The sequence below is a fragment of the Heterodontus francisci genome, chromosome 1 (assembly GCF_036365525.1).
Source record: "Heterodontus francisci isolate sHetFra1 chromosome 1, sHetFra1.hap1, whole genome shotgun sequence".
Classification (NCBI taxonomy): domain Eukaryota; kingdom Metazoa; phylum Chordata; class Chondrichthyes; order Heterodontiformes; family Heterodontidae; genus Heterodontus; species Heterodontus francisci.
This window is the reverse complement of record NC_090371.1, coordinates 60,535,021-60,641,861: the sequence shown is the minus strand read 5'-3', so window position 1 is coordinate 60,641,861 and position 106,841 is coordinate 60,535,021. Positions and strand designations below refer to the sequence as shown.

General features: G+C 43.8%; 1 protein-coding gene across 1 annotated transcript; it reads left to right on the top strand.

Annotated features, from left to right (window-relative positions):
• Nucleotides 1-5,404: 5,404 nt before the first annotated feature.
• Nucleotides 5,405-95,356, top strand: cplx4a (complexin 4a). Its single transcript, XM_068048010.1, has 3 exons — nucleotides 5,405-5,571; nucleotides 77,478-77,565; nucleotides 95,129-95,356. The coding sequence occupies exons 1-3, from the start codon at nucleotides 5,405-5,407 to the stop codon at nucleotides 95,354-95,356; spliced, it is 483 nt and encodes a 160-aa protein (XP_067904111.1).
• Nucleotides 95,357-106,841: the final 11,485 nt, after the last annotated feature.

Sequence of the window (106,841 nt, the reverse complement as noted above, 5' to 3'; positions counted from 1 at the left end):
TTTAATGTACCTGACGTAATTCTACAGTGCTCCAAGCAGCACTGAGACCTTCAAGAGTTGCCATAACCAGGTCAAATCCTGGCCAGAATTTTCCCAGTCCATCACCAATGGACTGGGAGGTGGGAATGCTGGCAAAATGGCAAGGTAAGTGTCGGGAGGGAAACCTGACATCTTCCCGCTGGGATGCCATTTTGCCAGCGGTGGGAATAGTTGGCAGCTCGGCCACCGAGCAGGTGGCCAATTGAACCATTTAAGTGGCCAATTAAAGGCCACTCCCCATGCCCACAGGCATTTTACCCATATCTGGAGGGCCCACTGATGTGTGGGGAGACTGCTCAGTGAAACCTGGTGGCATTCCATTGGGTTCGGTGAAGGGGCTCCTCGGTGAGGAACACTCCATGTTCCCAGAGGGGTGGCAACACTGCCGCCACTGGTGCTTCATGACCTCCTGATCCCCCTGATCACCAAGGGCCCGGCTGCTAGGCCCCGACTTCTACCCAACACCACCCCCCCCACCACCAACCCCCGCAACCCACCTGAACTCTCTTCAAGAGCACCCTGCCTTTGAGGTGCCCTCTCCCTGGAGCTGCAGCATCAGCAATGGCCACCGCTTGCAGTGGCACTGCTGAGCTGTCAGCCCTCTGATCAGACTAGCAGCTCTTGAATGCGGGCCGTCGTCCTTAATTTTACAGCGGCCCCAGTGGCAGCATATTAATTTGGCTGCCACTGGCAGTATACTGCCATTGTCCCATTGCCTGCCTAATCGGAGTCACATCCTGCTTTCGGCCCCAGCAGCGGGACCTGCCGGTAATCGGCAAAATTCAGCCCTCTTCCTGTGTCTTGATCCTCACTGCTGCACTCTCTGAATTGGCTGAATGTTCTTATTTAGCCACACTAACATTTGTTATTCTGCACGCAAGTTTGATGGAGGGTCAGTTAGCTTAGACGCCTACTGTATAATACAGAATGATATCAACAGCATAGGTTCAATCCCTGTACTGGCTGTAATAGTTCATAGAGGCATGTCTCTTTGCCTTGCCCCATGCTTGAGGAATGGTGACCCTCAAGTTATACATCACCAACTGTCTCTCTAATGGGGAGAGATGACTATGGCTACAACAACAACTCTTCTAGTTTGGCATACCTAGAATGATTTTCAATTGTGTTAGCAGTTGGTTACAATTTTTCTAGTATGTTCCAATATGTTTTAATTTATTTTCCCTTGAAATCCTTCTGATTTTTCCAGCCTGTCCCATACAATATATACACTCTCCACCTATGTGACTCTCTAGACTATGGGCTGAATTTTACCAACCCCTTGATGCTGTGGGTCGCGGGGATGGGGGTGGGGGGGCAGTAAAATTCTCGGGGAGAGGCGCTTCTTGACCCCCGATGTTGAGAAGGCTCTGCCACATATTACCTGCTTGGCGGTGGGGCCTTCATCTAAATATTTAAATTAACAAAAATTAGATATTCATAAACTTACCTGCTGGCGGCGGCCGTCCCCCTCTGATTTTATGGCCGTTGATCGCACCTCGCGTGTCTTTGCTACTTCATATGGAGTTCCAAGGCAAGAAGCAGGTAGAGAAGGGGGAAGAATAAAATTTTCAGGGCGGGAGGGATGGGGGTCCGGGGAAAATAATTTTTATTGGTTGTGGGCAAGGCGGGAAGGGGTTGAAGGTCAAAGGGAACAAATTTCGGGGAGGGGGGGAAGTTCAGGATATCAATAAAAGTTTATTATGGGGAGAGAGGGCAACTTATATATAAATTATCCGTTGGGGAATGGGAGACAGGATTTAGAGTTGAAATAAAATTTTATTTTTATTGCCCTGAGACCAGGACCCTTAAATATTAAAATGTTACTGAAGGGCTTGAAACCCTTTAAAAATGGCACTAGTGCCTGCGCAGTAGCACCAGACACTGCTGCCGGGAGCCGGCAGCCCCCCCTACGTCATCGAGGGCGGCCGCTCTGTCCCTTCTATTTAAGTGAGCCCACGCGCATAATATTGCAGGGGCTCAGTGATGGCACTTCCATGTCGGAAAGCCACCGTGTTCAAAGCACGCCGCCTCAGAGCGTGGCGCACTAATAAAATTCAGCCCTATGTGATCTCCTGGGAGAGATGAAAAACTAAATAAAAACTGCCAATTTGGGGGAAAATAAATCTAGGAAATCCCTCTCCGACCTTAGGCAATTGAAGCAAGTCCAGAAGATCACTCTGACCCTGATCATTCTATGTAGTACCTACCTTTGGTAAGAGGTGGTCCCCACCCTAACCAGGAAAGGGTCCAGTTCTCTCTTGGAGGAATTCTAGTCACATTTTTAAGTGGAACAAGCTTTCATTCATCCCCTGTACTGAGCATTACTTCCTGGCATGTGAATATGTAAGAATCCTGGGGAATCCCTACTTTGGGTTTTCTTGTAATTAACAAAACTTACTTAAGTATTATGACTGATTGATTGTAAATTAGAGATTTCATTATTTGTGATATGATAATGCTTATCCTGAACCTTTTTTTAAAATCCTACTTGTGATGCGCTCTGGATAAATATAGTTGAAAGGTAGCATGATGGTTTGGGCCTTCAATGACCAAATTTTATTGGCCTGAACGATGCAAAAGGGGCCAAATTGTCAAAAGGTAAACTTCAGCAGAAAGCTAAATGAGTGTGAAAGCAGACAGCTTGCTGTGTGTGAACTAAAAGATAAACACCTCCCACAGGCCCACATGTAGCTGGACCTGAGACAAAGTAACTAGGTGCCAAGGCCACAGTTTGATCAGACACTAGCAGTGGAATGTTTACAAGCTGATAGGTGTCGGAGCATGGGAAGCCATGAGAGTTTGACCTGGCTTGGGTGGGCAGATGGTTCAATGACACTTTTTGTAATCAAGCCATTCACATAATAGCAAGGTAATGGTTGGGTTAAATTAGTCTCCATATACTTTGCTGTGAAAAGAAAGTATAAAAAGCGATCCCTTGGGCACAGAGAGAGATATCCAGCCAGAGGAGGTTTCGGACCATTCTGCAGACGACTCTCACAGAAGGATGAGGCTGGCAGAGGGACCACATGTGTATGTGCCCCATTGACTGGTGCGACCAGAACGTGAGTATCTGGAGATTACCTTCTACTCAGAGTGTAATTGTAATACTGCTGCGCTTTGATATTACTGCTAAGGCATTATCATGTGTCAAGTCTTACTTATACTGAATAAAATATAACCACAATCACCAATAATCACTTTCAATCATTTCAGAATGTGGGAAAAGAGGTTAAAGCATTAATTGACTCCAACAAGTAGTATTTAATTAAGTGTTAAGAGAGAGTCGACAGGACAGTTGGCATTAAAAAATTAAAAATAGTGTTTAAAAGGTGCCTCATTAATCATTGGACCACATGGGAATATTATAAACATCACTTTGCAATGGCTGTAGTAAGACTGCAGCTGTCATGAAGGCAAAGTAGAATAAAATTAATTCCTTGAAATAGTCTTCTGCTGTTTGTCCCTCTTTGATATGGTAGTCTTCCCAGCTGAATTACACTGCACAGTCTACTGAAGCAAAGTCAAAGTTGCTTCAAATTACACAAAGTGTGTTGCATAACTGACCTTTGTACGAATTAAACTTGCATTAGGAAAATGCTAATATAATGAACCTCTTTTGAGATTACCTGCAGCATCAAAGCATGATATAAACAATTAGGGATTGCATTTGGATCCTAGGTTTGCACACTTGTAAATGGTTTTAAGTAATAATGTTCAAACCACTTGTCTCCTCCTACAGCTCTTATATCCTTAGGAATAAAAACCTTGTGGTTTCAAATCCTGTGCAATAGCATTTCATCAAATAATACCCATTGAGAACATAATTCTTTCATAATGGAAATGTAGTCTGTTGCACTTATTACTGAATTGAATTTGAAAATTGAACTGACTCTATTGAAAATTTAAAAAAAGATACCATTGCCCTTAGCAAAATTGAGAGTAAATATATCATGGAATTCACCACAGTCAACTGTTATTCATTTCATTTAGTTAACTGGGAAATATTCTTTATAGAATGTTACCATAAATGTCTTTTTTTTAAAAATTATTCTCAAAATAGCATACAATCTTCTGACTTTGTAAGCATACACAAGGCAAAAAAATTTGAAATAGTAGAATACAAGTGTATTCAATTAAATTTATAGTCTTTTATTTTACTTGCGATTATTATTTGGTTAAAATACACTGATAAACATTACATTCACTGTACATTGTGCAAATGGGAAATTGTGGTAATGCATGATGTTACTGATTGCTTTGAGTTGGGAACTTTCCAGAGAATGGCACTGGTATGAATGTGCACTGTTATGCTGTGCTGCTGTGCTTGTGGTGTATATATTCCTTTAAATACAATAGTTCTTGGAAACAGATTGCTTATCCAGCTTTGACGATCATCTGAATACAGCTAGTATCATCCTGAGATCATCCTAACAAGGGTACAGAGGAGATTTACAAGGATGTTGCCAGAACTCGAGAATTTTAGCTACGAGGATAGAGTGGATAGACTGGGCTGTTTTCTTTGGAACAGAGGATGCTGAGGGGAGATTTAATTGCGGTGTATAGAATTATGAGAGGCCTAGGTAGGGTGGTTGGGAAGGACCTATTTCCCTTAGCAGAGAGGTCAATAACCAGGGGACATAGATTTAAAGTATTTAGAAGAAGAATTAGAGGGAGTTGAGAAATGTTTTCACCCAGAGGGTGGTGGGGGTCTGGAATTCACTGCCTGAAAGGATGGTAGAGACAGAAACCCTCATCACACTAAAAAGTACTTGGATATGTACATGAAGTGCTATAACGTACAAGGCTACTGACCAAAAGTTGTGAAGTGGGATTAGGCTGGATAGCAGTTTTTTTTCTGCCAGCACAGATATGGTGGGTTGAATGGCTCCTTCAGAGCCATAAACTTCTATGATTCTAAGATGCTTTTTTTTACATAAATCTCTCTGGAAAGTGCCATGGTTTTTCAATAGTAGCAGTGTGGTCACCCATTTAAAATGAGCCACTTAAATCATGTTTATCAAATCTTTGAATTGTGACACGTTTTGCTGTTTTTGCTTAATTATTTTAACTGGAAAGAAAATACAAGTTTATAGAAATAGCCCTGTTGAAAAAATTAGCTTAAAGTATTATTAAAAATAGACAGTAGAGAATAATGATGTACAGCGTGATCTGAACCATCTGCCTCTGGAAGATTGAAGAGTTCAATGGCTTAATCCAGATTACTGAAAGCAAACCATTTTCTCAAAGGCATTTGAACAGCTCCCTGTCTTTAAAGTAAACGTCGGCCAGGACCTCTGTTCATCTTTCCTGATATATATTTTCTATCAGTAGTTTTATATCTCATTAATTATTTTATTAATAAAGGATGTCTTTTTTGTTGAAATCGATGGTGAGTGGGCAGGTGAAGAATTTAGGACTTGGAGGTGGAGGTGAAGAAAAGAAAGAAGAAGGAGGTGCTTCAGACCCTGCAGCTGCAGCAGGCATGACTAGAGAAGAATATGAAGAATACCAAAAACAGATGGTGGAAGAAAAGTAAGTTTAACAAAGACTATAAATGTGATTCAAATGATTATAATTTAATCATGTCCCAGAAACAAACAGCATCAATCCACACAAAATAATGACATGGTCTTTGTAGCATAACATATAATTTACAAAGCATTTTTGAACCTACATTTTAACACATCTGTTTGCTAGATTGTTGATGGGAAACAAAATTCTAGATTATCACTTATTTTTGAGCATTTTTGATATCAGAATGTGGATGAAAGAAAACATTTTAAACATCTCTTCCAATGCATCTTTATAGATTTGTGCTAGTAATTAGTTTTTAGACTTTTTTGGAACAACTGTGTATTCATTGACTTCTATTCTACCTCAGATAAAATTTCCGAGAAAAAACCCATATATTTCTAAAAGGTTGATATGTATTCTAGTACCTATCAGGGAAGACTTTGTTTCTATGCTCAAGTTTCCCTGTCTCCAAAAACCTTTCTGTGTTTGAGGTGTTTATGTTAAAAAACAAGAATTGATCAGCACATATTTTAAAAAGGTGTCAAAGGTATAGCATATAGATATTTAAATCTATTTAAGATCAACTGAGTAGGCACATTCATTTCTTTATTTTACAGCTTTGAAAGTTTAGTGAAATACTTTTTTTATGCTGGTAGGGGGAAAGAAGGAAAATAGAACCTTAGCATTACAAACTGACAAGTTTGAATTGCCTGTTTTTTTTAATCATAAAAAAACTGCAGTTACCTTGTGTTCAATTGTTCAATTAGACTCTGAAGCAAACATCATTTAAGAACAAAGAGCAAGTATTATGAAATTATTAAACTTCACCCTAATGTATAATGCATAACCTTTTAGGGGGTTTAGTAATTGCCAAGTTTATTAATGAAACATTGCATTTGGTGGAGTATATATGTTAAATTATATTGAATTACATTGAATCTACAGCATGTAAACAGGCTATTTGGCCTAACTGGTGTCTGCCAGGGTTTGTAATCCACATGAACCTCCTCCCATGCTATTTATCTCTTCATACCCTGCCCAAATCTCTGTATTATCTCCTCCTTCATGCATGCATCAAGCCTATCCTTAAATGCATCAAAACTATCTTCTTCAACCACTCCATGAGGCTGTGAGTTCCACACTGTTAGTGTAAAGAAACTTCTCTTCAATTCTTTATTTGATTTATTTATGGCTATTTATGCCGCCTTATTCTGGACTCCACATCCACCTGATTGAATTTCTACATAATTTAAAGGCTTAAAGACAGTAAACTTTAACCTTTTTTTTCCCTTGGAGTATCAAATTTACCATTAGTTTGTGTTGACATAAAATATGTTGACAGATAGTTCAAGCCAATTTAATGACTAATTCCTCATATGCCTCCTTCTAATTGTTGGGATATGGATTTTTTTTAAATGAGAAAATGTTAGAGCACCTCTATGTCATCTGTAATCGGAGTGTTGAATAATATACTACTTTCAGGAAGAATTATTACCCCAATGTACAGGTGCTGTTATAGATCATCTACCTACATAGCTACATAAATAAAATGTATTGGCTAGTGGGCTACAAAAATTTCAATTTGACGACACTGTTTTCTAAAAAAGTGAAATAATATTTTGACATTACGTGGCCTTCACATATTCTAACCTTTGCATTAAAGGTGCAGCATATAAGAAATATAAAGTGGCCAAGTTTTTTCATTCTGTAGTCAGATAATAATGCACCAACATATGGAGAATATGATAAAAATTAGTCATCATAAATTTTACTATCTAATTGAATCTTGTGAAGAACTAACAGAAAGAATAGACTATGGCAATGCAGTGTATGTAATATATATGGACTTTTAGAAGATACCAGTTGAGAGACTCATGACAAAGTAAGGGTGTGTAGTCAGGGGCCAGATAGCAGAATAGATTGAAAGATGGCTACCAAACAGAAAACAGAGGGAAGTTTCTCAACTGACAGGAAGTGTGAAGTGACATATGTTGATCACAATATACATAAATAATTTAGATTCAGAAATTGGAGGTGTAGGCTGGAATTTTACATTTATCGGACGGGAGCTGTCCACTGACTGAAAGGTCGGTGGCAATCCCGCCTCCACCTGACCTGGGAATCCAGACTGCATTTTACAGTCCCCAGGCCCTTAATTGGTCTGAAGCGGGACTTTCACCTCCTTGAGGCAGGACATCTCGCCCATTGGAGCTGCCGGCCAATCATCGGGATAGCACCCCTGAGTCCCAGCAGCAGTGGCCACTGCTGGGACTGCAATCCAGCATCAACAAGAAGCGAAAGGACGCCCTGGGAAAAGGTAAGCTTTTAGGGCCTTGCTGGGGTGATCGGTCAGGCCTTGGTGAGGTAAGGGTGGTCAATTGGGGGGACGGGGGCGTGTTGGGTGTTGGGGGTAGTTGGGGCATCAGGAGTGGCCCTCTGTCGGGCACAGGGTGCCTGATCATGAGTGCCCCCCCCCACCAGGCTGTAAAATGCCTGGGCCACCTGACCAGCCAAGGATAAAATCCCTGTGGCAGCGGGGGGAGGCCCTTAAGTGGCTGTTAACTGGCCACCTAAGGGCCTTGATTTGTCTGAGGCAGGCGGGCTGGTTTTCGACACCACCGGCCCGCATAAAATGGTAGCGGAGGTGGGAGTGGGTCGGGAAGCACCCCCTGAGCCTCCCAATCCATTTTATGCCACCACCCGTACCTCCCCACCCCGCCCACCCGACCCCCAACACCTGCCTGCTGTTTGGGAGGGGTGAGATTCCAGCCATGGTGTTGGAATTTGCTGATGATACCAAATTGAGTTGTATAGCTAATAATGTGGAAGCCAGCAATAAAATACAGGAAGAAATAAACTTGCAGAGTGGATGGTTAAATGTCAATTTAAATTCAATAGAGCAAGGTGTGAGGTGATTTATTTTGGTAGGAGGAATGAGAAGGCTACTTATTCCTTGAAGGATAAGAAACTTAATGGGGTAGAGGAGCAAAGAGATCTGGGGAATACAGAGATATAAATCACCCCTGTGTCTTGGGATGTTAAATTTGCTATCTAAATACAAGTTATTGCTGTTGAAAATTGAGAGAATACAACTATCAGGAAAGATTGAACAGGATGGGGCTCTTAATGCTTTAATACAAAGCATTAAATACCTTAGATTTTGGGAATTAAACAAAAATGTTTTTAACTAAAGAGGAATGTTTATCAATCTTTCTCTTTCCTTTCTAGCTATGCTTCGATAAACATTGACAAGCAATGCAATACTAGGTTATCCTGTGTTAACATCAATTGTGTAAAACCCACATCTGGTACACTTTTCAACCTGTTCATTTTTAGTTATTTATTCAGATATAATCAAGCATACAAGCTTTTTATTTAACCACGATTGAAGATTGCCATATCTGTAATCTATTCTCAAAATCACCTTTTAATTGATATCTACATTTCAATCAGGAACAGAGCAATGGAGCATATAGTCAAGAGAACACTCACAAAGCTATGAATTACTACTTTAAAAATGTGAATAATTACTTACAGTTTTTGGCAAAGTTGTACCACATCTGTAAAAACAAAAGCAAAGTACTGTGAAGAGAGAAACATAGGCCAATTAAGTATGGCAGGCTGGCTCTCCACACTGCTGGCCCAATCAGAGGGCTGGCAGCTCTGCAGCCTCGGCAGTGCCACTGAGAAAGGTGGCTGCTGTTGATTCTGCAAGGAGAATGAGAGGGCGCCCCTGCAGAGGAGTGAGAACTTTTCTTTCTCTGCCAAAGCCAGGCAGGCCCCGGAGATTTGGAGGAGTAACTCCTTCAGTGGTGGCGTCGAGGCTGCAGGGGGCCCCCTTCTTGGGCCATACAACCTCTGGCTCCAATGGACCCCCCCAGGGAAGCCGCAGGGAGGCCGCCTTTTCTTGTAGCTGGCGGCCTTCCCACACAGCAGGGGGCTGGTCCACCGCTGGTGGCCTGGGAAGATGAACCTTAATTGGGCCTTTAATTGGCTTAATTGGCCACCTGCTTCAGATGAGCGGGTGGCCAAGCCACTGCTGTTCCCGCCACTGGGAAACATCTCCAGGGGTGGGACTGCATTGGGGAGTCATCCCGACATGGCTCCCAGGCATTTTGAAGGCCCCTCTGCCTCCTAGCCTACCACCCAGGAGCCGGTAAACTCTTGCCGAGAGTTAATATTTCTGGTCAATTACCTTTCATCAGAGCATAATATGTGCATCTACCGATTAGGCACACTACAGCCTCATCTACCGATTAGGCACACTACAGCCTGCCAGACTGAACATTGAGTTCAATAATTTCAGAGCATGACAGCCCCTCATTTTACTTTAATTTTTAGTTGTTTTTTCTTTTTTCTTCTTTTTTTCTTTTTTACAACCTTTTTTTTTTTGCATTTATTTCATTTCATCTTAGTTTGTTCAGTTTGCTTGCTGCTGTTCAATATTCAGTCCGTTAACACCTATTCTGTACTAATGCTTTGTCTTTCAACACACCATTAACATATTGTTTGCCTTTGCTCCATGACCTTTTGGTCAGCTATGTGGCCTTGTCCAATCTGCACCTTCTCCTTTGTTATCTCTTGCCCCACCCCCACCTCACTTGCTTATAACCTGTGACATTTTTAATATTTGTCAGTTTTGAAGAAGGGTCACTGACCCGAAACGTTAACTCTGCTTCTCTTTCCACAGATGCTGCCAGACCTGCTGAGTGGTTCCAGCATTTCTTGTTTTTATTTCAGATTTCCAGCATCCGCAGTATTTTGCTTTTATAATATGTGCATCTTTGTTTTTTTAGTTATTCCAATTTATTATAAAATTCAAATAAGAATTTGGCATCTTACTTCATAAATGATAAGCAAGATATTTTAATCTGTGCTTGTCTAGTACACATGTAGGAGTTCTGCTGCCAGCACAATTTGTATATTTCAAACACGATTGTTTCATCGACTTGGAAAACATTGTTTCGGCTTTAATAAAATAATTTCAGATTGGTGCTGAAATACACCAAGAAAAGAAAGACTTGCCTTTATATAGCACCTTTCACAACCTCAGGACATCCCAAAGTGCTTTACGGCTAATTAAGCACTTCTGAATTTCAAATCATGCTGTGTTAACATCAGTACTGGAAGAAGAAGGAGCAATTTCACTGGGACCAGCTCCACTTAAACGGTGCTGGGACCAGTGTCCTGGCAAATCAAATAACTAGGGCTGTAGCTGGGGCTTTCAACTAAAAAGTGGGGAGGGTTCAGGTTTTTTTTATTCATTCATGGGACGTGGGCATCGCTAGCTAGGCCAGCATTTATTGCCCATCCCTAATTGCCATTGAGAAGGTGGTGGTGAGAAGGTGGTGGTGAGCTGCCTTCTTGAACCGCTACAGTCCATGTGAGGTAGGTTCACCCACAGTGCTGTTAGGAAGGGAGTTCCAGGATTTTGACCCAGTGACAGTGAAGGAACGGCGATATAGTTCCAAGTCAGGATGGTGAGAGTAAGTTTATAAATCTAAAGAGAAAAGTCAAGGCCATAGAGCAATGATAGAGCAGGTAAAGATAAGCAGAGTATGACAGGAAGTGGCGGAGAGTTTAATGGTAATACATCACTGAATAAAGGTGAAAACAGGGAAAAACGATAAAATGTTAAATTGTTAAAATTGAAGTTGCTTTATCTGAATATATGAAGCATTCATAACAAGACAGATGAAATAAGATGAATCTGAGTTGACTTGCCAATCAATCAGCACCCTTTTCTCAAGCAGTATAAATTGTTACTCCCTTTAAAATTTGGCATTCTTGCATCTGTCCTGATACGTGCAAGATGAAAAGCTTCATGATCAGGAATAAGGGAATGGCAGAGATGTTAAACAAATATTTTTGGGGGAATTTTAATTTTTTGACCCAGCAGGAGCAGGGGTGACTGGCAATGCGTGGGAAACCAGAGGTCGGGGTTTCCCCATATGGGGCTGGATGAGGACCATAGGAGCAGGAGTAGGCCATTCATCCCATCGAGCCTGCTCCACCATTCAATACGATCATGGCTGATCATCCAAACTCAGTAACCTGTTCCCGCTTTCTCCCCGTATCCCTTGATCCCATTAGCCCTAAGAACTATATCTAACTCTTTCTTGAATATATTTAATGATTTGGCCTCAACTGCTTTCTGTGGTAGAGAATTCCACAGGTTCACCACTCTCTGTGTGAAGAAATCTCTCCTCATCTCAGTCCTAAATGGCTTACCCGTTATCCTTAGACTGTGACCCCTGGTCCTGGACTCCCCCACCATTGGGAACATCCTTCCTGCATCTAGTCTGTCCAGTCCTGTTAGAATTTTGTAGGTTTCTATGTGATCCCCTCTCATTCTTCTGAACGCTAGGGCATACAAGCCTAATCGACCCAATCTCTCTTCATACGTCAGTCCTGCCATCCCAGGAATCAGCCTGGTGAACTTTCGCTGCACTCCCTCCATAGCAAGAACATCCTTCCTCAGATAAGGAGACCAAAACTGCACACAATACTCCAGATGTGGTCTCACCAAGGCCTTGTATAATTGCAGCAAGACATCCTTGCTCCTGTACTCGAATCCTCTCGCTATAAAGGCCAACATACCATTTACCTTCTGAACTGCCTGCTGCACCTGCATGCTTACTTTCAGCAACTGGAGGACAAGGACACCCAGGTCTCGCTGAACCTCCCCCTTTTCCAATCTATCGCCGTTAAGATAATAATCTGCCTTTCTGTTTTTGCCACCAAAGTGGATAACCTCGCATTTATCCACATTATACTGCATCGACCATACATTAGCCCACTCCTAGCATTGATCCCTGCGGTACCCCACTAGACACTGCCTGCCACTCAGAAAAAGACCCGTTTATTCCTACTCTTTGTTTCCTGTCTGCCAGTCAGTTCTCTGTCCATGTCAGTACCTTACTCCCAATCCCATGTGCTTTAATTTTGCACCCTAATCTCTTATGTGGGACCTTATCGAAAGCCTTCTGAAAGTCCAAATACACCACATCCACTGGTTTTCCCTTATCTATTCTACTAGTTACATCCTCAAAAAATTCCAGTAGAATTGTCAAGCATGATATCCCTTTCATAAATGATGTTGACTTTGTCCGATCCTGTCATTGTTTTCCAAGTGTTCTGCTATTACATCTTTTATAATGGGCTCTAGCATTTTCCCCACTACTGATGTCAGGCTAACTGGTCTATAATTCCCTGTTTTCTCTCTACCTCCTTTATTAAATAGTGGGGTTATATTAGCTACCCTCCAATCCCTCGGAACTGTTCCAGCGTCTATAGAATTTTGAAAAATGACCAGCAATGCATCTACTATTTCTAGGGCCACTTCCTTAAGTACACTGGGATGTAGATTATTAGGCCCTGGGGATTTATAGCCTTCAATCCCATCAATTTCCCGAACACCATTTCCCTACTAATACTGATTTCATACAGTTCCTCCTTCTCACTAGACCCTAAGTTCCCCAACATTTCTGGAAGGTAATTTGTGTCCTCCTTTGTGAATACAGAACCAAAGCATGTATTTAATTGGTCTGCCATTTCTTTGTTCCCCATTATAAATTCCTCAGTTTCTGACTGTAAGGAACCCACATTTGTCTTCACTAATCTTTTTGTCTTCACATATCTATAGTAGCTTTTACAGTCAGTTTTTATGCTCTCTGCAAGCTTATTCTCATACTCTATTTTCCCCTTCTTAATCAATCCCTTTGTCCTCCTTTGCTGAATTCTGAATTGCTCCCAATCCTCAGGTTTACTGCTTGTTCAGGCCATTATATATTTCTCCTCTTTGGATCTAATATTATCCCTAATTTTTTTTGTAAGCCACGGTTGAGCCACCCTTCCTGTTTTATTTTTGTGCCAGACAGGAATGAACAATTGTTGTAATTCATCCATGCACTCTTTAAATGCTAGCCATTGCCTATCTGCTGTCAACCCTTTAAGTAATGTTCCCCAATCTCTCATAGCCAACACGTCCCTCATACCATCATAGTTTCCTTTATTTAGATTCAGGACCCTAGTCTCAGAATTAACTCTCTCACGCTCCATCTTAATGAAGAATTCTATCATGTTATGGTTGCTCTTCCCCAAGGGACCCTGCACAACAAGATTGTTAACTAATCCTTTCTCATTACACAATACCCAGTCTAGGATGGCCTGTTTTCTAGTTGGCTCCTCTACAGTATTATTGCTAATTTGGTTTGCCCAATCTATATGTAGATGAAGGTCACCCATAATTACAGTTGTACCCTTATTGCATGCGTCTCTAATCATCCCACTTCAATGGCTTTTCCCACACTGTCCCCTTATCCCTTTATGTCATTGGTATTAGAAATCTGTCAATGTCTACTTTAAACATACTCAATGACTGAGTTTCCACAGCCCTCTGGGGTACAGAATTCCAAAGATTCACAACCCCCTGAGTAAAGAAATTTCTCCTCGTCTCTGTTCTATTTGTCTTCCCCCTTATTTTGAAATTGTGTCCCCTGGTTCTAGGCCTCCAACTAGGGAAAACATCTTACTTGCATCCACCCTGTCTATCCCTTCAAGTATTTTGTAGGTTTCAATGAGATCACTTCTCATTCTTCGTAACTCAAGAGAATACAGGCCCAGTTTTCCCAATCTCTCTTCATAGGATAGTCCCGCCATCCCTGGAACAAGTCTGGTGAACCTCCATTGCACTACCTCTATGGTAATCATATCCTTCCTAAGGTAAGGGGACCAAAACTGCATACAGTACTCCAGGTGCATCGAACAAGGTTTATTTATTTTTATTTTATTTATTTAGAGATACAGCACTGAAACAGGCCCTTCGGCCCACCGAGTCTTTTTTCTTATTCATTCATGGGATGTGGGCATCACTGGCCAATCCAGCATTTATTGCCCATCCCTAATTGCCCTTGAGTAGGTGCTGGTGAGCTGCCTTCTTGAACCACTGCAGTCCATTTGGGGTAGGTATACCCACAGTGCTGTAAGGAAGGGATTTCCAGGATTTTGATCCAGCGACAGTGAAGGAACAGCGATATAGTTCCAAGTCAGGATGGTGTGTGACTTGGAGGGGAACTTGCAGGTGGTGGTGTTCCCATGTATGGTCTGCCCTTGTCCTTCTAGTTGGTAGAGGTCGCGGGTTTGGAAGGTGCTGTCGAAGGAGCCTTGGTGCATTGCTGCAGTGGATCTTGTAGATGGTACACACTGCTGCCACTGTGCTTCGGTGGTGAAGGGCGTGAATGTTTGTAGATGGGGTGCCAATCAAGCGGGCTGCTTTGTCCTGGATGGTGTCGAGCTTCTTGAGTGTTGTTGGAGCTGCACCCATCCAGGCAAGTGGAGAGTATTCCATCACACTCCTGACTTTTGCCTTGTAGATGGTGGACAGGCTTTGGGGAGTCAGGAGGTGAGTTGCTTGCCGCAGGATTCCTAGCCTCTGACCTGCTCTTGTAGCCACGGTATTTATATGGCTACTCCAGTTAGTTTCTGGTCAATGGCAGCCCCTAGGATGTTGATAGTGGGGGATTCAGCGATGGTAATGCCGTTGAATGTCAAGGGGAGATGGTTAGATTCTCTCTTGTTGGAGATGGTCATTGCCTGGCACTTGTGTGGCGCGAATGTTACTTGCCACTTATCAGCCCAAGCCTGGATATTGTCCAGGTCTTGCTGCATTTCTACACTGACTGCTTCAGTATCTGAGGAGTTGTGAAAGGTGCTGAACATTGTGCAATCATCAGCGAACATCCCCACTTCTGACCTTATGATTGAAGGAAGGTCATTGATGAAGCAGCTGAAGATAGTTGGACCTGGGACACTACCCTGAGGAACTCCTGCAGTGATGTCCTGGAGCTCAGATGATTGACCTCCAACAACCACAACCATCTTCCTTTGTGCTAGGTATGACTCTAGCCAGCGGAGGGTTTTCCCCCTGATTCCCATTGACCTCAATTTTGCTCGGGCTCCTTGGTGCCATATTCAGTCAAATGCTGCCTTGATGTCAAGGGCAGACACTCTCACCTCACCTCGAGTTCAGCTCTTTTGTCCATGTTTGAACCAAGGCTGTAATGAGGTCAGGAGCTGAGTGGCCCTGGCGGAACTCAAGCTGAGCGTCACTGAGCAGGTTATTGCTAAGCAAGTGCCGCTTGATGGCACTGTTGATGACACCTTCCATCACTTTACTGATGATTGAGAGTAGGCTGATGGGGCGGTAATTGGCCGAGTTGGAATTGTCCTGCTTTTTGTGTACAGGACATATCTGGGCAATTTTCCACATTGCAGGGTAGATGCCAGTGTTGTAGCTGTACTGGAACTGCTTGGCTGGGGGCGCGGCAAGTTCTGGAGCACAGGTCTTCAGTACTATTGCCGGAATATTGTCAGGGCCCATAGCTTTTGCAGTATCCAGTGCCTTCAGTCGTTTCTTGATATCATGTGGAGTGAATCAAATTGGCTGAAGTCTGGCATCTGTGATGCTGGGGACTTCAGGAGGAGGCCGAGATGGATCATCAACTCAGCACTTCTGGCTGAAGATTGTTGCAAATGCTTCTGCCTTATCTTTCGCACTGATGTGCTGGGCTCCCCCATCATTGAGGATGGGGATATTTGTGGAGCCTTCCTCCAGTTAGTTGTTTAATTGTCCACTACCATTCACGGCTAGATGTGGCAGGACTGCAGAGCTTAGATCTGATCCGTTGGTTATGGGGTCGCTTCACTCTGTCTATCGCATGCTGCTTACGCAGTTTGGCATGCAAGTAGTCCTGTGTTTTAGCTTCACCAGGTTGACACCTCATTTTGAGGTATGCCTGGTGCTGTTCCTGGCATGCCCTCCTGCACCCGTCATTGAACCAGGGTTGGTCTCCTGGCTTGATGGTAATGGTAGAGTGGGGGATATGCCGGGCCATGAGGTTACAGATTGTGGTTGAGTACAACTCTACTGCTGCTGATGGCCCACAGTGCCTCATGGATGCCCAGTTTTGCATTGCGAGATCTGTTTGAAATCTATCCCATTTAGCACGGTGATAGTGCCACACAACACGATGCACGGTATCCTCAATGTGAAGGCGGGACTTTGTCTCCACAAGGACTGTGCGGTGGTCACTCCTACCAATACTGTCATGGACAGAAGCATCTGCAGCAGGCAGATTGGTGAGGACGAGGTCAAGTATGTTTTTCGCTCGTGTTGGTTCCCCCACCACCTGCCGCAGACCCAGTCTAGCAGCTATGTCCTTTAGGGCTCGGCCAGCTCGGTGAGTAGTGGTGCTACCGAGCCACTCTTGGTGATGGACATTGAAGTCCCCCACCCAGAGTACATTTTGTGCTCTTGCCACCCTCAGTGCCTCCTCCAAGTGATGTTCAACATGGAGGAGTACTGAGTCATCAGCTGAGGGAGGGCAGTAGGTGGTAATCAGTAGGAGGTTACCTTGCCCATTTTTGATCTGATGCCATGAGACTTCATGGAGTCCGGAGTCAATGTTGAGGACTCCCAGGGCAACTCCCTCCCTACTGTATACCACTGTGCCACCACCTCTGGTGGGTCTGTTCTGCCGGTGGGACAGGACATACCCAGGGATGGTGATGGCAGTGTCTGGGACATTGTCTGGAAGGTATGATTCCGTGAGTATGATTATGTCAGGCTGTTGCTTGACTAGTCTGTGGGACGGCTCTCCCAACTTTGGCACAAGCCCCCAGATGTTAGTAAGGAGAACTTTGCAGGGTCGACAGGGCTGGGTTTGCCATTGTCATTTCCGGTGCCTAGGTCGATGCCGGGTGGTCCGTCCGGTTTCATTCCTTTCGATTGACTTCGTAGCATTAGGTACAACTGAGTGGCTTGCTAGGCCATTTCAGAGGGCATGTGAGAGTCAACCACATTGCTGTGGGTCTGGAGTCACATGTAGGCCAGACCAGGTAAGAACAGCAGATTTTCTTCCCTAAAGGACATTAGTGAACCAGATGGGTTTTTACAACAATCGACAATGATTTCATGGCCATCATTAGACTGGCTTTTAATTCCAGATTTATTAATTAAATTCAAATTCCACCTTCTGCTGTGGTCGGATTTGAACCCATGTCCCCAGAGAAATACCCTGGAACTCTGGGTTACTAGTCCAGTGATAATTTCACTATGCCACTGCCTACCCATCTGTGCCGATCAACAACCCATTTTATACTAATCCTACATTAACCCCATATTCCCTACCACCTACCTACACTAGGGGCAATTTACAATAGCCAATTTACCTATCAACCTGCAAGTCTTTGGCTGTGGGAGGAAACTGGAGCACCCGACAGAAACCCACACTGTCACAGGGAGAACTTGCAAACTCTGCATAGGCAGTACTCAGAACTGAACCTGGGTCGCTGGAGCTGTGAGGCACTAACCACTGCGCCACTGTGCCGCCCCAATTCTATACAATTGAAGCAAGACTTCACAACTCCTGTACTCAATCCTCTTGTGATAAAGGCTAACATACATTAGCTTTCCTAATTGCTTGTTGCACCTGCATGTTAGCTTTCAGTGACTTCTTGCCGAGAACACCCAGGTCCCTTTCTAATCTCTTACCACTGAAGAAATACTCTGCATATCTATTCCTCTTACCATAATGGATAGCCTCACAATCTCAGCAAAAAATGGCGGCCTGCCTGAGCGGGCCACACGCCAAAGAGCCGCCGCGATCTTAAGCTTGGCGGCTCATTGAACAAGTCGGGGCAGCCTCCCCAATCACGTGGAGGGAATGGGCTGTCCATCTCCCGGCAATGGAATTAGCTGCCTGTGTGCAGGCACTGACGCCGTTTTTAAAGGGTAGCCAGCCCTGCCGGCTTATTTAAATATTTAAAGAAATATACACCAAAATTAAATAAATACATTTCTTTTGTCCTTTCTCACCCATCCCCCATAACAATTACGATAACTATTTGCCCTTCCCCACCAAACTGCACAAAGTTTAAGGTTCAGCCCTTCCCACCATCCCCTGCGCCCATTACATGTATTTGACCCTGTTCCCCCTCCCACCCCCCCCAACCCACCACACTGATAAACTTACCTCCCCCCACCCCTCCCCATCAGTGTCATTCCTCGTTTCCCCAGACAGGGATCTGAAGGTGCAGGAGTGCCGGCTGCCATGCTGAAGATCGCGGTGGGCCCTCAAGATCTAAGATAAGCATATACAAATTAATTAATTTTATTGATTTGAATATTCAAATTGTAGTCCCGTCACTCAGTGGCGGGGATGCTGCCACAGAGCCTTGCCGCCACCAGGAGGATCGGGCCGGGCCCTGCCAGCGTCAAGGTCGGTGGTGGGCCTCATTAGGAGTCATCTTCAGACCCCTCCCCCTGCCGTGGATCACGACGTCAAGGGCTTTTTAAAATTCAGCCCATGTTGTGGGGATTTAAAACCACAATGAGTGTGTGACGTCACTGACTGATTCCCTGCCCAGAGGTCAGCTTGATTTCCAGTTGGGCAGGGAATGCAGGAGAAGAGGCCACAGGATCAGGTAGGTCCAAGTCCCAATCCCTGAACCCGGTGGGAGGTGGGGTCCGAAACAGGTATGGGGAGGGATCCGCTCCTGGGGCAGAGATGACTGATCCCTGAGTTGGTGTGTATCGGAGGCTTTGGGAAGATCAGAGGCCTCAGGGGATAGGGGGTGGAGGTCGGAGCCTAAGGTAGGGAGGTCTGAGGAAAATCAGAGGGGCCATTGGGGTATTGGATCATGGTGCAGGTCAGGGTGTGGGCTGTGTGTGGAGGAAGGGCGGTGTGGGGGACAGGGGTGTTGGTGAGGCAGGTATGCTGGATTCACCAGTTAAGTGGAAAGGCACTTACCTCCTAAATCCAGCAGTCCTCATCTTCCTGTAGCTGTCAGGTTTGACGAAATCCATTATTACGGAGTAACAGTGCACTTGGAAAATCTTAAATGATTAGGCAGAATCAACATGGTTTTGTGAAAGGGACATTGTGTTTGACAAATCTATTAGGAGTTTTTTGAGAATGTAACTAGCAGTCAGATAAAGGGGAACTGGTGTACTTGGATTTTCAAAAGGCTTTCTATAAGGTGCTACATGATGCTCATGGGATCAAGGGCAATACATTAGCATGACCAAATGATTACCTTCCGGGAGCGGAGCGGAGAGGACCGGAGTGGACCTGTGGGGAGAACGCCAGGAGTGGAGCCTATAGATCGACCCCGAGGATCGAGGCCCAGTGTCTTACCTTCCGGGAGTGGAGCAGAGAGGACCGGAGTGGACTTGTGGGGAGAACGCCGGGAGCGGAGCCTATAAATCGACCCCGAGGATCGAGGCCCAGTCTCTTACCTTCTGGGAGCAGAGCGGAGAAGAGCTCTTCCAGCACACCGGAGTTTTGAAAAAAAAGGCAAACAGTGACGTCAGAGGAGAGCTGCAAGGTGATTGGTTGGTGAGTAACAGCTGTTAGAATATCTTAAAAAAATAAGGGGAAAGTTGTTTTTTTTTGTTGGAAAAAAAATCTCTGGTGATAAGGTGAGTGTTTTTTTTTAAGGACTTTAGAATGAAGTGGGTAAAACAAGGCCCCGAGTATTATTAGTATTTTTTAATGAAGGGAGTAACTAGTTAACCTAAGGGTAAGTCATGGCAGGAGAGCTCAGCCCCGTGAAATGTTCCTCCTGCGCTATGTGGGAAATCAGGGAAGCTTCCAGTGTCCCTGACGACCATGTGTGCAGCAAGTGTATCCATCTGCAGCTACTGGCTACCCGCATTACGGAGCTGGAGCTGCGGGTGGATTCACTGTGGAGCATCCGCGATGCTGAGTAAGTCGTGGATAGCACGTTTAGTGAGGTGGTCACACCACAGGTAATGGCTGCACAGGCAGAAAAGAGATAGGTGACCACCAGACGGAGTGGTAGGTGCAGGCAGGTAGTGCAGGAGTCCCCTGTGGCCATCCCCCTCTCAAACAGATATACCGCTTTGGATACTGTTGGGGGGGATGACCTCACAGGGGAAAGCAGCAACAGCCAAGTTCGTGGCACCACGGAGGGCTCTGCTGCACAGCAGGGGAGGAAAAGGGTTGGAAGAGCTATAGTGATAGGGGATTCTATCGTAAGGGTTGCAGATAGGCGTTTCTGTGGCCACAAACGAGACTCCAGGATGGTATGTTGCCTCCCTGGTGCTCGGGTCAAGGATGTCTCGGAGCGGCTGCAGGACATTCTGAAAGGGGAGGGTGAGCAGCCAGAGGTCGTGGTCCATATTGTTACTAACGACATAGGCAGGAAGAGATGAGGTCCTGCAAAGTGAATATACGGAGTTAAGCAGAAGGTTAAAAAGCAGGACGTCTAGGGTTGTAATCTCAGGATTACTCCCCGTGCCACGTGCTAGTGAGGGTAGGAATAGAAGGATTAGGCAAATGAATGCGTGGCTGAAGAGTTGGTGTAGGTGGGAGGGCTTCAGCTACTTGGATCATTGGGATCTCTTCTGGTGCAGAGGTGACCTGTACAAGAAGGACGTGTTGCATCTAAACTGGAGGGGGACCAATATCCTTGCGGGGAGGTTTGCTAGTACTACTCGGGAGGGTTTAAACTAGTCTTGCAGGGGGGTGGGACCCAAAGTAGTAGTCTCTCAGATGAGATAGTTGAGGCAAATGTAGAGGTTAAAGCAAGCAAGTCCAGTAGGCAGGCTGGGCAGGGGTAGGACAGGGAGCGTGGAAGGTCTGGTAGGCTAAGCTGCATTTACTTTAATGCAAGAAGCCTTACAGGTAAGGCAGATGAACTCAGAGCATGGATCGGTACATGGGATTGTGATATTATAGCTATTACAGAAAAGTGGTTGAGGGATGGGCAGGACTGGCAGCTCAATGTTCCGGGGTACCGATCCTTCCGGCGTGACAGAGGTGGAGGTAAGAGAGGAGGGGGAGTTGCACTATTGATTAGGGAGAACATCACGGCAGTACTTGGAGAGGATATCCCAGGGGGAATGTCCAGCGAGGCTATATGGGTAGAACTTAGAAATAAGAAAGGGGCGATCACTTTGATGGGATTATACTATAGACCTCCCAATAGTCAGAGGGAAATCACAGATAGGTGTAGGAATTATAGGGTTGTAATAGTAGGTGATTTTAACTTCCCTAATATTAACTGGGACTGCCTCAGTGCTAAAGGATCAGATGGGGAAGAATTTGTTAAGTATGTCCAGGATAGTTTTCTGAAGCAGTATGTGGGTGGCCCTACGAGAGAAGGGGCTACACTCGACCACCTCTAAGGAAATGAGGATGGGCAGGTGGTTGATGTGTCAGTGGGGGAGCACTTTGGGACCAGTGGCCATAACTCTATTAGCTTCAAGATAGTTATGGAAAAGGAAAGGACTGATCCTCAGGTTGAAGTCCTAAATTGGGGGAAGGCTAATTTCGATGGCATCAGACAGGAACTCTCAAAAGTTGAATGGGAGAGGCTGTTTACAGGTAAAGGGACGTCTGGCAAGTGGGAGGCTTTTAAAAGTGAGATAGGAAGAGTTCAGGGCTGGCATGTTCCTGTTAGATGGCAGGGCAAGGCTGGCAAGTTCAGGGAACCTTGGTTGATGAGGGATATTTAGGGTCTGGTCAAGACAAAGAAGGAGGCATATGTCAGGTATAGGCAGCTGGGATCGATGAGTCCCTCGAGGAGTATAGGGGATGTAGGACTACACTTAAGAAGGAGATTAGGAGGGCAAAAAGGGGCCATGAGATTTCCCTGGCAGATAAGATAAAGGAGAATCCTAAAAGATTCTATAAGTATATTAAGAGTAAAAGGGCAGCTAGGTCCATTTAAGGATCAGTGTGGTAATCTATGTGTGGAGCCACGGGAAATGGACGAGGTCATAAATGAATATTTCTCGTCCGTATTTACCGTGGAGAAGGTCATGGAAGCCAATGAGTTCAAGGGAGGGAACACTGATATCCTGGAGCATATGAACATTACAAAGGAGGAGGTGTTGGAGGTATTGAAGCACATTAAGGTGGATAAATCCCAAAGGCCTGGCCAGGTGTATCCTAGGATGCTACCGGAAGCAAGGGAGGAGATTGCTGGGGCCCTGGCAGAGATTTTTGTATCATCGTTAGCCATGGGTGAGGTATTGGAAAACTGGAGGAAAGCTAATGTTGTGCCTTTATTTAAGAAGGGCAGCAGGGATAAGCCAGGGAACTACAGGCCGGTGAGCCTTACATCAGTGGTGGGAAAGTTATTGGAAGGGATTCTGAGAGACAGGATTTATATGCATCTGGAAAGGCGTGGTCTGATTAGGGATAGTCAGCATGGCTTTGTGTGTGGGAAATCATGTCTCACGAATTTGATTGAGTTTTTCGAGGAGGTGACCAAGAGGATTGACGAGGGCAGGGCGATGGACGTTGTCTACATGGACTTTAGCAAGGCCTTTGACAAGGTCCCGCATGGTAGGTGGTCCAGAAGGTTTGAACACATGGGATCCAGGGTAAGCTAGCAAATTGGATACAAAATTGGCTTGGTGATAGGAGGCAGAGGGTGGTAGTGGAGGGTTGTTTTTCAGATTGGAGGCCGGTGACCAGTGGTGTGCCGCAGGGAGCGGTGCTGGGCCCTCTGTTGTTTGTCATATATATTAATGACTTGGATGTGAATGTAAGGGGCATGATTAGTAAGTTTGCAGATGACACCAAAATTGGTGGTATAGTGGACAGTGAAGAAGGTTGTCTAAGGTTACAACAGGACATAGATCAACTGGGAAAGTGGGCAAGGGAATGGCAAATGGAATTTAATGCAGACAAGAGTGAAGTGATGCATTTTGGGAAGTTAAACCAGGGCAGGACATATACAGTGAATGGCAGGGCCCTGGGGGAGTGTTGTTGAGCAGAGAGATCTTGGGGTGCAAGTACATAGTTCCCTGAAAGTGGCAACACAAGTAGACTGGGTGGTGAAGAAGGCATATGGCATGCTTGCCTTCATCGGCCGAGGCATTGAGTACAAGAGTTGGGACGTCATGTTACAGTTGTACATAATGTTGGTTAGAAAATAGGAGCAGGATTAGGTCATTCGGCCCTTCAAGCCTGCTCCACCATTGAAAAAAGATCATGGCTGATCGTCTAATTCAGTACCCTGTGCCGCTTTTCCCCCATAATCCCTTGATCCCTCTGGCATTAAGAAATACATCTATCTCCTTCTTAAATATATTTAATGCCTTGGCCTCCACTGCCTTCTGTGGTAGAGAATTCAGGTTCACCACCCTCTGAGTGAAGAAATTTCTCCTCATCTCAGTTCTAAATGGCATACACCGTATCCTGAGACTGTGAGGTAAGGTAAGGGCCTGCTTCAGTATTGCTTGTGGGTCAGCAGGAATGCTTCCCCACCCTTTCAAGGAAGACTTTGGTCTCCCTCAGTGCTCCCAATCATGGCCTGTCTCCCCCCACCGATGTGGTCTCCCACCACACGCCCCCTCCTGATCACAGGATCTTTTCCCCTTCCTAATCGCGGGCTCATTCCCCACTCCCGATCGCAAGCTCTCTCTCCCCTCCCGATCGTGGGCTCTTGCCCCTCTCCCAATCGTGGGTTCTTCCCCCCCACTGAATCGTGGTCTTTCTCCCTCCCCCTGGTCATGGGCTATCCTCCCTTCTGCTCCCTTCTCCCCAATCCCAGTCATTGGCTCTCTCCCCTCTCATGAACTTTATCCCCCATTTCGATCAATGCAGCTCGCTCCCCACTCACGATCAATGCCTTCCTCCTCTCCTGATCGCCTGCTCTCTCCCTCCTCCTGATTATAGCCTGTTCCAGCTCCCAATCATGGCTTCCTCTCCTCCCAATTGCAGTCTCTCTCCCCCCACTTGTCATGGCCTCTCGGTAACCGTTCCCAGGCTGTCCGTTTGTCCAGTCGGCACTGTTAATGAAGCCCTGCCATTATTTCACTAAGACCTCCGTATCCCCAATCATTCTCGATTTCTTTGGTCATTTTCAACTCTTCTGCACTGACCCCTCTTCTCCACAAATATCAGGGACAACGGTGTCCCACAAAGGTTATACCTGAGGAAGAGCCACATTCACAATACAATGTTCTCCTTTAATACTGCTTTGCATTTTGAGTGTTTGGTGTTTTTGTTCCTAGAAACATAGAAACATAGAAAAAAAGGAACAGGAGTAGGCCATTCGGCCCTTCAAGCCTGCACCGCCATTCAATATGATTATGGCTGATCATCCAAATTTAGTAACCTGTTCCCGCTTTCTCCCTGTATCCCATGATCCCATTAGCCCTAAGAACTATATCTAACTCTTTCTTGAATATATTTGATGATTTGGCCTCAACTGCTTTCTGTGGTAGAGAATTCCACAAGTTCACCATTCTCTGGGTGAAGAAATCCTTCCTCATCTCACTCCTAAATGGCTTACCCCTTATCCTTAGACTGTGACCCCTGGTCCTGGACTTTCCCGCCATCAGGAACATCCTTCCTGCCGAGTCTGTCCAGTCCTGTTAGAATTTTGCAGGTTTCTATGAGATCCCCTCTCATTCTTCTGAACTCTAGTGAATACAAGCTTAATTGACCCAATCTCTCTTCATATGTCAGTCCTGCCATCCCAGGAATCAGTCTGGTGAACCTTCGCTGCACTCCCTCCATAGCAAGAACATCCTTCCTCAGATAAGGAGACCAAAACTGCACACAATACTCCAGATGTGGTCTCACCAAGGCCTTGTATAATTGCAGCAAGACATCCTTGCTCCTGCACTCGAATCCTCTCGCTATGAAAGCCAACATCCCATTTGCCTTCTTAACTGCCCACTGCACCTGCATGCTTACTTTCAGCGACTGGTGCACAAGGACACCCAGGTCTCGCTGAACTTCCCCCTTTCCCACTCTATCGCCATTCAGATAATAATCTGCCTTTCTGTTTTTACCACCAAAGTGGATAACCTCACATTTATCCACATTATACTGCATTTACCATGTATTTCCCCACACACTCAACCTGTCCAAATCACACTGGAGCTTCTCTGCATCCTCCTCACAGCTCACACTCCCACCCAGCTTTGTGTCATCTGCAAACTTGGATATATTACAGTTAATTCCCTCATCTAGATCATTAATATATATTGTGAATAGCTGGGGTCCTGGCACTGATCCCTGCGGTACACAATTAGTCATTGCCTGCCACTCGGAAAAAGACATGTTTATTCCTATTCTTTGCTTCCTGTCTACCAACCAGTTCTCTATCCATGTCAGTACCTTACCCCCAATCCCATGTGCTTTAATTTTGCACCCTAATCTCTTATGTGGGACCTTATCGAAAGCCTTCTGAAAGTCCAAATACACCACATCCACTGGTTCTCCCTTATCTATTCTACTAGTTACATCCTCAAAAAATTCCAGTAGATTTGTCAGGCATGATTTCTCTTTTGTAAATCCATGTTGACTTTGTCTGATCCTGTCACTGTTTTCCAAGTGCTCTGCTATTACATCTTTTATAATGGCCTCTAGCATTTTCCCCACTACTGATGTCAGTCTATAATTCCTTGTTTTCTCTCTACTTCCTTTTTTAAATAGTGGGGTTATATTAGCTACCCACCAATCCCTTGGAACTGTTCCAGAGTCTATAGAATTTTGAAAAATGACCAGCAATGCATCTACTATTTCTAGGGCCACATCCTTAAGTACTCTGGGATGTAGATTATCAGGCCCTGGGAATTTATTGGCCTTCAACCCCGTCAATTTCCCGAACACCATTTTCCTACAAATACTGATTTCATACAGTTCCTCCTTCTCACTAGACCCTATGTTCCCCAACATTTCTGGGAGGTAATTTGTGTCCTCCTTTGTGAATACAGAACCAAAGCATGTATTTAATTGGTCTGCCATTTCTTTGTTCCCCATTATAAATTCCCCCGTTTCTGACTGTAAGAGACCCACATTTGTCTTCACTAATCTTTTTCTCTTCACATATCTATAGAAGCTTTTAGAGTCAGTTTTTATGTTCTCTGCAAGCTTACTGTCATACACTATTTTCCGCTTCTTAATCAATCCCTTTGTCCTCCTTTGTTGAATTCTAAATTGCTCCCAATCCTCAGGTTTGCTGCTTGTTCTGGCCATTTTATATTTCTCCTCCTTGGATCTAATAGTATCTCTAATTTCTTTTGCAATCTACGGTTGAGCCACCCTTCCTGTTTTATTTTTGTGCCAGACAGGAATGAACAATTGTTGTAATTCATCCATGCACTCTTTAAATGCTAACCATTGCCTCTCAACGCTCAATCCTTTAAGTAACGTTCCCCAATCTCTCATAGCCAACTCGCGCCTCGTACCTTCATAGTTTCCTTTATTTACATTCAGGACCCCAGTCTTGAACTCTATTCTCTCACCCTCCATCTTAATGAAGACTTTTATCATGTTATGGTTGCTCTTCCCCAAGGGACCCTGCACAACAAGATTGTTAACTAATCCTTTCTCATTACACAATACCCAGTCTAGGATGGCCTGTTCTCTAGTTGGTTCCTCAACGTTTTGGTCCAAAAAACCATCACGTATGCACTCCAGGAATTCCTCCTCTACAGTATTATTGCTGATTTGGTTTGCCCAATCTATATGTAGATGAAGGTCACCCATAATTACAGTTGTACCCTTATTGCATGCGTCTCTAATTGCCTGTTTAATGCCATCCTCTACATCACCACTGCTGTTTGGGGGTCCATATACAACCCCCACCAACGTTTTCTGCCCATTAGTGTTTCTTAGCTCCACCCATACAGATTCCACATCAGGATTCTCTGAGCTAATATCCTTTCTCACTATTGTATTGATTTCCTCTTTTACTAACAATGCTACTCCGTTTCCTTTCCCTTTTTGCCTCTCCTTCCTAGATATTGAATACCTCTGGATGTTCAGTTCCCATCCTTGGTCACCCTGTAGCCATGTCTCTGTAATCGCAACTATATCATATCCATTTATATCTATTTGCACAATTAATTCGCCTACCTTGTTGCAAATACTCTGCGCTTTGAGACACAATGCCTTTAAGGCTTGTCTTTTTACCATTCTTAGTCATCTTAGCATTATTTTGCACTATGGCCCTATTTGTTTCTTTCCCTTCATTTCTATGTCTTCCACTTTTGCCTTTTTGTTTCCTGTCTTTCGTTTCTATCCTTGTTTCCTCCTACTCAGTCTCCCCGCTCAGGTTCCCAGATTTAGATGAAGGAACCAGGTGTGATGTACCCAAGTTCACTGATGATACAAAGCTAACTGGGAAAGTAAGAACACAAAAACACAGGTTATGTACGTGGGCAAGAAGTTGGCAGAAGGAGTATAATGTGGGGAAATATAAGGTTATTCACTGTCAGTTGCCAGCGTTCGCCCGCCAGAGCTGGCGGGTAGCCATAAAGACGGGGCTAAAATGTGGCGAGTCGAAGAGACTTAGTAGTTGGCAGGAAAAAAGACAGAGGCACAAGGGGAGAGCCAACTGTGCAACAGCCCCGACAAACAAATTTCTCTGCAGCACCTGTGGAAGAGCCTGTCACTCTAGAATTGGCCTTTATAGCCACTCCAAGCGCTGCTTCACAAACCACTGACCACCTCCAGGCACGTATCCATTGTCTCTCGAGATAAGGAGGCCCAAAAAAAAAATAGAAAAAAGAACATAATTTTTTTAAATGCTGCAAAACTATTAAATGTTGGTATAATAAAAGCAAAATACTGCAGATTCTGGAAATCTGAAATAAAAACAAGAAATGCTGGAAATACTCAAGAATGACAGCCCCCCCCCTCCCCTTTTTATTTTCAGTTAGTTTTTTCTTTTTTTTTCTTTTTATATTATTTTAGTTTGTTTCATCATTCATTTTTTTTACCACTGTTTTTTTCATGTTTGTGCTTTGGGCCAGAGCTGTTCATTTTTCTGTCCATTAACATCCTCTCTGCACTAACACTTTGTCTTTCAACACACCATTAACATACTGTTTTCCTTTGCTCCATGACCTTCTGGTCAGTTATTCTCTGTGACCCTGTCGTATCAACACCTTCACTTTTGTTATCTCTTGCCCCACCCCCGCTTTTTTTGCTAAAAACCTATTACATTTCTAACCTTTGCCAGTTCTGAAGAAGGGTCACTGACCTGAAACGTTAACTCTGCTTCTCTCTCCACAGATGCGGCCAGAACTGCTGAGTATTTCCAACATTTCTTGTTTTTATTTTATATTAAATGTTGGTGTTCAGAGGGATTTGGGTGTCCATACACACAAAACATGGAAAGTTAACATGCAGGTATAGCAAGCATTTAGAAAGGCAAATGACCTCGGTGGTGGGTAAATTGTTAGAATCTATTCTGAGGGATAGGATAAACTGTCACTTAGAAAGGCATGGATTAATCAGGGATAGTCAGCATGGATTTGTTAGGGGAAGGTCATGTCTTACTAACTCAGTTGAGTTGAGGAAGTAACAAGGGGGATTGATGAGGGTAGTGCAGTGGATGTGGTCTACATTGATTTTAGTAAGGAATTTGACAAGGTTCCACACGGCAGACTGGTCAATAAAATGAAAGCCCATGGGATACAGGAGAAGGTGGCAGGTTGGATCCAGGATTGGCTCAGGGACAGGAAACAAAGGGTAGTAGTCGACGGATGTTTTTGTGAATGGAAAGCTGTTTCCAGTGGCATTCCACAGGGCTTAGTGTTGGGTCCCTTGCTGTTTGTAGTATATATTAATGATTTGGACTTAAATGTGGGAGGCATGATTGGGAAATTTGCCGATGACACAAAAATTAGCCATGTAGTTAATAGGGAGGAGCAAAGCCGTGGACTCCAGAAAGATATCAATGGTTTGGTTGAGTGGGTGGAAAAGTGGCAAATGGAATTCAATTCAGAGAAGTGTGAGGTATCGCATTTGGGGACGGCAAATAAAGCGAGGGAATACAAAATAAACGGGAGGATATTAAGAGGGGTAGAAGATGTGAGAGACCTTGGAGCGCATGTCCACAGGTTCCTGAAGGTGGCAGGACAGGTGGAGAGAGTGGTGAAGAAGGCACATGGATTGCCTTCTTTATTGGCCGAGGTATAGTGTACAAAAGCAGGGATGTGATGCTGGAACTGTCTAAAACCCTGGTTAGGCCACAGCTGGTGTACTGCGTGCAGTTCTGGTCAGCACGTTACAGAAAGGGCATAATTGCTTGGAAAGAGCACAGAGAAGATTTACAAGAATGTTGCCAGGCTTGAGGGTTGCCGCTATGAAGAAAGATTGGATAGACTAGGGTTGTTTTCCCTGGAACTGAGGAGGCTGAGGGGTGACTTGATTGAGGCATACAAAATTATGAGGGGCCTAGATAGAGTGGATAGGAAGGACCTGTTTCCCCTGGTGGGGAGGTCAGTTACCAGAGGACACAGATTTAAGGTGATTGGTAGAAGGATTACAGGGGACATGAGGGGAAACTTTCACCCAGAGGATGGTGGGTGTCTGGAATTTGCTGCCAGGAATGGTGGTGGAGGCAGAAATCCTCAATTCTTTTAAAAGGTACTTAGACTTGCACCTGAAGTGCTGTAACCTGCAGGGCTATGGACCAGCTGCTGGAAGGTGGGATTAGTTTTGGTGGCTAGTTTATTAGGCCGGCACAGATCCAATGGCTGAATGGCCTCCTTCAGTGCTGTACTTTTTCTATGGTTCTATGGTATGTTGGCCTATATTGCAAGGGGATTGGAGTACCACTAAGGAAGTCCTTCTGCAGTTGTCCAGGGTTTTGGTGAGACCACCTTGAGTACTGTGGGCTCCATATCGAAGGAAGGATATACTTGCCTTAGAAGAGGTGCAACGAGGTTCATTAGATTGATTCCTGGGATGAGAGGGTTGTCCTATGAGGAGAGATTGAAACTAGATTAGGCCTATAATTTAGAAGAAATGGAGGTGATTTCATTAAAACATATAAGATTCTGAGAAGGATTAACAGCTTGATGCTGTGAGGCTAAATACCTGGCTAAAACTAAGGAACATAGTCTCAGGAATAGGGGACGGCCATTTAGGTCTGAGATGAGGAGAAATGTTTTCACTCAGTCGGTTGTAAATCTTTGGAATTCTTTACCCCAGACAGCTATGGATACTCAGTTGTTGATACAGTCAAATCTGAGATTGATAGATTCTTAAAACCTAAGGGAATCAAGGGATATGGAGATCAGGTGGAAAGTCGAGTTGAGTTTGAAGATCATCCATGATTGTATCGAATGGCAGAGCAGGCTCAAAGGGCCAAATGGCCTACTCCTGCTCCTATTCATAAGTTCTTATGTCCTTATGAACTGTTACTATTTTAATGTAGGAAGCAGCAGACCATATTCCCACAGCAATGTCCCACAAACAGCAATCTGAAAATGACCTGATAATTTTTTTCTTTAAATTGATGTTGGTTGAGGGATAAATATTAGTGGTGATCTTTTCTGCTCTTCTTCAAAATAGCACCATGGTCCACCTTAGAGGGCAGACAAAGCTTCAGTTTATCTGAAAGATGGCACCTTTGCTGGTCCAACACTCCCTCAAATACTAGTGTCAGCCTAAATTTTGTGCTCAAGTCCCCAGAGTGGGTTTTGAACCCTTTGCTTTCTACCTCAGAGGCAGAAGTGTTATCACTGAGCCGTATATAACACAAAGGGGCATCAATAGTGGGCACCTGTGCCACTAGGGGTGCATCTAGAACACCCAACATGAAGCCTTTTTAAGGGGGCACAATAAAAATTGTGTTAAGACAACAATTTGATTCTGGATTCTCTGGTGGGCCCCGCAGCCAAACAGGCCATTCTGGGTGTTTAAATCCATGACTGAGACCCAGTTATCCTGCCTCCTGGCCAAGTTTGCCACTGCTGCAGCAGACCCCACCAAAATTATGGTATGAGTGCACCAGAACAATCACGGACTTTCAGGACAATACCTTGATTTATAATTTTTACACAATTCAGTGATATAATCAAATATATGTCAATTAATTGACATACTGGCATAACAAGAAAACGGAAATAATACCTTAATTAAATATGATAGCTACAAAATGTGATATGCCAAATTCGCCAGTAAGCCTATGGCTCTAGAATCCCAATTAGATTAGATTGGAGATACAGCACTGAAACAGGCCCTTCGGCCCACCGAGTCTGTGCCGAACATCAACCCCCCATTTATACTAATCCTACACTAATCCCATATTCCCAACAAACATCCCCACCTGTCCCTATATTTCCCTACCACCTACCTATACTGGTGACAACTTATAATGGCCAATTTACCTGTCAACCTGCAAGTCTTTTGGCTTGTGGGAGGAAACCGGAGCACCCGGAGAAAACCCACACAGATACAGGGAGAACTTGCAAACTCCACACAGGCAGTACCCGGAATCGAACCCGGGTCCCTGGAGCTGTGAGGCTGCGGTGCTAACCACTGCGCCACTGTGCCGCCCCAATTATACCCCGTTAAACTACCAAGACATTGTGCCGTCTCTACTCCTCTATCTAACATTTACCCATTAGTGATTAGTAACTCAACTGAGTGGCTTAATGGGTTAACATATCTTCAGGACTTGTATTTGAGTGATGGGCTAAAAGTTTCAATAGAGATTTCAGTAACATGAACCCAGTTTCTGGTGAGTGTTTAGAAATGCCAGTAATTTAACACAAATATGGATGTTTCACTCAGAAATATAATAAAGATGAATATTATAGGAAAAGGAACTGACAAAAAAATCACATTATGTGATGAAGGTGCCAACAATAAACCCAATTTGATCATTTTTATTCTGGTCTCAGGTCTCTAGTCCTTTCAGTTACTGATAAAAGAATTTCTTTAATAGTCAGGCTAGTTTTTCCTTCCCTGTTTTTACTGGCTCAAAAAAGGGGACAATTGGATGCTTCATATTTCTGGGTACAAGGTATTCAGGGAAGGAAAAAAGGGGAGGGGTAGAATATTACAGTGCTAGAAAGAGCAAATATCCTGGATGACTCAAAGCCAGCATCTATTTCGTTGGAGGTAAGAAACAATAAAGGAGCGATTACCCTACTTGGTGTATTTCATTGGCCACCAAATAGTGGGAAGGAGTTAGAGGAGCAGATTTGTTAAGAAATTATTGAGAAATTATATAGTAGTGATAAGAATAGACTTTAACTACCCCAATATCGAAATAGGCAGATTTTGTTAAGGGCAGAGAAGGGGAAATTTCTGAAATGCGTTCAGGGAATTTTCTTGATCAGTATTTTTCCTGCCCAACAAGAAAGGAGGCAATGATCCATCTAATTCTGGGGAATGAAGTGGGTCAAGTGGAAAACATCACACTCAGGGAGCACTTTGGGAATTGTATAGTATCGTAAGTGTTAGGTTAGCTATGGAGAAGGACAAGGAGCAATCTAGAATAAAAATACCTAACTGGAGGAGGGCTAGTTTCATTGAATTGAGGAGGGATCTGGCCTGGGCAAATCAGAGTCAAAGATTGGCAGTCAAAAATGTAATGTAGCAATGGGCGGCCTGTAAAGAGGAGCTGGTTGTAGGTACTTTCCCACAAGGGAAAAAAGGTAGGGCAAGCAAAGCCTAAGTTCACCGATGACGAAAGAGCTAGAAAGTAGGATGAAGCAAAAAAAAGGGGCGGATGCCAGCTTGATAATACAAGGGCAAATCAGGCTGAATATAAAAAAGTGCAGAAACAAGTGAAACAGGGAATAAGAGGGGCAAAGAGACAATAAGAGAATAGATTGGCAGCTAACATAAAAGGGAATCCAGAGGTCTTCTACAGGTATATTAACAGTAAGAGGTTTGTGAGAGGAGCAATAGGACAATTAGGGACCAAAATGGAGATCTATTGGTGGAGGCAGAAAGCACAGCTGAGGCAATAAATGAGTATTTTGTAGGGGTGTTTACCAAGAAAGAGGATTTTGCTGAAGTGATGGCAAATGAGAAGGTTGCCAGGATACTGGAAGAGATAAAAGTAGATAAAGAGACGGTACTAGAAAGGCTGGCAGTACTTAAAGTGGATAAGTTAACTGGTCTGGATAAGTTGCATTCTCGGCTGCTAGAGAAGTAAGGGTAGAAATTGCAGAGAAGCTGGCCACAATCTTTAGATATAGGGGTGGTGCCAAAGGATTGGTGGATTGCAAATGTTACACCTTGTTCAAATAAGGGGAGACAGACAAGCCTGGCAATTACAGACGAGTCATTTTAATGTTGGTGATGGGGAAGCTTTTAGAAACACTAATCTGAGAGAAAACTAACAGCCACTTGGACTAATAAAGGGGAGGCAGCATAAATTTTGTAAGAGCAAATCATGTTTGACTAAACTAATTGAATTTTTTGATGAGGTAAGAGAGAAGGTGGATGAGGGTAGCGCAATTGATGAAGTGTATATAGACTTTCGAAAAGCATTTGATAAAGTACCCCATATTAGGCTTAGTAAAATAGAAGCCCATAGGATAAAAAGGCAACAGCAACATGGATACAAAATTGGTGAAGGGATAGAAAACAAAGAGTTGTGATGAATGGCTGTTTATTGGACTGGAGGGAGATATAAAATGTAGTTCCTCAAGGTTTAGTACTAGGGTCACTGTTGTATTTGTCATATATTAATGACTTGGACTTGAGGTTTACTTAATGGTCTCCCCATGCAGTGGCAGGACCCCCAGCCACTGGTAAAAATGCCAGCGGAGATGGGAAGAGGCCCAACGCAAACGCGACATGAAGTCCTGTGACATTGATCACAAGTCGTGGGAGTCAGTTGCCAGCGATTGCCAGAGCTGGTGGGCAACTATAAAGGCAGGGCTAAAGCATGGCAAGTCGAAGAGACTTAGCAGTTGGCAGGAAAAAAGACAGAAGCGCAAGGCGAGAGCCAACTGTCTAACAGCCCTGACAACCAATTTTATCTGCAGCACCTGTGGAAGAGTCTGTCACTCTAGAATTGGCCTTTATAGCCACTCCAGGCGCTGCTCCACAAACCATTGATCACCTCCAGGCGCTTACCCATTGTCTCTCGAGACAAGGAGGCCAAAGAAGAAGTACTAGGGTCACTGTTGTATTTGTCATATATTAATGACTTGGACTTGAGGTTTACTTAACAGTCTCCCCATGCAGTGGCAGGGCCCCCCAGCCACTGGTAAAAATGCCAGTGGCGATGGGAAGAGGCCCTTAATTGGCCAGTTAATTAGTTCAATCGGGCTGCAGCAGGTGGGCGGTCTGTCTGCCAGCTTTCCTGCTGCTGGCAAAATGGCATGGTGGCGAGAAGACATCAGGCACACCACCTTCCTGTGCCATTTTGCCAGCCTTCCCACCTAGTCCCCAAAGGGCTCGTAAAATTCGGCCCCTGGAGTGCAAAAGCCAGGAAGTTATGCCAAACCTATATAAAGCACTAGTTCAGCCCCATCGAGAGTATTGTGTCTAATTCTGGGCACATACTTTAGCAAGGATATGAAGGCACTGGAGAAGGCACAGAAGAGATTTGTAGTTATGTAGATAGACCAGAGAAACTGGAGTTGTTCTCCTCCGAGCAGAAAAGGCTAAGAGGAGCTTTGTTAGAGATGTTTAACATAATGAAGGGTTTAAACAGAGTAAATAAAGAGAAATTGATTCCAATGACTGAAGAGTTGACGTCCAGAGGGTACAGATTTGAGGTGATTGTCAAAAGAACCAGAGGCGACTTGAGCAAGAACTTTTGTACACATCGTGTGGTTAGGATTTGGAATATACTGCCTCTTAGCATGGTGCATATCAATTCAATAGTATCCTTCAAAATGGAATTGGCTAGATTTGATAGAGAAGAAATTGCAGCGAAATGGGGAAAAAGCAGGAGATTGGGACCAACTGGATTGTCCTTTGAAAGTGCCGACGCAGATTTGATGGGCTGAATGGCCTCCTTCTGTGCTGTATGATTCTATAATACTGTGTATCTTTCACTTCCTGCTATGCCTTGTTCATTGGATTCCCCTTGAAAGAAAGAAAGAATATAGTGCCTTTTATGACCGCAGGATGTCTTAAGGTGCTTTACAGCCAATGAAGTACTTTTTGAAGAGTTGTCACTGTTACAATGCAGGAAGCAAGGTAGCTAATTTGCACAGAAATTGCTACAAAAAACTATCATAAGAATGAAATTGGATGTCTCAGCCAGCATTAACCTAAGAACCAGATTCAGACACGACAAAGACAAGCCAAGCCCAGTCAACCCTGCAAAGTCCATCTCACTAACATCTGGGGACTTGTGCTAAAATAGGGAGAGCTGTCCCACAGACTAGCCAAGCAACATCCTGACAGTCATGCTCACAGAATCATATCTTACAACCAAGTTCCCAGACTCTTGCATCACCATCCCTGGGTATGTCTTGTCCTACCTAAAAGAGGTTGCTGCATAGTGGTATACAGTTGGGAGGAAGAGACCCTGGGAGTCCTCAACATCATTCAGACCCCATGAAGTCTCATATTATCTCAAGGAAACCTCTTGCTGATTACCACCTACTTCCCTCCATCCGCTGATGAATTAGGATTCCTCCATGTTTAACACCACTTGAAAGAAGCGCTGAGAGTAGCAAGGGCACAGAATGTACTCTAAGTGGGGGACTTCCATGTCCATCACGAAAGAATGCCTCAGTAGCAGCACTACTGCCTGAGGTGGCCGAGATCTGAAGGATATATCTGCCAAACTGGGCCTCGTGAGAGAACCAACAGGAGGGATAAACCTACTTAACCTCACCCTCACCAATCTACCTGTTGTAGATGCAGCTGTCCATGACAGTATTGGAAGGAGTGACCACCGCGCAGTTCCTGTGAAGACAAAGTCCTGTCTTCACATTGAGGACACCCTCCAAGATTTTGTGTGGCACTACTACACAGTTAAATGGGATAAATGCAGAACAGATCTAGCAACCCAAACTGGGCATCCATGGGGTGCTGTGGGGCATCAGCAGAAGCAGAACTGCGTTCAATTACAATCTGTAACCTCATAGCCCAGCATATCCCTTATCCTACCATTGCCATCGTCAGGGACCAAGGCTGGGTCAATGAGGAGCGTAGAAGAGTATGCCAGGAGGAACACCAGATGTACCTGAATATGAGGTGCCAACCTAGTGAAGCTACAACACAGAACTACATATATACGAAACAGTGGAAGAACATAAGAACATAAGAAATAGGAGTAGGAGTAGGCCATTTGGCCCTTCAAGCCTGCTCTGCCATTCAATAAGATCATGGCTGATCTGATTGTGGCCTTAACACCACTTTCCTGTATGGCCCCCCAAAACTCTTGACTCCCTTGTAAATCAAAAATCTGTTTAACTCAGCCTTAAATATATTCAAACACAGCCTCTGCAACTCTCTGGGGAAGAGAATTCCAAAGATTAACAACCCTCTGAGAGAAGCAATTCCTCCTCATTTCCATCTTAAATGGGAGACCTCCAAATCTGAAACCATGCCCCCTAGTTCTAGATTTGCCTACGGGGGAAAAAATCCTCTCAGCCTCTACACTGTCAAGCCCCTTCAGAATCTTATATGTTTCAATAAGATCACCTCTCGTTCCTCTAAAATCCAATGAGTATAGGCCCAACCTGCTCAACCTTTCCTCACAAAGCAACCCCTTCTGCCAGGAATCAACCTAGTGTACCTTCTCTGAACTACCTCCAATGCAACTAGGTGAGGTGAAAGTGATTGCCCTTGACATCAAGGCAGCATTTGACCAAGTATGGAATCAAGGAGCCCTAGCAAAACTGAAGTAAATGGGAATCAGGGGGAAAACTCTCTGCTGGTTGGAGTCATACTTAGCACAAAGGAAGATGGTGTGGTCATTGGAGGCCAATCATCTCAGCTCTAGAACATCACTGTTGGAGTTCCTCAGGGCAACATCCTTTTTCCAACCATCTTCAGTTGCTTCAGCCATCCATCCACAAGGTCAGAATTGGGGATGTTCGCCAATGATTGTGCAGTGTTCAGTTTTATTTGCAACTGCTCAGATAATGAAGCAGTCTGTGCCCGCATGCAGCAAGACCTGAACAACATTCAGGCTTGGGCTTACAAGTGACAAATAACATTCGTGTCACACAAGTGCCAGGCAATAATCATCCCCAACAAGAGAGAATTAAACCATCACCCCTTGACATTCAACAGCATTACCACCATTGAATTCCCCCATCATCAACATCTTGGGAGTTACCATTGACCAGAAACTTAACAGGACATAAGTATTGTGATTATAGGAGCAGGTCAGAGGCTGGATTTCAGTCCAGCTTGGACTCAATGGGCTGAATGGCCTCCTTTTGTCTCATTATGACTCAATTCTGCAGCGAGCATCTCACCTCCTGACTCCCCAAAGCCTGTCCACCATCTAAAAGGCACCAGTCAGGAGTGTGATGGAATACTCTCCACTTGCCTGGATGAGTGCAGCTCCAACAACACTCAAGAAGCTTGACATCATCCAGGACAAAGCAACACATTTGGCATCATATCCACCACCTTAAACATTCCCTCCCTCCACCACTGACATGCTATGGCTGCAGTGTGTACCATTTAGAACAGGAGTGTCCAACCTTTTTGTGTGAGGGGCCGTATTACAATTTTTGTCCTACAGAGGGGGCTGGTGAGCAAACTTTGGAAAGATAATGGCATTAGAAATTTATCTTATTATTAATCAAAACAACAAAAAATGTGCATTTTTGTGAATAACCTTTAGATAAGACTGATTTATTAACTTACTTTCTTGTCACTATGTTGATTTAGTGAGATACCTGACATTGTTTTTGCATGCACAATTAGTCAATGACTGCCCGCACACTTGAAGTAGCGATATGGAGTATTCCCAATAAATGTCCATCTATCAGGAGTGATCTTGATCTCTCTCTCGCCCTTCTCTTTATCTACCCTCTTTCTCTTCCTGAGACTTTCTCCCCCTTTATTTCATCTCTGTTTCTATCTTTCCCTCCTCTCTCTTTCCCCTCTGTGTTTATCTCTCTCCCCTTTCTCTCACTCTTTCCCCTCTCTGTGTCAACTTTCTCCCCTCTCTTTCTCCCCCCATGTCCATCTCTCTTTCCTCTCTCTCTCTCCTCTCTCCCCCCTCTCTCTCTGTCTAGCTCTCTTCCCTCTCTGTTTCTATCTCTCTCCTCTCTCCCCACACTTTGTGTCTCTCTCTATATCTCTCCCCATCTCTCTCTCCCTCCTCTTCTCTGGATCCTCTCCACCACTTTGCCCATCAATTATAGGGTAGAAATTGTAACATCGCGATTGTGTAGAATGCCTGACTCTCTGTGTGCTCCCTTAGCGCCGCTCATCCACATGCCTCTGGCTGTTTGCTGGCCCACTTGCTGCTCTCTCCCTCTCCCCCACAGAAGCCATTCCCGCTCACTCCCTGAACCACAGCAGCAGCAGCCAATCCCAGTACTCACCCCGCCCGGGCAGCCCGCTGTCAGTCACAGACAGTGACCAATCGTAGATGGGCGTCCACTGTCTGTCAGATGCAGGTCCCGCCTACCTCCTCTGCCTGATGTACATGTGCAGGAGAGCCGTCAAAGCCAAGCCATATGCAATCTGCTGTCATTCACCGAGGATTGGCGGGCCGGATGGAACCCTTTGGCAGGCCGAATTCTGGCCTGAGGGCCTTATATCGGACACCATAATCGATAAAATGCACTGCAGCAACTCACCGTTTTTTTGACAGCATCTCCCAAACCCACAACCCCTAGAGGACAAGGCCAACAAGCAGATGGAAATACCACCAACTCCACATTTCTCTTCGAGTCACATACTATCCTGATTTGGAAATATATTGTTGTTTCGTGATCATCGATGGATCAAAATCCTGAATCTCCCTACCTAAAAGTATTTTGGGAGGACCAGCATCAATGGCTGGAATGTTACGTTGGGCAGGAGGCCCCATCCACCAGCTGAAAAGTCGGGGGCTGGTTTGGGGAGCCATGCCTGATTTATTGCTCCCCAGGCCCTTAATTGGCCAGGAAGTCCTGCCTAATGGAGCTGCTGGCCAATCAGCAGACCAGCAGCTTTTAGTTCCATAAGGGCCAGCAGGAGCGGTGGCCACTGCTGGGACTGCGCCCAGCCATCACAAGCGAGGTGAAGGATGGCCCTGGAATGAAGATAAGATTTTGGGACCTTGCTGGGGACAATTAGCCGGGCAAGGCAAGTGGCATCAGTTGGGGGGTTGGGGTGCAAGTGTTGTGCAGTGGGGGTGGTTGTGACTTCAGGGGTGGCCCTCTGTGAGACACAGGGTGCCCAATCAGAAGGGCCGCCCCCCCCCAGCCCGCAAGAAGGCCACCAGCTTTTACGTGGCGGTGTTCTTGGGGCCTTTGCCATCCGCCCGCCGAGGGTACAAAATGCAGCGCATTGGGAGAAGGCCCTTAAGTGGCAGTTAACTGGCCATTTAAGGACTTTGACTGTCCTGTGGTGGGCAGGCAGTTTCTCACCTCCGCTACCCCACGTAAAATTGCAGCAGGGTCAGGAGGGGGTCAGGAATGGCCCCCTTGCCTCCCACTCAATTTTACGCCCCTCCCCTCCACCAGCCAGCTTGTTGGTTGGGGGGGGGGGGCATAAAATTCCGGCCAATGACTTTTCAGGAGCAATTAGGGATGAGCAATAAATGATGGTCTTGCCAGCGATGCCAACATTCCATGAATGAATAAAAAAAGTCACAGTAAGATTCCACAAACAGCAATGTGATAATGTCCACATAATTTAGTTTTCAGTGATGTTGGTTGAGGCGTAAATATTGGCCAAGACACTGGGTTGAAAACCTCTACTCTTCTTTAAATGCCATGGGATCTTTTACATCCACCTGACAGAGAAAAAGGGGCTCAGTATAGGCAATAGAATCACCTCCAACAGTGCAATGCTGTCTCAATGCTGCACTGATTTTGTGTCCTAGGGTCTTGAACCCACAACCTTCTGACACAGAGGACAGAGTGCCACCCACTGAGCAAACAAACTGATAATCACATTTTCATATTCATGTGAGACTAGGCCAATGAAATGATGGTCTCTCCACAATAAAGTGATGGTACATAAAATCAGGTGACATTTAATTCTCCATAAAATTTAGGAAAATGGAAGAAGATTTCTCTTAAAATATCTAAAACTCAGCTGCTTAATGTAAAATTTGATTCCTGCCTGGTCTGGATATACTAAGTAAATTTTTGCTTGTTCAGCTCTCCTACCTTGATCTGCAATCCCATCTGTTAATGCTGTTTGATAAATTAATCTTTCCAAAAGGACACTTTTAAAAGAATACACTAGCTTATTTCTAGTAGCATTTCTCATGGACTTAGATGAATTGGGCTCTATCCTTTCCCCACAGCTAGTATCATGATCAGAAATTCTGTAATTTGATAGGTTGAATGGACTCAAGCGCATTACAGCATGGTATCACACAGACACATAGTCACACAGACCTGGCCTATAATCATATATTCTTCTTTCTTTTGGGCCTCCTTATCTCGAGAGACAATGGATACGCGCCTGGAGGTGGTCAGTGGTTTGTGAAGCAGCGCCTGGAGTGGCTATAAAGGCCAATTCTGGAGTGACAGGCTCTTCCACAGGTGCTGCAGAGAAATTTGTTTGTTGGGGCTGTTGCACAGTTGGCTCTCCCCTTGCGCCTCTGTCTTTTTTCCTGCCAACTACTAAGTCTCTTCGACTCGCCACAATTTAGCCCTGTCTTTATGGCTGCCCGCCAGCTCTGGCGAATGCTGGCAACTGACTCCCACAACTTGTGATCAATGTCACACGATTTCATGTCGCGTTAGAGAGGCAATAAATATATTAACTAAAGAGATGATCAATAATGAGCCTAATTAATTTCTAATGATTGAAAAATAATCAATTTGGTCATCAAGGCCCCATGTTAAACTTTAGCTCATTTCTTCATATCAGCTTTACTTTGCCTGGATTTTGTCATGAACATTTTAATACCACTACAGTGTGATTCCTTATATAAGCTTATAATCCTGAAACTATACAATTGATGGAAATAAATGCATGTTTCTGTGGAGAAGCTTACTTTCACTATTCATTCCAAAAAAGGTTAAACTAATTTTGGCAAAGAAAACATTGCTTGGGATAGGATCCTGCACAATCACAAGGTGATATTAAATAAATCATTAATTGCAGTGAAAGAAAGGATATAATCTTTAACATTGTAAAAACTAAGTTCTCTAGTAATCCCTGCTTGAAAGGAATAACAACTTAAGTAAGATCATAAAAAATAGGAGCAGGAGTAGGCCATTCGGCCCCTCGAGTTTGTTCTGCTATTCAATAAGATCATGTCTGATCTGATTGTGGCCTTAATTCCATTTTCCTGCATGCCCCCCATAATTTGATTAAATGTTTTATGGCTTTTCCAATTATGCCTATTGGCTTTGTGTAGCTGCTCTGCCCTAATATCATAAATATTGCCATGGAAATTAGTCTGGGCCTGAAAAGCTTGCCTGAAGGATGAGCCCAAGGATTGATAAAAAAAAAATTCCTGAGGCTTCATTAGCAAACTCGGCGCGAGAAAGAAATATGAGCCTGCCTCTAGAAGATAGTCTCATACCACTTTGGCTCTGGACATACTTGAAACTTTTTAAACCTATTTTAACTTTTGACATTTAATATTAGGCGAGATCCCATAACAATAAATTTCAGGTGCTAGTGAGCAGAGCTCTGGTTCTGGTGTCCCTAGGCAGAGAGTTATATGGGAGTTAGCAGTAAAACTTGGGCTTGACGAGAACTGGTACAAATAATTAAGCAAAGTAAGCAGACAAAAATGTGAAGGGTGTGTGTGCAACTGCTTCAGAATAATGCAGGTCTACAGGAAGTACCTCCACATGCTCGAACTCAAGCTCAAGGTTTCTGAGCTTGAGGAGCAGCTAAGTCACTGCAGGGCATATGGGGTTGGAAGGGTGGGGTGGGGATGATAGTTTCTGAGAGCACACATTTTAGGAGGTGATCACCCTTCAGCTACAGAGATTTCATGAGGATAAGTGGGTAGCATCTGACAGGGTAGGAAGAGGCAGGCAGTGAGGCATCCTCTGAGAGAGTGGCACTCTTAAATTGCTTTCTCATGCTGAGGGGGTTTTCAGTCAAGAGCACATCCATGACACTGCAGGGTAAAAGACTGCACATGGGGGCACAGCAAAGTGTAGAAATGCAGTGGTCATAGGTGATTCAATAGTCAGGGAGATATGCAGGTGTTTCTGCAACCATCGATGTCTCACATGGTATGTTGTCTCCCTGGTGCAAGGGTAAAGAATGTCACTGAACGAGTGCAGAAGATTTTGCAAGGGTAAGGGGAACAGCAAAAAGTCATGGTCCATGTTGGAACCAATGGCATTGGTAGGAAATGTGTTGAGATCCTACTGACAGAATTTCAGGACCGTAGAAGTAGTAATCTCTGGATTACTCCAGTGCCACATGCCAGTGATTATAGGAATGGGAAGGTAAGACAGGTTAACATGTGGCTTGTACAGAAGAGAGGACTTCAGATTCCATTGGGACCAGTTCTGGGGCAAGAGTGACCTGTTTACGATGGACGTATTACACCTCAACAGGACTAATGTCCTCATGGAGAAGCTAACTAGTGCTCTGTAACTAATTTGACAGGGACAGAGGCACTAAGTTGAAGCATTAGAGAGGAGATACAAGGTGCACCGAAGGATTAAGAAAGACAAACAGCATTAGAATAAAAAGTAGTTCATAATTTTTTTTTTATTCATTGGATGTGGGCATCATTGGCCAGGCCAGCATTTATTGCCCATCCCTAATTGCCCTTGAGAAGGTGGTGGTGAGTTGCCTTCTTGAACCACTGTAGTCCATGTGGGGTAGGCACACGCACAGTGCTGTTAGGAAGGGAGTTTTTCATTCCTTTTTATTGACTTTGTAGCAGTTAGATACAACTGAGTGGCTTGCTAGGCCATTTCGGAGGGCATGAAAGAGTCAACCACATTGCTGTGGGTCTGGAGTCACATATAGGCCAGACCAGGTAAGGACAGCAGATTTCCTTCCCTAAAGGACATTAGTAAACCAGATGGGTTTTTATAACAATCGGCAATGGTTTCATGGCCATCATTAGACTAGCTTTTTAATTCCAGATTTTTATTAATTGAATTCAAATTCCACCTTCTGCTGTGGTGGGATTTGAACCCATGCCCCCCAGAGCAATACCTGGGTCTCTGGGTTACTAGTTCAGTGACAATACCACTACACCACCACCTCCCCTGTTGGAGACATCAGACTGGGGAACTGTGCATGGGTTTAAAGTGCATGTAAATAAATGCACAGAGCTTGATAAATAAGGTCAGTGAGATGCAGGTACAAAGTTTTGATGAAAGGTCACAGACCTGAAACATTAATTCTGCTTTTCTCTCCATAGATGCTGCCTGATCTGTTGAGAATTTCCAGCATTTTCTGTTTTTGTTTCAGATTTCCAGCATCTGCAGTATTTTGCTTTTGTGTTCATCATAACTTCCTTGCTTTGGTATTCTATGCCTCCATTTCTAAAGCCCAGAATTCTGTATGCCTTTTTAACTAATTTTTCAACCTGCCCTGACAACTTCAGTAATTTGTGTACATATAATCTATTTCTATTCCTGCGCCCACTTTAGAATTGTACTGTTTATTTTATATTGCCTCTCATGATTCCTACCAAAATTAATCACTTCACATTTCTCTGCACTAACTTTTGTCTGCAACATGTCTGCCCATTCCACCAGCCTGTCTATGTCCTCTTGAAGTTTATCACTATCTTCCTCACTGTTCACAATATTTCCAACTTTTGTGTCATCTGCAAATTTTGAAATTGTGCCTGAGATTAGTTTCATTGTGTTATCTTAAGCAACACAATGAGGTACATGGATTCCAGTTCCTTGAAGGTCTCTAGAAGGTTTATTAACAGCTGAACTAATACACACAATACAGAGCAAACTATTTATAGAATCTTTGTCCAGGGTGTTGCTGTGCAGAGTGACTATGGCTTCTGATCACATGACTACATCCTAGTGCTTAGCTGATTCGCATACTAAGCAATTAAGAAGGCTAATGGTGTGCAAGAGGATTTGAGTACAGGAGTAGTGAAGTCTTGTTTCAATTGTATGGAACCTTGGTTAGACACACCTGATGTACTGCGTGCAGTTTTGGTCCCCTCACCATAGGAAGGATATTATTGCCATAGAGGGAGTGCAACAAAAGTTCACCAGACTTGTTTCAGGATGGCGGGACTGTCCTATGAAGAGAGATTGGGGAAACTGGGCCTGTATTTTCTAGAGTTTCGAAGAATGAGTGGTGATCTCATTGAAACCTACAAAATACTTAAAGGGATAGACAGGGTAGATGCAGCTAAGATGTTTCTCCTGGTTGCGGAGTGTAGAACCAGGGGACACAATTTCAAAATAAGGCGGAAGGCAGTTAGGACAGAGATGAGGACAAATTTCTTTACTCAGAGGGTTGTGAATCTTTGGAATGCTCTACCCAAGAGGGCTGTGTGGAACCTCAGTCATTGAGTACGTTTAAAGTAGAGATCGAAAGATTTCTAAATACCAATGATATAAAGGGATATGGGGATAGTGTGGGAAAAAGGCATTGAAGTGGATTATCAGCCATGATTGTATTGAAGGCGGGGCAGGCTCAATGGGCTGAATGGCCTACTCCAGCTCCTCTGTTCCTACGTTACTATACTGAGTTCTTAAACGGACATCACTTTTAAAGCGATCAAACAACAGTGCCCTGTACATCCACGCCTAGGTCATTAATATAGTTCAAGAAAAACAGTGATCCTAATACCGACCCCTGGGAAATGCCACTATATACCTTCCTCCAGTCTGAAAAACAATTATTCACCGCTACCCACTGTTTTCTGTCACTCAGCCAATTTTGCATCCATGCTGTTTTTGTTGTTCTCAACCAAGGTTGGAGAAATACACCGTCTTTCTCTAGTTCCACATCTCCACAGGTCACAACATATATTTAAATGTTTTGCCCAGTTACCGATAGGGCCAATTATATACTTTATCTATTTTAGATTCAGAATAAAAGGTATAGAGTCATCGAGTTATATAGCACAGAGATAGGCCCTTTGGCCCGTTGTGTCTGTGCCAGCCATCAAGCACCTAACTATTCTAATCCCATTTTCCCGCACTTGGCCTGTAGCCTTGTATGTTGTGGCGTTTCAAGGGCTCATCTAAATACTTCTTAAATGTTGTGAGGGTTCCTGCCTCTACAACCTCTTCAGGCAGTGCGTTCCAGATTCCAACCACCCGCTATGTGAAAAAGTTTTTCCTCAAATCCCCTCTAAACCTACTGCCCCTTACCTTAAATCTATGCATCCTGGTTATTGACCCCTCCGCTAAGGGAAAACGTTTTTTCCTATCTAACCCATCAATGCCCCTCATAATTTTGTATACCTCAATCAGGTTCCCCCTCAGCCTTCTCTGCTGTAAGGAAAACAACCCTAGCCTTTTCAGTCTCTCTTCATAGCTGAAATGCTCCAGCCCAGGCAACATCCTGGTGAATTTCCTCTGCACCCTCTCCACTGCAATCACATCCTTCCTATAGTGTGGTACCCAGAACTGTACACAGTACACCAGCTGTGGCCTAACTAGCATTCTATCATAACCTCCCTGCTCTAATATTCTATGCCTCGGCTAATAAAGGCAAGTATCCCATATGCCTTCCTCACCATCTTATCTACCTGTGCTGCTGCCTTCAGTGATCTATGGACAAGTACACCAAGGCCCCTCTGACTCTCTGTACTTCCTAGGGCCCTACCATCCATCGTATATTCCCTTGCCTTGTTAGTCCTCCCAAAATGCATCACCTCACACTTGTCAGGATTAAATTCCATTTGCCACAGCTTACCAGCCCATCTATATCATCCTGTATTCTAAGGCTTTCCTCCTCACTATTTACGACACCACCAATTTTCGTGTCATCTGCGAACTTACTGATCATACCTCCTATATTCACGTCTAAATCATTAATGTACACTACAAACAGCAAGGGTCCCAGCACCGATCCCTGCAGTATACCACTGGTCACAGGCTTCCACTTGCAAAACCAACCCTTGACCATCACCCTCTGCCTCCTGCCACTAAGCCAATTTTGGATCCACTTTGCCAAATTGCCCTGGATCCCATGGGCTCTTACCTTCTTAACCAATCTCCCATGCGGGACCTTATCAAAAGCATACTGAAATCCATTTCGACTACATCAACTGCTTTACCCTCATCTACACACCTAGTCATCGCCTCGAAAAATTCAATCAAGTTAGTTAGACACGATCTCCCCCTGACAAAGCCATGCTGACTATCCCTGATTAATCCCTGCCTCTCCAAGTGAAGATTAATCCTGTCCCTCAGAATTTTTTCCAATAGCTTCCCTACCACTGATGTTAGACTCACCGGCCTGTAATTACCTGGTTTATCCCTGCTACCCTTCTTGAATAATGGTACCACATTCGCTGTCCTCCAGTCCTCTGGTACCTCTCCTGTGGCCAGAGAAGATTTGAAAATTTGTGTCAGAGCCCCTGCTATCTCCTCCCTTGCCTCACATAACAGCCTGAGATACATCTCATCTGGGCTTGGGGATTTATTCACTTTTAAGCCTGCTAAAACAGCTAATACTTCCTCCCTTTCAATGCCTTTCTTTAATAAGTAAGAATACTATTGATTTATTATGAAACAAGACTTATTCAATAAAGATGAAAAGTTTTAACACACAGTTTGAAATATGAAAGTATAAACATATATCCTTCTAAAATAACTTAACACACACACCTGTTAAAGAGAAAAAAATAAAGAAAAATGAAAAAACTGGCTCTGCAGAGATCAACTTTATGAAAAATACTTTGGTCAAGTAACTGTTAATTCTTTAAGAAAAAGCATAAGATATGAGATGTTCCAGATTCCCCTTTGGTCTGGCACCAGGTACAAGGAGATGTCTGTAACTAGGATCTTTCTGGAGCAGTTCTTTTCAGCCGACGTTGAAGATTAGACTGGCAGGTGTTTCTGGAGAATCATTGCATCTGGGGTTTCATCTATCACACTGGATTCTCAGGGTTTCTCAAAGAGGTGGAATAAGATGAGTAGGTTGCTTCTCTCTCTTAGCAGTTTTACACCCCAAATGAACTCCAAACAATATCCAAAAATGAAATCAAAACTCCTGAGCCATAAACCCAGACATGTGGGGCATAATTTTACCTGCTTCCCGCCATTCTTGGCGGCGCCCTTGAAAAAAGGCACACATGACGCATGACTTCTCCGCCACTGAGCCCCGCGATATTACGAGCGGGGGCTCGTTTAAATGGAGGAGGTGGAACGGCCAACCCCGATGACGTAGAGGGGGCAGCCACTCCATCCCCCACAATGCGTCCGGTGCCACTGCACAGGTGCGGATGCCATTTTTAAAGGGCTTCAAGCCCTGACAGCTGATGTAAAATTTTAAAGAGACCTGCACATTAAATTACAATAAAAACATTAAATTGAACCTCAAAGCCCTTTTTCCACTCCCCCTGCAATGATCAAACAATATATTTATTTCCATCTCCCTCCCGGGAAAACCATTTTTGCCGGTCCCAATCTTTCAACCCCAAACTTTGCATTCTTTGCCCTTCAACCCCTTCCCACCATCCCCTCAGCCAATGGATTAAGTTTTCTCCGTTCCCCCCAAACTCAACCTGAAAATTAAACTCCTCCCCCCTCCCCACCAGTGTCTCGCCTTGAATCCCCAAACGGGGACCGGAAGGCATAGGACCTCCGGCCACAGGCCACAATATCGATGTGGGATGGCCGCCCGGTCCAGGTAAGCTCATTGACATTTATTTGCATTCATTTTATTAGAGAAATGAAGGTTCTGCCACCGTGTGGTTGGGGGCCGCACCAAATCCTCGCCGCTGCCGGTGAAATGCGGTGGGGCCTTCTCAGTGTTGTGTCGGGCCTCTCCTGCAAATATTTTATGGGCCCCCCCCCACCACGACCCACGATGTTGAGGGGCTGGTAAAATTCAGCCCATGGCTTCTCTGTAAACAACTCCAACAGACATCAAGGCTCCTTATATTGATTTAACTTCACTGTCCCAAGTGTCCTTCCAGTGATCATCAGAACCAGTTCATTAACTTTACTTCCAATTTTCATCCTTCTCTCGCCTTCACATGGTCTATCTCCGACACTTCCCTTCCCTTCCTCGACTTCTCTGTTTCCATCTCTGGGGATAGTCTGTCCACTAGTATTCATTATAAGCCCAGCGACTCCCATGGCTGCCTTGACTACACTTCCTCACACCCTGTTTCCTGTAATAACTCCATTCCATTCTCCCAGCATCTGTTCTGATGATGCAACCTTCCACAACAGTGCTTCTGACATGTCTTCCTTTGTCCTCAACCGAGGATCCCCCCTCCACTGTGGTTGACAGGGCCCTCAACCATGTTTGACCCATTTCCTGCATTTCTGATGTCACCCCTTCCCCTCCCTCCCAGAACCGTGACAGGGTTCCTCCTTGCCCTCACTTTCCACCCCACCAGCCTCCACATCCAAAGGATCATCCTCTGCCATTTCCACCACCTCCAGCGTGATGCCACCACCAAACACATCTTCCCTTCCCCTCTCCTGTCAGCATTCCAAAGGGATCATTCCCTCTGCGACATCCTGGTTCACTCCTCCAACACCCCCGATACCTCATCCCCTTCGCACGGCACCTTCCCATGCAATCGCAGGAGGTGTACTACCTGCCCTTTTACCTCCTCTCCCTCATCATTCAAGGCTCCAGACACTCCTTCCAGGTGAAGCAGTGATTTACTTGTACTTCCTTCAATTTAGTATACTGTATTCACTGCTCACAAAGCAGTCGCCTCTATACTGGGGAGACCAAACGTAGATTGGGTGACTGCTTTGCGGAACAGTTCCACTCAGTCCGAAATCATGATCCCAACCGTCCGGTTGCTGGCCATTTCAACACACCACCCTGCTGCCATGTCCACATTTCTGTCCTTGGCCTGCTGCAGTGTTCCAGTGAACATCAAGCTCGAGGAACAGCACCTCATCTTTTGATTAGGCACACTACAGCCTTCTGGGCTCAACATTGAGTTCAACAATTTCAGAGCATGACTGGCCTTTTTTTACATTTATTTTAAGTTTTTACTTATTTATGTAAAATTATTTTATTTTATTTTATTTTTAGCCATGTGTTGCCTTAAACTTGGTTTTTCATGTTGTGCTTTTGGACAGAGCTGATCATTATTCTGCCATTAACACTCTCTCTGGACTAATGTTTTGTCTTTCACCTCAACCATTAACACTCTCTTTGTCTTTGTCTCATGACATCTTTGTGATTTAATCTCTCCTGCCCTCTGCCCTTTCACACATCTTCCATTTTGTTCTCTTCCCCAAGGCCCCCCCACCCCTTTCACTTGCTTAAAACCTAACCTTTGCCAGTTCTGATGAAAGGTCACAGACCTGAAACGTTAACTCTGCTTCTCTCTCCACAGATGCTGCCTGACCTGCTGAGAATTTCCAGCATTTTCTGTTTTTATTTCATTTCCTTTAAAGTTTGTTTATGATATTTCAGCTTCTACCTTAATCCCAAGTGTATGTCCCAATCTTTATTTTGCTTTCTGTAAAATATATAAAAATTAAATGATAATCAGTACATTTTACATACTCCCCTGCTGTCAGTAAGAATTCTTCAATGTGATTGGCTGTTTAGCCTTCTTGATGACATGAATGTTTCTAGCCACCTGGAGATCCCATAGACTTGGTGCCAGAACCAAACTAATGTCGGGAAAGGGGTAATCCATGCCAGAGATCATTGGATCTTTGTAAGGTCAGTGGCGAGTGGCATCACTTCTCCATTGACTGCCAAATCCAGGCCATAGAGATTGAAGTGAAACAAAAAAGAAAAAGAGGCTTATGATGAAATTTCATTAGCCTGAAAGGTTGGGCTGGATTTTCTGGGCCCCATGGAGATGGAGTTAGGGGTGGTGAGGCTGGGAAAATAGGGAAGAGCCACATCAGAATGCCTCCCCGATGCATTCTCTCCTCTAGGGGACTTTCCAAGGACTGGGCTGGGAACAGGGTCGGTTGCCCACTCCACGGAGGTGGATAGCCAATTAAGGCTGCACTAAGGGGCCATTTTGTGCCAGCGCTCCTATTTTACCAATGTCAGAGTGGCCCTCTGCTGTGACAGGAGATCACCAGCTCAATCGAGGCAGCCTCCTGGCAGCAGGCTGGGGGTCATCAGAGCTGGAGGCTGCGGCCACATATGAAAGGCCACAGCCCCATCCATCACCAGTCCTGTGGAGGGGTTTCCCCTCCACCCTGGTCCACACTGGCTTCTGTCCTCTTTATTTCATTAATTCTTTGCAGGGAACTGAGAGCGACTCCATGTTGAGGTGACCTGGCACTCACCTGCGTGCCTCCTTCAGCAGCGCCAACCTCTCCTGGTGGGGCTGCAGGCCTGACATTGTTGTTGGCCCTCTGATTGGGCCTGCAACCTCGGAAGACCACCAAGCACAGAGGTGGCCAGTTAGGAGGCCAGCTCTCGGATGGTGGCACCAGAGGGCACGCTGACAAGATGGGAAGGCACGGGACCCCCATATGGGCCTGATTTCGGGGTCCCAGCCCACTGGAAAATCCAGCACGTTAACTCTGTTCTCTCTCTGCAGATACTGCCTGACCTGCTGAGTGTTTCTACCATTTTCCATGTTTGTGTCAGATTTCCAACATCCATAGTATTTTGCTTTTGGATATGATAAATGTTGAGTTCATAATTTAGTACAGACCTAAGTTGAATACAAGGGGAGAACTGAAAAAGCAAGGAAAGAGGGGCAAAGAGATTGTCTGAGAATAGATTAGCAAGTAACATAAAAAGAAACCCAAAAGTCTTTTGTAAACATATAAATAGTAAAAGGGTAGTCAGAGGAAGGGTGGAGCAGATTAGGGACCAAAAAAGCGATCATCTTATGGAGGCAGAGGGCACGGCTGGATTATTTTGCATCAGTCTTCACTAAAGAAGAGAATGCTTCCCACATCACAGGAAAGGCGGTAGTAGAGAACTCGGATCAGATTAATCTTAAGGACCCTTGCCTGCCTCCACAGATATTTTACCCATGGCAAGCGGGTGTGCTGGGGACGTGAAAGGCCGCCTAGCGATAGCTACCGGCCTTTCCGCGCGCCGGGAGGGGGGGTGCATGGCAGTCGGGCACAGGGTGCCCGATTGAGGACAGCCCCTGCCTCCCAACCCACAACCACCCTAGCCTCACCAGGGCACGACCGATCCCCCTGGTGAGGCAACCCAAACTTACCCACTCTCTTGGGTCCATTGAGTTGGCTGGGCTGCCATCCCAGCAGTGGCCACCGCTCCCGGTGGGTCTCCTGAGACTAAGAGCTGCCGGCCCGCTGATTGGCCGGCAGCTCACTGAGGCGGGACCTCCTCTCTCAAGTGAGTGGATGTCCCGCCTCGGGCCAATTAAAGCCTGGGGATCCGTCCCATATTTTACGGATCCCCAGGCTGGGCGGAAGCGGGTTCGTCACCGACATTTATGTCGGAGTCCGGCTCCCGTCCGCCCACTGTAAAATTCCGGCCAGGGAGTATAAAAGCAAGGAATTATGCTGAACCTTTATAAAACAATGGTTAGGCCCCAGCTGGAGTCTAGATCATAAGATCACAAGAAATATGAGCAGGAATGGGCCATTCGGCCCCTCGAGCCTGTTCTGCCAATAAGATAACGGCTGATCTGATTGTGGCCTCAATTCCCCTTTCCTGCCTGCCCCCATAACCCTTGACTCTCTTTAGATCAAAAATCTGTCTAACTCAGCCTTGAATACATTCATTGACCCAGCCTCCACTGCTTTCTGGGGAAGAGAATTCGAAAGATTAACAACCCTCTGAAAGAAGAAATTCTTCATCTCCATCTTAAATGGGAGCTCCCTTATTTTGAAACTGTGCCCTCTGGTTCTAGTTTCCCCCATGAGGGGAAAAAAAAATCCTCTCAGCAATATCACCTCTCATTTTTCTAAACTCCAATGAGTATAGGCTCATGTAACCGAAACAACCTATCCTCACAACACAATCTGTTCATCACAGGAATCAGCCTAGTGAAACTTCTTTGAATTGCTTCCAATGTAAATATATCGCTCCTTAAGTAAGGAGACCAAAACTCTATGCAGTACTCTAGGTGCAGTCTCACCAACGCCCTGTACAGATGTAGCAAGACTTTCCTACTTTTATACTCCATCCCCCTTGCAATTAAGGTCAACATTCCATTTGCCCTCCAAGTCTCAGCTTTATGAAGGATATTAAGGCCTTGGAGATGGTGCAGAGATTTACTAGAATTACTAGACTTCAGTTGTGGGGAAAGATTAGAGAAACTATGGTTGTTTTCCTTAGAACTCAGAGAAGATTAAGGGGAGATTTGATAGAAATGTTCAAAATCATAAAGTATTTTCATGGAATATTTATTTAGAGATAGAGCACTGAAACAGGCCCTTCAGCCCACTGAGTCTGTGCCGACCAACAATTTACAACGGCCAATTTACCTATCACCTGCAAGTCTTTGGCTGTGGGAGGAAACTAGAGCACCTGGGGAAAACCCATGCGGTCACAGGGAGAACTTGCAAACTCCACACAGGCAGCACCCAGAATCGAACCTGGGTCCCTGGAGCTGTGAGGCTGCGGTGCTAACCACTGCGTCATTGTGCCTGGAAAAAAATGCAAGACTTTGGGATAGAATTAATTGGATAGATTTATCAAAGAGCCGCCACAAGCATAACAGGCTGAATGGCATCCTTTTGTGTTGTATCATTCTATGGTTCTATGACTAAGATATTTGGAGAATTGGGAGAATACAGGACAGAACAAGTCATGAATCATCGAATGAACTAAACTATAACCATCTGAAAAAAACACAGGAGGTGGACAAATAAAAACTTTTCAGAAAACTGAAAAAAATTTAAAATATTCAAAGACTTTGCTTCCCCTGCCTTTTCAGGAAGAGAATTCTAAAGACTCATGACTCTCTGAAAGAAAAAATTTCTCCTCATCTCTGTCTTAAGTGGACAACACCTTATTTTTAAACAGTTACCCCTAGTTGTAGATTCTCCCACAAGGAGAAACATCTCTTGCATTTATATATTGCCTTTCATGACCTCAGGATGTCACAAAGTGCTTTACAGTCAAAGTACTTTTGAATTGTATTCTCTGCTGTAATGTAGAAAATGCAGCAGCCAATTTGCACACAGCAATCTTCCACAAAATGTATTCTGTTTTAGTGATGTTGGTTGAGGGATAAATTTTGACCAGGAGACTGGGGATAGCTCCCCAGCTCTTCTTTGAAATAGTGCTATGGGATCTTTTACATCCACCTGAAGTAGTAGAAAGTTTAATCTCTCACCTGAAAGATGGCACCTCCGACAGTGCAGCACCTCCTCAGTATTGCACTGGAGTGTCAACCTAGATTTTTGTGTTCAAGTCCCTGAAGTGGGACTTGAAGCAACAACCTTCTGACTCAGAGGTGAGATAGCTACTAAATGAATCACTTATCTTCCTGAGCAGTGCTTTATTCTTCTACTATTTGAATATTGAAAGTGATTTTGAACTGATGTCATTAATAGTATGGGTGAGTAGATAATCTAATGAGCAAGCTTGATTTTCCATAAGCTTTAGTAAAGAATGATGGACCTTAGTCAACAGAACAAATGCCTATAAAGCTTTTTGAGAGTTAGCAGTCCTTAGATGGAAAAACTATCCCATTGAAAACATTAAGTAGAACTATTACTCAGAATGATACTAGTTATGAAGTGAGATACTGGTACTATTTCCATCAGAGCAGTGAAGGCTAAGAGGAGATTTAAGTCAAGTCTTTAGAATTATCAAGTATAAAGGAAGAATATTTATATCACGCCTTTTCATAACCTCGGGATGTCCCAAAGCACTTCACAGCCAATGAAGTACTTTTGGAATTTAGTCACTGTTGTGTTGTAGGGAAGCATAACACAATGATCTTCACACAGCAAGGTCGTACATGCTTGAGCCCACAACCTTTCCACTCAGGGTCCAGCCTGTTACCACTGTGCCAATGCTGACATCTAGGCTGACTAGGGAATGACTATTTCTTTTGATTGGGCAGTCAGTGATGAAGGGCCACCAATTTAAAATTATTAGTAAAAGGATGAGGGGAAAAGCTAGGAAAACCTAATCTAAGAAATGTTGGAGCATGAAAAGCTTTGCCATTGGAGTAGAGAGTGCTGCATGTTTTAAAAGAAGATAATAATTTGAAGCAGAAAAATAAATATATAACTATAGGGTGATTGCATGGCAATGGAACTAGTATGTAATAAGTGTTATGACAGAGGTGGGAGGAGTGCACTGTCCTTTCTAGTTCCACTTCTCCAGAATCACACCATATATTTACCGATTACTCAGTTACCGATTCTGTCAATCATATACTCTACTCTTTATCCCAGAATAAAATACACCAACCAGTTTTTTAAACAAACAACAAAATTATCATTTTATTATCAAACAAGACTTAGCAAAGTAATAAAGCAAAGCGTTAACACACAGATTGAAATATGAAAGCTCCCTTTTAAAATACCTCAGACACAAACTCACACACAGTGAAAAAATAAAGAAATGAGCAAGCATGATTTTCCGTAAGCTTTAGTAAAGGATGATTGACCTTAGTCAACAGAATAAATGCCTATAAAGCTTTTTTGAGCGTGCAGAGCTCTGTGACAAAATAAAAACAATGAAAAGAATACTTTGGCCAATTCTTGAAGAAAAAAAAAGATATGGAAGGATGTCAGTTGTCCATTTCCACCATGTAAATGAGGTGTCCAGGTATATGGTGACAGGTCACTGGGATATTTTCAGAAGCAGTTTGTTCTGGAGATGTCAAAAATATTCTAGTAGGCTTTCCAGGAGAAATGTGGCATCAGGGACTTCCACTATCGCACTCTGGTTTCGCAGGGTTTTTCAGCGATAGAAGGAAAGAGGAGCTGACACAATAGACCTCACAGGGTCTCTTACAGAGGTACATGGAAGATGAGCTGGGGGTTTAGTCCTTGGCAGGTTGATCTTCAACTGCTTTTCAAACTCTGTCCACACCCCAACTGAACCAAAACAATATCTCAGAAGTGAAACTCCAAACAGCAGGTCAGAACCTCCTGACCACTATAAATCTTAACATGTCACTTCTCTGTAAACATCTTTCCCAGGTCACCAAGGTTTCAGTTGTTTATTTATCATAAGGCATGTGACATCCAGCAAAGGTTGTTTTCAAACACAATATCTCAGTGTCCTTTCAGTGAACTGTCAGTAACAAAACAAAGTCCGGCATCTATGAAATCTTCAGCCTTCCAAAATTGAATCCATTTCCACCATTTAAATATGAGTCCTCAAAAAATTTAACAAAAAATGGAAGGCCTTTCATAATATAAAAAAATAAGAAATAGGAGCAGGAGTAGACCGTTCAGCCCCTTGAGCCTGCTTGGCCATTCAATACGATGATGGATGATTTTCTACCTCAACTCCACTTTCCTGCCCACTCCCCAAATCCCTCAATTCTGTGAGAGATCAAGAATATATCAATCCCAGTCTTGAATATACTCAACAATGGAGCATCCACAACCCTCTGGGAGAGACTATCAACATCCTGGGGGTTACCATTGACCAGAAACCTACCTGACCAGCCATATAAATACTGTTCCTACAAGAGCAGATTCTGAGATGCCTAACTCACTTCCTGACTCCCAGAGCCTGTCAACCATATACAAGGCACAAGCCAGGAGTATGATGGAACACTCTCCACTTGCCTGGATGTGTGCAGCTCCTACAACAATCAAGAAGCGGAGCACCATCATGGACAAAGCAGCCTTCTTGATTGGCACCCCAATGACATTCACCCCCTCCACTACCAACACATGATGGCAGCTGTATGTACCATTTACAAGATGCACTGCAGCAATGCATCAAGGCTCCTTAGACAGCACATTCCAAACTCACAACCATTGCCACCTAGAAAGACATGGGCAGCAGATGCATGGGAACATCACCACCTGCAAGTTCCCCTCCAAGCCACACACCATCCTGACTTGGAACTATATCACCGCTCCTTCACTGTCGCTGGGTCAAAATCCTGGAACTCCTTTCCTAACAACACTATGGGTGTACCTATCCCACATGGACTGCAGCAGTTCAAGAAAGCAGCTCACCACCACCTTCTCAAGGGCAAATTGGGATGGGCAATAAATGCTGTCCTAGCCAGTGACTCCCACATCCCAAGAACGAATAAAAAAAGTTCAAGGATTTTGATCCCATGACAGTGAAGGAATGGCGATATAGTTCCAAGTCAGGATGGTGTGTGACTTGGAGGGTTTGGAAGGTGCTGTCGAAGGATCCTTGGTAAGTTGCTGCAGTGCATCTTGCAAATGGTTCACACTACTGCCACTGTGCGTTAGCGGTGAACGGACTGAATGTTGAAGGTGGTGGTTGGGGTGCCAATCAAGCAAGTTGCTTTGCCCTGGATGGTATTGAGCTTCTTGAGTGTTGTTGAAGCTGCACTCATCAAGGCAAGTAGAGAGTATTCCATCACGCTCTGACTTGTGCCTTGTAAATGGTGGCGAGGCTTTGGGAAGTCAGAAGGTGAGTTACTACCACAGAATTCGTAGCCTCTGACCTGCTCTTGTAGCCACAGCATTTATATGTCTGGTCCAGTTCAGTTTCTGGTCAAGGGTAACCCTCAGGATGTTCATAGTGGGGGATCGCAATGCCATTGAATGTCAAGGGAAGATGGTTAGATTCTTTCTTGTTGGAGATGTTCATTGCCTGGCGCTTGTGTGGTGTGAATGTTACCGGCGACTTATCAGCCCAAGCCTGGATGTTATCCCGGATATTATCCAGATGTTGCTACATATGGACATGAGCTGCTTCAGTATCTGAGGAGTCGCAAATGGTGCTGAACATTGTGCAATCATCAATGAACATCCACATTTCTCACCTTATGATGGAGGGAAGGTCATGGATGAAGCAGCTGATGATGGTTGGGCCTAGGACACTACCCTGAGGAACTCCTGCAGTGATGTCCTGGGACTGAGATGATTGACCTCCATTAATCACAACCATCTTCCTTTGTGCTAGGTATGACTCCAACCAGCAGAGAGTTTTCCCCTTGATTCCCATTGACTCCAGTTTTGCTAGGGCTCCTCGATGCTATACTCGGTCAAATGCTGCATTGATGTCAAGGCCAGTCACTCTCACCTCATCTCTGGAGTTCAGCTCTTTTGTCCATGTTTGGACCAAGGCTGTAATGAGGTCAGGAGCGAAGTGGCCCTGGTAAAACCCAAACTTAGCGTCAGTGAGCATGTTATTGCTGAGCAAGTGCCGCTTGATAGCACTGTCAACGACACCTTCCATCACATTGCTGATAATCAAGAGTAGACTGATAGGGTGGTAATTGGCCAGGTTGGATTTGTCCTGCTGTTTGTCCACATTCCCGGGTAGGTGCCAGTGTTGTAGCTGTACTGGAGTAGCTTGGCTAGGGGCGCGGCTAGTTCTGGAGCACAGGTCTTCAGTACTAATGCCAGAATATTGTCAGGACCCATAGCCTTTGCAGTATCCAGTGACGTCAGTCATTTCTTGATATCATGTGGAGTATATTGGATAGGCTGAAGCCTAGCATCTTTGATGCTGGGGACTTCAGGAGGAGGCCGAGATGGATCATTCACTCGGCACTTCTGGCTGAAGATGGTCGCAAATGCTTCAGCCTTGTCTTTTGCACTGATGTGCTGGGCTCCCCCATCATTGAGGATGGGTATATTTGTGAAGCCTCCTCCTCCTGTTAATTGTCCACCACCATTCATGACTGGATGTGGCACGACTGCAGAGCTTTGATCTGATCCGTTGGTTGTGGGATCGCTTAACCCTGTCAATTGCATGCTGCTTCTGCTGTTTGGCATGCAAGTAGTCCTGTGTTGTAGCTTTACCAGGCTGACACCTCATTTTGAGGTATGCCTGATGCTGTTCCTGGCATGCCCTCCTGCACTCTTCATTGAACCAGGGTTGGTCTCCCGGCTTGGTGGTAATGGCAGAGTGGGGGATATGCTGGACCTTGAGGTTACAGATTGTGGTTGAATACAATTCTTCTGCTGCTGTTGGCCCACAGCGCCTCATGGATGTCCAGTTTTGAGTTACTAGACCTGTTCGAAATCTATTCCATTTAGCACGGTGGTAGTGCCACACAGCACAATAAAGGGTATCATCAACATGATGATGGGACTTTGTTTCCAACAGGACTGTGCAGTCGTCACTCCTACCAATACTGTCTTGGTCAGATGCATCTGCTACAGATAGATTGGTGAGGACATGGTCAAGTGTGTTTTTCCCTTTTGTTGGTTCCCTCACCACCCGCCACACACCAGCCTAGCAGCTATGTCCTTTAGGACTCAGCCAGCTTGGTCAGTAGTGGTGCCACCAAGCCTCTCTTGGTGCTGGACATTGAAGCCCCCACACAGAGTGCATTCTGTGCCCTCGCTACCCTCAGTGCTTCTTCCAATTGGTGTTCAACATGGAGAAGCACTGATTCATCAGCTGAGGGGGGGCTGTAGGTGGTAATCAGCAGGAGGTTTCCTTGCCCATGCTTAATACCATGAAACTTTATGGGGTCCAGAGTGAATGTTGAGGACTCCCAGGGCAACTCCCTCCTGACTGTATACCATTGTGCCACCACCTCTGGTGGGTATGTCCTGTCCCATTGGCAGGTGATGGTGATGGTGATGTCTAGGATATTGTCTGTCAGGTATGTTTCCGTAAGTATGACCATGTCAGGCTGTTGTTTGACTAGTCTGTGGGACACCTCTCCCAATTCTGCACAAGCCCCCAGATGTTAGTAAGGAGGACTTTGAAGAATCAACAGGGCTGGGTTTGCTGTTGTTGTTTCCAGCGTATAGGTCAATGTCGGGAGGTCTGTCCAGTTTCATTCCTTTTCTTAGACTTTGTAACGGTTTGATACAACTGAATGGCATACTAGGCCATTTCAGAGGGCATTTAAGAGTCAACCACATTGCTGCGGGTCTGGAGTCACATGTCAGCGAGACAAGGTAAGAATGGCAGATTTCCTTCCCTAAAGGACATTAGTTAAGCAGATGGGTTTTTACATCGACAATGGTTTCATGATCACCATTAGACGAGTTTTTATTCCAGATTTATTAATTAAGTTCAAATTTCACCATCTGCCATGGTAGGGTTCGAACCTACATCCCATAGCAATAGCCTGGGCCGCTGGATTACTAGTGACATTACCACGACGCCACCGCCTTCCCAGATAATTGTGGCTGTGGCAGGAAGAGACCCTTAATTGGGAGTTAATTGCCCAGTTAAGGGCCTCAATTGGCGGCCCTTACATTTCAGCAGAGATGGAATGGTTGCGGCAAACCCCTGCCACCATCCCACCCAATTTTAAGCTTTCCCCACCTCCAAACCTGCTGCGGGGGACAGTGTAGAATTCCACCCTTTGAGGCAGACAAACTGAAGGAGCAAGGTGAGGATGCCACCAACAATTCAAATATTAACCCCAATTCAGAACAAAGCTATGATGTTTTGAAATGCTCAGGACTAATGTTGAAATTTAATCAGGAAGAGGTCAAGTCATATTTAATTAAAAAAAAAAAAATTATCAGGTTAAATTGTCCAAAAGAATATTGGACCCTTGTTACAACCAGATGAGAGGGATCTCGGGGTTTCCTCTCAGCCTTTGCCTGGTTTAACAGTATCAGGGTTTAATTTTAGCTCCCATGTTTTGAGCTCCCCCTTATTGAATCCTTGTTCACTGCTGCAATTGTAAGGCAAAGAAATCAAACAAGCTTCTTTAGATTTAAACAAGAAAGGTAGAAATTTATTAATCTTAAACTCTAATCTGATTAACGACTACGAATATGAGACGCAACCACACTAGCATGCATATGCAATAAACACACACGCAGATGGAGACAGAAAAGGTAGCAGGAATAAAGGGAAAACATTTGAGGCAATATCTGGTATTTACAGTCCTTCAAGTTCAATGTGGAGTCTTTGGTTGCCAGTAAGTCTTGCAATTTTTTGGTTCACGCTTCAACTTGTTCCGATGTTGGAGTTTCTTCTCTCTTGAGGTTTATGTATCTTCCGTGGGTCCAGTTGCTTGGGAGAAAGTGAGAGAGAGAGACATCCAGGCGAGGGACTTGCTTGTTTCAGCTTCAGTTGCACTCTGCCTTCTGTGTCATTCTGTGTGGCACAATTCAAAAAACCCCAGGTTGCCCAGCAGGTTAGTCATGTGACTAGTTCCTTATTTGGAACAGTTTTTCCTGCGTGGTTTGTGGATTGTATCTTAGCAGTCTCTAGAATGCACTTCCTTACACATTTAATGTCTGGTGATCAAAATCCATTTGGGTTAATTAGAGCAGGGAATAGTCCTTTGTCTCCACAAGCTGCATCTCTTAGCATGCAAATATCCTTCCAGCCCAGGGTCTGGTGACCTTCAAACAAGTAATTTCTTCACTCCAGCAACAGTTTAAAATCAATGTTCATATGACAAAATTAATATCCCTCATGCTTGGCAGGTGAGGGCCTGCATGAAACCCTCCTTTTATAAGGTGAGTTAGTGGGAAGAGCTCATGAAGCCTATTCCATGTTGTCGGAGGGAATTACTTTTAATCATGAACAGACTAAAACTGCTAGTTTGAATGCATACGAGTTAGTCAGTACTGGGTCCCCTGCTTTTTGTGGTACACATTTACGATTTGGACGTAAATGTAGGGGGCATGATCAAGAAGTTTGCAGATGACACAAAAGGTGGCCTTGTGGTAGATAGCGAGGAGGGTAATGTAGGCTGCAGGAAGATATTGATGGCCTGGTCAGATGGGCAGATAAGTGGCAAATGGAATTCAACCTGGAGAAGTGTGAGGTGATGCTTTCAGGAAGGTCAAACAAGGCAAATGAATATATGATTAATGGGAAAATACTGAGAAGTGTAAAGGAAGTGAGGGACCTTGGAGTGAACATGGTGGGCCGAAGGGCCTGTTTCTATGCGATACGGCTCTATGACTCTATGAATGTCCACAGATCCCTGAATGCAGCGGGACAGATCAATAAGGTGGTTAAGAAGGCATATGAAATCCTTTCGTTTATTAGCTGAGGTATAGAATATAAGAGCAGGGAGGTTATGCTGGAACTGTATAACTCATTGGTTAGGCCACAACTTGAGTACTGTGTGCAGTTCTGGTCACCTCATTACAGAAAGGATGTAATTGCACGAGAGTGGGTACAGAGGAGATTTATGAGGATGTTGCCAGGACTGGAAAAATGCAGCAATGAGGAAAGATTGAACAGGCTCGGTTGTTCTCTTTGGAACAGAGAAGGCTGAGGGGAGATCTGATTGAAATGGACAAAATTTTGAGGGGCCTGGATAGAGTGGAGGTAAAGGGTCTATTCACCTTAGCAGAGAGGTCAGTGACTAGGGGGCATAGATTTAAAGTGATTGGTAGAAAAATTAAAGGGGAGATGAGGAAAAACATTTTTCACCCGAGGGTGGTGGGGAACTGGAACTCACTGTCTGAAAGGGTAGTTGAGGCAGAAACCCTCAACTCATTCAAAAGGAGTCTGGATATGTACCTCCAGTGCCGGAATCTGCAGGGCTACGGACCAAATGCTGGAAGGTGGGATTAGAATAGGTGGATCGTTTTTCAGCTGGCACAGACACGATGGGCCAAGTGGCCTCTTTCTGTGCCTTAAACTTTCTATGATTCTTGTCCCTGAGGCCTATCATTTAGAAAGGCTGGAAAAGACCTGCCCAAACCTTTATGGAAGTTGCAAGTGTTAAACACGTGGATTTCAATTGCTGCTTACGTTCTCTCAAGTGAGACTTATATAAAAATTTGAGAGAGGAAAAGAAAGATTCAATTGAGAGAGAGAGAGAGAAAGAGATAAAAGAGACTGAGAGAAAAGTCAAAAAAAATTTTGAATGTTTTACATCTGCAACAATAATCAAAATTTGAAGAAATGGGACTCCACACTCGTTAAAGTTAATTTTCAGTGCCAGAGATATTGTTTGGTAGCAACTCAGACTTATCAGACTATTAAAAGGTACTACTAGAATGGAAAAGCCCTAACATTTTGGCGAGCTTAGGTTCACTCAACTGATACCTGGGATGGGGAGTGGGTTATCTTATGAGGAAAGGTTGGACAGGTTGAGTCTGTATCCATTGGAGTTTGGAAGAATGAGAGTTGATCTTGTTGAGTCATATAAGATCCTGAGGGGACTTGGCAGAGTGGATGCTGCAAGGATGTTTCCCCTGTGGGAGAGACGAGAACTAGGGGACACAGTTTAGAAATAAGGGGTTGCCCATTTAAAACGGAGATGAGGAGAAATGTTTTCTGTCAGAGTGTTGTGTCTCTTTGGAACTCACTTCCCCAGAGATCAGTGAAGGCAAGGTCATTGAATATTTTTAAGTCAGAGGTAGATAAATTCTTGGCTAACAAGGGAGTCAAAGGGTATCAGGGGTAGGCGGGAAAGTGGTCTTGAGGCTACAATCAGATCAGCTATGATCTCGTTAAATGGCAGAGCAGGCATGAAGGGGCCGAATGGCCTATTCCTGAGCCTAATTCGTATGTTCATATTAGTTTGTATATTTCAGGTAAGTACAGCAACTTCACGCTGTTCACTGTATTTAAATGGTGACTCTCTCACATACTGTTATCATGCAGCTTTTGGAGGAGCCGGACATCTCGGACAGCAATTTCCTCGTTTCTGCGTTTAACTGCACATGTGTGGTTGCCAGAAGTGCTGCCAATTTCCACGTAAAGGTGAATGCTGTATGGCTCACTGTTACTTCTACCAAACAATGCAGCTCGATATAAAATTATACAGAGCAGGGTTGTCCAACATACGGCCAGGATCCGGTCCACCAAAGGTTTCCATCAGGCCCGCAGATGTATTTCAGAGATGAAAAATTTCCCATTGACTTCTTCTTCCAGAGTGGCTTTTGAAAAAATATGACAATTCAGTTTTGCAGCTGACAGGTGATGACACTGGGAACAGTGGTTTCTGATTTTCAGCCAGATTTGGGGTTTTCTGGCAGGTTACGACTTTTTTTTTTAAATCACCGGAAAGCTCCGACCCTGTCCGAAGTTGGAAAACTGCTGTTCCCGATGCCAGCAGCTGCCAGCTATGAAACTGACTCCCGATCTTTTAAAAAAACTGACCCAGCACAAATCTGCTGTGCAGAGCACTCCCGCTTCCCGCAGCTATCAGAGAGAGAAAGAAAGAAAGGGGGGCAGAGAGAGAGAGGGCACAGAGAGAAAGCGGAGGGACAGAGAGAGAAAGGGAGGGGCAGAGAGAGAAAGGGGAGGGACAGAGAGAGAGGGAGGGGGGGAGAGAGAGAAAGCAAAGGGACAGAGGGAGAAAGGGGGGAAGAGAGAGAGAGAAAGGGGGGGACAGAGAGAGAAAGTGGGGGACGGTCAGAGAGTTGGGGGCAGAGAGAGAAAGAGGTGGGGTAGAGAGAGAAAGAGGACAGAGAGAGACAGAGGGGGCATAGAGGGGAGCACCCAGAGTGAGGATGACACAGAGAGGGGGAACACAGAGAGGGGGGACACAGGGAGAGAGAGACAGACAGAGAGGGAGAGAGAGCGATCAAGATCACGCCTGACAGATGGGCATCTATCTGAAATATTCCTCATTGCTACAAGTGTGCAGGCAAACACTGACTACTTGTGCAAGCAAATAAATGCCAGGTAGCTCACAAACCAGTATCCATCATCGTGACAATAAAGTAAATTAGTCTTCTCATTTAAAACTTCTTCACAAAAATGCACAATTGGTGTTGTTTTGATTAATAGTAGGATACATTTTTAATGTCTGTATCTTTCCAAAATTGTCTCACTGGCCACTTATGTAAGATAAAAATTGTAATGTGGGCCCCCACTTGAAAAGGTTGCAACCCTGAAATAGGGGCATGGGAGAAGGTGTAAAAATGACTTTCAAGGATGATACCAGAATTGAGAGATTATACCAATCAGGAAAGATTGAAGAGGAATCTTTTTTGTAGAAAAGAGAAGACTGAAGAGTGATTATGAAAGGGTTTGATACGCTAATTGTGGAGAATTTTCTTCAATTTGTGGGAAGACCGAAACTAGGGGCATAAATACACAATAGTTTCTAATAAATACAGTGTTATACAGTTAGTAGGGAATGGCTCTGGGAGTCCTCAACATTGACTCCAGACCACATGATGTCTCATGGCATCAGATCAAACATGAGTAAGGAAACTTCCAGCTGATTACCAACTATTGCCTTCCCTCAACTGACGAATCAACATTCCTCTATGTTGAACACCACTTGGAAGAAGCGCTGAAAGTAGCAAGGGCACAGAATGGCGAGGATTGGGGGAGTTCAATGTTCATCACTGTTAATGACCTCATTAACATGAAAAATACAAGGTGTGAACCCCAGACCAATTTAACGAATTACACGACAAGATTTCACATTTTAAGATTTTTGTTATAACAACTTTCTTTCTCTTTCTTTCTTTGGCCTCCTTATCTCGAGAGACAATGGGTAAGCGCCTGGAGGTGGTCAGTGGTATGTGGAGCAGCGCCTGGAGTGACTATAAAGGCCAATTCTAGAGTGACAGGCTCTTCCACAGGTGCTGCAGAAAAATTTGTTTGTCGGGGCTGTTACACAGTTGGCTCTCCCCTTGCGCTTCTGTCTTTTTTTCTGCCAACTGCTAAGTCTCTTCGACTCGCCACACTTTAGCCCCGCCTTTATGGCTTCCCGCCAGCTCTGGCGAAAGCTGGCAACTGACTCCCACGACTTGTGATCAATGTCACAGGACTTCATGTCGCGTTTGCAGACGTCTTTAAAGCGGAGACATGGACGGCCGGTGGGTCTGATACCAGTGGTGAGCTCGCTGTCCAATGTGTCTTTGGGGATCCTGCCATCTTCCATGCGGCTCACATGGCCAAGCCATCTCAAGCACCGCTGACTCAGTAGTGTGTATAAGCTTGGGGTGTTGGCTGCCTCGAGGACTTCTGTGTTGGAGATACAGTCCTGCCACCTGATGCCAAGTATTCTCCGGAGGCAGCGAAGATGGAATGAATTGAGACCTCGCTCTTGGCTGACATACATTGTCCAGGCCTCGCTGCCATAGAGCAATGTACTGAACTAAACTAAAAGAAATCCCCAGTTAACCAAATAGTACTTTGTAAGTAGCTGATACCCTAAGTTACAAATAAATGTATTTTCTTCACTTATTTAAACACTTAAAAACCTCACATCACACCTATACGTTACACCGGCCTTTTGGATGGTTAAAAGTCCCAATCTCTTCCTTGGGTTGGTTCTCCCAGACTATTCAAAAATCAATATGCTCTTCACTCACTTCTCTGAGCACTTCTGACCTGGGCATTCAAAGAACAAAGAAAATTACAGCACAGGAACAGGCCCTTCGGCCCTCCAAGCCTGCGCCGATCCAGATCCTCTGTCTAAACATGTCGCCTATTTTCTAAGGGTCTGTATCTCTTTGCTTCCTGCCCATTCATGTATCTGTCTAGATACATCTTAAAAGACGCTATCGTGCCCGCGTCTACCACCTCCGCTGGCAACGCGTTCCAGGCACCCACCACCCTCTGCATAAAGAACTTTCCACGCATATCCCCCCCAAACTTTTCCCCTCTCACTTTGAACTCGTGACCCCTAGTAATTGAATCCCCACTCTGGGAAAAAGCTTCTTGCTATTCACCCTGTCTATACCTCTCATGATTTTGTACACCTCAATCAGGTCCCCCCTCAACCTCCGTCTTTCTAATGAAAATAATCCTAATCTACTCAATCTCTCTTCATAGCTAGCACCCTCCATACCAGGCAACATCCTGGTGAACCTCCTCTGCACCCTCTCCAAAGCATCTACATCCTTTTGGTAATGTGGCGACCAGAACTGCACGCAGTATTCCAAATGTGGCCGAACCAAAGTCTTATACAACTGTAACATGACCTGCCAACTCTTGTACTCAATACCCCGTCCGATGAAGGAAAGCATGCCGTATGCCTTCTTGACCACTCTATTGACCTGCGTTGCCACCTTCAGGGAACAATGGACCTGAACACCCAAATCTCTCTGTACATCAATTTTCCCCAGGACTTTTCCATTTACTGTATAGTTCACTCTTGAATTGGATCTTCCAAAATGCATCACCTCGCGTTTGCCCTGATTGAACTCCATCTGCCACTTCTCTGCCCAACTCTCCAATCTATCTATATTTTGCTGTATTCTCTGACAGTCCCCTTCACTATCTGCTACTCCACCAATCTTAGTGTCTTCTGCAAACTTGCTAATCAGACCACCTATACTTTCCTCCAAATCATTTATGTATATCACAAACAGTGGTCCCAGCACGGATCCCTGTGGAACACCACTGGTCACATTCATGGACAATGTGATTTCCAGTGATCCTGTGGGCCCTTTACTCCTCTGCAAGCTTCAACTCTCAAAACAGGTTCCAGTTTTCACAGTCTTTCACTGCATATCTTCAGAGAGCAGGCTTTCTCTCTCTCTCTCTCTCCGGCTGCCACTACTGGGTGCCTTCTCTTACAGCTTATCTTGAGATCGCACCCTGATGAGTCCCTTCTTACAGTCTGTTTGAGGCCACAACTATTGATTTCTTCTCTTATAGCCTGTTTGCCTTCAGAAGTCAATCGTTTATATTTACATCAAATGCTGCCTTGATGTCAAGGGCAATCATTCTCACCTCGCCTCTGGAGTTCAGTTCTTTTGTCCACGTTGGGACCAAGGCTGTAATGAGGTCAGGAGCTGAGTGGCCCCGGCAGAACCCAAACTGAGCATCACTGAGAAGGTTATTGCTAAGCAAGTTCCACTTGATAGCACTGTTGATGGCACCTTCCATCACTTTGCTGATGATTGAGAGTAGGCTGATGGGGCGGTAGTTGTCCAGATTGGATTTGTCCTTCTTTTTGTGTACAGGACATACCTGGGCAATTTTCCACATTGCTGGGTAGATGCCAGTGTTGTAGCTGTACTGGAACAGCTTGACTAGGGGTGCGGCTAGTTCTGGAGCACAAGTCCTCAGTCATATTGCTGGAATGTTGTCAGAGCCCATAGCCTTTGCAGTATCCAGTACCTTCAGTTGTTACTTGTTATCACGTGGAGTGAATCAAATTGGCTGAAGACTGGCATCTGTGATGCTGAGGACTTCAGGAGGAGGCCGAAATGGATCATCCACTCGGCACTTCTGGCTAAAGATTTTTGCAAATGCTTCAGACTTATCTTTTGCACTGATGTGCTGGGTTCCCCCATCATTGGGGTTGGGGATATTTGTAGAGCCACCTCCTCCAGTTAGTTGTTTAATTGTCCACCACCATTTATGACTGGCTGTGGCAGGACTGCAGAGCTTGCATCTGATCCATTGGTTGTGGGATCAATTAGCTCTGTCTATTGCATGCTGCCTCCGCTGTTTGGCACGCAAGTAGTCCTGGGTTGAAGTCTCACCAGGCTGACACCTCATTTTGAGGTATGCCTGGTGCTGCTCCTGGCATGCCCACCTGCGCTCTTCATTGAACTGGGGTTGATCCCCTGGCTTGATGTTAATGGCAGAGTGGGGGATATGCCATGCCATGAGGTTACAGATTGTAGTTGAATACAATTTCTGCTGCTACTGATGGCCCACAGCGCCTCATGGATACCCAGTTTTGCATTGCTAGATTTGTTATGAATCTATCCCATTTAGCAGAGTGGTAGTGCCACACAACATGATGGAGGGTATTCTCAATGTGAAGACATTGGTCTCCACAAGGACTGTATGGTGGTCACTCCTACCAATACTGTCATAGACAGCAATATGGTGCCTTTGAAGTAATAAAATGTTCCAAGGCAAATTACAGGAGTATTATAAAACACTGAGCCTCAAAAGGAGATATTCGGTCAGATGAACAAAAGATTGGTCAAAGAGGTAGGTTTCAAGTAGTGCGTAAAAGGAGGAAAGTGCGGTGGAGCGGTGGTGAGCTGTAGGGAGGGTATTCCAAAGCCTGGGGCCTAGGCAACTGAAAGTGCAGCCAACAATAGTGGAGCGATTAAAATCAGGAGGCAAAGAGGCCAGAATTAGAGGAATGGAGATAACTTGAAGGGCTGTGGGGCTGGAGGATATTATCGAGATAAGCAAGATAATGGAGGGATTTGAATACAAGGATGAGAATTTTAAAATCAAGACATTGTTTAACTATGTGTCAATGTAGGTCAGTGAGCAGAGATGTGATAGGGGAACGGGATTTGGTGTGAGTTAAGACATGGCAGCAGGGTTTTGGCTGACATCAAGTTTATGGAGAGTAGAATGTGGGAGATCAGCCAGGAGTGTGTTGGAATAGTCTAGGTTAGAGGTAACAAAGGCATGAATGAAGGCGTTGTGATATTACTTTAAGAGAATATATAAATAGTGTCTGTGCATCATCACTGCAAGAAGTAATGTCATGCAGCATGTGATACAGGAGTTGAAGTTGTGTAGATCCCCAGTAAGATGAATATATAGAGCTCTCCAGTACTTGTATGTAGTGTTGTGAATCTTCAATAATAAAAGAACCCAAAGTATTAATTACCATTCATCAGTGTGTGATTACTATGTTTGTGTGAAGAAGCAAGTGACACAATAGCAGTGCTTTTTTGAAGACCACAACATAGAAACAATGTGTGTTTTTGTAGACCACGTTGCAAAAATAAAGTCAAGCGCAGCAGTGAGGATCGAAATCTCTTCAGTGCGGAGATCATGGAGCGGAGACAGTCTGATGGTCAGCTGAAGCCAGAAAAAGAATAAATTGGTACAAGACAGATGGTCTGCTACAGAAACAGAAACAATATAGTAGGACACCGGAAGGTGAAAGTACCCTCAAGAATCAGTGCTTGAAAAACAGTAAGTAACTGACTAGGGGATAACTGGATTGGTGATCAGTAAAGGTTCAGGATCGGGCTACGAATGTCGGTTTGAAATTGGGCTGAAAGGTTGCAAAGCCATTGGGACATCGTAGTGTGGTTCCCGCCGAAAGCAACTTCGTGTGCAGAGCCCAAAGAGAAAGTTCCGGATACAGGCTGCAGCGCCACAGAGCTACAGCAATACAGAGCCCTGAGTTGTGCATGGTGAAACCCAAGCTGCAGGCATAGCAGTTCTGTTTAGCATTTCCATTGAATGGAACCATAGTAAACCAGAGGGATCCTTGAGTAGCAAGGAATATCGGAACGATGGTTACTAAATTTTCTGTCATGAATAGGAAGGCCACAGATATCCTATCTGAGTTCAAACTTTTTCACCAGAGACTGCAGCTATGTTTCTTAGATTATCCATCACTGAACTTGGCAGACTGGCAGTGAAGATTAAAATAGCCATTTGAAACGAGGGACTCCATCGAATTAATACATCAGGTCTATCCGATGAGGATCAAAAAGATCCGGTAAAGCTCTGGAACACACTGGAAGATCAACTCCATGAGCAGGTGAATTTCAGGATCCACTGTTTTGAAATAATGGCATTCAGACAACAGCCCAAGGAGTCAATTGATCAGTTTGTAAGCCGTACCTTGATAAGGGCAGAGACTGTGATTTCTCTGAAGACGAATTGTTGGAGAGAATCATGGAACTCATCATTGCTTCAATGCCAATTGAAGCCTTCCAGAGAGACCTATTGAAAAAAAAACTCCTTGTTGAAAGATGGTAGGAAGTATGAAGCTGTTGTAGCAGGTAGGCAACACTTGTAAGCATTGGGTATGTATATGACTATTGGCGAAATGGCCAAGGCGTCAAAACAGAATCAATCTTGTAAGCGGTGCGGTGTCCTACACCAGCCAAGGAATTGTTTGGCGTTTCAAGACCACTGCAATGCATGCGGCTTGAAAGGGCATTGGGCACGTCAGTGCTGGAAATCTGGCTATGCTAGTGTGGTTAGAGGCTACTATAAGCCACAATCAAATAAGAGTGCTCAGCATACTGGCAGCAGCAATAAGGAGTGTGCCAGAAGTCAATGCAAGCATAGACACATACGTGAGGTTGGCAGCAGTAGAGACCAGGTGGAAGATGCCATGAAGAAAACTCTTCATCTTGAAAGCGAGCAGGCTTTCCACACCGTTTATGTGGCATGATGTTTGAATGTGATCACACAGCTGGAGGCTTTTGTTACAAAAGAACGAAGAACAGTACAGCACAGGAACAGGCCATTCGGCCCTCCAAGCCTGCGCCGATCTTGATGTTACAATCAACATTATTTGTCCAAACAAGTATGGGAAACACACACTTAAAGCCAAGGTAGACACCAGAGCTAGTGTCAACATTCTGTCATTAAGAATCTTAAAAGACATGTATCTTGACCAATGGGAGTCAATGGTACAGCCTACTACATTCAGGTTGACAGTTTACAATTGGTCATCAAAACATTGTATCAGTACACTGACATTAAACTGTAGCTATGGCAAGCTCTGATCATCGCAGGTTTTCTCCTTGGTAGGCATGATTGGTCCGGTAATAACTGGATTACCGGCGTGTTAGGAAGCTCAAAATTGTGACCATATACAAAATCAACAATGCACCATTGGTGGAAGAAAAAAAAATGACCCTACCGCGTCAGTCCATGATTTACAGCTGAAGTACCCAGACAGATTTGATGCTGTAGGGAGTGTCAGATGATGCTGCTTTGCATTTAAAAGAGGATGTAATTCCTTCAATTGACCCACCTAGGAAGTGCAGTGTACACATCCAGGAAAACCTGAAGGCTAAATTAGGTGATATGGAATGAAATGACTGGGAAGTTTGTTACAAATCAGGGAACAGGATGGTTACATCGGACACATTGAGCCGATTGCCGAATCCAAAGAAAACAGCGGAGATTTCATTAGACCTACAAGTTGACAGTATGGATATAGAGGTTGGAGACTACTTAATATTGACTTGATGAGCTATGGACAGCATAAGTGCAACCAGCTTAGAGAAGAAACAAACAAAGACGCACTGCTGAAGGCATTGTAGTGAGTTATTGTCGATGGTTGGCCTGACATTATACAGAAGGTTCAAGACAACCTGAGATCATTTTGGCCATATGGGGATGAGTTAGATACCAAGAAGAGTGATATTTAAAGGAAGACAGATGCTGATTTCAGAATCTCTTCGTCAGGATATATTCTTGGGAAATAAACTTGCAGGGCTACAGGGATAGAACGGGGGAAATAGGTCTGTCTGAATTGCTCTACAGAGAGCCAGCTTGGACTCAATGGGTTGAATGGCCTTCTTCTGTACCATAATGACTCTATGACTAATGTTACTATATCAATGCAATTGTTGCTGTTAATTTCAAACAAGAACCAATCAAGCAAAACAAAAATCAATCAGCAGAATGTGGTTTGTTGAACCATGCCAAGAAGGCAGTGACCCTTTTCAAAACAAATTTGTAATATCTGCTTCAGCAATGCTGTATGGCAGAAAATTCCACTTTCTAACCACTCCTTTTGTAGCAGATTATTTTCTAACCTCCCCTTTCATTATTATGATCATTTTTAATTTATACCCATTCAATAGTGTATTGTTATCCAGTACAAATTACTACTCATCCTATCACAACCCTTAATAATTTTGGAGACCTCTACTAAGTTACTCTTTAATCTTCTTAGCTCTAATGATAAAGCTGAAACCTCATTTCCCTTTATTCCTTGTAACATCCAAGCAAACCAATGCTGCACCTTTTCTATATCATTTCTTTAATGGGATGCCAATAACTGTAAATGCTCAAATTGTGGTGTAACTGGGGTTTAACGTTGCTCCCTTGCTTTTGTATTCTATGCCTCTAGACACAAAACCAGTGATTCAGTTTGACTTTTTAAATGGTCTATGAGTGCTATCACTTATAGTGTATTTTCTTTTCATTCTTTCATGGGATGTGGATGTCGCTGGCAAGGCCAGCATTTGTTACCCATAGCTATTTTCCCTTGACAACTGAATGGCTTGCTAAGGCATTTCAAAGGGCAGTTAAGAGTCAATGACATTGCTGTGGGTCTGGAGTCACATTTAGGCCAGATCAGGTAAGGACAACAGATTTCGTTCCCTAAAGGACAGTAGTGATCCAGATGGGTTTTTACGACAATCGACGCTCGTTTCATAGCACCATTACTGCGACTAGCTTTGAAGTCCAGATTTTTTTTATTAATTAATTGAATTTAAATTCCACCAGCTGCCATGGTGGGATTTGAACCCATGTTCCCAGGGTATTATCCTGGGCCTCTGGATTACTAGTTCAGTGGCATTACAACTACGCCACCAGCTTCCCATATGCATATCTGCACATTCAGGTTCTCTATTCCATTTAAAATCTTACCATCTAATGTATTTCCAAAATGTATTAATTTATATTTCCTGGATGGTTCATACATCAAAGCTACCCTCTGCAACTGTGGCTAATGACCCTGACTCATATCTCATGGACTCTGTAATGTAACAAAGCTCATGGCGCTACCGGGATTGTCATTGAACAATCCATAAAGATCAGGAAGGTATGCTTCAGATGCCTTGATAGATCTGGGACAGTACTACAGTACAATCTGGCCAGCATCTCCCACATTGTCGTGGTTTGTTGTATGCTGCACAATTTTGCATTGGCAAAAGACCACTGATTAATTACCCAGAAAAGGATAAATAAGGTGGCCAGGGCTAGTATTGTCAGCAGGCAGCTGAGACCCTGACTGAGAAAGAGATTGCATTGGAGAATTCTTTGCCAGCTGTCAGATATCTGGGCACAGTGATCATAAGTGATACTTTCAGTGTCCATTGTGAATTCATTCCTGGCTTCTTGGTTCCCAAAAGTTTCAAAACATATCCTTAGAGGGGCCAACTCCTGGACTAAGTTTCATTGGCTAGGTCGCGTATCTTGAGCTGAGCTGAGCATCCACTTTTCTCCTAAAGATAAATTTCCAATTCCAACTTTTTGGCATACTGGTTCAGATGCCCACTTTATTTGTAAATACCAATTTTGCTACGATGGTTAGAGGTCCCTGCACATCAGAAATCAGGCGTGAGTAATTTGAAAGCTGCAAAGCTGTTTCAGGACTAACAATTCCATTCTGGGTTGAACGATATTCAGAAGAGACTAGCCTCTTTAATGCATAGTCAGCTGAGTGGCATTTTTATCTTTGTTGCTGCATCAAAATGGAATCAAACTAAGTCCTTGAATGGAAGTAAATCTGACTTAATAAAAGATCAAGTTGTTCCTTTGACTAGCAAGAAATAGCCTTGAATTTTCAAGCTTTTAGCGTTAATGGTGTATGGCAAATGCTTATTTTAAAAAGCACAATTCAAACAGATTACGTAAAATTCAGCAGCTGTTCATTATTTAAAAAAAACCTTTGCAGAACTTTCATGAAAATTTGTTTGCAGTTTTTGTTCTTTTTTTTTTACACACAGCCATTTCCAGGAGTGTCCATTATTCCTAATTGGCAGTTGAATGATTACCTTGGACTGCTTTGGGGGGGAAGGGTTACACTTATTATTTTCTCTTTTTTCTTTTCCTTTGCCTTTCATGGACTGTCGTAGAACCATGTGCCCCTCCTTGAAGAACAGGAGTACAGGGCTCTTCTATCATTTCAAGATCCAATGTTAGGTATTTGTGCTGAGAACAGTCAGTTCAGCTCACCTTATTTAACAAGGTTTGTTTCTCAAACAAGTCTGTAAGATGTCCATCTAACTTGCAACCTACATATTTTGCTCTGTCAATTGCTTTTCTCCGATAGGTTTAGTACCACAAAAACACCATGGGGCTAAAATTGCTTCTAGTGTCTGGAAAATGGATACACTGAAGCTAAAGATGTTCTTTTTCAGGATGATTGCAGTAATGCACTAAATTACTGCATCTTCTGCACAAACTGATGTATTAAAACTAATTAAAACCAGTGTTCAGCTGACGAGCCTGTCAGAACACACCTGCAGTAATGCTGCTGTGTCACTTGTTAAGTTGCTCCCCACCCATTTAATGAAGTCAAACCTGCAGAAGGTGGCTATTACAGATGATTCCTACACATGTCTCTAGTGCTTTTTGTTCTGGTTAACTTTGGTAAGAGTATAAGAAACCCAATATACTCAAAGTATTGCATTGGCCGACGCTCATAATACCAAGCATGCTGCTTTTTACATATAAAATCTTGTAGCCTGTTATTTGTGAAGATATTCTTTGCTGCCCTTTTTGTGACAGAAACATGTATGTCAACTCACAGGACAGACCAGCAGTTTTTCAAAACTGTGAGGATGAAAACATGGCTCAAAAGAAATGTAAATGCTTTTACGCTTTGGTGATGCAATTATGTGGCTATCTTCATCACTTAAGAAAAAAAAATATCTGAAATAAGCTTAGAAAATGTTTGAAATATATAGATCTGTCAGCACTTGAAAAGAAGGAAAAAAACAGTTAACTTATTGGGTAGAGAGCTTATAGTGCATATCGGAAATGTATGGGCATGGAGTATACAATTGATCCTGCATGCTGGTGATGTGGCCTCATTATTTGGCTCCAAATCACACTTCAGGTACAACAAATTGGGCAGGTGATATACTGTGAGCCTAATATTTTGCAGTTATGATTGCACTGTACAAAGTCCTGCCAGTGGGATAGGCCTGCAAATATTCCTGCTTCAGTGCAAAAAACATTGTGCAAATCAAAAGACTATTTGATTAATATGGTACTTATCACTAGGGCTTAATGCCTTGTAAACTTTCCTGCCCAAGCAAATGCACCAAATCTTCTTCATTTGGGGTAAGTTCCTTTATATCTGGGGTTACATTTCTATTATGTGCAATTTTTCCCTCGAATACAAGAGCACTTGTGATTGAAACACAGGGGAAATACTCTCCAGTCTCCGTAGTGAAGATATAAACGTTTTCTTTACAGTTGTTTCTTCACTGCAAACAGAAGACATATTTTCCCCTATGGCGATTCGGCCCATGGACATGCTTTTCTATAGCTCATTCACTCTCCCATCATTGCATGTACAATGTAATTTGAAAGCTCCGTGATTTTTAATTCTACTACCGTACATGTTGCATCAATACTCATGTTTTTCTTCTCCAGCCCAGTTTTCTGTTAACAACTGCAACTTGCTCTCATGTGCATATAAATCGTGTGTTGCTTCTTTACAGCAACATTCTTAGGCCAGCCATGGCTCAGTGGTAGCAGTCTCTGAGTTAAAAGGTTGTAGTTTCAGTTACCTTAGGCTGAGAGTTCCCTTAGTGCTGCACTGTGGACGGTTCCGTCTTTTGAATGAGATACTGAACTGAGGCCATCGGCTGGATTTTGTTCCTAGCCTGACATCAGGTTCCGTGGCTGCCGGTGGGGGGAGGGTGGGGGGGTGCAGAATCGGAGCAGCAGCAGCCGCCACGGAACCTGACGCCATGATTGCCAGACCCGACCTTCCCAAGGACGGGATAGGCTGATGTCGGCCTTCGCTACCAGAGGCCAGTTGATGGCCTTAAGTGGCCTATTGATGGCCAGTTAAGGGCCTCTTCCCACTGCCGCTGGAATCTTCCCAATGGCGGGGGATGGGGTGACTCCACCGCGCGGGTAGGACGCCTTGGAAAATGAGGCACCCTCCCTGCGGGTTTGGAGAGGGGGTCCCTCCTTCATGGGCAATCATGTCCCACAAAGGACTCCTCCTGGGAACACTTGTACCCCCCAGGACCCCCCTTCCACTGGACTGAACGCTCACCACCCACCCCCTCTTTCCGGGGCCTTCTGGACTAACCCCGGCAACCTTGCCTCACCCACCTCAAGTCCAGGGTTGCAGCCCTGGACCTGGGTCTGAGGCCTCTGCAGTACTGGCAGCAGTCATTCCTCCCGGTGGCGCTGCCAATACTGTTGAGCTGTTGGCCCCGTTATTGGCCAGTAGCTTGTGGGGGCGGGATCCTGTCCTTACTGAGTGTTTAAAGGGATGGGGATCCTGCTTCCTTCAACTTTGAGAGCCAAAGACTGGGTCACTCTAGGGGCCTGAAAAAGTGCAGAGGCTGCGTTCCTCCTAACCTTTCAGCCGTGGGCTGGGACCCCTGCCTCCTGCACAAAATCCAGCCCCTTGTCTGCCCTTTGAGGCAAATGTAAAGATCCAATAGTGTTATTTGAAGAGGAGCAGGGGACTTCTCCTAGAGTCTTGGCCAAAATTTGTTGCTCAACTAACATCACTAAACAAATGATCTGGTGAGACATCGCAATGGTTTGTGGGACCTTATGTGCAAATAACACAATAGTGTCTGCACTTCATAAATACTTCATTGGTTGTAAAGCACTTTGGGCCATCCCAAGGTCATGAAAGGCATAATATAGATACAGGTTCTTGGATTTCCTTCATTTCTTACCTTTATATTTTTCTTGTGTACTTTCTTTCAGATTTCCTGACAGGTCCTCAGAGTCACTGCAAAAGCGTTGGTGCTGCCTGTAATCCACTCTATGCTTAGTGAATGCTGGGAGGCTGGCTTCCTTCGTCACAAATATTCTTGCTTCATTCCATTATTGTTCTTTCTAAAATTACCGGGGTCTCATCATTAAATCAGCTTTACTTTGCTGCTACCACTGACACATTTTCACCAGGAATTTCACCCTCCTTGGCTGAATTCAAAATTAATGCAAGTCTAGTGGCTTCTGAAACATTGATCATTATTGATGATGTGCTTTGACTGACTGATATTTTTTCATTAGATCTAACAAAATCTTTTCTTGTGGTCAGTAGTTAGCAAAAATGTCATTTTGCACTTTGACCTCACCTGCTACTCGACCCAAAAGGTCACTTCTTCAAATCTGGCAATGAACTGTGTAGAGAGAGAGGGGAAGATGATGTGCAGCAAGGAATAACCCCCAACTGAAAATAGCCTTTTAAAACAATTTCAATGCCAGAAAACTGTACAACAAACCCAACAAATGACTGGCAATAACGCTCAGCTCTTTCCAGTTAAAGTTGAGTTTTTTTTAAAATGGTGTTTTTTTGGTCTGCTATTGAAACTATCTATTTCTTCCTGGTTTCAGAATGGAACGAGATGGCATGTTTGCACAGAAGAAAGCAGAAAGAGCAACTCTCAGAGTTCATTTAAGAGAAAAGTACAGGCTCCCAAAGGTTAAAATTTTTTAAATTAATATTTGTTGTTACTAGCAAAAAAATGTTATCAAGCATATTTTACATAATGTAGTGTTGCAATTTTCCCAGGTTGATATTGAGGTCTCCATTTTGAGATACAAGATCTTGCACTAGGAATCTTACAAGGAAACACCAGCACCACAAATTTCCTTGGGGCTTCTCCTTTGCTGGAGGATCAGTAGAAACCCCATGTGTGTGCCTATCTGGGGTTTCTGCTGATTGCTGAAGTCACAGCAGTTGATCATGAGAAACGTAGAGGAAATTTTCAGCACATACGAACAACCAGGTGATGCTCTGTTCAATTTGTGACTCAGTTATTTGCTTCCAGATAACCTCTCAAGCATTCAGATCAAATAAAGGGCACTGTGATCTATAAAATCAGGGCACTCTATAGACCAATTATACTTTACAATACTTTGAGTTGATGTAAAGCAGTTTCATCTTTGGCATAAACTGCACAGAGTGAGACAACTTCCACGAGGTAAAGCTCCATCAGGCAGATAATACTGTGCTCTTTGGGCCTCAAAAGGTGAATGCACTGCACTTTGCCAATTGTTCAAATTTCTAAACAATCATGCTTATATTATTCCTAGGTCCTGTGTACCGATGGCAAATGAATGCTAGCACAAGGGGTCTAACTGCTTATGCGCTCCCACAGGCAGCTGGTTGCCTGGTTACTTGAGTGACACACACCTTTCACACTGCTACTTCCAATATATGTCTCTATCATATTTCAAGACTTTTGACGGTACTCCCATAGGGGCATCTAGGTGTACTATGTGTTAAAAATGCTACTGTTAAGTTCTTAATGAGTTAAATTCACAGGCTAGTAAGGATGGGAGATGTGGACTAAGATTTGGCTGGGAAGTCCGAACTTCAGATGAGAGTTAGGATCTGTATATTGCAGCGACCATTCACAGAGAATCGAACAGCACAGATGGAGACCATTCAGTCCATTGTGCCTGTGCTGGCTCTCTGAAAGAGCTCTCCACTAGTCTCACTGCCCTGCTCTTTCCACATAGCCCTGCATTTTTTTTTTTTTTACAAGTACCTAATTCTATATATAATATATATATTTAAAAAATCATAGATCATAACATAAAAAAAATCATAACATAAATCCCAATTGAGATGACTTGCTTCACTTGAATTCAGCAAAGATAGTTCCCAGGATATACTAAGATACTACCTTTTAGAGTCTGGATGCACAAAAAGGAGAGAAAAATCCATGCTCAGAGTCAATCAGTACTAACAAAGGCCAGTTTTGGTCTGAGCTGGAAATTAAGATATAACACTTTGATTTTCCTTACCGGAAGCTGGCCCGAAAAGAAATTGAGTGAAAATCAAATACTCTATTTGGGATAGCCTAGCATGATTTTGTAGTTTTGGAAAACGTGTAGAAGTTTATAAAAGAATCTGGACTTTTTAAAATTCATTCGGGGGATGTGGGCATCACAGGCTAGGCCAGCATTTATTGCCATTTCCTAATTGTCCTGGAGAAGGTGCTGGTGAGCTACCTTCTTGACCCTGTTGCAGTCCTTGGGGTGTAGGTACACCAACAGTGCTCGTAACTTTTATTTAGTGATACGTATCATGCAAAAAAAAAACTTCTTGATTTGTTAATGATATCTATGACAGCAGTGAATTTGTACCAGTCCTGTTTGTCCTTGCTTGGAGGCAAAAGTACAAAAGGAGCTCATAGGCATGTTGCTGGCAAGGCCAGCATTTATTGCCCATCGTTAATTGTCCTTGAGAAGGTGGTGGTCAGCTGCCTTCTTCCATACAGCTGAGTGGCTTTCCAGGCCATTTCAAAGGGCAGTTAAAAGGCTGGAGTGACACATAGAGCAGATGAGGTAAACATAGCAGATTTCCTTCTGTAAAGTGCAATGGTGAACCAGATGGATTTTTATGGCAATCCAGTCATTTCATGGTTACAGTTGCTGATAATAGCTTTTTATTCCAGATTTATTTAGTTAAATTTAAATTGCTCAGCTGCTGTGGTGGAATTTGAACTCATGTCTCTGGATCATTAGTCCAGGTCTCTTGATTATTAGTCTAGTGCCATACCACTATGTTACCAAATCCAATTACTTCCAGGGCAAAAGTCCATATAAAGTCTATGAGTAAGTGTAAGTATAATGACCCTGATCCTAAATTTCTTCCCATTCATTCACTGGTTTCATCCATAAGCTAAAAATCAGAAGATTTCCAGTTACACTGAACCACAGTTCTAGGTTTTTAAAAACATATAATTACAATGCAAAGTACTTGCAACTTTATTTTTTAATTATGAATCCAAACTTATATTAAGATATGTCAATTTGAATAAGTTTATAATGTTGCAAATTTGGAAGCTGTGAAAATCTAGCCTTGAGACAAACAACTGTTTGACTAAATCTTCACATGTAGATATTTCAGCTATTACTGCCTTCATTGTTTTCAAGCATGTTAACTTTTTTATACCAGTGGATATTACCAGATGGCTTTAATTTCAACTAAATAAATTTCAGATGCTAGGAATTTGAAACTAAAACAGAAAATGCTGGAAACATGCAATGGGCCAGGCAGCATATGTGAAGAGAATATGCAATATATTTTGGGTGTGGACCATTCCTCAGAACTGAAATATATTACAAATGAACAGCATTTAAAAGAGAACAGAAAAGGGGAAGGAAAAAAATACAAAAACATTCCTGTTATGTCTCCTAGTTCCCACAAGTTAGAGATAATCACACTTTAGACTTGGAAAGGCTTGAGCTCTTTGTTTGTCATTCAGCTTTCATGTTGCCTGGTCAAAACTCGCCTAGAGCGGTGTAGTGTTACGTGTCACATGATTCCAGTGCAGCAGTGAAATATGGCCACTCTTAACACACTTACACATGACGATTAGTTTATGATTATTATAACACTCTAACATTCCTTTTTCTTTAAAAAACACATTGCCTCTATATATTTATATATCAATATAAATTGATATAACTGTTCCAATCATTAACTTTTTCTGAACTAAAGATGATTAACAATTGACTTTTAGAAATAAATGGAACGCCTTTTGGAGTCTTTTATATCTTGTTTTCTTTTCTAAAAATATTACTCACGGTATCACTTAGATGGAAAGATATTGTGCCTCCATCTTGTAGACTTGGCATTCATTGCTCTCAGTGGCGAGTTGGCACGCAGCACAGGTGATGTTTGTGTTGCTCCTGGTGTTGTAAGAGTTGCTTGCTGTTGCTAATGTTGTGTCACTTGCTGGTGACGTTGTTGAATTGGTTTTGATGGATAGTGAGAGTGATGTTTCTGGTGTTGTTGATGATCTTTTCTGTTTTTCCAGCTCAGGTGTAGGTCGAATATGGACTCTGTTCCTTCTCATTTGGTTACTGGTTTCAGTCTCAATGATATATGACCTTGAAGCTTCAGCAACAACTTTTGCTGGGCTGCAGGTTTTCTTGATTGGATCCTGCACATGTACAGTTTGTTTTTTCAACAGCTCGGTAGGGAATTAGCATGCTTGTTGAAGTGTTGATCTCCTCTTACTTGTACTTCAGTGAATTGTCTCACTTCCTTCTGGTCACTTGGAGGATGTATTTTGCTTGGCAGAGTTAGCTTATATTTTCTTCCATTCAACAGCTCTTGATTTCATGTCAGCCTTGAGAGGTGTGGATCGGAATGACAATGAAGGAACGTTGGAGTCTTCCTTTGTCCCTTGGCATTTTGCAAGGGTTCTTTTGACCATCTGGAGTTGCCTTTCTATAAACCTGTGTCCCCATGGGTAGTGTGGTGATGAGGTGATGGTGTTGAACACGTACTGTTCAGTGAATTCCTTAAATTCTCTGGCTGTGAATTGGGTGCCATTGTCATATATTAATCTTTCAGGAATCCCTTGCTCAGGAAACAGAACTCATACTGCTGAGGTGATTATTGTGGCTCTCAAGTCTTTTACCTTCTGGATAAAAGTGAACTTTGACTAGTAGTCTGTGACTATGAGATACCATTCTTGATTGCATGTGAATAAATCAGCTCTTACAGTATGCCATGGTCTGGGTGGTACTTCAGTAGCTATCATCTCTTCTTTCTGTACTTCTGACATACATTGCATGTAGACACCATATTTTCGATGTCTTTGTATATGCCTATCCAATACACAGCAGATCTATCACTGAGCTTACACTTCTCATGTGGCCTTCATGTATCTTTTGGAGAAGCTCTTCCTGCATTGTTTTAGGTATGATTATCGTGGATTCGGAAATGAAGATCACAACAGACGAGGTCTGCCTCTGACCCCCATCTGATCCGTTGGTTGTGGGATCGCTTAGCTCTGTCTATCGCATGCTGCTTATGCTGTTTGGCATGCAAGTAGTCCTGGGTTGCAGCTTCACCAGGTTGACACCTCATTTTGAGGTATGCCTGGTGCTGCTCCTGGCATGCTCTCCTGCATTCTTCATTGAATCAAGGTTGATCTCCCGGCTTGATGGTAATGATAGAGTGGGAGATATGCCATGCCAGGAGGTTACACATTGTGGTTGAGTACAATTCTGCTGCTGCCGATGGCCCACTGCGTCTCATGGATGCCCAGTTTTGCATTGCTAGATCTGTTCAAAATCTAGCCCATTTAGCACAGTAGTAGTACCAAACACGATGGAGGATATCCTCAATGTGAAGACAGGACTGCGTCTCCGCAAGGACTGTGTGATGGTCACTCCTACCAATACAGTCATGGACAGATGCATCCAAGGCAGACAGATTGGTGAGGTCAAGGTCAAGTATGTTTTTTCCTCTTGTTGGTTCCCTCACCAACTGCTGCAGACCCAGTCTAGCAGCTATGTCCTTTAGGACTCGGCCAGCTTGGTCAGTAGTGGTGCTACTGAGCCACTCTTGGTGATGGACTTTGAAGTCCCCCACCCAGAGTACATTCTTCACTCTTACCACCCTCAGGTGCTTCCTCCAAGTGGTGTACAACATGGAGGAGTACTGATTCATCAGCTGAGGGTGGGCGGTAGGTGGTAATCAGCAGGAGTTTTCCTTTCCCATGTTTGACCCGATGCCATGAGAGTTCATGAGGTCCGGAGTCAATGTTGAGGACTCCCAGGGCAACTCCCTCCCGACTGTATACCACTATGCCGCCACCTCTGCTGGGTCTGTCCTGCAGGTGGGAAAGGACATACCTGGGAATGGTGATGGTCATGTCAGGGACATAGTCATACTCACCGAATCATACCTTACCCAGACAAAGTCCAGTGCCAGGCTCTCCTCAGACGTCGTGGCTGCTGGAGCAAGACTCACCGGCGGAAAGGCTGAGTAGCTGGTGTCCACATTAGAATCGCTCTGAGGGGAGACCCCACAAATGGGCAGATGGCTCTCCTCCTCCCTTTCAAGGCTTGTGGGAACCTCACTGCTCTCCTGAGCAGGACCAGGTACAGAGACAATGTCCAGGCCCCTAGTCCCTCTCTCGCTCAGCCACTGCTGCATCCAGCTCATGGCCAAGGCGATGGCTTGCAGGTCAGTGCATATCTGTGGAATGTGGCTCTCCATGAGGGTTGCCATCCTCTCCATGGAGGAAGCCATGCGCTCATTCGCCTTGGGCGTGGCAGCTGTCATGGCCTGTATGGACTCTTCCATCGTTCACTCATGGCTGCACATGTCCTGTGGCATCTCTGCCAGATGTTACCTTACTTTTCCCTGCAACTCCAGCTTGCCGTGCTGAAGAAACCAGAGGATTATCATCAAGCTGGGGCTCAGCATGGGTCTGACCACCCACAGTCCTCTGACTGTCAGGGGCCTCGGCTGTCTCAGCCAGCTGCTCAGGTATTTGTATGGTGCTCTCACCAGCTTGTGACCCAGACTCTAAAGCCGAATGCATTTCCACTGAGGTGAGTGTATCTGCGCTGGTGTAAGATGCGGGAGAGTCATGGGACGCTACTTCCTCAGAGTTCATCTCCTCCTCAGAAGTGCCGTCACTCTCCGAACCCTCCGATGCCACCTTGGAGCGTTGCCCTGTAAGATACAAACGTGAAGACCAGAGTTTTAGGTTCACTGGTGTACACGTCACTAACATGATGGCATTGTGTCAAAGAACAAAATGCTTGATAATAATTGCGTTTGTCAAAGAGATGAATGTTCACCCCAGAAGCCAAGCTCCACTTCTGAAATTAGACGTCCTCCATGATCGCCACATAGTTCGAGGGCCTCCTCCTCAGCCTGGGTCAGTGGTCGGATGTCTGGCACCCCTCCTCCACTCCTGGAGGACTCCCTCGCATTGTGCACACTCTTTGCCTGGAAGAGCAAGGATGCAGATGCTAAACAGTGGCATACAACTACATGACGCTTTGCACAACAGGGAGCTGTAACACAAAAGGTGGTTGACAGTCAGTGTGTCAGACTGACTCAGCCTGGCATGTAGGTGCTATGCTCTGGGGTGCAAATGAGAGATTGACTCTTTCGCACATGCAATCATCCATGTGGCATCAATCCTCCCTGTCCAGCCTCCCTACAAATGACACGGCAGTGGCACCCATGTGTCATTCTGTGTAGGCAAACCCAGGTCTGATGGGGCCCCCAAAGGCAGGGACGTATCGCTGAACCATGGGGACACCCTTCCTCTCTCCTTTGCCATCTCCTGTGCCTTGGTGGTGTGCTGGTTTCACAGTGTAATTCAGGAGCTCCTGTGCTGGCTGAGCCCTGGCACAAAGATTTTTAAAATTGGATCTGTCTGACTGCAGGATTGGCTGCCAATTAAGTACGGCACTGGCATCTGATGATTCGTCAACTGATGGTCATTTACGGTGACGTTGAGCCCACCCCTCTGCGTCATTGAGGGAGGGGGGATGCCACAAACATGTGGCGGGCTTTTAAAATCCAGCCAGTCATCTGTGATAGGACAATAGTGCCGTATTGCTGGCTGTTTTTGCTGCATTGCATCAGGCCATCCCTGAATAACTTGAGAGGGAACTGCAACTCCTGGTCTTTGCTGGTCTCATCTCTAATTTGACTCAGTTTCGGTGGTGTTATGTTCACTAAGTGATGAATCTTTATACCTAGATCTTCTATCTCGTGTTTCTCTTGTGGCAACAGCCAAGATAGGGTATCTGCCAACACCATTTCTCTTCCTGGTGTGTATTTCAGAGTGAAATCATAACTCTGAAATCTCAAGAGTAAATTCTGCAGTCTTGTTGGTGCTTTATATAGATTTTTCTTGTTGATCTTCTCCAGTGGATGATGATCACTCTCCACTGTGAGCTTTCTCCCATAGAGATATGTATGGAGCTTCTCACATTCATACATGACTGCCAAAAGCTCCCTTTCTATGTTGGCATATCAGGTCTCAACTGAGGTTAGGGCTTTCCCTCTTGTACTAGGGCTGCTCCCAGTCCCTTTGTAGAAGCATCTACTTGCAGAGTGACAGGTTTCTTTCTGTCGTAGTATGACAGACTTGTCTCCTTACATACCACCTTTTTGGAGTTTGTTGAAACTCCTATCTTGCGACACTGACCACCAGTACTCTAAATCTTTCATTAGCTCCCGTAGGTTTGCTGTGCATTCCGACATGTGCGGGATGAAGAAACTCATGTATTGGATCAAGCCAAGGAAACTTCTCGACTCTCTCGTCTCTTGGGGCTTTCATCGCAGAGATGGAGATTCTTTCAGGACTCAGCTCGACTCCGTCAGGTGTGTACACCATTCCAAAGAACTGGCATTGTCACTTTCACAGTGCATTTGTCCATGTTTAACTTGATCCCAGCTTTCCTGGTTCTCTCCAGGTTGTCATGATCTTTTCCACCTCCAGCATATATCTGGATATGATGAGCTGAGTATGAAGAGGAGAGTTTGGTAAATGAGTGAATTTTAAGGGTTAATCTCTCAAGACTAGTTTGTTTTGTTTACATTTAGCAATTAATTTAAATATCTCATCAAGTTAAGAGGCAAGTTAGGTTTCTTGCAGTTTTAAACAAGGGTATACTAACAGAGTAGCTGTAGCTCATTAATTAGATAGCTAGCTTAAATTGGTTTCCGAGCTGTAGCAGAGCATTGGTTTCAGAGTATAAATTGAGGGGACTCTCAATGCTGCTTGAGGGCACAGAGTGGCAAGTGAGGGAGTTGGGTAAGAAGAGGAACATAAATTAAAATAAATTTGAGGGCACAGAGTGTAAAGTGGGAGTATGGTGTATGAGGGAGGGGCTCCTTTCTTCTACCTTTTTTTCAGTTTCCAGTAGTTGCCTCTCTCTTTGGTACAGGGGAAGAAGTTGATTGGTGAGCAACTGGCAAGTTATTTTACTTCCCATTGTAATAAAAAGTTTTTAAAGTTATGGTATGGCAGGACAGCTTGGCCAAGTGGAAAGTACATCCTGCGGTATGTGGAATGTCATGGATGCACCACGTTTCCTGGATGAACACATCTGCAGGAAGTGTCACCGGCTGCAGAAGCTTGAGCTCTGGGTTTCGGAACTCGAGCGGCAGCTGGAGTCACTGTTGTGCATCCGTGAGGCAAAGGACTATGTGGATAACACGTTTAGGGAGGTGGTCACATCACAGGTTAGGAGCATGTTGGCAGAGAGGGAATGGGTGACTGCCAAGCAGTCTAAGAGATCCAGGCAAGCAATGCTATAGAGGGAGTGCAGCGAAGGTTTACCAGACTGATTCCTGGGATGGTGGGACTGATGAGGAGAAATTGAGTTGGTTAGGATTATATTTGCTGAAGTTCAGAAGAGGTGGGGGGGGGTGGGGGGGGGGGTGGAAATCTCAGCCACCTATAAAATTCTAACAGGACTTGACAGGGTAGATGCAGGAAGGATGTCCCCAATGGTGGGGGAGTCCAGAACCAGGGGTCATAGTCTAAGGATATGGGGTAAACCTTTCAGGACTGAGATGAGGAGAAATTTCTTCACCCGGAGTGTGGTGAGCCTGTGGAATTTGCTACCACAGAAAGCAGTTGAGGCCAAAACATTGTACGTTTTCAAGAAGGAGTTAGATATAGCTCTTGGAGCTAAAGGAATCAATCAACGGGTATGGGGCGAAAGAGGGAACGGGTTTCTGAGTTGAATGATTAGCCATGATCATAGTGAATGGTGGAGCAGGATCAAAGGGCCAAATGGCCTACTGCTGCTCCTATTTTCTATGTTTGAATGTGCAGGAGTCCCCAGAGTCTATATTGTTTGCTAATCGGTTTTCCATTTTGGATACTGGTGAGAGCGATGGTTCCTTGGGGGAGTACAGCCAGAGCAAAGTTCATGGCACCACGGGTGGCTCAGCTGCACAGGAAGGGAGGAAGCGTGGAAGAGCAATAGTGAAAGGGGATTAGATAGTCAGGGGATCAGACAGGCATTACTGCAGCAGTAAACATGAATCCAGGGTGGTGTGTTGCCTCCCCAGTGCCAGGGTCAAGGATGTCACTGAGCAGCTGCAGGACATCGTTCTGGGGGAGGGTGAACAGCCAGGAGATCGTGGTCCAAATTGGTACTAATGACATAGGTAGGAAGTGAGAGGAGGTCCTGAAAGCAGATTTTAAGGAGTTGGGAAGAAAATTAAAAAGCAGGACCTCCAAAGCAGTAATCTCAGGATTATTCCCAGTGCCACTTGCTAGTAAGCATAGGAATAGGAGGATTGATTGAGGGTATCAGATTTCTGAGGCATTGGGACCAGTTCTAGGGCAGGTGGGACCTGTACAAGATGGATGGGCTACACCTCAACAGGGCCAGAACTAATATCCTCGCAGAGAGATTTGCTAGTGCTGTTGGGGAGGGTTTAAACTAGCTCGTCAGGGGATGGAAACCTGAGGGGTAGCTCAAATTGAAAGGAAATAAAGCTGGTAACAGGGGTAGAAAAGTAGCAAATGACATTAGAAGGCAGGCGCAACAAAGGCGAGCATCAACTAGGCTTAGAATACAGAATGTCAAGACAAGGTTAAGGGCACTCTACCTGAATGCATGCAGAATTCGCAACAAGGTAGATGATTTAAAAAAGGTCCAAATAGAGGTAAATGGGTATGACCTAATTGCCATAATGGAAATGTGGCTACAGGGTGACCAAGACTGGGAATTGAATATTCAAGGATATTCAACATTTAGGAAGGACAGGCAGAAAAGATAGTGGTGTTGCGCTGATAATAAGGGATGGGATCAGTGCATTAGTAAGGGAGAATCTCAAATCAGAAGAGCAAAATGTGGAATCTGTTTGGGTGGAGCTCAGAAACAGCAAGGGGCAACAAACATTGGTCGGAGTTGTTTATAGGCCACCACACAGTAGTAGTAGTAGTAGTAGGTGTGGGGCATGGTATTAATCAGGAGATTAGAGAAGCATGTAGCATGGGTAATACAGTAATCATGGATGACTTCAATCTGCACATAGACTGGGTAAACCTAATGAGCTCAAATGCTGTGGAGGAAGAGTTTCTAGAGTGTGTTAGGGATGGTTTTCTAGAGCAGTATGTTGAGGAACAGACTAGAGAACAGGTTATTTTAGATCTAGTATTATGTAATGAGAAAGGGCTAATTAATAAGCTTGTTGCAAGATTTGGGGATGAGTGACCATAATATGCTAGAGTTTTACATTATGTTTGCAAGTAAGGTAGTTCAAATTGAAGCCAAGGGGTTAAATTTGAACAAAGGAAATAAATGAAGGTATGAGGGGCAAACTGGCTGAGGTGGATCGGGAAAATACATTAAAAAGGTATGACAGTACATAGGCAATGGATAGCCTTTAAAGAAATATTACATAGTTTACAGCAACTATACATTCCTTCAAGGCACAAAAACCCCAAAAGTAAAGGCAGTCAACTGTGGATAACAAAGCAAGTTAAGGATTGTATAAGATTAAAAGAAAAGGCCTATAAAGTTGCCAGAAATAGTAAACTTGAGGATTGGGAGGATTTTAGAATACAGCAAAAGGAGGACCAAGAAACTTGTAAAGAAAGGGAGAATAGAATATGAATGTAAGCTAGCGAAAAACAGTAAAAACAGTCTGTAAAAGCTTCTACAGGTATGTAAAAAGGAAACATTTTGGCCAAGACAAATGTGGGTCCATTACAGGCCAAGCCCAGAGAATTTATAATGGGGAATAGAGAAATGGCAGAGAAGCTAAATGATTACTTTGTGTCTGTTGTCACTGAGAAACAAGAAATCGGAGTTAAGAGATCCAAAGGATTAGGGGGGAAACTTGAGCAATTGAAGGAAATTAGTTTTAGAAAGAGGGTTGTATTGGAGAAATTAATGGGGCTGAAGGTTGATAAGTCCCCAGGACCTGATATTCTACATCCCAGAGTGTTGAAAGAGGTAGCTATGGAGATAGTGGATGCATAGGTGATCATCTTCCAAAATTCTATAGATTCTGGAGCGGTTCCTGCAGATTGGAAGGTCACAAATGTCACCCCACTATTTAAGAAGGGAGGGAGAGAGAAAACAGGGAATTCCAGACCTGTGAGCCTTACATTGGTCGTTGGGAAAATGCTAGAATCTATTCTAAAGGATGTGATAAATGGACACTTGGATAATAATGAAATGATTGGGCATAGTCAACATGGATTTATGAATAGGAAATCATGTTTGACAAACCTGTTGGAGTTTTTTTGAGGATGTTATGAACAGAATTGATAAAAGGGGAGTCAGTGGACATACTATACTTGGATTTTCAGAAGGCTTTTGATAAAGTCCCCCACAGGAGGTTGGTTAGCAAGATTAAAGCAAATGGAATAGGAGGTAACATACTGGCATGGATTAAGGATTGGTTAACAGGCAGAAAGCAGAGAGTGGGAATAAATGGGTCATTCTGACGTTGGCAGGCTGAGACTTTTTTTTTTAAATTCATTCAAGGGCTGTGGGCATCGCTGGCTAGGCCAGCATTTATTGCCCATCCATAATTGCCCTCAAGAAGGTGATGAGCTGCCTTCTTGAACCGCTGCAGTTCATGTGAGGTAGGTACACCCACAGCGCTGTTAGGAACAGAGTTCCAGGATTTTGACCCAATAGGGTGCCGCAGCGATCAGTGCTTATGCCCCAGCTGTTCACAATATATATCAATGATTTGGACGTGGGGACCAAACGTAGTATTTCCAAGTTCGCAGATGACACAAAACTAGGTGGGAATGTGTGTTGTGAGGAAGATGCAAAGCGGCTTCAAGGGGATTTGGACAGACTGAGCGAGTGGGCAAGAACATGGAAAATGGAATATAATGTGGAAAAATGTGAGGTTATCCACTTTGGTAGGAGGAACAGATGTGCAGAATATTCCTTAAATAGTAAGAGATTCGAAGGTGTAGATGTACAAAGGGACCGGTGTGTCCTTGTCAATAAGTCACTGAAAGCTAACATGCAGGTGCAGCAAGCAATTAAGGCGGCTAATAGTATGTTAGATCATATGAATGGCGGGGCAAGCTCGATGGCCTGAATGGCCTATTCCTGCTCCTACTATCCTATCAGCTATGCCGACTGCTCCTTTACATCCTCGATATGTCTCGTCTACTTTTTCCTGCAACACATCCTGGCTTACTGAGGCGAAAAAAGGAAGACATGGGAATTTGTACTGTCCAAAGGGTGCATTGAATGTTGTCCACAGCGAAGATTCCTCATCTAGCTTTACATTCCAATAGCCATTTCTGGCATCAAGCTTGCTAAAACCTTTTGCCCCTGCCAGTGTAATCTCTTCCAGTGTTGGAATAGGGTCGTGATTCCTCTTTATGGCTTAAATAAGATCTTTGAGATCCAGGCAAACTCTCACTTGACTTCTCTCTCACCATGATGGACTTTACCCAATCTGTAGGCTCTGACTTTGGCAACCACCACCTTTTCTTCTATCACTTGGAGCTTTCTTTCAAGCTTTCCTTTTAGTTCTATTGGTACTTTACATGGGGGATGAAATTCTGGTTGGCTCAATAGTGATGTGATACACAAAATCTTCAAAGCATCTAACCATCTCAAAACACTGTGGGTATATTTCTTTGCTTCTGATAGGAGGGCGCTTTTCACTGGGTGTACGGTCTTCAACCCTCGGTGTTGCCTCCTGCATCTCATGGTTTACTGAGATAAACTGCAGCTCTTCACAACTGCCTAACCCCAGGATTGCAGGGCCATCTGTTTCAGTAATGTAGAACATAGAGTTAATATTTTTTCCCGTTGTGCATCCCTCTGATTTAGGTTGCTCCTAGTGGTCGAATCTCAGCTCCCCCGTGTGCCACTAGCATGACATTGTTTGGGTTCAGAGTGCCTTACCTTGGATAACTATTTTCTTCCAAATTTTCAGGAAAGATCTTCTGGTATAGGCTGAGTGGTAGAATGTTACTCTATGCTCCAGTATCAATCTTCACCTTCAGATTTATCATTGTGGGCTTATTTCTCACCCTCTTCCTGATCTGAATGGTCATGTGAATTTTTCTTCTCTGGGAACTTTTGCATTGACATTTCATGCAGTTGTATGGTTCCTATGTCTCTTGTGTTCTGAAGCTCAGTCATCTTCCTTGGTACGAATATTTTGGTTTCTTTTCCTACTCACTCGTCCTGTTGCTCGGTTTCCGGTGACTCGTCCACCAACTTCTTCCTTTGTTCTGCGCATCTTTTCCCAGTGATTGGCCTTTCTGCAAGTCCTGCAGATTGATCCAAATGCAGGACATTTCCTTTTGTCTGTGAACTCATGTGGTCATCCATAGCTCCTGCACATCTTTCTCTCTATCTGGCGTGCATTCTTTTGTCACTGTTTCACTGCATCAACCCTTTCTCTTGGCTGAACTTAAGGCTAGCCAGTTTGGGTAGTCAGGTGTCTTCATCTGTCTGCTTGTGGCTTCATGTGCACTGGCAGTTTTGACAGCCTGCGATATTGTGAGCTTGTTCTTTCCGATTAGAGCTTTTTGTACTTCAGAATGTGTAGAACCCCAAATTAGCTCATCGATTAGCCTTTCATCTGTGTCCTTAAATTTACATTTTCTGGCTGCATTTTTCATTCTTGTTACAAAATTGTCAATAGACTCAGCTAATTCCCATTTGAAATTCATATCAGTAGATCCAATGATCTGATTTTGGCTGGAGATGGGCACCAAATTTTTCAAAAATTGTGTCTGGGTTTCTGCTGTCCTTGTCATTCAGGTCTGAGCTATTAAACACATTTAATCCTTTATCTCCTTCCCACAGCAGCATACAGCTGACCCTCTCCTCTTTGCTAATGCCTTTTAGAAAGGCACTGAATGTCAATCTGCACTTTTGTTTAAACTTATCAATGACATTATCAGCTTCCCAATTCATTATAAGCTGTAGCTGTGCATTCATTGCTGTGCCAGTAGTCATTTTTGTTTGCGAACAATTCACTTAGTTTTCTCTCTCTGGCACTAATTTGGGTCTTTGTTTCCTCCCAATTTAATTCAGCATTAAATTAGTTTAAAATATTTTAGTTAGACACCTGCTGCCACCATATTCTATCACCCGCTTCTCATAAATTAGAAATAACCACACTTTAGACTTGGAAAAGCTTGAGCTCTTTATTTCATTCCACTTCCATGCTGCCTAAAGACTGGTGTAGAGTGTAGTGTTATGCATCACATGACTAGTGTGGCAATGAAATGTGGCCCCTAGAACACACTTATACATGACAATTAGGTCCTAGCTCTATGATTATAACAATCCCCTCCCTTCTTTGTTCCTTTTTAGATACTGTTTATCTGCAATATCTTCCAGTTCCAAGAAAAGGATCCATACCCAAAATATACACTTGTCTGTGCTCTCCACTGATGCCAATTGACCTGTGTTTGTAGTGCTTTCTTTTTTGTTTCAGATAGCCAGTACCTGCAACTTAATGGTTTAATATTTTAAAAATACAGAATTGTAAATAATGGAATCAGTATTGTAACATGGATGGAATCACAACAAAATGAAATATCAAAAAAGTACATTAACCAGCTGACTGAAGCCTTACCATTCCTATGTAGCAAATGGCCAGTCATTTCAGGAGTCAGATATACTGGTGGCTTGACCAATGCTTTCTATAGGGGGGGGGGTGGGGGGGTGGGGAAAAGAGGAGATTAAAAAAAAAAGCTCCCATCACTGGCAGAAAAGCTTCTCAAACTGTAGAAAGACCAATCACAGGGAAGACTAGATGGGTCGCCACCCTTGCTGGAAGACAACAACTCCAAGTGTAAAAATGGGATGTATTTAATGGAGGCAATGGGAGTCTTGCCCGCTGGCTAAAGAGCCAGCGAGAGACCTGCGTCACCTCTTCAGGAAAGCCTCGTGCCAATCGGGCACTTAACTGGGCAGCAGCAGGCCTTCCCTGGGATTAAGGACCCCAAGGATAGAAGTCCCGCCCACAGAGCTGCCAGCCAGAGGCCAGTAGCTCTTTATGCAGCAGCACCACTGCAGAGGCACTGGCTGTTGCCAGTAATATACCCACCCGAGGCCCAGGATCATCAATGGACCCAGACCACAGGTGAGCGATGACAGGAGGGGGTTGTGGGGTCTGGCAGCAAGGGCAGGGGGTTGGCTCTCAGCAGGCACTCCCTCCAGATGCCAGGTCCCTCGATCAGGCACTAAGTGTCTTTGAACGAGGTACCACCTCAGGGAGCTGGCAAGTAACCTGCACGAGTTTGCTGGTCTTACTCCCATGTGGCAACATGCCTGCCCGCCGCTGGGCTAATAGCGGCAGGAAGAGGCCCTTAATTCCTACTTAAGGTCCATGGTCCTTCCCATCACCGACTTAATTGGGGTGGAGGCAGGAAGGTGGCAGGGTCCCCATCCGCCACCATCCCACCCAATTAAATGCTCTCCCCACCTTTAACACTTGTTTTGGGGGATGAAAGAGCATAAAATCCAGTCCAATGTCTCAGTTCTAAGCCACATTCTGAACTCTTCAGATGTAAGAGCACACACAGCTAAAATTTATTTGGAGATTCTCTAGAAGAAAATGGAACCTCCAGAGATACATATGAAGTCTGATCAGGCAGCATTTGGAATGAATATAGAGTTGTTTCTAAATCTGAAATGGTCCAATTTTAATGGTATCTAAAATTCAAAATTAACTCTTTCAATCTAAGGCAAAGAAACAACAAACATCATAAAATGAAGCAGTGAGCTGTTGACTGACTATTACTGATATCTCAGATCAGGCACTGTAAGGAACCATTAGTTTGCCAGCTAATTATGGGAAACTCATGTTTCCTTGGGCAGCCCAATTTTGTTTGCAGCTCACACAAAATGACACCAATTATAAAGGCAAGTAAAATTATGCCAACCAAGTACCATAATTACTGTAATAGTTCCTTATATAATTCAAACTCAAAGCACAACTTTAAATAAATGAAGCATTTTGAACACTTTAATTTTGCTCTGTGGCTTTGACTTTTCTTTCATTCTCTCCATGTTATTTTTATATTCAAGCTTTAAATTTTATTTCTAATTAAGCAAACACCCCATTTTAAATTTTTTTTCCTAAAAATTCACACACTTTATTTCTTCACAATCCTGACCATTTTATAAGTGGGAGCCAGTTTAAAAATCATCAACGGAAAGCCCAGCTGTGAAAGGTTGATGTGGTCATATCATTTGCACAGGTTAAATGAGAAAGGGAAATGTAAACCGATTTTTGTTGGAACTTCCCAAAACCGATCAGCACCTAGACAGTAGTAAATACTTGATGGTGCTTGAAGAGTTAAAAAAAAATTCAGGTTCCAAATTCATATCAAAATAACTAAATGAAACCTAGATTTTGGATGAAAAGAAAATCACTGGTCCTTTATTAGAACTAACCATTCTTTAAAAGATAATGTGTACCTAAATTGCTAATCGCTTAAGACCTGGACAAGTATTTACTTCTGTTGATCAAGTTTTATCTCCTGCTGTATCACAACTAAAGAGGCACAAATTATTTAAAAAAAAAAAACAATTTGCAAAGATAAGTATCATAAATCTTGTCCCAGTACATCAGTGCATCCTTCCAGCTATTGTGTAATGAGCTTCGTCCCACAAAAAAAAAATGTTGCTGAGCATTTGAACGGGAGGATATCCCTTTAATCCATTTATGGAACTTTGTTTTGACCCTTTGTGTTGCAGAGGTTGTAATATAGTAATTTTCAATTTCCACCAGAAAGCTACATGTAAATATTACAGAATGTCCAACGACTATATATACGCACTACATAAAATGCATGTACCTTTATTGCTGACGAAGAGCGATAGTCACATTCATGATCTCTTAAACGATAAAAATGCTATCCTTTTATATTTCAGCACCCAATAGATAGATCAGCATTCATTGCAAACAATCCTCAAACAAGAAGCCAAGAATAACACACCAACAGTATCCCTCAACTCTCCTGCTCTTTCTTCTGCATGGGCCTCAGAATTATAAAAATCAAAGATAGTTTCATTTCTATGCATTTAAGTTCTGCTTTATAAATTTGGTATTATGGATTTGTATGTGCGCACGAGGATTTAGGTTTTCTGGCCAGACTCACAATGCAAGGAGTCATTATGAATAGATCAAAGAGAAAATCAAAAGGAATGCTATACACATGGTTTGAAAAATGCACATCATTTCACAATTTACTGTTAATTATACTGACAGACTTCTGCTTGTACAGAGTGAACAGGATGAAAATCAGATACAAATGGCCAGAGAGGATGTTGAGCTGCCAGAAGAGCTGAGGAAGATGGTAAATGAGGACCAGGAGGAAGATGATGTCAAAGAATCTTTCATTGGACAGATTCAAAACCTCCAGAATATGGATATAGACCAAATAAAAGAAAAGGCCCAGGCAACATTTACTGAAATAAAGCAGGCTGCTGAACAGAAGTGCTTCCTAATGTGAGCTAGTGTTGTTTCCTCAACTTTCAATTCTAGTGAAACTACCAATAAACCCTTGTAATCATGTACTTCACACAGGATGTACCTGTCCAATGTACATTCTTGACAAGAGTGTAAGCTGTTAGCATAATTTTTTTTTCAAACAGAAGAATTATTAGCATAATATATTTAAAAAAGTATTTTTTATAGAACTGTCATCAGGTAGATATAATTTTTTTTTTTTTACAAAACGTCTCCCCAGCAACCCCCCCCCCCCCCCCTCCTAAAAAAGGGGCCTCTGTTAAGGTTGTGAAAAGTATAAATATGCAGGTACAATGCCTTTGATTTTACACAGTGGGAATTGGATGAAATTAGTTTATTCTATGGGTTAATGCATTACGTTGGAATGTGCATTCAAGTCCATGATTTGTCCATCTCTGATGGCTAAATCTTAAAAGACAAGAGGATAAGCATTCTCATTACAGTTCCTTTTGGAAATAATCCTCAACACAACCCTCTTTTGAATTAGTATGAATTAGCATTAATGAACAATCTCACCAAAACTGTCAGTATGTATAACTAACTGGTTTTAGAAATATTGATACAAAAAGACAAAATTTGAAACTGTGGCACATCTTGGGGAGCTATAGAAAAAAAATTTAAAGTGTCATTAATTTGTAATATAGTTGATCTAGAACAGGGGAGGTTATCCCGGTGGACAGTTCTTTGCACTGCCATCCTTTACTTTGATAAATACAATACCCAAAAAAGGGCAGGGGGGGTGGGGTGGGAAACTTATTACAAGTTTTAACACATCCTATATGAAAATTACACATCATGAAAGTTGTTTTCTGAAAGGTGGAGAATGAAAAGAGTCAAGTGTTTGGCAACTTTAAAACAAACTATGCTTTTAATTGTCATGTCATTCGTCATTTCTCATTTAAGTGACTGCTTAAACATGCAACTAAGCAAACTGCAGCAAGTGTTAGGAGTCTGGCTCCAATTTGAAATATTTATTTGTTTCAAACGGTGCTGTATTGAACTTGTCAAAGACCTGGACAGGATGATTCCTGGACTCAAATCAAAAACAACAAAAGCAATGTGCTTGACAGATTAATAAAGGAACAGTGAGTTACCAAGCAAATTACAATCCAATGAAAGAGGAAGTTGTTCACTGGAGAATCTTTCAAAGTTAGACAGTGTATGTGATTTTATCCAAAAATGACTGCATTGTTAATTTTGGAGCCAATTGATAGCGGTGTGGATCCAACGATGATCGGAAGTATAATTAGATCAACTGGTCCCTGATCACTAAAATTATTGTATATTGATCACCTACAGTGAAGTTAATATTTAAAAATCTACCTTTGTTGATGTTCTTTTGGCAACATCATAACATACATTCTCCTCCTCCCTAGATCCTCATTGTTGGAATCACGATGCATTGCAGTTTCTGACTAACTCATTCTTTCACAAGATCTAAAAATGGTGAAACATCTTGCCTTAGTTAGAACCAAAGCTCGGCAACACCTAAATCACTGTTTTCCCAATTTATCTCATTCTTTTTGGCTTTTTAAAACTTGGTGGTGTCCTACACTGTACGCTTGGCCCTTCAACTTGATTTCACAATAAAAATATAAAATGTTACAAAACTCAATACCTGTAAACAAGCGTGGGGGATCACGACACAGGATTAACTCAAACAATTAATGCAAACTTTGTGCTGCCTACTCATTTAAATTGTCTCATGCAGCCATTGCAAAGTGTGCTGTTGAATGACTGCATGACTGAGCAGGCGTCACAAAAACATGAAAGCTAGCCTGCATCTCTTAAAAGGGTGGTGCATTTGGCTGGAGCAGTTGCTTTAAAAGGTGCAGCCAGATCTGTTGAGTAGTTCCAGCACTTTGTTTTTAACTTCAGATTTCCAGCATCTGCAGTATTTTGCTGGAAAAGTGACTTTGACCAGAGAAAGACAAAAGAATGGCAGACATCAGGCTCCAAGATTTTCTGACACTGTACTGAAGGGCTTGGTGCAGGAGGTGGAGAACAATTATCTGGGGGGGGGGGGGGGGGGGGCGGGTGGCAGGAGGTCCTCCAGCCAAACCAGGAAAGCAGTGGGATCAGAAAGACAAGGCAATCAATGCCAGGAGTCTAGCTCCATGCAGCACCATAAGTTTAATGACCTCATGAGTGGTCAAGGCCAGTGGATGTATTTTCAAATGCCATATCCCACCAACTGCATCACTAGCCTCAGACAACACCCCCCACTACTCACCTACCAATGTTCATCAATCACGACTCATACCTAATATTCATAGCTTCACCTCGCCCTCACACCCTTGGCATTGCTGGAAGCCTCACATTGACATCTCAGCTTGCACACACTGCCAGCTATTGAACCATGATAGCTACATCACCCAAACACAATACACCACAATCACATACACTTTCCTCTTTCTTGCATTAAAAAAAAGTGTAGAACTGGAAGCAGGTACTAACCAGCAGGGGACAGGCACGTTCTTACTCTGCTCCATGGAGAAGTCGGTGCTATGACTGAGGCGATGGCCAGCAGCAGGGCTGAAACCATTGAAGATAACAGTATGCTCATACCTAATCCTCCTCCTCACATTCTGCTTCCTCCTCATTGACAATCTCTTCTGATATAGAAGTTACAGGTGGAAGCATTCAGCCCTTGCTTTCCATCCCTCCTTGACCACAACTCTACTCTTGTGCCTTTCTCCTTTCAGATACCCAAGAATTGCAGCCTGGTTAGACAGTAGTGAAAGACAAAGAGGTGGAACAGCAGAGAGACAGCGATGAATTCAAACAAACAGTCATTTATTCTCAGGCTCACAGCCACCAGCTTAGATAATGACACTGCACATACTTGAGGATAGCTTAGAGGCAGGTTATGTGGGTAGTAAAACACCATTAACAGCCTGCAGCCAAGGCAAGGGTAGCACAAGTGTTAGCTTACCAGAGGGTGAGGTTACAGAGCAGTTTTGCTGCCGATGACTCAGTTAAGGATTTTGAAGGGGCAGCCTGCAGAAGGTGGTTGATGGATGGATACACTGAAATGCTGAGTACATTGGCAAACTACTACCATCATAGTTGCAGAGAGCAGTGTTCAAAGGGATTTACAGGGTATCACGGCAGTCCAGCAGTCTTTCCTCTAACACATTGCCACACAACAGACTTGTAAACAAAGTTATAGCTCACAGAATAAAAAGGGACAGTAGCAACATGGATGCAAAATTGGCTGAGATAGGAAATAGAGTAGTGGTTAATGGATGTTTTTCAGGCCGGAGGAAGGTCTGTAGTGGGGTTCGGAGAGTCAGTGTTGGGACCCTTGCTCTTCATAAATGACTTGGACCTTGGTGTACAAGGCGCTATTTCAAAGTTTGCAGATGATACAAAGTCTGGAATCATTGTGATCTGCAAGGAGGATAGTAAATTGAACTTCAAAAAGTACACAGACAAGTTGGTGGAATGGGCGGACAAGTGGCATATGAAGTTCAATGTGAAGAAATGTGAAGTGATTCATTTTGGTAGGAAGAACATGGAGAGACAACATAAAATAAAAGGGTACAACTCTAAACAGGGTGCAGGACCAGAGGGACCTGGGGGGGCGGCGGTATATGTGCATAAAAGTCATTGAAGGTGGCAGGACTGGTTGAGAGCAGGTCAATAAAGCATACAATATCCTCGGCTTCATTAATAGGGGCATAGAGTACAAGAGCAAGGAATTTATGTTGAACTTGTATGAGGCACTAGTTTGGCCTCATTGCAGTATTGCATCCAGTTCTGGGCACCGCATTTTAGGAAAAAAAAATGAAGGTTTTGGAAACAGTGCAGAAAAGATTCACAAGAATGTTTCCAGGGATGAAGAACTTCATTTACAAAGATAGAATGGAGAAGTTGGGACTGTTTTCCTTGAAGAGAAGGCTGAGGGGAGATTTGATGGAGGTATTCAAGATCATGAGGTGTCTGGACAGAGTAGATAGGGAGAAACTATACCCACTTGTGAAAGGATCAAGAACAAATGGGCACAAATTTAAAAGGTAATTGCCAAAAGAAGCAATAGCGACATGAGGAAAAACTTTTTCATGTAGCAAGTGGTTAGTATCTGGAATGCACTGCCAGAAAAGTGTGGAGGCAGGTTCAAATCGAGGCATTCAAAAGGGAATTAGACATTTACCGAAAAAAAAAATGTACAGGGCAATGGGGAGAAGGCATAAGCAAAGTGCTCACTTGGAGAGTTGATGCAGACAGAATGGGCCAAATGGCCTCCTCCTGTGCTATAACAATTGTGATTCTGTTTGCAGAGGCACCACCCCAAGGGGGTGGCAGTGGCACTGTGGAGCAGGATCCTGCTGTCCTCTCTGGATGACGGCATTCATGCTCCCACCATTGCCACACCACCTTGCTGTTACCTGTCAGCCAGCCTGGGAGACTGCTGTCTATGCTGAGGTGGCGCAGTACAAAGCCAGGCTGTTCTTTTTTCAAAAAAGGTCAGAGCTGGTCAAGGTCGTCCTGCAAAGCCATCTGCAGTCTTTCCCACTGAAAGTCAGCAACCTTCATGCTGTAGTCACAATGGGTAACACTGCATTAGAGCACTGGGATAGGCAAAAAGAACATGGAAGGCAGGCACTAAAGTAATGCACACAGATAATTAGTTGAGTTTTGTATGTAATATGGCATGGTTTGAATTGTAAATTTGGTTTGGAGTGTTTGTTTTGTGATGGCTTTTATTTTAGTATTGTGGCCAAGAGGACACAGTGATGGTCAGTAACAGAGGGAAAGTAAGATGTGGGACTGTTGGTAAATGGGGAAATTGGGGGTTGAGTTCACTGATCCCACAGTATGATGAGTCAATCACGCATAGCACGCCTAGAAAGGGGCAGTGTTGTTTACCTACACCCTTCCTCCTCAACGGTTCTCTGTATACCTGGTGGCAAGGGCTGTGCTGTCACAATGGCAAGGTTGTGCAGCATGCAACAGATCACAAGGAAACTTGATACATGCTCTGCTGAGTATTGTAGGGCTTCTCCCTTGTGATCAAGGCAGAAGCATTGTTTAAGCACCCAAATGGTCTGTTCAATCACATTTTGTGTCGTAGCATGGATTTTGTTACATGAATGCTGCCCAGTTGAGTATGGGTTGCTGTTACAACCAGGAGAGAAAAGGTATCTAGGATTTCCTCTCAGCCTTCACCTGGTCTTATCGTAACAGGGTTTAAATTTTAAACACATCTTGTTTTTAGCTCCCCTTTGGGTGAATCCTGGTTCACCACTTTCCAATTATAAGGCAAAGAAACCAGCACAAACAGGCTCTTAGGTTTAAAATTTGAAACTTATTGAACTTAACTTCATTAATGCCTACAGATACACAATACGCCCACGCAAGCATGCATATGCGATGCACACATGCAAATGGAGACAGAAAAGAAAAAAAAAAGTGGACACTTTTGAGGCAATATCTGAAGAGCTGTTGTTACGGTTCTTCGAGCTCACTGTACAGTCCTTGATTGTAGGTAGATTTTGCTTTTTGTTGGGGCCCAGTATTCTTTTTAAACTTTGTTTGCTGTCGGAGACCTTTCTCTCTTGGGGTTCATGTGTCTTCGATGGATTCAAAGGCTTGTGAGAAAAAGATGGGAGCAGACAGGAGAGATCTTCAGTCCAGGAGCAAAAAAGGTCTTTCTCCATTCAAATTGTTTGGACAATTCAGAAAAACCCAGGTTGCCCAGCTACTAACTGGTCTGACCACATCTTGGATTGTATCACCTTAGCAGTCTCTGGAATGCTCCTCTTACACACAGTACCTGGTGAACAAGGTCCATTGTGGGTTGAATGTGTCAGGGAAAGATCCTTTGTCCTTCCAATCACTGTCTGTTAATATGCAAAAGTCTTTTCCAGCCACAGCTAATCTGTTTAACAAGTCCTTTCTTCACTCCAGTAACAGTTTAAAAATCAATGTTCATGACAAAGTTAATATGCCTCATTCTTGGCAGATTGGGCCTAGCACAACAGTTACACACTGGTGCCATGAGCCACGTGGTCAGTGGATAACCCACGTCACCCAATAGTCACACCTCTGGTTTGTCATGATGGCTCAAATGCAGATGGCACAGCAGACTGCTGCAAAATGAAGGCGTCATGACTGCTACTAGGGAATTGGACATTGACCTGCATGATCCGTTGAATATGGTCGCACACCAACTGGACCTTCAGGTGAGTGGTACATCGGAGTTGGCATGCAACACCAGTAAAGTGACATGCCTGCAGTCAATGACACCCTACACCACGGGGAGGCCTGCAACATTGCAAAGCCACATGCTTGCTCCACCTGCTTCTGTCTGGTAAGAGAATTAAATTTTTTCAATGGTCATAATAGAGTCTCAGTGACCTCCCTTGTACAACAGTGGATGGTTAACTGGGAGATGTTGCAACTATCACTTGCTCCAACATGGAAGAATCCAAACACATAAAAGTTCATGGTCACCTTCACAGCCACTGGCAGCATAGTCTTTACCCTGCTCGGAGGCTATAGTGGCTGCAGCAGGTGGCAAATTGCATTGAGGAGCTCCTCGGTGAAGCAGAGGCATCTGACACACACTGTTCCTTGCTGAAGTTCAGGTCAGAGAATTGCTCCCTTAAACCCAGGCAGATATGGTCTCCTGTTGAGAGACCTTTCCCACCCTCCCCGCCCCCCCCCCCCCCCCGCCCTCTTCATTCCTCTTACAACAGCTTCTCTGGTTTTGTGTTATCGCTGCTCATTCTCCCTTTCATGCTGTAGCCCAGGAAATGCAAACTACTGCACCCATGTCCAAGAGCAAGTAGGTTTTGCAGAATCCTTGAAGCCAGGACAAAGTTAATCAGCACTTGCCATACTATTCTATTCAGCAACTTTAAAAATCTCTAGAAACCAAACACTTCGACAATTGCAGCAGGAGCCAGTAGGAATCATTCAGCAACTAATATGAAAGTAGTTGATGATCCCTTTAAAAAGCACTAGCAGGAGGTCCTTCTTGCTGCTGAACAAGTGTTCAACTGTGCAAAGTTAATAGAAGTCATTAGCTGAAGCCTTGAGCTCCAAAATGGCACCGCTGGTGTCAAATCAGTGCTACACACTGATTGACATCACAATCTGTCTACTCTGCCTATTTCCAGTAGACACCCCCTGTGCACACTAATACCCTCACCAAAATGGCCACTGGCATAGCCAGGACTAAAAAAAAAAGTGTGCATGTGAACCGTGATCAGTATTTTGGAAGATAAATAGTAAGCATGCAGCTTAAAATAGGCAATACCAAACCCAATTTTATGGCCAGACAAATTTGTAGCCACCAGCAAAATTGTCGCATACAAATAAAACTTTCAATAGACTTGGAGATGGAACATCTTTTCGTTTCTGGGATCCAAGTTCAAATTTGTCCTAAACTGATGAGATGATAGTTTCTCCTCTCAGTTGGAGAATATATCTCATGTTACCCTGGGTCATCAATACTATTCCGAGTAGACAAAAGCCCACAGCACAAAACTGTATACAATTCACAGATTGGAGTTAACTAGAAGGCCTTTACACTGACATTGAACAGAAAGGTAAAAAAGTACTCCATAGCTCTAACCTGACATCATATCCATATTGATGTGTTTACCACAAACGCTGGACAACCTGCCACAAAAACACAAATTTAGAAAATAGGAGCAGGAGTAGGCCATTCAGCCCTTTAGGCCTGTGCTGCCATTCAAAAAAAGATTATGGCTGATCGTCTAATTCAGTACCCTGCTCCTGCTTTCTCCCCATATCCCTTGATCCCTTTTGCATTAATATATCTATCTCCTTCTTGAATATATTTAATGACTTGGCTTCCACCGCCTTCTGCGTTAGAGAATTCCACTGGTTCACCACCCTCTGAAGAAATTTCTCCTCATCTCTGTTCTAAAAGACATACACTGTATCTTGAGACTGTGACCCCTGGTTCTAGACTTCCCAGCCATCAGGAACATCCTCCCTGCATCTAGCCTGTCTAGACTACATAAAGAAGCAAATTCAAAGTGCATTTGAGAGAACATTTGAACTCTGTTCAATCACAAACTTTTAACTCACACCGTAATTATCAAATTCCATGTTTTTCTTAATACTTAGGAACCTTTATTCTAAAGTAGTCAATTTAGGATTTAAGTGGTCAGTTTGCAAGAGACTCTTGAAAGCAGTGAGCTGCTTTCTTATTACTGCCTTAGAGTTGATACTGCAGGAATCTCATTAAGTGGCTAAGTGCATCGTCATGCTATAGATACTGGACAAGTTGGTTGGAATTATAGCCTTTATCGCAGTCCTTTCAGTCTCAATTGCAAGATATCACTTCCCATCAATGTTTACTCTTCCTCCTGTAATATATTATAAAGGTGCTCTTCTATGCAAGGAGCATTAACTGTTGTATGTTAAATATGAAACACTCAATAATATGAAGCTCGTGATATTTTTGAAATCAAGAGCCACTGATTCCTTATCAAAATTGGCATTGTGTTAATCCTTCTTTCCATGCTTATCAATGCATAGGGTACCGTTCAAAGTGTGAAAATGGGGATATAGTGCATCTTATTTCATATGATTTTGAAATATTTCAAATTAAAAAAGTTCTCTTTCTTTACCCAATTTTTAAAATAAAGGCCTGGAGTTGAGTTGTCTATATGACTGGGTCAAGTTGATTGATCTGGAAATCAGTCAAGACATGGGAGGGCTTTGTATTAGGTGATAATTATATTGCACATTGTCATGGCATTCCATGTCTTCACACAAAGGCATATGAGCACTTGCTCATTGGTATTCTGTGCAATAGTTCATGCTATTTTTATTTATCCATGATAAAAGAAACAAATTTTGAATCCAAGTACTTTTAGACTGATAATCCCATTGACTTGTGTTCTGGAATAAAATCTGAATTTTGAAAGCAAAATGGAAAATTGCACTATCCGCATGCAACATTACATCATGAAGCCCTGTGAAAGATTATTTTATATAGCCAGTGAAGCCCACATCCCATGAATGAATAAAAATTAAAAATGCTCTTTTAAAAAATGCATCTTAAACCATTTTAAACTGATTACAATTTTATTGCTTTGAAGTAATTGTGCTAGTTCAGTATTTTGCTATGTCTGACTGTTTGTCCACTAAAGCTGCAAATAAAATTAATCTGTAGTTTTTCATCCTGTACACATTGGTCTGTTGTGGTATTTTACACCTGTCAGAAGGAGCAAGACAGAAGATAATGGTGACCATCCCACATGCTCTCCAATGTGCTTTGTATGATTAAATGGTAATTGTTATTCCTGTGTCTGCTGTCCAATTTAAGGTATGTATAAAGGGCACGGTTTTCCAATCATGGGAGATTCAGCCTGCATCTGGAAAGAACATCTTTCATTTAGGTAAGTCACTTAACCTGGTCAAACATTCCAAAGTACTTCACAGGAGCATTAACAAAATTTGGCACCAAGCCACATAAAGAGATAATAGAAGGTGACCAAATGCTTGATCAAAGAGGAAGGTTTTAAGGAGCACCTTAAAAGGAGGAAGAGGTAGAGAGGCAGATGGGTTTAGGGAGGAAATACCAAAGCGGTGGCGAGATCGGTGCAGGCTTGGAGGGCCGAATAGCCTGTTCCTGTGCTGTACTGTTCTTTGTTGTTTGGTAGCCAAAGACAAGGCCATCAATGGTAGAGTGAAGAAAAAAAATCAGGGATGCGCAAGAGGCCAGAATTAGAGGAGCACAAAGATTGCGGAGGGATGTAGGTCTAGAGGAGGTTTTGGGAGGTACGGAGGGATGAGACCATGGAACAACTTGAAAATCACAATGAGAATTTTAAAATCATGGTCAGATTGATATAGGTCAGAGAGCACCAGGGTGGAGGGTGAAGGGTACTTGGTGCAAGCTTTGGATAAGCTGAGGTTTATGGACGGTGCGAGGCCAGCCAAGAGAGTATTGGAGCAGTCGAGTCTAGAGGATGGCTCGGCTTTGCCTGCTTCAGACTCCCCCCCCTCTCTCCACTACTTAGCTGCTTGGTGGCAAGCCTTTCCCTTCTGCCAGTGACTTCTAGCCACCTAAACTTCCATTTCTGCAGCCAGCCAGCTTTTGCTTGCCCCATTTTGGGTAGGCAGCTGACTGGTGGCATGCACATTAGATCCAGGAGTCAAAATATCCTTGGTCTAATACCTTTTGCTCTTGCCCTGCTCACTTAAATCTCATGGACTTAAAATCCTCCTTCAGCTCCCAGAATCTGTATGTCAAAGTTTTTAATATAAAGCTCACACTTTCCACCATTTATGAAAATTCAGTATTCAGGAATTGCTGCACAAGATCTCTTTGCTTCTGTGATTATACATATGTGGAAAATAGAACATTAGGAAATAGATCATTGGAGATCTTGATACATGGGGAAATGGTATCCAAAACACATCATACCAATTTATAGTGCTCGCACAAGTATCCCAACATCCTACATCAATGTGGCTGCAGAAGCACTATTTTACAAGTATAAGCTATTTCAATTAAACAGACATTTTTTGGAGGACGCCATAGCTCTAGGGAGTGCGTGCGCGTTTATGTGTGTGTGAAAATAGTTACTACATTGTGATGGTTGGAAGCAATTGGTGTCCTAATCAGAAGCTATGTTGTTGCTTCAGGATGTTTGCCAAGCTTCTTGGGTGACACAGCAATGAAGGATCATGCTGGGCCATCTGTACACAGGATAGTATCAGACAACCACTGTATATTGAAGTACAGTTCACCCTCAGGTCTCCTACATAGTTACCTTGTAAGATCATTTTACAGAAGAAAATGCTTACAATCTCCCAACAGATCCTAAGGTGAATTAATTAGTTGGGGTGGAAATGCAACTTTCATTATTGTACACTAGCTAGAGAGAAGACAAAGAAAATATAGATAAATATTGAAAGCAAAATGAGTCAGAATAAATCAGAAATGATACAACACAGATGTCATTCAGCCCATTGTGCCTGTGCCATGATAAGCCAAAGAACGAATAGATAGATTCTGCACGGTCTGGTGTAGAACAGAGCCACATAAACTTGGATGAGCCCATGATTGATTCCTCTCCTGCAGAGGCAGATCAACACGTGTCTATGGACCATATGTTATGCGTTCCTCGCTAAATACAGGGCTCCCACCAGGAGCGCCATGCAAATATGTGACCCCCACAACCCAAATACACCATATCAAAAAAAAAACTGCATATGACCATTGGATAAAACTATTCTACCCATTAATAATACTGTCAGAAGGGAGTGAGGAAGAATCAGCAGCATCATTACAATATAAACGCGATGTAAGGAATGCAGAAGAGCCTTTAATATTCTTGGTGCTTTAGGGTGCGCAAAAGTTCTTAATCCAGTTCTGCCCTTCTGTGCTGAGTCAGCTGACCTTAGGAGGGTTCAACAGCATTGCTATAATTAGTCTCAGGAAACTTTGAAAAAGGGAGAGAAACAAAGTAACC

Coding starts and splice junctions, on each gene's coding strand:
- cplx4a (XM_068048010.1), top strand. CDS start 5,405: ATGTCTTTTTTGTTGAAATCGATGGTGAGTGGGCAGGTGAAGAATTTA. Junction 5,572..77,477: donor AAACAGATGGTGGAAGAAAA/GTAAGTTTAACA, acceptor TCCTGGTTTCAG/AATGGAACGAGATGGCATGT. Junction 77,566..95,128: donor AAAAGTACAGGCTCCCAAAG/GTTAAAATTTTT, acceptor CTGCTTGTACAG/AGTGAACAGGATGAAAATCA.